A 144,179-nucleotide genomic window follows, 5' to 3' on the forward strand; every position below is an offset into this window, starting at 1 on the left:
GAAGGAAATGCAGAACGTAAAATTACCATAAATAATATGTCATCTTTTTAGGAAAGTTCAACACTAAAGTTTGTCTAATTCTTGGTAATGGGCAGGATCAATAATTTGTCTTCTTCTTTGTCTCCTTTTTTTTCCCCTCAAAAATGTGTCTTCCCTTTAGGAAAGTGCAACGCCAATACTATGTCTTCTTTTTATGAAAGTGCAGCATCAATATTTTTTTTATTTAAGAAAACTACAACATCAAAGGTTTGGATGCTTTTTTTAGATATACAGTGTATTGTCTTCTTTATAAGACAATACACTGTATATCTGTATAAGACAGCTTGTCTTCTCATGAGGCAAACAAAGGATGCAGACAAGTGCAACAGTCAAGGTTTGAACAGACTAAATTATTATGCACGAAGTGGCATTTGCATTGCATATTTTTCATGCTGCACTGACATTCTTGTTTCTGTGCTGTTGTTGCAAACACGTTTACATTTTTGATGTACTGTCAAAAAGTACATTGTTAGCCAGAGGATGAGATACACTGTGTTTGTTTATGGATAAGATGGCTGGAGTGTGAGGAAACAACACTTCCTGTCCCTTACCAAATATTTTCCTAGTGGAAACTCGGTAAAGAAAACAACCAGAATCCAGACAGACAGATGTGATATATTGTGGTCAGCCTACTGTTTGAATGTAGATACACCACAATATGTCAAGTGTGGCACCACCAATTACTCATTTATACCCTTCACGACATCCACAAATGTCCATGGTCACCCACTAATCTGTAATTACAATAAATGAAAATCCATCATATCCAAAACAAACCCCCTCCTGTCAAAGTCTCCAGCCCGTCACAGTGACCTTTTTTCATGTGAAGTAATAAACGCTCAGAAGTCAGATGCTTGTGTTTAGTTTTTAATTATGGCGCTGATCCGCATGGCAAATAACAGTACCGATCGATGGATGCAACTGGGAAATATTTTGCTGTCGCCCGGCGGGATTATCTTGGTCTCCATCATTGTCATCGTCGACGGGGGAATCAAATAAGTGCTGATGAGGAGTCAGACAGGAACATGCGAGACATCTCATTCTGTGTTATGCATTCAATGCTTCTGCCTATGTGGACACTGTCAAAAGCCACAGTACGTATTCAAACGTCAATGTTTCAGTGCAGTACTGAGGTATTTCCACATGGAACATATTAGTTGAGTGACTGTAGCTGCTGCTCTTGGCTGCATCGCTTGTTTCTGAAAGACAAATGAGCACTTTCCTAAGAAGAAGACAAACTATTGATATTGCACCTTCCTAGAAAGTAGGAAAAACACGATCATTGTCGTTAAATGTTAATAAATAGCACGCATTTGTATGTTAGCATTGATGTAAGCAACCAACTAGTGTCCCTTTTATCGTTTCCTGCCAATTTACATGTAAACGTTTTAGTGGGTTTGCAATGGCTGACTCAGCAAATAAACCCAACCCAGAATTGATTCCCATTCTTGCAACTTTGGCGCATTTTACCTCCGAACAGCATTTTTAATGGTGATAAATCGCTTCCTGATTGTGCATGGGGTGGTTTGCACTACCCTCCTTAACCGAGGGGGTTCACATATTCGTGATGGTCGGGGCGGGGGGGATGGTATGGAGGCGCAATAAAAGCAACCTCATGCCACTGACCTCAGACTGTGTCTAATGGCCTCGGCGGCATGAGAAGGTGAGCGAGGTGGCGTTCCCAAAGCTCCGTTGGAGGTAGACACAATCACACGACCGAGACTCGCCACTGGGCAATTATTACAAGAATGTCTGAGAAGGGGAAGAAAAAGATGATGAAGAAGAGGGAGCAACTTGACTGCTGACTGTTCACTATCTGACAAGGTCTGTTTTGGAGAGTTCTACTTTTAAGGACTCTCAGAAAGTTTTTCAAAAACAGTCATTGATACTAGTTTCACCGATTCACGTGAAATTGTGTGGACGTGTTGATTATAACAGAACGCATGAAAAAGTCTGAAAACACTGGGGAAAAAACTTTTATTTATTAGCGCCGTTTTCTAATCTAAGGCCCCACCCCCATTTGTCGCTGTGCTCAGCAAAAGTGGGTAGAAAATGCAGGAGCGGATGGTCTGGGGGTGCGAGTGTTGGCAAGCCTGGGAAAAAGATGACCTTCAGAGCTTGTTTGATATGATATATTATTTCAATCATAGACAATTACAAACTGAAATCACATCACAGCGGCACAGCCAGGCCCTGATAACCTTTTAAAAGGGACAATTCCCTCAGAGGGTCCACCTCTGACCCCCGGGGGCCCGCCGGCAATCTTCCGAAGGATGACTTGGCCATGCTTTGCGAGAGGTTATGTGCACTGACACATGCACACACGCGCGCACACACGCACACACACGCTCTTACCGTTTCACATTTGTGTCCCATTGAAGCACACACGCTATGCATTACCTGCATGATTATTTATTTATGCATTTGTCACATCGGGAGGGGGAAAATAAAACATTATTACACCAAGTTGTGGGGCTGTGACACAATACACACACTGCAAAATTGGGCTTAAAAAAACAAGAACAAAAATGATTTTTTTTTTTTTAATTGCTCAGTTTAAGCAAAATTATTTGTCAGTCGAACAAGAAAATAAGATGTGTGCTTAACATAATGTCACACAAGATCAATTAAAGTTCAAACTAATTATTTCCATGGTGATGTGCTTTTTTTTTTTTTACTAACTACTGTACTACTACTACGAATAATACTAAAAATAATAACAGAGAAAATTATGTTAAATGAAATAATTTAGAAATCATTTGGAAAATAAAATGACAAACAATGTGAACGCGTGTAAAAATAACAAAATGATAATAATAATAATAACAATAATAATAATAATAATAATAATAATCATGACCAGTCATATAACTGAAAATAAAAATGAAATACGAGTCTTTAATTAATTAAAATTCTCGACACAATAACATATGAAAATAGACAGACTCATGAAAATAAAATAAATACAGGAGCATAATTAAAAACCAAATGCAATCAGGTTTGAATAAGCACATAAAATAATAAACATTCATAAATAAAATACATTTAGAAACATTGCAGAAAAGAAAATGCCATACACATTACAAACAATTGTAAATGAAAACAAAATATAAACATATATATATTAATATGATTGAAAAAAATAAATAAATAAAATTCTGATGATTATGATAATGATGATGAATAAATCTGAGGTCTACCAGCATTCCAGAATGGATTTTGTTCAACTTTAGATGCTCCTGCTGTAGACAAATGAAATGATTAATGATGATGATTAAAAACCTGCATAAAGTGAGGTTTAGACTGCAGGGGGGTTACGTTACATACTACAAAATGTTCAGCATGACAACTCATGTACAGCTCAAAAGTAGAGTCGCGGCAGAGATGAATGTGTGTGCTAATTTTCCAACACAGAGGCAGGAAATGACAACGCTGCTCACCGCTCGCTTGCCTCTGACATCCCACCCGTTGCTCCAAAGAAGACCTCTCGTGTCCACCTGAACCCTCCACCGCAATCCAACCCCAGCCCACCCTCTTCCTCCCCCTCTTTCTCCTCACCTCCACCCACAAGCAGATGTTGCTGCAGCTTTGATGTGGAAGCAACTCGGTGGGTCAAACCCACAACATACACGGCATTCGGAGACTTTTTCCATTTTGAAAAATTGGGAATAATTGCTTGTTATTAACTCTTGAGTCCCACTGTCATCAGTCAATACGGCACGGGGGGTTGTGGTCGGGGTATTGCTTTGAACCTTGCAATGAATCATTGTTGTAAACAATTATCTGCCAAGTAGGTTATGTACGTATTGCATGTACTGTATGTCCAGTTCCAAATAGTAAAACACCAAAATACTGAAATCGAAGACTTTGCATCCAAGCAGATCATGACGCTGCATGGTATGTTCCTCATTTTTACGACAGGTGGTCGTCACAGTAATGAAACCAAAAAATTCGGAAAAGTCGTAACTGTCCATCACCACAGAAATAAAATAAGAAAATGTCATAACCGTCCATCATTCCACAAGTAAAAGGAGAAAATGTCATAAATTTCTGATCATATAATGGAACGGCAACATTTCAAAACATTGTAGCTGTCCATCACTGCAGAAATAAAATTAAAAGTGAGAAAATGTTGTGTCTGTCTCCTTTCACAGAAATTAAAGGGGAAAATGAGAAAATAAGCCATAACTGTCCACCATCAAAGAAGTGAAACAAGAAAATGTAACTCATCAAGAAAGAAAATGGAAAAATAATAAAAGGTCATAACATTTTCTCATCACACAATTACAATTAAAAACAAAAACGTTTTGTGACACTTTCTTATCACAGAAATAAAATGCCACTGGTTGCGAATGTCCATCATGACTAAAATAAGTCCAAAAAACATCTCACTAAAAAGGAGACAATGTAGTAACTGTCCAGCATCACTTTAGTGAAATCAGAAAATTTAAATACCGGTAAAAGGGAAAGATTTGTCTTTGCTGTCCATCATTGCCAAAGTAAAAGTGAAACTGAAGCAATGTCTTAACTCTCATCACAGATAAGAAATTTAAAAATGAGAAAATGTATTTGCTGTTCATCATCACAAAAGTTAAATGAGAACATTATGTCCCTCATGTCCCCTTGAAATAGAATTAAAAGCGTCCAAATGTCACAACGCATCTCATATCACAGAATTAAAAAAGAATGTTGCAACTGCCTATCATCACTGAAATAAAACCTATAAACAAGAAAATCGAGAGAAAAATTGTTGCTCATCATCACAGAGGTTAAACAAGAAAATTCATCATGAAATGAAACTGTCAAAAGTTTCTCTCGTCGCAGAAATGTAATAAAAAGTGATAAAAAGACATAACCTATCACAGAAATAAAAAAATAATATGTAACTGTCCAACATCACAGACGAAAAAGTGTGTTGTAACCATCCATCATAGCAGAGGTAAAAGAAAAAGTCAGAAATGTCCATCATCACAGAAGTAAACCAAGTAAATATTGTAACCGTCCCTTGTTAGTAAAATGTTGAACCATCCACCATTACAGGATTCAAATGGAAAACAAGAAAAAGCTGTGGCTGTCATTGCCACAGAAACAAGATTAAAAAGAAGAAAATTAGGGCCGTTCCGATCCGATCACGTGATCGGAAATCGGGGCCGATCACGTGATTTTCAGCTGATCCGGTATCGGGTGGGAAAGATCGTTTTTTATTATTTTCTGAATTAGAATCTGAATTTAAAAGGTCACAAAGCTACAAAATAATCCAAATGTGCAAATATATTGCCACATATAACAGTTGTGTCTTAGTTTTATATAACACAGTAGTGTGACGTTTGGCGCCATGAAGGTTGTGTGCCCCACACGCGCCCAGACATGTCACTTCTCCTCCGCTGCGGAAAGCAGTGAGCGAGGCAGAGACGGAGCGGTGAGTTTGTCTTCTTCATAGATTGTTTGGAGCGAGAGGCAAACCAAAAGGATATTCCTTAAATAAGTCCGCCTTGCCTGATATAAAGAATTAAGCCAGCCAGCCTCCTCGCAAAACAGCATCGAGTTGAGAACTTGAGACAGCTGAGAAGCGCGACGGATAAATTAGCAATTGTGACGCGTCCAAATGACGTAACGAATAGAAGTTTAACGACTGTAAATTATTTACTGACAATTAAGCATGTTCTCCAATGGTTGCATTTAACGAGGTCATAAATCAATAGAATCGTTTGTAAAAGTCACGCGTGTACGCAGTTGTGTGGGCCATTCATTTTAGCCTGCACAAGCCTTTAAATAACGATGTAAATATTGTTTACCATTAAATCAAATGTGTCAAATTGAAAAATCCCCCATTTTATGGTTATGCTTATACGGTCCATTCAACCACTATCGGATCGGGGTATCGGCAGATCACGGATCTCAAAATCAAAAGACTCGGACTCTGTCCTGAAAAAACGTGATTGGAACAACCCTAGAGAAAATGTTGTAATTTTCCATGATCACAGAGTTATAATAATAGTGTAAATATAGTAATAAGTAAAAATGTTAAAAAGGCAGTGAACCGCTATTCAGCGTGGGGAAGGTATTTCCAAAATATGGTGGAGATTTCCGAGACAGAAAGATACATTCTACCCCCCCAAAAAAGCATCAATACAGCAAGGGTGCAAATGATGAACTGCAGTATAACGGGGAGCACTGTCTCTAGGGATGACTTTGGTGTGGAAGATTGAAAAGCAGCGCTAGTGGACACCTCTCAACTGGCAAATGGGCAAAGATTCCTACAACCGTACTCCCAGATCTCGTAGAAAGTCTCACCATAAGCTGCCGTAGAAGGTGATTTGACATGTTACAGTCACGCTCTCCCGGCTTTCGCTCTGCCGCGGCGCTCGCACGGAAGCCAGCTGTGGCCAATCAAGCCTTGAACATCTCTGGCGGGGTAAAGCAACATTTGATGTTGCCGTAATGCGTTCTCCAAACAACCAGCGCTGGCTGACCTTTTTTGCCTGGCAAAGACAAGAGACTAAGTCAACGCCATGTTCTTCATCTTCTTCTTCTATATGCGACTGTTGCCTTTGCTAATCAAGTGCAGCTGGCGTAAACAGAGTGCCTTTAGATTTTTTTGCTTGACCCGTGACGTGTGAATAGTTCTATGTAAACAAAATTGGGCTTTTTGTCCCGTTGACTCACACGGGAAGTGACGACAATGCTGGAATGTCGATTAAATGTGACCAACAGGTGATCCGACTAATGTTTTGTAACCCTTCAGCAAGTGCTACTGAGTGAATTTAGAGGTAAGGGGTCAAGACAAGTATATGATTGTAGATTTAGTGTGTTTTCACCGCAAGAAGGCGATTAATTCCTTGGAAGATTAGTAATGAATGCTACTTGCATTTCAAGTGCGGGCCCATGAAATATTTCCTGTGTCATGTATAAGTGATACATCCACCCAATTTCGTGACGATTGGTGAATATGGCGTCGGGTGCTTATTCTGTGTTTCATCCTTGTTGAAAATCCTCAGTCCTGCAATTCCCCAGAAATTGCAGCTTCAAATCAGCATGGATGATTTTCTGTTCTATATCGTGCATGGGTCTTTGAGAGTTCTCCCTGCATCATGTGACAGACACGCCCACCCAACTCCATGTCAACTGGTGAAACTTGTCTGTGATTTATTTTTTTGTATTAACTTTCCAGCAGGCACTGCTGAGTTACTCTTCAAAGATCGTAGTATTCTGATACAAGAATTACATTTTCACCATCTATCCATCCGTTTACTAGTTTGTACGTATCCTGATGAGCGTGGCAGGTAAATTGCATCTGATCCCAGATCAAGGCGTATGCTGTAAAGACAAACAACCCCTCACATTCACACCAATGGCGAATGTACAGTCGGGTCTTCAATGAACCTTTTTCCCAGATCTTGGAAAAATTTTGAGTTTTCGGGCATGTTCACACATAAAGGCCATTCATTAGTGTTTGTGAATGTTTTCAAACCTTCATTTAGCCAAGGCACATATTTTGCATTTAAAAAAAATCTCACTGCACACCACCAAACAAAAATTTCACAAAAAGTTGATGCCCTATTTATTTATACTATTATATATTATATACTATTTATACTATTTATTTCTATTTATTTCTACCTTCTACTACTAGGTTGTGGGAGAGTATTTAATTGTTCTGCTCACTATATGTTGCTAGTTGTACAGAGATACATTTTTTGTAGTGTGTCATTTTTGGACCAGTTAAGTCAAATTGCTCTCAATGTGCAAACCACTCATCCACTCATGTCATAGCTGCAAAAATATTCCCCGCCATTTCATGTCACACACAAAAAAAAAAAATGTTTAAATGGAAAGGAAACATCGTTTTTTTTTTTTTTTTTTCCTTAGCATTTAATGCCGATTAGTCGTCCTCTCCATCTGCCTGTCTGGATGTGAGCCCACTCGCATCTCTTTCTCCTTGTCGGGCAAAAGCTGGGCTAAATCCGTGCAAGCCCAATGTTTATCCGATGCGCAAAATAATTACTCAAAAGTGTTTTTCTTAATCCCGATAATTAGAGCGCAAAGAGGGAGATCAGTGTCACCGTGTAGCCCCACGCCAACCCTCCGCCCCCTTGTCGATTGACTTCCCGGTCGCCGCCGGTTTCAGGTGAAGACCGCAGCGGATAAAGGTTAGATTAGGCCTAATCCGGAGCAGCAGCGGCCCTTAATCTGTTATGATACAAGGATGATCGCTTAAAAAGGTGTGGATCCGCCGCGGCTCTGCCTCCGCTTGGGCTTGAAAAACGCTCGACTCGGCATGCCTCCTTAAAAATGCTGTGAGGTGGCGCTCGCGGACGGCGTGGGGATCTGGATGTCATCATCACGTTTCCTGGCAGAGGGCGGTCATAATATTAAGATCAACAAAGATGCTCAGATTCCGGGATTCCCCGAATTGCTCTCGTTATAGAGTTAGTCGTGGTGGCCATGGACCCAGAGACTGCACTGAAAAAAATGAATGAAATCAGGAATATATGACAGAATTTAAGCAAAATTACCTGCCAATAGAACATGAAAATTTGACTTGGCAAGATTAGAAGATAGCTAGCCTTGACTTGAGAGATATGGGCATTTGCTCGGCTGTTTTTTTTACTATTTTATTCAATTTTTTTTCTTTGTGATGGTAGCCTAAATTTGAGGTACAAACAAAACACACCGATGCTTGAGTGAAGTGGAAAAAGAACTGCGGTATCATAATATGCTCGGATGTGGGCATGGAGCACCACAGTTGTCCATACACTTATTGTAAAAACGTATTGTCAACACATTCATAATGAGGTCACTTGCAAGGAGCTGCTGTAGGCCACAGCTCACACCCACACACTCACACGTAGACTGACAGATTTGATGTCTGTCACTCTGATGTCACTCACTAGGCCGCACCCCTTAAAGGCACACATCCAGCACACAAATACTACTGCATAAAACATATACTGTACATGTACAGTACGTACTGCTGTGGCAGCCATAAAACACCTTTTTGACATAATGATGTATTTATTAATCAAGTATAACACATGTCAAAGATTGAGACCCAAGTGAAGGTAAGTGGCTAAACGTATCATAAGTCAAACCTTTGTTGAGTGTGATAACCTTCAGTGAGACTACTGATTGTCTACAAGGAAGCACTGTGCGCATGCATCACTCCAACAAGACATAGCGCCATCGTATTGAATATAAATTGCTTGATTATCACATCAGCTAAATGAGAAGGCATCCATTTGTTTAACGCTCATCTGAATGTCATCCTCGGCTGATTTCCAATAATCAATAATGAGCGTCCATTAGCCCGCTGCACCGACGACTGGTTAAACAGCGGCGGTGTGGGCCAGGCAGAAAAACGGTAGGCAAAATGTCATTTGACGGGAAGCTCCGGCATCGTCATTTCGATAATGAAGCTCTTTTAGGCAAGTGGCGTGGAGTTATTTCCTGGGCAATCAATATGGATGGTAAAAATAAGTCAATAAGCGTATGCGTGAATTGATTTAATCTGCTTATTATCATATAAAGCAGCCTGGTAAATATGCAAGTCATTACCAGCTGGTGATGCGCCTTGGAGAGACGGTTCTCACGAGAATTTCGTATGTTTTGACACAATAAACGAATGTTTGGTGATTAATAGTAAACACTGGACGTTTTTGGGGTCAAAATTTGAATTTGCGTTTCGTGCTTTATGGTGATCATTGAGCTACACCTCCCATGCTCCGCCCATATACAATGACAAAAACAAAACCTCAAAAAAATCCTAACTTAGCATCACCCATCTGTCCAGTATATAGTGGTGCCCTGAGATAGTCTGAGAGAGTCTTTTTTTTTCACGCTCTTCTGTCCAACCAGTCCGTAGAGGAGATGTAAAAAATGAGCGAAGTTGATTTAGTTCTTGTGGAATGGCTTTAATTTTCACTGTTTGCCTGCATTAGTCACTTCTCATTGTAGTCCAGTGCACTGACTCACACATCTAACAGCGAATCACAGTGCTCATTTGTCCCGACAACCCGACCTGATCCTACATGTTGAATCAGCCAAACATATCCCCCAGACGCCCCAACAACGGCTCCGACATCACGACGTTGTGCGCTACACCAAACAGACGGTGTGTACCAAACTTTTCGACGGCCGTAGGCAGACTGGTGCGTAAGAGGCCTTAAAACATCCATCCATCCATTATCTGTACCGCTTCTCCTCACAAGGGTCGCGGGGCGTGCTGGAGCCTATCCCAGCTGTCTTTGGGCAGTAGGCGGGGGACACCCTGAACTGGTTGCCAGCCAATCGCAGGGCACACAGAGACAAACATCCGCACTCACAATCACACCTAGGGGCAATTTAGAGTATCCAATCAACTTACCATGCATGTTTTTGGAATGTGGGAGGAAACCGGAGTGCCCGGAGAAAACCCACGCAGGCACGGGGAGAACATGCAAACTCCACACAGGGAGGCCGGAGCCGGGATCGAACCCACGACCTCTGAACTGTGAGGCGGACGTGCTAACCAGTCGACCACCGTGCCGGGCCTTAAAACAATAGTATCCCAAATCATCTTTTTGCATTCAAATGAATGGAAATGCCATTCACCCGTTTCAGCCTACCCCCTCCCCAAAATATAAAAAAGTGATTGGCCATTATGCTGCTCCTTCTGGTGTGCCTGCCTTGGCCACCTGGGAGAGGTATAAAACGGATAGCGAAATATACAGTACTGTTCATTGAGTTGTCTCAACTCCTTTTTCAGCTTATCAATACATCACTAATATTATTCATTCTATGCAGAGAACAATAAATATGAAATGTGAGTACTGTTTTATTGTCTGTCGATGTCTTTCTGCAGTGTTTGTGTTCAATCTGTTGCTTAAAGGGTTAAAGCACTGCATCATAGATGGTATTTAGCATTAGCATTAAGCAAACAGACTGAAAGGCAAAGCTATGTGGTTATTTTAAATGAACAAGGTTGAGCTATCTTTGTTTTATGTTTAGTTTGGTAATAAGCAAAAAACAGGGGTGACAATAATCATCTTGAAGCCTCTATTCCTCAAAAAGTTGAATGACTTATATCTCGGAACATTCCACAGTTTGCGCACACAACCACCAGTGATATGACATTTTAATTTTGATCTTCTGTGCTGCCTGCTGTCAATGTAACTCTGTACATTTTGTTGATACTGCTGTATTGTGTGTGGTTGTTGAGGTGTAATGTAGTGTGTGTCTGCATGAGCTTTTATGTAATGTTTTATTTGAACTCATTGTTGTTGTTTTTTGCTGCTGCATTTTAACATCTTGCACAGGGACTACGGTCGAAAACTAGCTTTATAGCTAAAACTGGCGCATTTACAGAAATGTTGATTAATGTGCGCTGTCCCTGTTTAAAAATAAACAATAAACAAACGTTCATAAGTCAAGCCACTGTATGTGGATCATCTTGAAATGGCCCTAAAAATCCTGCCTTTTTAAGTAAGCTACAGGTACTCACGATAAATATGCCTACAAAATGTGATGGTGCTAAGTGAAACTGACTTTGATCTTGTGGATCACCAATCACGGCACAGCTTCATAAAACAGGTCATTGGTCGTTACTTCAGCCCTGAGCAACTGTGATGTCATTTTCAGTCAACAGAAGTGACAAAATGGCCGCCCCCAGAGATGGCTAAAAACAAGTGGATTAACTCTTTTTCCACAAAGGAAAATATTTATCAGAATGCCCTGTTTCAACTAGTGTGTTTGCATAGAACATATTCTGGAAAAAATATGCTTGGGTTGACCTCCACTTTAATACCTATTATAAGTAAGTAGTCTAAGCTTGAAGTTTATACATGTGAATAAACTGAACTTCAAATGTACTTTTTTGTGTTGTGTGGGAACTTTTGATAGACAGTTTGTGGCCCGACTGGAGGCGCGCGGCATTCCTGCCAGCCCGTCTGCAGCCTGAGCCGTCTGTAAAGGGCAAAAAAGAGGACGAAATCAATGGCAGCCTGTCAAATGTAAATAAGGTCTTATCGGAGCATCGAGCTGGTGAATGTTCCACTCGCTTGCCTGTCATTTAACCACATCCTCCATATTTCTGGCCCCCAGCGCGAGCGTTCCTGTCATCATGCGTGTTTGACATCTCCTCGGTGTGTGCGCGTGTGCGTGGCACACCACTTTCCATTTATTGAAATGAGCAAGCTCTCCAGCATCTATCGACTCGGCAGGATTAAGACGCCGGGGCAGAGGAGGTGCGTTCCCGTGTGGCCCAGGCCAGGGTGACCCCGCACAAAGACAAAGTTCAAGAGGGGAGAGAGAGGGGTGAGCTCTCGCCGGGCACAGATTAGGGGGGCCCCTCCTCCTCCTCCTCCTCCTCCTCCTAGGGGTCCCCAGAGGGGTACGGAGAAGTGTGGAATGATACGATGTGTATTTTTGTGCCGCACGCATACACGAGGCCAAAGTGAAATGACACTGCCTATATGTTAAAAGAATGCTAATCATTTTATTAATTTTGAATAATCCAAATGTATATGTTTTTTTTAATAATACATGAATTCCCACCTTTTTTAGTTTTTTCTTTCCCACAGGACATTTAATTTAGAGGAGACCGTAAATTTATCTGCACCAACTAAATTATTGTTACAATAAATAATATTCATGCCAAATTCAGTGGCTATGAATTAGGCCAACAATACAGAAATGTACAACTAATACAAAGGAAAATAAAATAAATTGATCAATGAATTTTTCCACACAATTTTTAAACTGGACAAAAAATGGCTCCCAAATAAAATTCATGGTAAAAAATGTTAGTTTACAATTTAAATTTGACACAAAATCCCTAAAAAAATTAATGTTTTTGTAAATGATTGGCACTGACAATTGCTTGTTTACAATTTTAATGAGGCCCCAAATTTAAATTAATTTTGAAAAATATTACAATAACATTTTGTAAAAAGATTTAACAAAATATTTTCTCATGAAATGGATAGATTTACACTTCGAACTGAAATAAATAAATTTGACTTCTTTTTCTAATGTAATTTCAATTATTTATTACTTTTTTTTAAATCAAGTATACGGCTAGTTTACTTTTTAAATTAGGTCCACGATAACTGCAAATCAAAATGAATGAAAATGTCATTAGATTAAAAATGTACAAGTTTACTTCTTTAAGGAAGACAAAATTCCAAAGGATTTAATGTAAAATGTGTGTATAAATATAATATATATATCATATTGTATGTTCAGAGGTCGTGGGTTCGATCCCGACTCCGGCCCCCCTGTGTAGAGTTTGCATGTTCTCCCCGTGCCTGCTTGGGTTTTCCCCGGGTACTCCGGTTTCCTCCCACATTCCAAAAACATGCATGGTAAGTTGATTGGACACTCTAAATTGCCCCTAGGTGTGATTGCGAGTGCGGATGTTTGTTTGTCTCTGTGTGCCTTGCGATCGGCTGGCAACCAATTCGGGGTGTTCCCTGCCTGCTGCCTGATGACAGCTGGGATAGGCTCCAGCAGAGCCCCGCGACCCTTGTGAGGAGAAGCGGTCTAGATAATGGATGGATGGATATATATATATATATATATATATATATATATATGTATATATATATATATATATATATATATGTATATATATATATATATATATATATATATATATATGTATATATATATATATGTATATATATATATGTATATATATATATATATATATATATATATATATATATATATATATATATATATATTTATATACGTATATATACATATATATATGTATATATATATATATATATATATATATATATATATATATATACGTATATATACATATATATATATATATGTATATATATATATATATATATATATATATATATATATATATATATATTTTACATTACATTTCTCTACCCCCACATACAATCATTAGTTTTCCCTTTTAATTCGGCAATGATAATCGGCAATCATTTTGAAATGACAAAGTAATCAAAGTGAAATTAACCTATTTATTTTATCCAACAGACATTGCCTATTTGCCTCTTGACTCTCCAATACTATTAAGAACAATTACAAGAAGAAACTGTCAGAATGAAGCCGTCTGTAACTTCCAAAGTTCAGTGCTAAATATGTGATTGTGTGAAGTGGTAATGGAGCTTTCAGGGATTTTTAATTGCCTGCTTGCTTTCTTATCTTCCCCTTTTCCTTTTTTTGCCTTTGAAGTTCCGATTACTCGACATCTAATTTATTTTATTTTTGCTGCGTATCCGCATTTTTCCCACCAGGAACAAAGCGGCCCTTTGGTTTTCGCTGTCCGAGGCCACGGGGGTGACGAGGGATTGGCTAATGTTGGCGTATAAGTGGCTGCGAGTGGTATCATCATCGTCTTCATCATTCTCATCGTCACACACGCCTCTCCCCTCTTCTTTCTTTTGGAGAGGGGGGAGAAAAATAATTGGATTCTTTCCCACAAATACATTGCCTTCACCCCTGAGCTTAATTAACTAACACTCAGCCTCCATTCTGCTGTGAGAAAGAAAGGGAAGCCCAGCTGTTATTGCCCACCGGCCTTTATTACCACAGCTCAACAATCATGTGGGTTATTAGGCCGCCTTGTTGGAAAAATGCTCTTTTTTTTACCCGATACTAATATGCTTACATTAATGGAAGCAAACATTTTTTTTTTATGTTTCTCATTGTGTACACTCAAAATTCACAGGAATTAACAAACATTGTGTCAAGTTAATAACTGCCCCCCAGAGGACCGGAGTGGAAAGTAGAAAATACTACATTATGCAACTGGAACTGTATTGAAAATGCAAGCAGTTTTTCCACAGATGTGTACTCTTGTGAAAATATTTGTATTTTAGGTGTCCTGAGTACAAAGCCCCTAAAATTTACTCGGTACGCCCCTGCCACAGTTTGTATTCAGCCACAGGTGCTTCTACTCAATCGGCAGGTAAACGTGCTTGCCAGGAGCTCCTTTACCTGCTCGTTCAGTAAAAACGCCTGTGGCTAAAGCCAACTGTGGCAGGGTTTTTACGTTTGAGACGTGGATTTGACATCTCTGAAAGTAAGCACAACTTAGCCCACAATAACACTTTCACCAATCAATGTGAAATTGGGTTGGCATGTCTAACATTGAAAGGATTCATGAAAAAGGTCTCCAAGACTTATAACTGAAATTGAACAGTAAGGGCTCTATTTTTGTGGATGGTGTAAATACTGTGCGGCGGTCGGCGCAAATTTGCCCCAGTATCGACTTAGCCCTGTGTTGGTAATTGCGTAGACAAGCACAGGCTGGTGGATCTGACAGTAGGTGGGTTGTGCCACTGTGGGAGTATTCAAATTCATCAAAATGAGTTTGGACCAGTGACACACCCTGCACCAAGACTCAGACGGGGTCAGAGCAGGCATAAGTTGGATCAATCTGCCAAGTGTATCTCTAAGGACACTCCCTCTGCTGCGACGGAACGCCCAGCTTGGCACAGACCAGCCAAATTGTCAAACATACCCAGCCAGCCCTGCGCTTGCATGAAAATCACGATCCGCCGGCATTAGCGCTCCACCACAGATGCGTTATCTCCGAAATCAGAGTCTGGAGTTTTGGGTTGATGCAGCCATTTGGGTAAATCTTAAATTGGCTCCAGACACTAGTTTAACTGATCAACATGAAATTGCGTGGGCAGGTCTATGATAAGACGGCCAAGAAAAAGTCTCAAAGATCTGTGACTGAAATTGAATTAAAAGTTGGTCGTTTTAGTTTGAAGCAACCATTTTAGACAAATTGCAGGGATCAACCTTTGGCAAACTTCTTCTAATGTCAAGCTGAAATTGGGCGGATATGTCTACTACTGGTTAACAGAGCACACAAAAAGGCTCAAGGATTCATGCCAGAAAATGTAGAGGGAGGCAGACATTTTGGCTTGAAGCAACCATTTCGGGCGAATTTCAATGGTCGTACTTTGTTAAAGTCTGACTAGAGAAATTGGCCCACGGCACGTGGTTCATTGATCAACATGAAATTGGGTGAATATTTCTATAATAACACCATGCTCGAAAAAAATGTAAAAGACCTATGGCTGATCTTGAACAAAAAGTCGTCCGCCTTGGCTTGAAGCAGCTATTTTGAGTGAATGCCAAAGCTCACACTTTGACAAAAAATGGCTTGAAATTGGCTCCTTTCTTCAGTTTTAAATATTGACATGAAATTGTGTGGACTTGTCTATCATAAGAAAATTCACAAAAAAAGTCTTAAAGACTCATACCAAAAACGGAACAGGAAGTCGGAAATTTTGACTTGAAGTAGCCATTTAAGGCAAATGCCAGGGTTTGTACTTTGATGATGTTCTACATGGGAAATTGACCCCGGAAGACTGTTTCACCAGTCAACTTGAAATTGCGCTATTATTATAACTATTATAACAGTATTCATGAAAAAGTATCAATGACCAATGCATGACATTGAACAGGAAATTGGCCATTTTGCTTTTAAGCAGCTTTTTGTACTTTTGGTGAACTCCTTGTATGGATATTTGCCCCCAACACTAGTTTCAAATATTGACATGAAATTGGGTGGACATTATAGACATGAAGTTATGTGAAATATTGAGCAGGAAGTCAGCCTTTTTGCCTTGAAACAGCTTTATGGGTTAATTCCAATTATAATTGTTCTGCTAAGGTGTTCAAAACAGATGAGCAATGCTACATTGTGAGTAGTGTATCATTGCAGGAATAAAATCTATTTTTTTTCGTGGACAAAAGGCATATTTTCAAGAATATAATCCCATTTTTTTAGAGGATAAAGGCATCTTTTTCAGAATAAATTGTGTAATATTAGGAAGACAAATTACTATTTTTGAAACTCACTTGTTAAAATGTAACTTATTAAACTTTGACTTGAACATCCTAATACTGCAATTTCATCTTGGAAAAATGTGAAATTACATCTTTTCATTCTAACAAAAGACATCTGTTGTAAAGATTCCTCCTTTAAAAAAAAAAAAGTTATCATCACAACATGACTTTATTTCTTGAAAATAGGCAACTTTTTGATTCCCGTGGTATTTAGAGGCAGTGCTTAGAGTGTTTGGCATTAGGATTATGAGGTGGCCCCAAAAACTTTGAGAACATCCGGAGTCTAAATTGAGTATGTTAGCAGCATGCTACCTAACCCGCCCGCCCGTGTGAATGACATCAGTCAATAGGCCAACAAATAGAGGCTTTGACCGCAAACACCACAAGACACAACAATCCATCCTGGCATTAACAGTAAAGAAAAACACAGCAACTCAAGAGGGCGGCAGCGTGTGGATTTAGCAGGTTTACTTTATTACCGCGCCTATTGTTTTACGGCCAAGCACGTGGACGCAACACACCCGCCGGGCCCCTGCGCTATCGCCATTATAACTCTTCCTCAGGTCCTCGGGGCCACTTTGGAAGAAGGGGGAGCCTTTTTGCTGTCACCACACACACACACACACACATGCACACACATAGACACACACACAAACTGGGGCCGGTCTCTAAAGCTCCGTGTTTGTTGTTCCATTTCTCCTCAATATCTCCCCAGAGGAGTCGCCTCATTTTAATATAAATAGAACGCTTCATCATGCAGTGGCACAAACTTACCCACGTTGCATCACTCCCGCAGCATTAGCGAAGGCGACAGGAGGACGGCTCGCCATTTCAAATGGTTTGGTGGCATCTGCAAGTGAAGATAAAGCGACACTGCAACAAAATGTCGTCAAACAGTTTTGTATCATTCTTTTGTCAAGGGAATGTAGATAAACGTGAATTAAAAATGTGTCTGATTCATTTTTCAAAGAAAATTAATTCAATTTAATAGGTAAACAGAATTTTTTTTCCCCTTTGCACAGTAGTTTTGCGAATCAACGACTTCATTTGAGGAGCTTAATCCCAGGGAACTGAGGCAAGGGTTTTATTAAACAATTAAAATATGACAATATAATGAATGAATAATTGTTTTTTAAGTGGTATATAAAAAAAGATGTATTATAATATAGAATGAACAGTTTTTATTTCTTATATTCTCCTTGCGTATAACAGTACACTTTATTTTCAAAGCTAAATCGATTTGAAAAAGCTCTGCTGTAATTTAATTTTCAAAAATAAAATGTATTGAAATTTATTTAAATATTATTACTTTATTTATTTACTCTACATGGAGCTACAAAAATATTTGAATACAAAAAACCTTAAAAAAAAAATAAAGCATCCAGGTAACCTTTGTATAGTTAGGATAGGAAATGAGAAAAATGTGGGAAAAAAAGTGCCTCTGCTTTGGGTTAGCTGATCCATGTGTCCAGATACTCCTTTTCTTTCTCATTGTCTCTCGTCTGTGAGCTCTTACTGCGGACTTGGCTCATGCAGTCAATGAGTATTTGACTATTAGAAATTGACACTCATGTGTCTCTTTCGACTGAACATGAGAAGTGCTCCCAATACACATCACTACTTCTGGCGTCGGAGTTTGAGTCTCAGTTCCGCTATTAAATGTATTAATGAGGCACAAAATATTCATTTTGACACGAAAACAATGATGCGAAACTGCTTATTTCATTACACATACTGTATGTACACACAGAGATTCCCAGGGACGGAACGGTTCGTCCGTCCGTCCCTGATGGATGCCTATTTTCGGGACAGAGGACGAGAAGTTAGCAAGGACGTAAGTGGGTTTTCGTCCGTCCCTGTAATCACCTCTAACACGCCCATATTACTGACGACTGACAGAAACACGCCACCGACTCGTGAAATCTAAGGATGGAAGTGCTTTAAAAGGACGAGGACAGACAGGGATGAAGGCCGATTATTTTATGAATAAGGACGAAGGGATGATGAGGGAAAGGTGCCCAGGTCGCGATGGAAGATGGGGGATTGATTGGCAAAATAAGGTAAAGTGCCTATTTCTGTACCTTCAATAAGTTTTGAGACTTTTTTCGTACGGACACTTTTTTCCCTTGGACATCACTAAATTCTAGTCTGCTTCAAAGCACTCCCCTCCAGTTGCAATGCACTTGTTATATCATTCCAACAACTTCTGGAAGTCCCCCCTGGAGGTCCTCCGATGTGAACGTGTCCACGACCCTCTTCGCGGTATTTTACATCTCTTCAGTGGTCTCAAAACGACTGCCTCTGAGGTTTTCCTTTAGCTTGTTGAACAAACAAAATTCACAGGGAGCAAGGTCCGGACTGTAAGGAGGGCGAGGAACTGGAACCATTATAGAATCCACTTATCCTCACAAAGATTGCGGGCGTGCTGGAGCCTGTTGCAGCTGTCCTTGGGAAGTAGGTGGGGTGCGCCCTGAACTGGTTGGCAGCCAATCGCAGGGCAAAGACAAACAAACATTCACACTCACGAACACACCACACCTACCTTTAAAGTGGTCAATTAACCTACCATGCATGTTTTTGGAATGTGGGAGGAAACCGAAGTACCCGGATAAAATCCACACTGAGACGGGGAGAACTTGCAAACTCCAGACAGGAAGCCCGAGACCGGATTCGAACCCACGACCTCTGCACTGTGAGGCGGACGTGCTAATCAGTCGAACACCGTGCTGCCCTGTCTTGATATCCATCTCGGTCAAATAGTTGGAAACACAGACGGACTTGTGTTCTGGTGCATTGTCCTGGTGGAAATGCAACAGACACAATTTGAGAAGCGCAAGCCTTTTGCGTTTTGCCTTGGGACAAATTTTGCGCAAATTTTCTGCATTTTCAACTCATCATGAATAATAGTGAATTTTCCCTACCAGCTGTGATGTTCCGGTGTTCCTGACTTCCCTCCCCATCCCACACTCCTCATCATCTCTCACAGACTCTCAGCCACCCTTAAAGTTTTTGTGTCATCGGAACACGCATGGTCTGCACATTCAAGTTAATCCATAAACAGTCTGAAGCAGTTCATAAATCAGCATAATGTTCTTTCCAAGCTTAATGCAAAATTTTATAGCGTATCACACTTCCAAAGTTTCCTGCCATCCCCACTGCATTCTGCAAAAAGTCAGCTGCGACGAGCCTGGTTTAGTAGGGTTCGCTTAACGTCCATGTACAGCTGTCTCTTTCAACCTGGAATATATATATATATATATATGGGGTGTCAAATTAGTGCATTAAATGCGATCAATTAATTACAGTCAGCGTTAAAGCGTTCATTTTTTTAATCGCATTAATCTAATCAACTTTACTGTTTCTGTATGATGATGAAGTGGACACTGATTGGGTGTCATTGTGCTTGGAATAACCTGATAGGCTCCTATTGTAGGTGGGAGGGCAAGTTAAGGAGCAGGGATAAGACGTGAAAATGGAGGAGCATGTGAGAGTTGTTGGTCTGATGAATGATAAATTTAAAAAACTCCCTGACGGCATTATTGATAAAGGCAGAGTGATATGCCTTCTTTGTAAGAAGGATTTTGCTTACCAAAGAAGCAGTTGAAGTGTACCACACAAATGCAAAGTAACTAGCCGCTACTAAAGCCACAGCTAATGATAGCAACAAAGACGCTAATGTAGCGAGCCGTTGCAAAGATCTTCACCAAACTAAACTCGAGAACGGCCCGCATATGAGCAAGTCTGCGACTGGCGGGCTGACGAATGTTCTTGCCAAATGAATAGCGATGAACTGCAGGCCGATTAACATAGTTGAGGATAAGGGATTAATTGAGGTTTTGCAAACAGAGTCCAATGATCCATAAAATTCAGGACTGCAGTGATGACTAAAATCAGCAAGATGTCAAAAGAAAAGTAAGCTTGATGTTTTGGTGGGGGACTTCGGACAAATTTGCTATAACCGCAGATCACTGGACCCCAACTCGCAACCACGGTTATTTGGGGGTGACTGGACACTTTATATTGATGGTGAGTGGAACTTCAACTCATTTTGCACTGATCGTCGTGAAAACAGAAACCAGGACTTGGCTGGTAAATGCAAAAAAAAAGTTTCTCAAGGTGGTAATAACTGGGTAATTGAAAAAAAGATATACACCATACAGATACATGCATATAGACAATGGGGGGCTTTAGGGATTTTCTCAGCAATTTTTAAATGAGATTAAAAAATAGATTAATATAGGATAGTCAGTCGGTCCGTCCCCAAAACACATCAACAAAATTCGTCAGTGAAGTTACGCGGTCTGCTAAATTCTGCCAAATTCCCAAACACAGTAAAGTAGTCTTGCCCTGGAACGAAAATGAAGATAAACCAGTTTTACGCTGAGCACACCTGCCTAGCAAATTAGGGCCTCATATCCTGCTTTCGACCGGGTTCTGTCTAAAAAGACACAGGTCAATCAATTACTCTACCCTTATACGCTTCTGATGCACCAATTTGCTGGGAAGGCAATGTGAGAGGAGCTAACTTTACTTCCTGTGTGAGTACCAATGTACAAATGACAGCTGACCCTAGACTCTCCTGTCCATGGAGAAAAGTGTAGAAAACCAAAGATATGAGCGTTAAACTGAAGCATATATGCGCCTCGCTTTAATCAACATCCCAAAACGCCACAAGGATCACATCTGCACCCTCCCTCGGCTCTGGGATTTCGACTTTCGCCTCTGTAGTGGTAAAGAGAGCCGGCGGGGCTGAGGACGCCGCCTGAGGCGCTCTGAAGAATGCTCCCGATGGCTAAAGCCGCCCCGCCGTGGAGTAATTGTGCAGGGTGCAGGCGCGAAGGCCGCGAAGGCTAACAAGAAGCACAAGAGGTCTTCATTTAGCTATCGGGCCGGTGTCTTTCCCAGGGGACGGTCGGGAGTGCAGCTGCTGTCCTCGCTCCCAATCAACACATCAAACGCGGACCCCGACTTGGTAAGCCCTCTCTCCGCCTCCTTCCTGGCTCCCGTCTCCTTGCAAGTGAGGCGAAGGAGGAGGCAAGATGGTGGCGGCGGGCAGAGATGCAGCGGTGAATACTGAGCGCCGGCTTTAGCGCGTGCCCCGGCTAAAGGACCCTGGCGCATTTATTGCTTTGATATGCACACAAAAGAGATTGCATGTGTCCTAGTCGACACAGTCTCAATACTAAATAAGAGTGGTGGAACAATAAGCCCCCAAAAAATCTCAGTTTGATACGTTTGCCTTGGTTTTAAGATCGCCCGTGGTTCACGTTGCATAAAATAAGGGAATAAAAATGCAAAAAATGAAAGTTCTTTGGTTTTGTGAAAACAGGAACGCAATTAATGAAACGTTAATTGAAAACAAATGCAATGTCCGTAGTTGGTCTTCAATTCAGGACCTTCCAGCATCAACAGCTTGTCTTCTTTTTAAGAAAGTACAACATGCTATGTTTAAAAAAAAAAATGCATAAATGGTTTGCCTACCTTTTTCAATTGTCATTTCTAAGGAAAGTTCAATATCATTAGGCTAGATCTAGAAATAGATCATTTACCAGCCTCTTACCTCTCTTGACCATTGAAGCTATCTTAAGATGAGCAGTGTGCGCCATATATCATATTACCTTACTCAAGCATGTCAATGATAAACACTAGTCCCCTTCCATTAGCAGCTGTATACTGTATGTGCCCATGCCACAACATATTTGACACAAAGAGCTCTCTTTTTATGATTGGCATAAGTCAAGCGTTACAAGTGGCGTCAGTCTGCGCGGAGGCGTGTTAGACCAGGTGTTGGTAATTTCACTGATGGGGCAAAGCCGTTGTGGATGTGAACACAGTGTACCCGATTCACAACCAATCTAAGCGGCTCCTTCCATTCCCTTTAAATGAGTTACTATGACATTCACGCATGGAGACATCTCTGTGCAGAAAAGGACACAGTGATCTATGTGTGACCAAAGCATTATAACTGCGCTTGGCTGGTGTGGCAACCCTCATTAAATGAGCTTCGTAACAGTTGGTTACTTAAATACATGTACTGAATATCTATGGACATCATGTATTTATCCCCACCACCGATCATTCTTGTTCCTGCCCCCAACAGCTAAGTGCCACCCAGTGAGATGATGTTTGAAAATATGATGACAATAACAATGATAATGCTATATTTTGATTGATTCGTTTATAACAGACAATTGTGATTTTAGGTCGTTTAATTACCTTACATGTTTCGGCGTGTTACTTCCACCTTCATCAGAGTGTCACTGATGTAGTTGTGACGTGTCTTTATCCGCTGATGGTCCATGAGGGCGTGATAATAATGCGCTCATTGAATTGATTCCTGATGCTGTCATATTGAACGAAATATGATGACATCCACACGCATGTTTGTAAGGCTCACAATCTGCCTGCCTGTGTCCCGATCAAATTCGCCAAATCACATTGGTCCAACAGTCTATCAATTGCCTCTGACTTAAATGGGATCCCATTGGTCGTATCGTTTAGATAACTTTCTGCCGGCGAATTTTCAGTGGTTCCAGATGCATGTCAAAGGACAAACCCTCGCAATGCCGAAATGCCCAGTTTGGCATTGAGCAGTCAGCCAAATTCCCAGAAAAGCACAGAGAGCCTTGTGCCAACACAAAAATCAGGATACGCCAGCATTACAGCATGTGCCGTCTCCAAAAATAGAAGTCATGTGGTTTGACACATGATGTGGTAAGCCATCCATCGATTGTCCAAAACGGCTCATCTTCACGGGGATCCCGGGCGTGCTGGAGCTGTCCTCAGGCCGTAGGCGGGGTACACCCTGAACTGTTTGCAAGCCAATCACAGGGCAGACACAGACAAACAAACATTCACACTCACAATCATACCTAGGGACAATTTAGACTTCCCAATTTACCTTCTATTCATTATTTTTGGAATGTGGGAGGAAACCATAGTACCCGGAAAATATCCGTGCAGGCACGGGATGAACATGCAAACTCCACACAGGAAGGTCGGGGCCGGATTCGAACCCACTACTTCTGCACTTTGAGGCAGCCATGCTAACAAGTCAAACAACGTGCCGCCTGATGTGGTGTGTTTTGAATGATAAAAATAAAAGATTTAATTTTCTCAATACTTCTTGACATAGATATATGTGACATATTAAAGCACACAACAGCCTTCACTTTTATGTGTGTGACAGCTACATATGTTGATGTTAACCCCCTGTGGAGATTGTGTTTGATGTGAATGTGTGTCTGTCACAGGTGGGACACAATGAGATGGGTGGCTGAGCGGGCGCCTCCCACCATTAAAGCGCTAAATGGGATGAGGAGTTTCCCTCCAGGGAGGTCAAGGTGAGCCAGTTCATGATGAAGGTCCCAAAATGGAGGCCGGAGCGCACCATTCCAAGGTTACATTTTTGATTTCTATACATGCGCAAGGTTACCATTAAAAGATGCAAAGATGAAAGAATCATTATATTGATGTCTTATTTCAATAACTTTGGACATTTGTATGTGAAAATGATTAAAATCATACAATGAAGTTCAAGTATCTCAGTAAGTTTTCTCAATTGGTTTTAATGAGATTAAGCTAATATTTTAGCATGCAACATCATAATGATACAGTAGGTTCTTGTCTGTGCATGTTATACATATATATATATATATATATATATATATATATATATATATATATATATATATATATATATATATATATATATATATATATATATATATATGTATATATATTTGTATTGTCAGTTAAATGCATTATTAACGGTGTGAATGCCCCCTAACCCCCTTTTGACGCTGTCAATTCTTTTTATCGTGTGATTTAGGTTTTCATAGCAGCCAGCGTCTGCATTGATAAACAATGCTTGTCATCATGATCTATATATAAAAAATATTTTTAAAAGTATAGGAGGCATTACATCTGCTTCGAAATTGACAAGTTGAGGATGAATTGCTTGGCTGACACAGAAAGTCTCCCTGCCCCAGTGATAGTCCTGACCCGTGACCAGAGACGACGCATCGGGGTAGGTAGACATACTCGGGAATTGCCCAGAGCCCCGAGCTGGGAGGGGCCCCCAGGACAGCGCTGACATTGGTCCTTTTGTCAATGACAAAATGATTGAACTTTTAGACATGCAGTGTCGATGCATTGGGGGGGAAAAGCACAGGGCCCCCCACTAGCCTTCACTGCATAGGGTGTTAAGGCCGCGACACGGCCAATGTTGACCTATATCAATGACACGTGACCTGAAACTTCCATAGCACTGTAGGGACACGTTGAACACCCCCATAAAAGGGGCCCCGACTTCCGCCCTTGCTTGGATTTTTTACCATCTCAAGGGTCGGCCATTTTATTACTTCTGTCGACTGAAAATGACATCACAGATGCGCTGAGGGCTCAAATAACGACCAATCATGGCTCAGTTCCAGAAAACAGTTGAGCTGTGATTGGTCGTTACGTGAGCCCTGAGCAACTATGATATCATTTTCAGTTGAAAGATGTGACAGTGATGACTAAAATCAGGTGGATTAATTCTTATTCCACAAACGCAATATTTATCAGAATGCCTTGTTTCAACTAGTGGACTTGCATGGAGCATATGCTTAAAAGATAATATGTTTGGATTGACTTCGTTTGAATAAAGTATTTGCATGAGAAAATTAATCCTTTTATTCATGTTAAGGGTATTACAATTCAATGAAAAATAATGGGACAAAAAAATCAAGGGATTTTTTTTTACAATAAATAAAATATGCGATTAACTACGAGTTAACTATGAAAAAATGCGATTAACTACGATTCCAAATTTTAATCGCTTGACAGCACTAATTCTTTGTAATCCAAATATGGTTGATCCGTTCCAGGACCTCTTTCTTTCACGAGTCTATTTCTACTTTCTACAGAAACCTGCAAGTTTTGACCATCTCCCTCTGCTTACCCACAATCCTTCAGCACTTGTTGACCTCAGTCAGAACTTATTGTGAAATGCATGAAAGCAAAGTAGCGGGTACTCCTCATTCCATTTTAATGAGGCCCCTAAACAATGCTGGGTTACCTCCATCCAATAAGCGTATCAATAAAACATCATCAGCGAATAATGACATTTGCAGACGCTCCGCCGTCGACCATCCAACGGCATCACACCACTGCCGCATCTGGGTTCCAAATAGATAAATTTGACCTCCAGCACTGAGGGTATTTCACTTAGAGCTGCCAGACGGGCCCCCCCTGAAAATAAAAAGTATTTATTAACATCCACCCTCTGCCCCACTCAGCCTCCTCCCTTAAAAAAATAAATTAGAAGTGGCCGTCCCTCTGGCCGCCACCCGCGAATCAAACTCCAAAAAGATTATTCCACATAATTATACTAAAGGGCAATTGGTTGATATGGGGCGGGGTCGGAGGTCGTGGCCTGGTAGAAGCAATCTGCGGGGCGGAGGGCGGCAGGCGCTAATACGCCGGCGTCCCACCTTATTCCCCCGAGCTGATTGCTGCCTGTCACCTCCCTTCAACTCATGTAAATTGCTTGCTGCAAGAAGGGAGGTTTCGAGGTTGGGGGGGGAGGTTGTATGTAATATTTGTGTGTGGGGGCCATTTGTGTCCACCAGCCACCGGTGCGTGGGCCTACTGCTGAGTGGTAATGGCTTGACGGGGGCGATCACAGGCAGACGTGTTCTTGACTCAGCCCCCTTAATGGTATCTCCTCCTCGGGCTACAATTCAGCAGGCCTGATATGACCTCGGGCACAAGATGAAAATTCAATAATTTGCGTTGGTCAAGTGACAGGGGTTGCAATCATGCTATGATGGGATGACATCTGGGCACCACGCGGGATACCTTTTCTCACAATAACGTGTGCAACGTGAACAGTTTGTCTTCTTTTTAGGAAAGTGAAATACCAATGGTTTTGTCTTCCCCTTTAGGGATGTGCAATGTCAGTAGGTTGTCTTTGTTTTATGAAAGTGCAACAGTAGTTGTCTTCATTTTTCGGAAAGTGCCACATCAATAATTTGTCATGTTTTTAAGGAAAGTACAACATCAAAACTTTATCTTATTTTCAACTAAGCACTTCATCAACTGTCTGTATTCTTTTTTAGGAATGTATGCATTGTTTGTCTTCATTTTAGTAAAGGCCAATATACATTTTCATGCCAAGCGCGAGTCTAGCGCAAAGCGCAGTCTAACTATGCGCATGGGCGAAGTATTCTTTGTTTGATATTTTCAGAGACTTTGCACAGGTAGAATTGGGCGTAATGGGGCGTTTGCGCTTCTATGCACCATTTTGGGATGGAAGTAGTCTTTTCCCGACCAATCCTAGCACCCTCATTTGCATCAAAATCAGGGCCTTCAGAGCGCAATACGCCTTGAGTACGCCGTGCTTGACATTACAGAAACAGAAATAGAGTCGCTGGGGTCAGTGCAGGACATTGGTAGGTAAACAACAAGATCTCCACTTGCGGATGATGAAGTCGGCCATGTGTGTGACATGGGCAGAGACAGCCTTGCACCACCGATTGTTACATATTCCTTGGAATCAATCCATCATCCATCCATCATCTATACCGCTTGTCCTCACAAGGGGTCGCGGGCGTGCTGGAGCCTAACCCAGCTGTCTTCGGGCAGTAGGCGGGGGACACCCCGAACTGGTTGCCAGCCAATCGCAGGGCACACAGAGACAAACAAACATCCGCACTCACAATCACACCTAGGAGCAATTTAGAGAGTCCAATCAACTTACCATGCATGTGTTTGGAATGTGGGAGGAAACCGGAGTACCCGGAGAAAACCCACGCAGGCCCGGGGAGAACATGCAAACTCCACACAGGGAGGCCGGAGCCGGGATCGACCCACAACCTCTGAACTGTGAGGCGGACGTGCTAACCAGTCGACCACCGTGCCACCCCTCAATCCATCATATATAAACAAAATGTGCACCAGAGGAAAGGCAAAAGTCTCAGGTATATATTTTGTATTTATGTCATTTTGTGTCAGTGCTGATGTTGCCCCACCATTGATTAGTTGTCCCACTATATGGGATTGGATGCCACACTGGAACCGGCGTTTCTATGGCAGTCACAAACTTAAACCATGTCGGAACGCCAGTTGACGCAGAGAGTCTGCATGAAAGAGAATGTGTGAGAGACGTATGGAGTCCATGCACATGAAATCATACGTGATGTTCTTTTAACAATGCTCTGAATCTTTTCATGGCAGCCTGCAAATCTGCTCTGGTGATTTGACGTAAAACAAACACAAATGCACATGTTGATCCTTTGGCTTTTTTAACCTGGTTCATGGTTCGAAACGACATCAGCGCAACAAGTTGCCAAGCTGCGCAAGACATTTTGAAATGCTTAGTGGGCTGACGATTATTTAGAAAAAGGAAGCAAAACATGTAAATGTCAGGCAGCCGTCATTGGCATACCTATCAATAAATTCACTCTGAGTGGCTACCATGTTGAACAGGGAGTCCCGCCTTGATCGCTATGTTAAAGCTCTGATTATAAAAAATAAAATTGTTGTAATAACAAAATCAACGTCAAAATCCACGTCAAAATCCCGAACAAATTCTCTGAGTTCTAACGAACTTGGAGCCAAATACACCCAAGGTGGCGGCTATATGCGCATCACCAACCAACCAATGCTTGCTCTAGCTAATACCTGTAGTCTCTGAAGCAGAAGAGGAGCTACATGATGGCCAGGGATGGCCTTGGCTACCCTTTGTCACTCTCTGGCCACCCTCCCGGCTAGCCTCACATTTAGGGGCAGATTTTTGACACCTGTGACTTTTACGCCATTTTCACATGGGTGCAGTCTTTAAACTCCTTGATAATCTGCCACAAGTCATTTATAGAACCCTTATTGACATATGTAAAGAATAAGCATGCATCTGACCTGAAGGCAAACTGTAAAATAATCGGTTTGAGTAAAGAACATTTGGTTGTTATAGTCAGTGTTAATCAAAATCATTGCTTGCACACCATAACAAGCAAACGTTATGGTTGGGAAGTCATTGATTATCATACCACAAAGGTCATAATTTCATGAAATAAAATGCCCACATATACCAATCTTGTCCAACACATTTATAATCCATGCAGAAACAAAGCTAAGTTAAATATAATGTTTAGAATTGTGAAGAATTAAGAAGTTTTTAATGTCATTGTGCTTTTTAGATATGATTGGAAGGACTGAGCCATTGATCATAGTATGAAAAATAGCGTCTGTCTTCCATGACAATCACAGATCGCTGTGATTGGCTGTTGGCCAGAAGTCCTTGAGACACTAAAGCAAAGCAAGAAAATTTCATTATCGAGTAAATTAAGCTCAGCAACATGTTGTTTTTTTACTTGGACTTGGTCGTGTTTATATGAACGCGCTCCGCAAGGCTGTCTACATGTGTGCGTCTTATTTCACAAAACCCTGACTGCGGATGGTATGATAAATACTGACTTTTCTGTTACAGAGGTGAGTATAATAATGCAAGTGATGTGTGCACATACTGTATGGCCATCCCTCATTGAGGTGTTTTCTCACCCTGGCCACCCCACTGAAAATGTTCTGGCTATGCCCCTGCTTCGAAGCTAGCACCGTGGATTGTGTCGTCTAACCCCTTCAGCATTCAGGATGTTTACCATGAGGACTACCTACCACTATTCCTCAACACCAAAGTGTGCAATACCTGACCTAGTTTCTACCATGCCACAATGCAATGTGAGATTCTACTTAAATTAAGCCATTTGAAACTAAAAATAACATCTATTCCGTAGTTAGAACAATGCGACAGCAATGCGTCTGCTGATTATATAAATAGATTTTCAAATAATTTAATGTCAGGCTTTGTAAATCATTTTGGGCACAAAATGTTAAATAAAGCACTATATAAGTCTTCTCCATTTACTACTTAGGGCAAATTGTCTTTATTTTGGGGCGGGAAATACGTATTTTGCCACCCCGGAAATACGTCATATTAACTTACGAATCCAAGCAGAAGTTGTTGGCTGACTTCGGCACTATTAATGAATTGTGATTTTAGGAACAATTTCAGCCAATGGCTAACGCATACATTTGTACATCATGATAATACAACTGTCTGTCGAGTCCTTGCGTTAAATCATCCTTGAGAATATATAGCCGTAATTTATATGCATATCAAGAGAGCAGACATATGCATTTGTCCAACATATAATGAAACAATATTGATTTTACCCCATTTGTCCTGCACAAATGCTAAAAAAAAAGGCTGATGTGACATCGTGTCGCGGCTTTTTATACGACATGATTATTCCCGTGGTTGTAAATTCTGCAGTGTTAAGATCTCAGGACCACAAACCACATAAAATTCAATCAATGGCCGCCTCCCCGTCGCACCGCGATGCTCTCCCGGCTGATGCTTCTTAAATCAAACAAAATAGGGGACGCTGCATAATAGGGCGGCGTAAAAGCTGCTTCATAAAACACGACGGTGCTGACACACTGCCATACGGGCTCCGTGTTTATTTATAACCGCTGCGACTCGAGGTCCAAGAAATCCATTTTATATCAATATTCGGCAGCAGTTAGCACTGAGGGGAGACAATGCAACAGGTATGACAAAGTGGGGAAAAGCATTGCACTGGTTTGGATGCATGTGTAAGTTTCTATCTCATTATATATCTCATATATTCCATATATTATAAGCAGAGCTGGGCATTCTAACCTATGTGACGAACCATCTGTCCGCCTATGACGGACGCTCATTTTGTAGGTGATAAACAATAAACAGGAAAGTAAAATAAATTGTCGGACTAAGCATAGTCCGAAGCACACTTTTTTCCATCTATGTAATCGTCCATTTTGGAGTTGAGGAGAGGTTTTGGTAACAATAGTATTGTTAGATGGAGTTGTTGTTTTGGGGGACAGATTTGAGAGAGGGAATAAGTGAGAGGAAGTGGCGTTTTCTCTATGTTGGCTGAGGGCCGGACTAGATGCTTATATTTTAAATGCAGAGAGGCGCAAGGTCCTTAAATGTACATAAAGGTCGAAAAATGTACTGGAAGGTGCTAAAAGCAGACTCATTGATGAGACTTCCATGCCGCAGTGAGTCAGTCTTTTGCCCAGTCAAAGATGGTAGTCGGAAACGCTAACGGAAGCCCGTTTAAAATCATAGAAAGACAACAGAAGGGCCAGTACAACGAATTGAATTGAAGCATTAACTAATGATGCACAAACCCATAAATTCTTTACATTATTTGTGTTAATTATAATGGAATGGATTACTGGCATTTTCGTTCTATTCAACTGGGTAATATGATTTGGCATATGAGTGTTTTGAGTTACAACTGTGGCCATGGAACGAATTTAACTTGTCTCTCAAGGCTCCACTCTTCCACTCTTACAATGCGCGTAGAGCGAATCCCTGTCACCGAAATGCACAGGTGCAGTGAGTGAATTGGGCGACTGATCATGATTGGCCGTTTTTTCTTCTTTGTGAGCATTTGCTTCTTCCTGGACGATCACATTATGTTTTTATGGTTCAATAACAAACAATCCCTCGCTCCCTCCCTACTGAACCTCCCTCCCTCCCTTCCTGTTCACCCTCTACACCTCGGACTTCAACTACAGCACCCCTACCTGTCACCTGCAGAAGTTCTCTGACGACTGTGCGATTGTCGGCCTCATCACAGGCGGAGATGATCGGGAGTACAAGAGAACTTACTCGGGGTTTTGTGGACTGGTTACAGCAGAACCGCCTCCTGATCAATGCAGGGAAATCCAAAGAAATGGTGGTGGATTACGGTAGGCGCCATCACTGCACCTGCACCAGTGAATATCCGGGGAACAGATGGTGAAGATGGTGAAAGAGTCTCAACTTACAAGTACCTGGGTGTTCATCTGAACAATAAACTGGACTGGAGCGACAACACAGACGCCCTCTATAGGAAGAGTCAGAGCAGACTCTTCCTGCTCAGGAGACGGAGGTCTTTTGGGGTTCAGGGGACACTCCTCAGGAACTTGTATGACTCAGTGGTTGCATCGGTCATTTTCCAGAGAGTGGTCATCTGGGCAGGCGGCGTCTCGGCCCGGGACAAGAAGCGGCTGGACAAACTGGTCAGGAGGGCCAGCTCTGTCCTGGGCTGCTCCCTGGACTCTGTGGACTCAGTGAGGGACAGGAGGATGTTGGCCAAGCATCAATGCTGGACAACCCGGACCACCCCCTCCAGAGCACCCTGACAGCACTCCACAGCTCCTTCAGTGACAGACTGTTACACCCTCGCCGTGCAAAGGAGAGATTTCGCCGCTCCTTCTTGCCTGCTGCTGTCAGACTCTTTAACAAGAACATTGTGTAGTCTCTACAAACTGGTGGACATTAGTGCAAATGTGCAGTCCTGCACCTGAGCTTATATCGTGCAATACCCAACATTCACCACTACTGTAATACCGTGCAATACTCAACATTCCCCACTACTGTTAGTCTAGTTTTATTTTTATCCAATGCTGTTTCACTGCAGCACCGTCACTTACTTAGAGTATTTTTCCTCTGTACTATGTACAGGCTAAAATGAGTGTTCCTCATACTTTTTATGTAGATGTATGTTGGTGTGTATACACATGTGTGTATATACACATGTTACTGCGTATATTTACATAGGTTTGATCCTGAATGTTTGCCGTTAATGTTATACATTAATGGCTACATTATGCCGCCGTCACTGTGTTACCTATAGCTTTGCTGCTGTAACACTGAAAATTTCCCCACTGTGGGATCAATAAAGGCCTTCTTATCTTATCTTCTTATCTTAATACATTACAGAGTATTGTATGTAGTGCATCAAAACCTGATACAGGATCAATGTTTGTCCATTGCAGCATGTTGGCCAATGTGCGGAGCGCAATCGCTGGTGTGCAGTGAAGACTCGTCAGCTGCAATTTGTTTTTTGTTTTGTTTTGCGGTGGTCCACTTCAGCGGCTTTCTGTGCCGTCGCTCGATGTTCAGTGTTTTCATGGGAAGATATGCATACACAAACTATGTTTCCATGCGAGAAAATGTGTTGTCCTGGTTTGTATGTATCTGAAATCTGTATCTATAAACTGTGCTCCATGGGAGTAAATACATTGCACTGGCCTGGATGCATGTAAAAGCTATGATTTTATGAATAAAATGCATTTCACTTGCCTGGATGAATCTGGATGTCTAAGGATGTCTAAGGTGTGTTTCCATAGGGAGAAAAATACCGATGACCCAATTATTGCAAACACATTTCAGTATGTTTCTATGTGGCTACCAATTTTGCTTGGATTGACAAGCGGTGGTCTCATAATTAGAATGCTAATGTGGAAGAGGAGGAGGAGGTTTCTTCTTCATTCTGGCATATTGGAAGCTACGTGGCTGTGGCAGGATGGATGATCCCCCAGTTAATAATTCCAATCTGTTGGTCAATGAGTCGCTCGATTGGGCGGCTGCTAAAAAGCGGCTTGCGTCAGCAAAACAGGACCGCAAGGCAACGTGGGAGACGACAGGGATGATCCAGTGCATGCAGAGCTACATACTGGAGATAATTTATACATTTAAGGCCATTTTATCCAATCATAGGCCTGCCGGAAATTATTAAAGACAAGACAGATGAAAAGGGGACTCATTTTTATTGTCCATACTCAAAGTTTTCAAACATTGTGCAACAATAATATTAGTGATAGTTTAATTCCATGTAAGAGATTATCTCGTTTTTTTTCTTTTCTGAATTCAGGGGGGAACATTGGGGTTTGGGGGGGGTGATTTATTTTTTTAAATTATGTTATTACTGTACTTTTAAAGAACCACACATTGTGCCGTTATCCAAGCAAATAATGCAGTCAGTCTTAATTTAGATATACACAAATGGCATTTTAGGAGATGAGTCAACATAACACTGCATAGAAATCCTTTCCTCAGTTTAAAACCACGACACACACACACACACACACACACACGTACAAAAAATAGGAAAAAAAACGATGATCACGAGCTTATAGAGTAATAAGACAACGACCTCCGTGTTCCATTGAGAAAATAACAGCGTCTGACAAACGACAATTTATGAAAGGCGCCATTCGGAATACCCTATTAGGAATGAGCACTTGGAGGTAGAGGAGGGAAAGGGGGCTTTACACGAAATTGAGAAAGTGCCAACGCACATTTATTGGCTCTAATGTGCTACAGGCGACCCCCGTCACCACTCGCAAAGCGAGCCGACATAATAACCTTTGCCAGGCTGCAGCGCTGCACCAAACTCGCCGGATAAAGACCTCGCCGAACATAATCTTCTGTTATTATGCCGTTATTACCGTTCTGTATCCACGTGCCAGAAATAAAACATGCCGTTAACGTCGGGAAATATGATTTCATGTAGAGTGAATGAAAACTAGTCTCACTTTATTCTTATTAGAGTAAAAACCCCACAAATAGCGAACCACCCTCGAAATGTTTCGAATTGCCTCTATAAATAGGTTAAACTGTAACTATGTGGCAAACTATGATCCCAAAACTGTTTAATATTATTTGAAATTAATCTTTAAACATTACCCTTAAAAACAAAATGCCTTAATGGTCATTTGATTTTGAAAAATGTATATTTCGTTAACAACCCAGGCCAACGGCTCCAGTGTGCTGGATAATGTAAATAGATTATTATTATAAGTACTCATAATGCCTGTCATGGGAGCTAATACCAACTTCGGGGATCATCCAAAGCTCGATGGATACACATCTACTTCTATGTGGGGGTGTGCGTACGTGTGTGTGTGTGTGTGTGCGCTCAGGTGTACAACAAGCTTACACATGCAGATCAGATGAGATGCACATGCTCCCTTCGAGAGTAAGTAAAAGCAGATGGCATCATTAATTACCCCGAGTATTTTTTATATTTTTTACCTTGAAATGATTTTTCGCCGCACACTGTTTTGTTTGTATTTCAACAACAAAAAACTTAAATTACACATATTTTATATTTGATCTTTTTTTTGTTTTTATATTGTTTTTTTTGTATTTTTTTTTTTTATTTGTTTGCAAATTTTTGACAATTGGTTTTTTTTTTTTTTGCTTCAAAACATTGTGTTCCCCGAATATATATTATCCCAATGCATTATTTCCCCTCTGGAAAACACATTTTCTTCACATTCAATAATTTATCATCATGGATTATTTTTGTAACAATTGTTTTATTTATATATACATGCAACTAAAAAGAAACCACAATACAGAAAACAAATAAGTTAAAATATCACCTATAGTTTTTTTTTTTCTTTAGTTCGTCTCACAACATATTTGTTTTCCTGAAAAATAGATTCCTGAAAAATTGTGTTGCAAAATAAACTTTCCACTGAAAATTCTGCTTAAACAAAATTGCATGTGCGTGGCTCAGGTGTACGACAAGCGCACAAATACAGATCCGATGAGAACGTGTGCACCCTCACAGGGAGGCGAAAGTAAAAGCAGGCCGCCATCATTAATTACCCTCTTCACTCCTTCTCCTCTGACAGACAGACGGACACACACACACACTTGTAAAGTAATGAAGAACATCCTCCAGGAGTGGGACAAGCGCTCTCAACGACTGATTGGTGATTGATTGCCCGCAGAGCGCCTCCTATAACGGTCACCGCATATGTGTGTGTGCGGGGGGTGCGTGAGGGGGTGGGTGTGTGGTGTGAGAGAGTGTCTTTTCATCTCCTATACTGCTGAAGAAGGGTTGATGTTAGAGGGGAGGTGCGGAGGGCTCGGATAGGAGCATGAATTCATTAAATGTGCCAAATCCTTCCCTCTAAAATTGATGGAGCCTCTTTTCATTCGTAGCCGTCTGTATTCCACCTCCGCGGAGAGGCAAACGCAATAGAGTCATAAATCTCCTTATAAATACATCAACGCTTGCTTATTGTGCCTTGTTTTTCCCCTAAACGGGAAAAAAGTGGAACCTCGTTATTTGTTTCCAAGGCGTCCGTCTCTCTTTACGGCATAGCGGGGATTTCACGGGCGGGTCACCATCTGCCCTCCCGCCACACTTTAAAGGGCCCAAATGTACTCCCCGTCAGAGTCAATTAAGCAAATGATGCATTCCCGCCTCCTCCGAGCGAGAGTGACGGGGGCACTTTCTTTCCTCCAACACGGCCTCATTCTTTCCCTTAAAGAGGAATTGATTGGAGGCACATTAAACATTAACCTATTTAATTAATAGACAAGTAGCAGCGGCGTTGAGTGATGGCTAGCATGCCGCCACTTGTTTTGTACGCTGATTGAAAAGGGCAAGGTGAGATGCATGTGTCAAATGGCAACACAAAATGTCTGCACCATCCAGTCAGATAGATATGGTTCCTGAAATTTTCACCCCAAATTTTAAAATATTTTCTCACTCCTTGATTTAAAAGAAATGATTTGTTGTTGTTTTTTACAGATTTTTTTTCTTTTCCAAAACTTTGCCTCTTATATTGCCCCAAACCTTTGTGTCCACTAACCCAACAAAAGAAAGGTTTCCTAACATTTTTACAGATTTGTTTATTTGTGTTTACAAAAGAAACCATACCCCTTAAACTTTTTTTTACAATTTCTCTCCCTCTCTCATAATGATGAACCTACAATCGTTTAAAGTCACATTGATGAATAACCGTAGATGTTGAGCCACATGCTGCTTCACCATTATCGCATCACATGCAAAACACAAGCTCTTCCGATTAACACGGCAGCCGCTGTCCCAACTTTGGCCAGTTGAGGACAAACACCTAACTGTGATGATAAAGCCCATCGGGGCGTCGATCTGATTCTGCGGGACATCAGGTGGAGGAGGGGAATCTGCGTCCGTCTCCTGCCTGCGAATGTCTTGTCGCTAACGAGCTCTGACAATTCCAAAGTGGTGCTGTTTGTTCTCCTTCGTCAGCCTCTTGTATGCAACGCACACACACACACACACTCACGGACTCTTTCTCCAGTGGAACCAGATGTCCTTTTGCCAGCGGCACAACTTTCAAGTTGACAAGGTCCCCCCAGAGAACAGCTATAGGGTTGGGGGGGATGCAGGGGGTGGGGGCGGTGTAGCAGCAGAGTTTTGTGACTAATAGCCAGTTTGATGTGACAGCGCCCGCCCGCCGTCTGGGGAAATTGAAGCGCTGTCACCGCGTCGATAACTTTTGTGTGTTGCTCAGTTGTAGGTTATTGTCAGGGGCCGCGGCCGCTCGCGCGGCGGCAGGCGGGCAGCAACTATTTTATTGTACCCATTGATCGGGGGCCCCGACAGCGTCCCGCTGTGGCTAATTTGCTTGTTAACATACATTTGTCAAAGGGGCAGAGAGGAGGTTGTTTTAGTGTCACATCCAATTGCATTCGTTGGCACTCCTTCCTCTTCGCTCCACTCTCCAACAATAAGCCCGACTTATTTATGAGACCGTTGATGGCGTTTAATCAATGGCGCCAACCCTCTACACGCCGCTGTTTCTCTCCACTTGTCCTCCTGAGTTAAAAAGTTGAAAACAGATTTTCCTGATTTTTATCTAGATGTTATCAGAAAGATGTTCTAGAACGTTTCTCATTCGGATGAGAAAGTAGTATGCGTGCATGGGAGACACTATAACGTTTGTGTTTCTGTGTGAAAATGACAGTGCAAGACCTAATTTGGTTATAGTTTCACATGGGACTTTATTACAAGGACATTGCTGCATAAGTTGCAGGTAAACAAGCTAGTGCTTGAAGGAATAGAGACGTTTCTCATTAGGACGAGAAACCTTCTCATCCAAATGAGAAAACTTGTTTCTCGTTCTGACGAGAAGAACGAGAAACATAATTCTTTTTTCTCCTAGTCACTTTAAGGGTTCAGTATATTTCACCCAAAATGTTTTTCAATTTTCTGTTTCTTTTTTTTTTTTGTTTAACCTGAATGTTTTTTTTTCCTTTAAAAAATATTTTTTACAGAAAAAAATGTAATTTCTTTCCAAAAATATTTTGCCAAATCTCAATGAATTATTAATAGCTTTTTTAGTTTACAATTTTTTTTAAAAAAAAAGTAAAATTGTTTTTTTTCCAGTATGTTAAACAGAAAAAATCTGTAAAAATGTGTCTGCCCCTAAAATAAATATTGTTTTTTTTTATATATACTTTGCCCCCCCCCGCACCAAAAACATCTTGAATTATTATTATTATTTTTTTTTTTTGTATAACATACATTTTATTTTTTTTAATTTATGCATTCAAAATGTTTTCCCTGTTCTGGAAGCATATATCTATGACTAAGAGTTGCCCAAAACGAGTACCGTTTGCATCTTAGTTTTGTGACAGCCAGGGGTTTTTTTTGTTGTTGTTTTTACGAGGCAGTGACATTAACACCTGTGGCGTTGAGTTTACGTCTTTAATCCGCGGGGTTAGCCATTAACTGTGCCAAATATGACTATAAATGACAACACATGGCTCCATCGGAGGGGGGCGGGGTCGGCGCCGCTGTCTTTCTCTTAACTATCAACAGACGGTGCGAGAGTGCGTGCGCATGTATATTAAATTCTTTCCTGCTAATCCGGGTTCGGCCGTTTCGCGTCCAGACGGAGTTTAGGGCAGCAAAAATATTAATAATGCATCGACAGGCTTTAAAGGGCCCAGCTTGTTGCTCTAGTTGTTATTTTGTAAAGCGGCCAATGACGAAGCAGGTGACAGTTGATTTTATGAGATCTTGAGCCTTGCCAAAGCCACGGGAACACCCCTGCTTTAAGGTTTCATCATGCACCAGGGAGGAAGCGTGGAAACAGATAATGAATATTTGGAATATTCTCACGCGTGCTTGAGCGCAGCCTCGGGAGGCTCCCATCATACCCGCCTGTTCCTTCTGCTCATCTGTAGCTCTGTAGTTTTTCGGCCTGCTCTACGCCGCCATTTTCCCAGCATGCCACGGCCTCCTCTGAAAAAAACAAACAAAACAAAAAAAAAAGGCGGGCACCAGACGTGGTGCTGAGGGAAGAAATATCGGGAAAACACTGACGTCGACGTCAATACGTTGCCGTGGAACCGTCACTATTGCTTCTTTCAGCAAGGGAGCAAACAAGTCCTTCTTTAGTAGTGAAAGACCTGGCAGAACGATTATTTAAAAAACATGTCAACATGAAGTAAAAGTAATAATAATAATAATAATAACAGGATTACAAATAAGTATTGCATTACATCATAAATTAATTCTGACAGAAATTTTAATACAAATATTTTAAGAATTTTACAATCTTATATTAAGCATGTCCCTGAAAAATATATTATTGGAAATAACTATTTAATATTGTTTCAAATTAACAAAAGTGCTGATTGCAGCGAAGTATGAAAATTAATCGAGGTGGTAGGTAGTGGGGGCGTCGTTATGTTGTTCAACCAACCCGGAAGTAGACCGGCTGTTCGGGAAAATCACCACATTTTCACCAAATTCCTGATGGCCAGCATGCTGCTGACAACAGACCAAAAAGGTGTTGCTACCGTATTGATTCGAAAAGTCATTTCAATTCATAAATCTCCTCGTGCTCAAACCAAGACTTATTGTTGCATTCGCACAGTTGCTAAATGAGGTCCTTTGCTGCCAGACCATGTAGAACAGCTAATATTTTTGAAAAATAATGCCAGCCTTTGGCAAAATTGTTTACTATTACACATAGCTGCGCATTTTACTAAAATTTCCTGGCCCGTTTATCGCCTTCCGTCTGCAGCCAGGGTACCCTTCCTCCGTCCGTCTAGAAACGTTAAAGGGCATTGTGCAAAAATAATGTCTTACCATTCCGGGGCGGAATGGCTCAGTGGTCGAGTGGTTGTTTCCCAACCCGGAGGGCATGGGTTCGATCCCCGGCCATTGTGGCCATGTTGAAGTATCCTTGAGCAAGATACTGAACCCCCAGTTGCTCCTGATGCTGCATCATCAGTAGGTAGATGAGGTACAGTGTAAAGCGCTTTGAGTACCCAAGGTAGAAAAGCGCTGTATAAGTGACAGCCCATTTACCATTTACCAGTAACGTCACTCATTGAGTTGCTTATATACAACTGGCCTACCTGTGTGGAGTTTGCATGTTCTCCCCGTGCCTACGTGGGTTTTCTCCGGGTACTGCGGTTTCCTCCCACATTCCAAAAACATGCATGGTAAGTTGATTGGACTCTCTAAATTGCCCCTAGGTGTGATTGTGAGTGCGAATGTTTGTTTGTCTCTGTGTGCCCTACGATTGTCTGGCAACGAATTCAGGGTGTCACCCGCCCACTGCCCGTTGACAGCTGGGATAGGCTCCCTTCCTTGTGAGGACAAGCGGTATAGATAATGGATGGATATATAAATTGTATTATTAATTGATTATAATTTAATTGAAGTATTGATAATAAAACCAACAAGGGTAATTTTCTGATGTTATGATAAGAAAAGAAAAATCTTGTAGAGAATGATTACAATATTGTTTCAAATTAATAACAAAACACATTGTGTTTTATTTTATAATTGTGTTTGTATCTTATTGTTTATTTTAATGTATGCATTTTTTAAATTTCACTTATTTAAGATTTCTTTTTACAGCACACAAATCAATCACATCACCAACATGGATCGGTCAATTAATTATGGTGCATGCATGCGTGTGTGAAAAGTAAACACTGACCAATTAGGTGCCTGCCCTAAAGGCGCGTTGTGCCCTCACCCTTACCTCACGCACCCGACCATAACCCTGACCCTAAGCCCACCTTTCTGCCCCTTCAAATGCAACCTTTACACCCATTGGCAACATTCAACCTGCCCGCCTGATGCCTCGGGGGCACATCTGCTTTGGCATGCATCCAATCAACAAGGAAGAGGAGGGGGACAATTCACACGAAAAACTGATTGCTTTAAAAAAAAAAAAAAAAAACTACCAAACTAGTTGGTTAAGCAAATTACAGTTACAGTAACCAATAGATTGGTCAGAATTTGACCAATTCGCTTGGTTATAGGACTACCAATTTTATCAGTTTGCCATACAACCAATGAAATTGGTTACAGAGAGTACACTTGACTAACCCAACTGGTTGGCTGTAGCCAGTATTCATGTGTAGTGTGTAGTAGATATAGACCTAGAGAGCAAGTATATTAATTTACAATTAATTATAATTCATTTAATACATTTTCATTTATATAATCGTAGTTCATAAATTTAATTTCATCAATCAATGAACCTTTGACCCTAACTAGTGAAGAAGAAACTTCACACTTGGTACATTGTAGTTTTATTTTAATAATTATTGTATTGCATTGGGGTGGCACGGTGGTCGACTGGTTAGCACGTCCGCCTCACAGTGCAGAGTTTGTGGGTTTGATTCCGGCTCCAGCCTTCCCATGTGGAGTTTGCATGTACTCCCCGTGCCTGTGTTGGGTTTTCTCCGCGTATTCCAGTTTCCTCTCACATTACACTCTAAATTGCCCTTAGGTGTGATTGTGAGTGTGAATGTTTGTCTCTGTGTGCTCAGCGATTGTCTGGCAACCAGTTCAGGGTGTCCCCCCGCCTGATTGCCCGTAGACGGCTGGGATAGGCTCCAGCACGCCCGCGACCGTTGTGAGGATGAGCGGATTGGATGATGAATGGATGTATTGCATTGTTGTTGAGACGAGGAAAATAAACTGCACTGGAGGTGTAACCTTTTTTGGAATATTATTTTTGTTCCAGCTCCGGGAGGCACAGTGTCCAACCGGTTAGCACATCCACCTGACAGTACAGGAGTCAAGGGTTTGAATCCGGATGCGTGGAGTTTGCATGTTCTTCCCGTGCCTGCGTGGATTTTTTCCGGGTACTCTGGTTTCCTCCCACATTTCAATAACATGCATGGTAGGTTGAATGGCTGTTCCTCTACGTGTGCCCTGCAATTGGCTTTTTAATTTTTTTTGCTGCAAATTAACCAATATCTTGGTTAAAATGACCAATTTGTATCGGTTGGCCCTATCACCAATATAATGTAGATTGGTTGAAAACACTACAATTCTAGATTCGATTGGTCGGACACATAACTACCAACTAGACTGGTTAGAATAAAACAATTTTGACAAGGAATCTACTGCTTTGAACATGAGGTTGCTTATTTCATGAAAAATCACAAAAGTAAAAGTAAAACAAAATAAAAAAAAAATAAAAATTGCCCCTTACACTAGTTCCGTCACTTGACATGCATTTTTTTTCCAGTGGATGCTGATTGAGTTTTGGATGTCGTGTTCAAGTCTTCTTATATCCTTCACCAAGATGCACTCGTTTGCAAAGATTGGTGAGATTTCGGATATGTTTAGGCCCAAAAAAGCGGATTCATTCAGGGCTAAATTTCATGAATTCGATAGCTGAAGTTTGCCTAAGTACATTTGACCAAAATGGCTGTTTCAAACCAAAATAGCCAAATTCCTTTTCAATCTTGGCCATGGGTCCTTGAGACTTGTGTCCTCTTATTAAAAGACATGCCCAACAACTGTCAAAGGCCACGTGGGAGTATTCAGGGAGCCACTGAGCGCTGTCAAAGGTGGTGGTCTTGTTGATGCATGGGCCCACCACAAGCATTCACACACCCACCCCACACTTCGCCACAAAAACACACTTTTCATCCTGGCCCTCGGAAACACTCCCCCGCGGCGTCAGGCTTTACTTCTTTTGTGGCCTAAATCTGTGGCCCCCGCAGCTAGCGTGCTCCCGGCCTGCGCTGGTGGTCATAAGAAAAGGCAGCGAGGGAGAGAGGGTTTAAAAAAAAAAAAAAGACAGCAAGAAAATACCGCAGCATTAAGCACACATTGTGTCAAAAGCCTCCCGTTTTTCAATCCAGATGCTCTATTTGGAAGTTGTTGGGCTTTAAAGCGCACAGAGAGAGAGAGAAGAGTGGCTTTCTGGTTCCGTGTTCAGACTCCAAGAATGTAATGAAAGCAAAACAGAAGAAAATTCCCACATTATTAAATAAAACATGTCGGGGGGCCAGCGGCCAAACATTGTCACGCTAAGAGCAGGAGGCGCAGCACACGGCCTGTTGTCACAACACAAATTATTTTTATTCATACAATAAGACTATGAAAATTGCTTTGATTGGGAAATGCCAGCAATGTACACAATAAAAGAGAAAAAACAAAATTTAATCATGTATAAAAACTTAAATCTTTTTGGGGAGGCAAGTGCAACAACTGTGGTTTGTCATCATTTTAGTAAATGCATGATGTAAACAAGTGGAACATGTACGGTGTACAATTAAATAATTAGACACAATAATTAAATAAATACAACTTCTGAATCTTTTCTTTTCGGAAAGTGCAACATCATTGTTTTATCTTCTGTTTTTCAGGAGGCAAACTATGCAGACAGGTGCAACAGTAAAAGTTCAAACAGTCTGAACTAAATATTTGATAATACACACCTGATTAAATGTTTTCTTTTGAGGAAAGTACAGTAGCAATAGTTTGTCTTCTTTTTAGGAAATGAACAATGCAGAGACATTCAACGCAAAGAGTTTGAACAGTCTAAAAACGAAATATTCCAAAGCATATGTAACCACCCAAATATTTTCTTTTGGGGAATAGTACAATATCAAAATAGCAGCAAAATACGTAATTGCTTAAATATGCTCTTTTTCGTAAAGGGCACCACTGGTGGTATGTCTTCTTTGTAGCAAACAAAGAAGATGTGTGCAAGAGCCACTATTACCTTTGAAATGAAATTATTCATAAATATATGTCATATAATCCATATTTCATGTTTTCTGGGAAAAAAAAGTCATTTTTAGGAAGGTGACGACATTCATGAAAGTGCAACAATTCCAATCTTTTTTTCTTTTTAGGGAACAAACAATGCAAACAAGTGCAACAGCAACCGTTTGAACAGTAAGGAATATTCCACAATAAAAAGCAGCATGCATGTTTGTCACAGGTCACCCTCCTGGCGAAATCTGCTAAATTCCAGCATGAAATGGACATAAGCTGAGCTGCAGTATTGCACAGCGGAGGAGGAAAACAGGATGCAGAAAACAGGAACAACCTCCCGCTATACCTACCACCCGCCTCCCACAACACCTTTTCTTGGGATTTACTTAGAATATGAAGGGATTGAAGCAGCACCTGCTGGATCGGCAGACACTCTGCTACTATATTAAAAAAAAGCTCATGCAGCCCGGGTATTAAAATCCAAAGAGGAGAGGCGGGCGGCGACGGGAAGATGCCGCTGCCGCCATTTCCCGCAAAATGGACACGACAAAAATCCGCGGTCAAAGCAGCTCGGATCCCGAGTCCCTCGGCGAGAGAGACCCTGTTGACATTGAGATGATATGCTGAGGCGGCGCATCTTTAGTTATTTATTTAAATAAAGTTATTGATTTTAAATCACACACCAGGCCTTTTGCAAAGACGTGGGGGAATTTGTATGGCTTGTTGGACGGGATAGAAAATTTGTCACCAGTGACCTCTTGAAGGGAATACAACAACAACAACAACAAAAGTAATAATAATAATAACGTTTATAGAGGAAAAACTAACCGTTACAGTAAAGTACTGTAAAACATTTTGTTTGTTAGACAGTGAAGATGTAACAGAGCACCAAAAATCAAGGTTTGCTACTGACCTTGATTAAAGTCATGGTTTGGGTCACATTGGATTTTAAAACAGAATAACATACAAAACATGCAGCAAGTTCCAAAATATTATGAAAGTGATGTTTTTCTTTGATTTTTAAAAACAGTCTATGCACGTGACACTCAGCACAATTCAAGTAATCAACTATTAAAGAATAATTTTAATGTTTTGAAACAAACCACCTCCCAATGATAACAGTATGTTTTCCCAATGTAAAAACATATTTTGTTTAAATGCACTGTTCCATGTTGTCATGCACAGCAATGTTTCAAGACAATTTATAGGGTTGAAAGGACTGAAAATAGTCATTTGTTGAATTTGCAACATTGGAAGGTTGTATTTGCTGAAATCAACAGCTATTTCAAACCAAAACATCTTAACAGGTCAACTTCCATTTGAACATAGAATGGGACCTTTTATTTGATAGCAGCTTCATAAATCAACATGGACGTTTTTGGACAGCTTCTGCTTCAGTTTCTTTCCAGGGTGACATGATAGCCTTCCAGAGCTGCATGCTGTTTAAATGTGCACTGCTTCCCAACCTCATAGATCCTTTGCTCATAGACCTTAAGGGTGCTTCAAAGGTTCTCAGTAGGGTTGATGGTCAGGGGAGGATGGAACACAAGTTTCTCTCCTTTTATGCCCATAAAAGCTCATAATGCAGAGGAGTTTCTTGTGCCATGACATGGTGCATCGTCATGCGTAAAGATGACTTGTTAATTGTGTACAATGGAAGGAAGTAATCAGTCAGAAACTCCACATACTTTTCAGAGGTTATTTTCACACTTTCAGGGACCCGAAGGGGGCCGGCCAGCTCTCTCCCCATTATTGTGGCAAAAAACACGACTCCGCTACCTGATATTGTTTATTGTTTATTGCTTTAAATGACATGCATCATTTGGTTTTCGAGAGGGTTCTTCCAACACACTAATGATTAGATACAAAATAATGAGCCTTGTTGGGACATGTTGTCCAACCACCAACCATACACTATTGCGTCCATCTCGCCCATCCAGAGTTGCATGGCACTCATCAGTGAGCAAGCTCATGATGCAAGGAATAACAACAACAATCAAAAATTAGCCAAAGCACACCTAACAAAAGTCTCCCATGCTCAAAAGGGACTGGGAAGAAGTCTAGACTTATTAAATCCCACCCCTTCTCCATTTTTTCTTAATTTATATCTCTATTCTTCATCTATGGTAAAAATAATACTAAAGATGATAATAATAGTTATAATAATAATGAACCACTATATAGTGCTAATATAAATGAATTAATACTTATCAGGCCATTATTATAAATGCACATAGACAAGGTCCAAAACCCATCAGTCAACAATAACAAAACACACAAACCAAACTTTAGTAAACACAATTATCAAAGTACAAATCAGCAATAGTCTATTTCATTTTAAATTGATTTATGTTTGTACATTGTTTTAATGACTCGCCTAAACTGTTCCATAATTTCACACCACAAAATGAAATACAGAATCTTTTTATATTTGTGTGAATTGCGTTCATTTTTAAATTGTAGTTCCCTCTTATTGTATAACCCCTTCTCTCTCTAAACATTTTTTGAATATGTTGTGGTATTATATCATATTTTACTTCATACATAAAGTGTGCTGTTTGAAATTTTACTATATCCACATATTTTAATAGTTTTGACTGCAAGAAAGGTAAATGAGTGTGATTGTGAAAACCTACTTTATTGATGATTCTTATTGCCCTTTTTTGTAAAGTTATTAATGAACTGACTGCTGATGTAATTGTTACCCCAAATCTCGATGCAGTAACTAAAATATGGAAAAATTGGAACAGTACAGAATGCGGAGCAAATTGTAATCAAGTGTCCATTTAACTTTATTTCATACTGATATGCTTCTCGATAGTTTAGTATGTATATTTGATATGTGGCTTCCAGCTCAGTTTTCAACTATTATAACACCTAGAAATTTATGTTCTGGAACCCTGTCAATTTGCACCCATTCTATCTTTATTTGTATAAGTACATTTGATCTGTAATTACCAAACACCATTATTTTTTTTTTGTTTAAGTTTAATGATGGTCTGTTTCTATCAAACCAGATTTTCATTGTTTTCATTTCTTCAGTGATTTCACCCAATAGGTCATTTAAATTATCCCCAGAACAGAAAATGTTGTTTCATCAGCAAACAACACCAGTTTCAGTACATTTGATACCTTGCAAATATCAGTGATGTATAAAATAAACAGTTTGGGGCCCAAAACTGACCCTTGAGGGACACCACAAGCAATATCCAAATAAGATGAAGAAACAACTTAACAAGCTGTTGTCCACTCTGTAGATTTTTCATCCAATCTGACACAATACCTCTAATGCCATACCATTCCAGTTTTTTAATAAATATATTATGGGTAATTGTATCAAAGGCTTTCCTAATTAACATCAATAAATATTCCAATAGCTTGCTTTTTCTGTCAATAGCCGCTGCCATTTCTTCAATAGCTTCTGTTATTGCCAGTAATGTTGACCTGCCAGCTCTGAAACCACATTGACGATCAGAAAGCAATTTGTGTTTATCTATAAATATATCCAGTCTGTTATTGAACAGTTTTTCTAATATTTTTGACAGCTGTTGAAGCAAACAGACTGGTTTTTAATTGGTGAGGTGATGTTTGTTCCCAGTTTTAGCTTAGCTTTACAACTAGGGATGGGTGAGTAGGACAGGTATCCATATTGTGATGAAACCGGCCTTATTTTAAGCTATTGGGTATCATGGAGTCTGCCAATACCAGCCACTGATACTTAAAAAAAAATCTAACATCGAGTAAGTCCTGTGCGGCAGTAGTGGGCGATGTAAAGCGGCAGTTTGACACATCCTTGAATCATCTGCAACAGAAAGAAAGGTTCACAATGTTTTTTTCATTGTGTTAAATGAAATGTTATGTATCAAAAGTAACAGAGGCATCTGTACTTAGTATCCAGTATCGTTGAGTACTCAAAGAGTCAATTCTCATACTGTTATGGGTCTCAAAAAGGTGCTATCGAACATCTCTATTTATAACCTATAAAAAGTCTTGAAACACTGATGTGTATAATTCTTTGGAACAGTGCATTTGAACAAAAACAATTGTCATTTAGAGGTCATTGTTTAAAAACATTTAAATTATTCTCTAACAGTTGATGACTAAAATCGTGACGAGTTTGGTTTCAGAGACTATTTATAATAATAAGAGAAAAACATCGTTTGCATAATAATTTTGGATGTGATGTATATACACTTTCCTATTGTGTATACAGGAAAACATTCAATGGAATGATTTAAAATTAAATGACAAAAAAAATGCAAACATCTAGCAGTAACTAAGGCTAGGTTCACACTGCAGGTCTTAATGCTCAATTCAGATTTTTGGGTGGAATCCATTTTTTTTTTTTTTGTGGAAGCGTTCACATTACATATTATATGCGACCTGTGTCTGTCTAGTGTGTGAACATATGCGTCCCCAAAGTGACGCAGAAGAAAAGGCAACGTCACTCGGAATGTAGTATTTACAGAAGTAAATGTGGTCCAGCGTGTAGGGGCCACGTACTTATGTTTTTATTAACTCATATCTTCAGATCAGCGATTCGGGAGAAGGTAGAAATACCTTATTTTGGGGAAATGAGGCGATGCTTTTCCATCTCATTTCATGGATACGTCACTAAAGATGATGTCACATCATTAAAGGTGACGTCACGTCATTGCCGTCTACGTGGCTACTACTATCACCGATCTAGGACCACATATGAAAGCAACCCAAGTCCAATTTGAAAAAAATCTGAATTGAGCCCTTCAGACCCTCATTACAAAATCAGATACAGGTCACATACGGGCAAAAAAAATCTAATCTGGCTCGCATTTCTCTGCGGTGTGGAAGAGAACCTATCCTACAATAAGGACATGGGCGGCAGTGGTTAGCACACCCACCTCACAATTAAGAGGTTGTGGGTTTGAATCTGTGCTCGTGTGAGTGTTCTCCAGGCACTCTGGTTTCTGTCCCACATATCAAAAACATGTTTCTTAGGTTAAATGAAGGCTCTAAATTATAAGTATGTGTGAATGTGAGTGCCTATATGTGCCGTGCAATTGGCTGGCAACCAGTTCTAGGTGTACCCTGCCTCTTGCTCAAAGTCAACTCAGATAGACTCCAGCTCACCCATGATGATCCCCACGAGAATAAGCGCAACAGAAAAATGCATTGATGGATATAGCAACATAAATATTTTCTTTTTAGGAAAGTACATCAGACGTTTGTCTTCTTTTAGGGAAGATGACACATTAGTAGTTTGTCTTCCTTTAAGGAAAGTGTGAAGTCAATGATTTGTCTTATTGTTAAGAAAGTGCAACATTAATAGCTTGTCTCTTTAGGAAAGTGTAACACTCAAAGTTTGTCTAGTGTTTCGGAAAGGTGTGACAAAAGGTTTGACTTATACACAACATCAATAGTATGTCTTCTTTTTAGGAAAGCGACATCAATAGTTAGGAAAGTGCAACAACAGCAATTGTTCTATTTTTTTAAGACAGGGCAAAATCAGAACTTTGTCTTAAATTTAAGAAAGTGGAAATTCATAGTTTACGTTCTTACATTGCATGCTAAACTGGTCCTAATCCTACAACTCCGTGCACCCAATCTCAGTAGTGCTGTTGTCATCACTGGTGTATTTCATGTCCATTGGCACATCAACAATCATTAATAAGACTGCCAATAGTGCTACACTACATAATGCAGAAGACCTACGCTTAGGTTAGCATCGAGTCAGCATTTAGCTAGCATGGTCACTGTCATGAGCTCCTGTCCCAGCCTCGAGTTTTATGGCCCTTGCAGCTGCGCTTAGAGTATTGATTACTTAGCAAACCGTCCAAATCTACTCGTATGTTTTTTTTATTTTTTTTTTAATGAAGTGATGAATTCTGGGTCAGCATTGCTGGCGCCGAGCCGCTGGGAGAGTAACGCCGTGCCTATTCCCGCATCCAGACGCCACGATTTGATACGCGGGCGGCAATAAAAAAGCGGCAACTGGATATATTGTTAACAGCCCGGCTCTTTAAATATCATCAAGCGTATGCTGAGAATCCTTACAGCTCTTTTTTTTTTTTTCTTGCGTAGGATTTGATAACAAAATGAAAGTGAGACGTCGATGCTGTAAATCAAACATCTGGGCAGCTGCAAGGAAAGTGAAAAAGGTTGATTTTTATGAGGCAGCCACGCTGTAAGAAATATCCTTGTAGCCTTTGTATGGATATTTTTATTAAGTCTCAGTTTTGAGACAAAACACCTTTAAATGCTGAGTGCAATGACAGTTTTTTAAAGTAGGAAGGTTTGGCCTTTAAAATGACTAAAAGAGAACATAATTTTCACTGTACTTTTGTGCAGATTTGCATTAAAATACGATAAGTTCCTTTCTATGTAGCTATACAGAAATTTGTTAAATTGCTTTTCCTTTTTTTCTAAAAATCAAACTAATCAAAACAATACAGCCAAGGGATGAGTTCTGTTAAATAAAATACATATTTGTTGAGTATTTTAACATAAAATTGCTTCATTCTGTCGAATTAAATAATCGCAGCGGGTCTGGCTGGCTTAGTTTCCAAAAATATGAATGCCACACAATGGTTATTTATGCAGGGTTTTTATTAAATGTCCATAACGTATAATGCTTTATTACGTTATTTGTTCTACATTAAAAGTAAAACGTTTGAAAAATATTTGTATATTTAATGTTATTTTCAATTGTTATCAATGAACAACTATATTAAAATGCTATATACAACCGACAAATGAGATGTTTGAAAAAAAAATGAAAAAGTAAACAATTTGAGAAATATTTTCGTATTTCAATAATGTGTAACTATTAAGATCAGTAATATTAAATAATTATCCATCCATCCAGTCATTATCTGCCGCTTATCCGAGGTCGGGTTGCCGTGGTAGCAGCTTCAGTAGGGAAGCCCAGACTTCCCTCTCCCCAGCCACGTCTTCCAGCTCTTCCGGAGGGAGGTGCCAAGGTGTTTCCAGGCAAGCCTCGAGACTCTCTCTCTCTGTCCTGGGTCATCCTCGGGGCCTCCTGCCAGTGGGACATGCCCGGAACACCTCACCAGGGAGGCGTCCAGGAGACATCCTAATCTGATGCCCGAGCCATCTCAACTGGCTCCTCTCAATGTGGAGGAGCAGCGGCTCGACTCTGAGTCACCTCCCGGATGGCCGAACTCCTCACCCTATCTCTAAAGGAGAGCCCGGACACCCTGTCGGAAACCCATATCGGCCGCTTGTACCCGAGACCTTGTTCTTTCGGTCATGACCCACAGCTCATGACCATAGGTGAGAGTAGGAATGTAGATCGACCGATAAATTGAGAGCTTCACCTATCGGCTCAGCTCCTTCTTCACCACGACAGACCGATACAGAGTCAGCATCACAGCAGACGCTGCACTGATCCGCCTGTCGATCTCCCATAAATAATTATGATAAAATATTAATTAACTAGGGCGGCACGGTGGTGACTGGTTAGCACGTCCGCCTCACAGTGCAGAGGTCGTGGGTTCAAATCTGGCCCCGCCCGGCCTTCCTGTGTGGAGTTTGCATGTTCTCCCCGTGCCTGCGTGGGTTTTCTCCGGGTACTCCGGTTTCCTCCCACATTCCAAAAACATGCTTGGTAGGTTAACTGGACACTCTAAATTGCCCCTAGGTGTGATTGTGAGTGCAGATGTTTGTTTGTCTCTGTGTGCCCTGCGATTGGCTGGCACCCAGTTCAGGGTGTACCTCGCCTACTGCCCGATTACAGCTGGGATAGGCTCCAATGCGCCCGAGACCCTTGTGAGGATAGTGGATGGATTATTTAAACTATAATAATTTCCAGAGTATTTTTAAGAAGTATGTTCCTATCAAATCATACATAGAGGTTTCACTAAATTGAAAGTAAAGATTTCGCCAAATAAATCATTTTTAAATTAATGTCAATGTTTGTAAAGTATCGCTATAATTTAAAATACATATATCATTAAATACTATTTTATGTTAACTCTTGTGAGGATAAGTAGTTTGGAAAATGAATGAATGTTTTCCATAAAGATTGTAAGGTAAAGTAAGACTAAAAAAAAAAAAAAAAACTCTATTAATATGAGTGTTTTGTATTATTATTGCGATTGTTGTTAATATTTTTTGTTATTAAAGGAAGTTCAAACTGTACAAATATTCTATCTTATTTTGTCATTATTTTATTTCACCAGAAATACAACTTTGTACATAAGATCTTTAAAAATGTTTTCAAGTAGTACATTTCCGGATACTTGTACAGTGTATTTAAAATAGATTCATTTTAATGAATAATATAAAATATTTTTATTAGATGACTACAAGCTAATACATTTTTCATAATATTTCCTATAATTTAAAATATCTTTCATATTTGATGTACTGTTTCTGATCAAAGTTAGGAATGCACTGTGAGACAGCACAAGGCCATCTTTTACAGCTCAAAAAACAACGTCCATCGTGATGTGAACTCTGGGACCCTTGTGGCCATCCCGACAGGTGGCGAGACAGCGACAGGACGGCAAAGCGAGACAAGAGAACGAAGTAGAAATGGCTCGGCGGCGGCGGTAACCCGATCCGGCGTAGAACTCAAGAACCTCCGTCCACTCGGCGTCCATTTTCTTCCAACTCAACTTTTTTTCCGCCGAGCGCTTTTTGAGTGGAGCTCATCGCACTTAAGCGCAGCCACCAAGTTGTTGGTTGTTCAGCTGAGCTTCTCTTGTCAGTGGAACCGCATGCTTCATCAATCATGAGAGACACTGGGAGAAGGGCCAATAAGCCCCCCCCCCCCACAACCCCATTACACACACGCACACGTACACTCTGCTGGCTTCACTATGAGAGGATGACTATGTATAGACTATAAAGGCAAACCTTCAAAGAAACATCAGAGACGATGGTCTCAAATAGAGCAACGGGGTCAACAACAAGTCAGATGAGTTGCTTCCTTAGGGCGGTTGTTAAATATCAATTGCAGAAAATAATAGAAATTCAGTGGTGCCTTTGGATATAGTCACCCGACTTTGAGGTTTTTCAAAATAAAAGCCACTGTGCGGCCAATTCAAATGCGTTGCTTTCACTTGACAGCAAGCAACAGTTTATTAGATCCTTGTGATCTATTCGTCAAAAAAGAGGCGTCTAGCTGTTTATTGACACTCCCAGTTCAAGCTTACTGTCAAACTATAAACAAAGAATTACACGTTCGATGCTAACAAACAATGCATGCAAGTAGCAATAGAAGGGCTAACATAAAATCTGAGTCATGGTTGTAGTAGTTTAAACAATGGATATTTTGACACAAATGGTGGGGCAATCCATGTAGACAGATAATAAATCAACAATAACAATACTCAGAGTCATATATTATTAATCATCTGCAAAGAAAGACGGCATGGTATTGAGGGTATGTGCCCATTTCCTTGTATATCCTGTATCCTGTCTGTATTATACTGCCTCTAACTGGCCAAGGTCAACACACTGGGAGGAGCAGCACAATTCCAACTGAATAGAAGCAAATATATGGTAAAATCAATTTAATTATTTTCATTTTATTTTTACAATAACATACAATAAAATGAGTAGAGTCGTATTTTTCTTATTGAAACGCATTTTTTAAAAAATATATTGTTTTGGGGTGAGACTGGAACAAAATTAATGGCATTTCCATTCATTTCAATGGGAAAGATGTTTGAGATATGAGTGTTTTGAGTTACGAACGTGGTCATGCATGGATTAAAACTCATTATCTAAGACCATGCTGTATTTTTGTTATGCCCTCACATGTGGGAAAGGGGAACAGCAATTGCAGATTTTTCAACATTTTTACCAGTTTGATTAATAAAAACTGGGAGAATAGGAAAACACCACAACACAGCATGAGCTGTTGTCGGCCACAGCCTACACCCAGACACTCACACCCAAACTCGCCAATGTCGCATGCCACCACACTAGCACCACCTCTTAAAGGCATATGCGTATATGCCGACACTACAATATTATATTTACATAATTTCTAAACATTTTATGCTTGCATTATATTGTTGTATAAAAATGTTATTTTTATGTGCTGTGGAGTTTCACCTCTTTTGGGTGGGTTAGGAACCTATCTCCCACGGGTTCACGCGGATAGTAACTGTAGATTAAGTAGTACTAAGTTTAATGTAGTTATTGCTATTATTTTATTTTAATGAGCTGGTAAATTCTGTTTAGCTAAAGGACCAAGTGGGGTACCACTATTAGACCCCACATTTGGGGCCAAAAAATATCGAAATATGGTGGCCCAAAAAGGTCATAAAAGCTTGGATAGACTCAATGATGCGCAAATTGGTGGGAGAGAAGAAAAACATTCCGATTAACAGTTTATTTTGTTGTTATTATGTTTACAGGTTATGTGGAATAATATGGGATCCCAAATTTGTGGGCGTGGTTGTCAAAGAAGTTGCCATAACTTTATATTTACAACTCATACCATGACAGTAGTACCAGCCCCTACCCTCTCTCTGTTAATTATGAGGTTGATTCCATTTTGACTCCTTTATTTAGTCCTTTATAAATTTAGCTTGGCAACATCTACCTTTTGTTTTTTTCCTATTTTTCTTTTGAATACACTGTGATCGATGCTCCTAAAATGTCTCAAAAAGAAGAGAACAATGTTTTTAGGGGAGGTCTGATGCTCCCGTGTCTGTACTGTACAAGGTATTCTATCTTCAGATTGCCTCTGACATTTGTTATCTGTTAAAGGCATCTGGTTTAAGTATTAGCGCTCACATTGGGGGTTGGGTTATTCAGGGGGGCGGGGGGGGAGGTAACTTCAGCAGGTCAGGAGGGATCTTTTTCCTCTTGTAATTTTCCCCTTTTGGGACGTCATGTTTGCAAGAATCTCAGGACAGTTGATTCTGCTTCTCTTCCTGGTACCAACAGTCATTGAAAACAACACGTAGACCTGGTGTTTGCATGAAGTATACACATATGCATGTACATAGCAATGATACAGCAACTGCAGGGGGCTCGTTCCCCAGCCATGTGACAAACTAAATATTTGGGAATATCGAGAATATCATCATTATAGAAGTCTGAAATGGCTTTATCGTTGCAAATAATCGAAATCGTTTTTCTAAAACCAACAAAACATATTGGCTCAACCATTTTGATTCAATCCAAGTTATCGCGTCGGTTCACAGTTAAAATTTCTGCAGCATTACATAATTTGGGTGTAATGTAAATCCCCTCAAATTAAATTTCATTGGAAATCCAGTGTGATGGTGTATACAGTCAAAAAGATGACAATTCTGTGTGCTCATGTCCCATGAATGACAAATTTAACATCCATACATGAGCTGACCTCATTCACACATGATTATCCTTAGGTACAGAGTAATAATACACATAATCAGTACTCTATCCGTATTAGATATTAATTATGACACATCTTATTCTATGTGCATCATATAAGACCTACTGTATTTCATAATTTGGCTTTTCTTAAGGAGAGTAATTATAAGATCAGTGTTTTCCAACCTGTGGAGCCAAGCCACGCATTCTGCAAAAGAAAAACCTCATGGCAAACCCCCAAACAAAAATGATAAAAAGTATGCTTACTGAAATAATGATCTTGTCTCACTTTGGTACACTGAAAAATGGTGTGTTGAATTTACTCACTTTTATTTCGTCAAATGGTTGCACAAAATAAAATGATCTGGATCCAGACACATTTATTTAGTAGACGTATTTAGTCTACTTCAAAATGCACCTGGATCCAGGTGATTATATTTCATGCAACTACTTGAAGAAAAAAATAGAGCAAATTCAACAGAAACTGTTTTCAATGTATTTACTCAATGTGAAATTAAGGCTTGTATAACACAAAGCCTATGTATTTGCTGGGAACCATGATTTATTCTGTTGTATGAATGGCAACAGGTGGGACTACAGGTTGGTTGTACGTTTTGCCATCCAAGTGAAGAGAAGTTATTTGCTATGCCTTCCACTATACGCCACTGCCATAGATTCAAAAAATAATAATAATTGAAACAATAATAACAGGAATTTAAAATAATACTGTGAATATACACTTTCAGTTTTGACTACAAAAGAATAGATTTTTTTTCAAGTCCCACAACTTTTAAGACCATAACGCTTTCTAGACCTGGCCGTCCAGCCAAACTGTGCAATCGTGGGAGAAGAGCCTTGGTCAGAGAGGTTAATGAAGAACCCAAAGATCAATGTGGCTGGGCTCCATAAATGCAGTAAGGAGATGGGAGAAAGTTCCACAAAGTCAACTATCATTATAGCCATCCATCAGTCAGGGCTTTATGGTCGAGTCCTCTCAGTGCAAGACACATGAAAGCCCACATAGTTTGCCAAAAAACTCATGAAGGACTCACAGACTATGAGAGATAAGATGCTCTGGTCTAATGAAACCAAGATTGAACTTTTTGGTGTTAATTCTAAGTGGTATGTGTGAAGAAAACCAGGCACTGCTCATCACCTGCCCAATACAATCCCTACAGTGAAACATGGTGGTGGGAAGCATCGTGTTGTGGGGCTGTTTTTCAGCTACAGGCATAGGACGACTGGTTGCAATTGAAGGAAAGATGAATGCGGCCAAGTACAGAGATATCTTGGAGGACCTCTTCCAGAGTGCTCAGGACCTCAAACTGGGCCGAAGTTTCAACTTTCAACAGGACAATGACCTGAAGCACACAGCTAAAATAACAAAGGAGTGGCATCAGAACAACTCTGTGACCATTCTTGACTGGCCCAACCAGAGCCTGAGCACTGCCTGCTAATTAGGACAAGATAGCTATTATCAGCACTGCTACAAGCGAGATGTCTCCCTTCTCCACTGAAAACTTTCACAAACGTCTTCATAAGATGTTAGTACTGGAGACAAAAAAAAATGCACCGCCTCAAAGTAGTGGCGGTAAATGGACAATCTGGGAATGAAACCACATTACCGATGTCTCAAAACAGTGGGCACAGGAATCTTAACAGAAAGCTAGTTAGCTCCACGGACGTAGCCGAAAAAAACGGCAATATATCATCGATCGACCCTCCCAGGCATTTGCTGGGAGCAAAGCCAAAAGATAAGAGACTACGGCCAACAGTCAGACCTGAGCTTGAAGAACATGGATCGGGCAGAACCCAGTACCCAGTGATCTGTGATGCTATGGGCTGGCTAGCCTTATCATCCGTCTTGACGTCTTTACAGAGAGGGGCATAGCCATGGACAACTGTTAAAAGGAAGACGAGCAACAAAACTGCTGAGCGACATAGTGTGCAGATGCAAAATAGATTTGCTCCACTGTTGCAGGACCCTGGATCTACATCTGATGACCTGGACAATTTCGCAGACAAGGGTAAGTATATAAGATGATAGGCTACAGAGAAAGCTAATGCCTAGGCCTCAAACTCTGATTGTGGGTGACTCTGCTGTAAAAAATGCGAGCAGCATGTACAGCACCGACACCAAAGTGCTGTGTTTTCCCAACGATATGGTCGCTGACGTGACTGACAGGATCCTGAATATTGTTGTGGCAAATCCGACTTTGGAAAACATCATCATATACGTGGGGGCAAGTGATTAAGTGGCAGTCTGAAATACTGAAAGGCGACTTCAGTAATCTGCTAAACACAGTTAGCTCACCAAACGCTGAAGTTTTTATCAGTGGACCTCTACCACCAGTTATAGGAGGTGTTGAAAGATTCAGCCACATGCTGGCCCTGAACACATGGCTTTCAAATGCTTGTGACATCCATTCAGTGCATTCCATTCACAATTTTCACTTTTTCTTCGACCGCAGACATTTTTTAAGAGAGATGGATTTTCCTGGAACAAGTCAGGAGTAAAGCTCTTCACCTCCAACCTACTTTTCTTCCTGCATCACAGTGTTCCCTCTGCCAAGGACAAGATACGAGGGAACCCCAAACAAAATGAAGAGATACAGAAACATATATAGGAGCTGACACTCACCCCCATCTGATACATCTAACTATGTGGGACATCAGAGCAAAGATGAAGAGGACTTGCCACTCCTACCAGGGGATACTGCCTACGAGGATTCACTTCATCCAAACCCATCCACACCCAGTTTGCCATCCATCCTGTCCCTGGGTCCATGAGCCAGGACCCGAAAATTGTCCCAAAACCATAAAATGGGTGGGCAATTTCTAGTTTGCATTTTTAACTTGCTACACATCTCTACATCATAGTTTGGCATGATAACCCTTTCAAACTTGCATCTTATTAGTTATAATGCATTCTATATATGGACCCCTATAGCAGAAACATGAGAGTTTTGTTTGGTGCTTGTTTGGCTTGTTGACAACTTGCTGACTACTCAGGCTGCCTAAATTAATATTATATATTCTGAAGACATTGGAAAACTGAAATAATATTGTTATTACCTACCCAGATAAAATCAGAGGCTGTTACGACCTTATGTTGTAAAATTCTGTACAGGCGGAAATCAAATTTTTAAATTCTGCTTGTCTATTCCCACCTGACTAATTTAGTAATATAAACATTATTTTAGAAAGCACATTTCATATCTCACAGGCCTTACCTTTCATCTGGTACCAGAGATATGACCGCAGCTCTTATAGATTTGGAAATATACAAATGTATGTTCAGGCATGTTGTTTTAGGCAGAATTTGCAGAATCAGCGCCCATCACCACCAGCCATTCCATGACCACATCTAGATCCTCTTCAGTCCCCTCATAGGAGCTCAGCACCAATAGCTGTTGGTGTGCACTAGGTCTAGTTTTCAAGGAAAATACTTCTGACTTTTCCAAGAAAAATCCCGGGCCCGAAGTTTTGTCAATTAATGTCTATATAGGTAAAATAAGAAGGAGGTTATCCAGAATGATTCCTACTAGATCAAATTTAACACTTATTCTTTGTCAGTCAGAGTCTGTTCGAAAGCATGAGGAAGATAGGGTTTTTAACACATTAAATTTTGCGCTTTTAAATGTTAAGTCTTTGGCAGGGAAATCATTTATAATCAATGATTTTATTACCAGGCGGCACGGTGGTCGACTGGTTAGCACGTCTGCCTCACAGTTCAGAGGTCGTGGGTTCGATCCTGGCTCCGGCCTCCCTGTGTACTCCGGTTTCCTCCCACATTCCAAAAACATGCATGGTAAGTTGATTGGACTCTCTAAATTGGCCCTAGATGTGATTGTATGTGCGAATGTTTGTCTCTGTGTGCCCTGCGATTGGCTGGCAACCAATTCAGGGTGTCCCCAGCCTACTGCCCGAAGACAGCTGGGATAGGCTCCAGCACGCCCTGCGACCCTTGAGAGGATAAGCGGTATCGATAATGGATGGATGGATGGATTTTATTACCAAGCACAGGCTTGATTTTACGTTTTTTAACTGAAACTTGGTTCGGACAAGATAACAGTACAGCAGCTCTTATCAAGTCAACTACTCCAAAATTCAGTTTCATGAGTGAACCAGAATGCATAAGAAAGGAGGAGGGATAGTCATTTTGTTCAGTAAAAACCTCGAATGCAAGAAAATATCCTATGGGAAGTTTGACTCTTTTGAATATGTTGCTCTTCAGTCCAAATTCTCCTATTGAGCAACATCTATAACTATTTGCAGACCTTTAAAATACAACACAGAGTTTTTTTAATGACTATGTGCATTGATTTAGCCTAAGTTGTTTGAGTGCAATCAAAAACATTTTTGACGATAAAGCATAAAATCATCTGAAATCTCTTTCAAATATTTATTGTTAATTGCAGTGGTGGGTATTTTAAAATGCTTCAATTTTGCCGGTCCATCATCCATCAGTGGCCTGGGTACCCGTCTGTCATTCGTCAGGGCATCATTTTTTCAAGTCAAACCGTATTGTAATCGTCAGTTGGTCAGTCCGTCTGTCAGTCCAGCGCCCCCAAAAATAAACACGTCAGCAAAACGAGTGTCCGCCAGTGACAGAATGAGAGGTTCATCAGTACTTGACCCGGATATTGACTAATTGAATTCCTCTGCTGGATAAAAATTCGCTTCTGTCAATGCTTACTTAGTCCGTCATTTTTTAAGTGTTGTCGTTCATCAGCAAAACGGGCGTCCGTCAGTGGCGCAGTCTGACGGAACACTCACATCTGGTTAATTGATTGATTAACCCTTCTTGATATGTTGGTTTCTCAGGAACAGCAATAATGTCCCTAGGTCAAATTGACCCAGCGGCGTGTATAACGCTACAAAAACTACTATAAACTAGAACAATTCTTATTTACTTATTTATTTATTTAAGTTTCTTCCAATTTATTTGTTTCTTTTTTTTCACCTTGCTTCCATTTTATCTGCAGTATAACAGGAGGGTCTAATACGTAAGAGTAGCGTCCAAATACTTTTGTGCAAATCTAAGAGTGGTTGCCTTTCAGACAACCAGGGCCTCTTGTTTCCATAGCATCCCACAACGGATTCACATGGAATTAGTCTAAAACAAGCTTTTTTCTCTCACTCGGCTAAAGTGATTTTCCATCTTTCATCCTAGCACACACACACACACACACACGCACGCACGCGCAGACACATATGCACACATGAGGGATTGTTCCCTGATGGCCAAGTACAGTCAGTCACATGACGGGTGGTACCCAGATAGATAGATAGTAGACGGTTTCGCCACCCCGCCACCCCCAAATCCAAGAAGGATTACATGTGTGTGTGTGTGCGTATGTGTGGGGGTGTGCGTGGGGGTGTGAGGGTGTGTGGGGGTGTGTGTGTGTGTGTGTGAGGATGCATGCATCAGTGTTGTCTGCTGCAGCATCTGGCAATAGTTTCCTTGTGCAAGTTTGTCATCTGGTCATGTTTCTCACTATTTACATTATTAAATTAGTGATTGCTTTTGCTTTTAGTTTGGAAATAAGATACAAAAAAAAAAACGTTCTGACAGTTTTTCTCATTCATTTTGTTAAAACCCCACCATACTGTAATGCGGTCAAATCAAAGTAGAGCTGAAAGAAACAAACATCAAGTACCGTAGTATTATAAGTATAAATATAAGTTGTAAAAAAATAAAAAGATGACTAAATATGACAAGACACCTTGAAATGAGGATTAAAATTAGTAAATAGATCAAAGATAAAGAGATTAGAAATAAATTCACAAGACTTAAAGAGACAAAAAAAGATACATTGGAAACAAAAACGTAGAAAATTCAAAGGTGAGACAAAAGAAATGAAAGCTGAGAAGATTAGCAATACCAATTCTTGGTAATGGTAAAAACAAAATAAAAATAATAATAGTAATTAATAAGAGAAACAAAGAGGTGCAATTTCATGAGATAAGAACCAAAGGTACAGAAGATGAAAAACGAAAGACCATTCTAATGAGACAGTGGCAGTATGGTCACAGTGTATTGCGTTCCACCATTTTGACATGTCCAGCCAATTAAAACACTACAGTATTTGCTATAATTCAGCAGCCCGTTAGATTCAAATTCAAAGTCGATAAGCACACACACACACGCGTCGTCTTCACAAATTTGACAAGCGGGCAAGAGTCCAATTTGAGAAACTTTTAATGATGTTTGCAGATATGGAAATTTAAACAGTCGACTCAGCGGAGAAGATTGAACGTGTGCACGTTAAAATGGCGTGGTATTAATGCACACGAATGAGGGCGGAGGGGAAGACGTGCTTTTAATTCCAATGTTTATTGGTGGGGAAAAAGTGTGACATTATTATGGTTGTATACATGCCACACTTGTCTGCATCCTTAGTTTACTTAAAACAATTGATGTGGAACTTTTCTTAAATGAAAAGATTTAAGCTTTTGTATATTTAAAAAAAAAATTACACTGTTTCCTAAACAGAAGACAACCTGTTCATGTCCCACTTTCTTAAAAGAAAATATTTAAGATGTTATATATTACAAAATATAGTTTTGTTTTGTTTTTCATTTTATTGTACATGTTGCACTTGTCTGCAACATTTGTTTCCAAAAGAAAGACGACAAGATGTGAATGGAGCACACATTTGAAAGAAAAAAAACAAAACTGTGTGGGACACGATTTTTACAAACTTTAATTTGTTGTATATTTTACATATTTTTTATTTTATTGTGTCCATGTTGCACTTGTTTGCACCCTTCATTCCCTGTGGTTAAAGTGTATGGGACACGATTTTTACAAATTTTAATATGTTGTATTAAACAATAAAATATCCATGTCGCAATGAATGAGTTCCCGAATTGATGCACGTTAACCGAGTATTTCCTTGATTTAGCATTATGCTTTGAAATTCTTCCGGGCGGGGCGAAATCGTGAAGAAGGCAGATATGACGTTATCGAGCCACGTCTCTTACTTGCTGGCTGTGAAGTGTGCTCGTTGTGGTTTTTCCTCTGATTAATTTAATTTCTCCTTTAATTGAACAATAAAAAACAGCTACCAATACTTACCGACAGCTTGTCATTGCTATTTTCAGGAGCTGGGCGAGTGACGTCACGCAGGCACTGGGTCAAATGGCCAGTGGGCCGACCTGGCTCATGAAAATATGGAGTTTTCTGCATCTTTTTGGAAGCCTTTTCATTAAGTTTTTACCAAAGTAATCATTGGAATGTCATTATTTGTACTTGTTACAAAGAGGACAAAATGTTGATGTTGCAGTCTCCAAAAAAGAAAACATTGAAGCTGTTTAATTTGCATTGCCTCACACTGATAGTCTGAACAAAAATATTTATTGTTCAGACTGTTCAAACTATTAATGTTGAACCTGTTTGTGTCATCCGTTTCCTAAAAAGAAAACAAACTATTTATTTTGGACTTTCTTCTAAAGAAAAGATGAACGCTATTTCAACTGAATTGCCTCAAAATGATGGTAATGGTATTTTAACTGACTAATGTGGCAAAATAATGTCCCCCTTCGTTGCCCCACCAAGTACGGTGGAAGGGTATTTACAGTAAAGGGCGGATCTGAACAAATTCAAGTCCATTGATTGGTTGGCTGTGCATCCTCTATTGTTGCTGGTCTTCTTTATTTGAATCCATGGTTGGTGTGCAGTGAAGTACCGTAGCAGAAGCACATCTATCAGTTCGCTAACTGTGTCCTTGCCTTCTCCAGGACGACCCTCATGGATCTTCAAACGCATCTCGTTTGATGTCAATGGCGGCAAGTGGCGGGGGGCTGCCGTCATCTAATTGATTATGTGAGGCTCTGGTGGTAGGGGGCGGTGGGGCTGGGGGGTCTCGGCGTTGTAAATGAGGTGATGTAAACACCGCAACCCAGCTTCTCCCTGACGTGACGCTTTAATAGCACAGAAGATGAGGAAGCTGTATTCAAGGCGGAGGGAGGGTGGGGGAGAGGTCATGGGAATGCTGCCTTGTTAAAGGAGGTGATCTCAAAGTGCTGCTGCTGCCTCTTGGAAAGCCTCTTGCAAGTTTTTCTAGGAAGATAGCAGCATGAATCCGCGACTTGATAATAACGGTCGGCGTCACTTATAAGTACAAAGTGACCTCAGAAAACATATTTCAAACAACACGTTTTACCAGGGGTTGGCTGTGCATTTGGCACCTGGGTCTTCATTAGAAGCTTACCTGACCTAATTCTTTTTTTAACCCGTGAACACTAACATCGGATCATTTTCACCCACACTATTTTTTTATGTGATATTTTGTATTGGGAAATTAAAGAAGAAAACTTCCAATGTGGCATACAGAGTTGTACATTTACATAAACTGATGAAAACTGTATTTCATCCAGGATATTATATCGGGTTAAATGTACCCAAAGTTAGTGATGGTGTTAATAATTCTAACGTTAGTGTTCTAGGGTTAATATCACACTTCAACTCTATGAAATGAAATGTTTGTGTGCGAAGTGCGGTAGGGGTGGGCGGATCGATCCAAATATCGATATTATCGATACTAAGCAAGTACTTGGATCGGATCGATACTATTCTCCTGGGATCGATACTTCGCTCAAAGCTCCGCCTTCCACCCGACCCCCCACCGCACCCCACCCCTCGCCCAGCGCCTCCTGCTAGTCTCTGAGTCTCTGCCTGAGTGAGTGACTCAGGCACACTGTTAGCCCCTCCCTGGCAGAGAGGGCGACTGGAGAGTGAGAGAGCAGCCGGAACCTAAAGAAATATAGAGCCAAACAAGAAGCAGAGCGCGGTGAGGACTTTTTTTACAACAGCAGAAAAGGACAGTGCCGAGTGTGATGTGTGTAATAAAGTGCTCCGCATTTTGGTGGTAACACCACAAATTTACACAAACATATGAAAAAAGCTCACCCTAAAGAGAGCAACGAACTACAAGCGAAGTTGAGGGAGGAGGAGGAGGGGGGAGATCCCCAAGCCAAAACACCCCAGGGAAACACAGAGACAATGAACTCTGGCAGAGGCTTTTCAGCCAAAAAAAAATCAACAATAGTTGTAGTAGAAGTATTTTATTTTTTATAGTGTTAACGTTTTTTACATTGTATTGTTTACGCTATATGGCGGCACGGTCGTCGACTGGTTAGCACGTCCGCCTCACAGTTCAGAGGTCGTGGGTTCGATCCCGGCTCCGGCCTCCCTGTGTGGAGTTTGCATGTTCTCCCCGTGCCTGCGTGGGTTTTCTCCGGGCACTCCGGTTTCCTCCCACGTTCCAAAAACATGCATGGTAAGTTGATTGGATACTCTAAATTGCCCCTAGGTGTGATTGTGAGAGCGGATGTTTGTCTCTGTGTGCCCTGCGATTGGCTGGCAACCAGTTCAGGGTGTCCCCTGCCTACTGCCCAAAGACAGCTGGGATAGGCTCCAGCACACCCCGCGACCCTTGTGAGGAGAAGCGGTACAGATAATGGATGGATGGATGGATGTTTACGCTATTTGCACTTTCTGACTTTATTTTCAAATTATTGTGCAATGGAAGGTATTATAGTTGTCAACTTGACATTGTTATATTTGTATTTTCATTACATTGTTGCTTTTTTTGGTTTGACTCTCTTGACTTTTGTTCTTAAACAGTTGTTGTAGAAGTATTTTATTATTTTTATACTGTTAAAGTTTGCATTGTAGTTATTTGATAAAAAATAACTCAAGGGGATCATAACATTTCCAAGCAAAAAGTATCGTATCGGTATCGGCTGATACTACCCTGAGTTTACTTGGTATCGGATCGATACCAAAATTCCCAGTATCGCCCACCCCTAAAATGCGGTGTTTGGTGTGCAAACCACTGCAAATACACAAGCAGTGGTAAACAAGCTCAGAGACGCAGCACAAAAGCACACTTTTGGAGCGAGAAGGAAAGCGGCTGCTTCATTCCTGTGGTGAGTGACATGAATATCTAAGTGTTTTATTGACAGTTGAAAGTAACAAGCGGAAATTACGTCTGTTTGAATCATGAACCGGTGTGTCGCCGTACACAGTGGGTTATTCAAATCCCAGAGCAACTCTGTCCGCTCATTCATGTAAACGGGTTATTCAGAATGTCTCAGAAATCGGAATTTTGACCTTAACCCCAATATTGACTGCATGCAAACGTAATCAGTATGGTGGTGGGGAAAAATGGTGGAAGAGGCACGGGCGTCGTAAAGTCGAAACGTCGTAGGTTGCATACGTCATAATTCGAGGACTTCCTGTAAATACATAAATATACCATACTCATCAGTGGTGCTGATTATTGAATGTGATAATGTGTGCAGGTTTATATTTCAGGACAATCAGTTACTGAAGCTGAGGCACAAACAAGAGGCTGCACATGCTCCATTCGCAGAGAAAGAAATTGCTGTTAAGGTCGACAAACCTAAAATGGAAGCTAACTGCAGCAGCTATCGCCCCAGCGGAAATATTGGAAGCAGCAGCATAACAGGAGATCCAGTCCGCTCAAAGCGGAAAGAGCCACTCAATATCACATGAACATGTCAGTAAGTACTGAGGGACCAAACATCTCGCTTGAACCATCAACCCGAGCTAGCTCCTAATTTACCACATGAGCCAGGTTATGAGCATTCCATTCAGCTCACATCTTCCATTCCTAACCAACATTTAGAGAGAAGCACCAACATACAAGATAAAGGATGATCCCGCTAAAAACGGTGCTGTCCACAATAAGGCCCATCCTCCAAAGCCTTGTTTCCAATTATGTTATTTGCCCTTACTCTACTCTGCTCTACTCTACTCTACTCTACTCTACTCTGCTCTGCTCTGCTCTGCTCTACTCTGCTCTGCTCTGCTCTACTCTACTCTACTCTACTCTAATCTAATCTAATCTAATCTAATCTAATCTAATCTACTCTACTCTACTCTACTCTACAAAAGCCTCTCCACCGACAAATCTACCTGGCTCTACTATACTCTACTAGCTTTTTTTAGTACCTACTCCTCTGTCGTTCTAAAAAAAAGTAGCCCGGTTCGAAAACGTGGCATAAATATTATGGAGGCCATTGATTGAGCCAAGAAAATCGTTATCAATGTGCAGCTGCGCTAACCACCACCCCGGGAAAACAGCCGCCAGGACAAATGACGAGAAGAGGAAAAAGTATGGCTTCTAAGCAGATAAATACTCTGACTTTTGAGGAGGTGCAAACCATTTTAACATTACAAGCTGACCAAGATATGCAGAGGCAGCTGGATTGGTCCAAAAGGTGTTCCATTTTTTTTTTGTCAGTGTGTGCAGCGCACGCTAGCTACGGTCGCTGTAACATGACGTCACGAGCGACATGAGAAAGAGCTCCCTGGTAATGGCAGTGACGATGCACTGTTTTTTGGTATAGAGCCGAGTAGAATAGAGTAGAGTAAAGTAGAGTAGAGCAGAGTAGATACCTCGGTGGAAACGACGTTTAAAAAAGTGCAGTGGTTTCAGATTGAAACCTATGGAAGATCTGCTTCAGGTGCTGTTCATCATCTCACGTTGCTCGTGACTAAAAATCTGTGTTAAAGTGTGAGGAGTATGACAGCAATCAACATTTTGCAGCCTTGCATCCTGGATCACCTCGATGTAAACCTGTTCCACCAAAGCCATCATCAGAGCAAGACGGAGAGGATGAAAAGGAGGGTGCTTCAGAGCTATCAGTATATTCTCTATGCACCAAAGTATGTGGGAAAATCCTGCTCCAAAAATATGCTTAGACAAAGTGTATCCTACAAAACGTCCACCGAGCTAAGCAACAATGTGGCAAGAAAGAGCGACAAAAGATGTCAGACCTACCAGTGGATCGGCTCAGCACCTGGATCCTGCAATGTGACTATCAGGCATACGAGAGGAAGTTCAGCTAACAGCAAGTGCTGGGCACTGCTTTTCACGTCTGAGTATGCGCGCCGACCACATCGAAGTCATTGAAAGCATGGATGCTTCCAACTGGATCAAGTCACTTTGACAATTCTTTTCAATCCGTGGGCCCCCAAAACATCTACACTCAGAAACAATGTGGACCAATTTTGTTGATGCCTGCAATTAACTGCAGATCCACGAGGTTATTCAAGAGCCTAAATTACAAAGGTACGTCAGCAGTCAAAGCTATACATGAGACTTCAATCCACCACACACTTGGGATGCTGCACATAGGATGCCGGTGAGAGCGCATGATAGGTGTGGTGCGGAGAATCCTGCATGCAGTACTAAAGCGTACATGTGGTGCGAGCTTAACCCACAAAGTTCTATGTACATTGATGGTGAAAGTCACAGTGATGATCAACTCCCTTGGTTCCTGTCTCTATGGATGCAGACTCACCTCAGTTACTCACAACTGTGATGCTACTCACACAGAAAGGCTGCATCCCACCTCCTGGAACATTCACAGAGAAGGATCTCTACAAACGGCTTTGGAGGCAGCTGCAGAGCCTTGCAGACCAGTTCCTGAGGGGCCATGAAAGAGGGGGTTGAGGGGCGGGAATTGAAATGAAATGTCCAGCTCTGGTTTTTACATTCTGGGCCTAGATTTAGCACCTTTGTTAATTTTAGACCGTCACATGTTTAAACAAAGTGTGAACTTTGGAGACTTTATAATTGCTAGTACATTTAGATTTATTTTTCATGTTTTCACAGTGAACCCAAATAAATGTATGATGACTTCATATTACATACACACAACAGATTTATGAATAACTTTTTTTGAAAACAGAGGCCAGTAAAAACTGTTTGATCAAATATCATTACATTTATTTTGAAAGGTGGACTGGTAAAAAAAAAAAAAAAAAAAACAAGACATCGCAGTATATCAATGTTTTTAAAAGTGAAAACAAATAGCAATTTGGGTATTCTAGCAATAAACAGTGCGGGCGATGTGAAAGTATGTGGCAGGCCAGATCTGCCTTGAGTTTGACACCTGTTGCATAGAGCAAAACGTTATTTAAAAATGCATTCATTTGACCAAAAGCAACAATAGGCATCCTAATAGACTCGAGTGTTGAAAATAAATTAGGTCTCACCATCTGTCAGAAATAAAATGGTTGCGTATTGATTCACACATTATTCCTTGGTTGATTGACAGCTGGAAATTGGTAACGTTAAGCATTTCATATGTTGGCGGGTTGCTGACATTTGTTTGCCCACCGCAGCTATGTCAATATTGTCGTAGCTCCGGATGGCTTCATATGATGTTTGTGTCGTGTTCCCCCTCTGTTTTTTTTCATCGACATCATTTATGATATATTAAAAAAAAGCAGCAGCAGCACCTCGCCGTGTTTAATGCCAATATGATTGTCTTCCTCTGGGGGGATCATGTATGTTCATAATAGGTGGCAGACGAGTGCACGTGTGCAGAGAAAATATATTATGTGCATGCTTTGCGGCACACTGCACCTGAACCTGCACTGCACACTTTGATTTTACTGACACCAAGACTTGCTCATTAAGGGACATATTCTCCTGTACGCGCTTAAGTCAGTTCCTTACACACATTCCTTACGCACTGTCAAGGTGCGGCAATTCTCCCGTCTAAGCTTCTGACAACCACACCCGTGTAACCGGTGAAAACTGGCGCAGCCACCGAAGAGGTGTGACCCGATGTATTGTGATGATGCAGGTCTCGGATTGTGGAGGTTTCCTGAGACGTGAATTCCTTAGAGATCCATTTGAAATATATTTCACACTTTAAATGTGAAATTGACTTACGTATGGGCCCTGCAATTGGCTGGCAACCAATTCAGGGTGTCCCCCGCCTACTGCCCGAAGACAGCTGGGATAGGCTCCAGCACGCCCCGCGACCCTTGTGAGGATAAGCGGTATTGATAATGGATGGATGGAAGGACTTGCGTGTGGGTCGGGTAGTTAGATTTTTGACTTATTCATTTATAACTGACAATAGTGTTTAGGTCGTTTAATTACCTGACATGTGTCGGCGTGTCCATTGGACACTCAGTTGAAGGCGGAAGTAACACGCCGAAACATGTCAGGTAATTAGACGTCCCCAGCTGACGTGCGCGGCTCATTTAACGAACTACCTTGAAGGAGCACGTCTATCTTGTTTTAATAAATACAATAAAAGTAATTTAACCAGGGCGGCACGGTGGTCGACTGGTTAGCACGTCCGCCTCACAGTTCAGAGGTCGTGGGTTCGATCCCGGCTCCGGCCTCCCTGTGTGGAGTTTGCATGTTCTCCCCGTGCCTGCGTGGGTTTCCTCCGGGTACTCCGGTTTCCTCCCACATTCCAAAAAACATGCATGGTAAGTTGATTGGACTGTCTAAATTGCCCTTAGGTGTGATTGTGAGTGCGGATGTTTGTCTCTGTGTGCCCTGTGATTGGCTGGCAACCAATTCAGGGTGTCCCCCGCCTACTGCCCAAAGACAGCTGGGATAGGCTCCAGCACGCCCGCGACCCTTGTGAGGATAAGCGGTATGGATAATGAATGAATGAATGAATAATTTAACCAGAGGAACTGTGCTCATGACTGAATGTATATTTGGACCTCTTCCATTAGTTGAAAAAGCAAGTAAGCCGGCTGTTGTTTCAGCCTTGCCAAGCAACGCTTCCCGCCGCACACATAAGTGCGGCATATCCATGGATTTCATGACTGGTATATGAAAAAATAAAAATAAAAAACAAATCATTCAAAATCGAACTCATCATTTCCACCATTAGAATGACTGCAATTTATGTCAGCTGTGCTTTCAGACAAACTCGAAGCCACAGCCACTCGGTCACATGGCGGCAGGGCTCAGTAGTAGAGTGGGTTTGATCCCCGGCCATTATGACCATGTTGATGTATCCTTGAGCAAGATACTGAACCCCCAACTGCTCCTGATGCTGCATCATCAGTAGGTAGATTAGGTACAGTGTGAAGCGTTTTGAGTACCAAACAGCCTATTTTACCTTTTTTTTTTTTCTTTTTTTTTTTTACGTCCGTCCCCAGCAGAGCACGGCTTCCGTGCAATATGATGTTTCACCTTCAAGAGGTGCTAGTCCTGGGTATAGCCTCCTGAGTGCGCAAGAATAAAGATGCTTACGTTTCTGGGTAATACGTGCAACGCAAGATTTGACAGCGGATGCCCTCATTTAAATGTTGTTCCACGCAGAAGGCGTACATTTCATGAAGGTGCATAACTGACACATTTAATTCCATGACAGAATCTGCGCAGCCAAAAAAATGCATATCAGCACGTCTTTTCTGAATTAAGTACCTGAGAGAATCTGCCCCTAAGTTTTTTTTAGATCTGAGGTTGAATGCTAACATATAGAAACATAGCAACCTGCTTAGGTTTATTTGGGAATGCCTCATTAGACAGGTGTTGATGTGCTAACGCCTACAGACTAGACTGAGACTGAACAAACGCTAACATGCTAACAGATGCTATTTTGCAGCATTTTTACAACCTGCTTGGACCCTTACCTTTTATTTGGGAACCTTCTCAAGCCTACTGACTGGGATTGATCAAATGCTAATACATTAAGGGTTCGTATGCTAACATACAGAATGTCAACAACTAGGCCGATATATGCATTTGGGAACATCTCGTCAGACAGGCACTATTTTGTTGAGGGCTAAAAAACTAACATGCTAACAGATGCTTATGCCTATTGACTTGATACTGTAGGTTAGAAGTATACATCAATATGTATATATATTTTAAAGCTTCATTCATAATACCAATACAACATGCATGTGAGGTACAGACATTATTTTTGTCCATTTGGGGTCACCATCTTGACATTGTACTGTTAAGTACTGTGACTGAATGTCTGTGACTTTAGAAGGCGAGGCCTGTCCTGTGGAGGATGTCGGAGTCAGCGAATGAGAGTGTAAAGCTGGCAGGCTGTTAACTGGCTAACTCGTTTGCCACTCTGTATTGAGTGACTTCGCGTATGTTGTGGCAAACGGCAGGTCCTACGTGAATATGTGCTTGTCATTATTTTGTTACCTTTGTTCAGTAAGGCAATAGACAGCCGCCGGTGCACTTTCAATCTTTGATCACCAGTTATTAATTCTAATAACTAGTAGTGGCAGAATATATTATATAGGCTAACAATGTTTACCATGGACATGCAGCTGTTTATTTTAAGACAGTTTTGCTTTGCAATCGGCACTTCTTCCTAAGCAAGAAATGATCCCAAACTTTGGGCTTTCTGTCTTTCGTCCTGGCTCGCACTCACTGCACTGCAGTAACAGTCCGTGTAGAACAATAATCACTGCAAAATCAGATATGTACAACCAAAAAAAAATCCATGATAGTGAAACTGCAAAAACTAGCGTGCTATGGCGAAGGACAACTTTACATCAAATTAGGATTTCCCAAATACTAAAAGGCTAACTAACAGCTTGTATGTTCACAAACAAATATAGTAAGATAGCAACCCATGTACAGAAAGGGCTTTGGAGAGCATTAAAGAATTTCACACCCTACCATTTTGTCCAGTACTAATTAAAAAAAATAAAAATAAAAATACTAACATGATAACAGTTGCTTGCATAGTAGACTACTTGACATACAGTTGTAGTTCTAAGGCATGTGTCTGTGTGTATTTGGCGAATGCAAACATACACGCAATGTCCATTGTGCTTACCTTCTTTCGGCTGCTTATTTTGTGAACGACCAAACCCAAAAGTAAATGTTTAGATTTACTCTGTCCCATCCCTGATGTTGCACTCACTGGCCCGTATGGATCTCCACCGCTTGGGTCAACATTAGCTCGTGGGCGGCTAGTGGATCAATATTAAGCCTCTCTCTCTCTTTCTGTCTGCACTCACTCTTTATCACTCGTTGTGCTTGTAAATAAGTCATTTCTCACCCTAAAATTCTGAATGCTGACAGGATGGCAATACAAGCACGTTTTGCTCTAAAATGACAGTCATATTGGTGCTAAAGTCATTATGCATTAGGACGTCGGTCCAGGTGTTTGGACTGGATCGAGGGTACGGGCCGCACCATTGTTGTTTTGTGGACACTGATGATGATGTCTCAAGGCTAGAACACGTCCTTCCATTAATTCCATTTATTGTAAATAAGACACCACAAATGACTGTTATTTATTAAAATGTTATTAAATGGACAATGAATTGAGTGAAATAATGTACTGAATTATACAAATAATACTTAAGAATGCTATTGAACCTATTGAACTCATTCAGTACCAGACTTTTTCAGACCCATTGTGAAATGACATACATAGATATGTCATTGGGATTGAATGAGTTTATTACACTCGTCAACATTTTTTTTCCATTTTTTTTATTCAGAGATGCAAATGAACTTTTCCAGCAGATTTTTTCCCCTGATTCTGAATCTGCCCTCATTTTTTTCCTCTAGCACATCAGGTTTTCATAATAATAACTATAATATATGTAGGTTTAGCAACAGGTGCAATTTTTCCTGAAACCTCCCTACTTGCGCAAGCATTTATGGGTTAATTTTAAAGATCTCAAAAACCTAATGTTAGAAAAAAAAGTAGACATTCTCAAAATATCTAGGATTGCCTGGCAACCAGTTCGGGGTGTCCCCTGCCTACTACCCGATGACAGCTGGGATAGCACGCCCGTGACCCTTGTGGCGATAAAGGGAAAATTAAAATAAAATAAAATGAACAACGTCAGCATAAGGCTGACATGAAAACACGAAACTCTAGTGGATGAGCGGAGCGCAGTCGAAGTTAGACACTGTAAGAACAGACAAAAAAAACACGAAACGGAAATTAATGTAACAGAAGTAAAAGATTAATAAAAGAACTCAGCCCAATTGGGAGAAAGACAGCTGAGTACAATAAAAGAATATAAATCCTGATTACACACGAAAGTATAGACAGAATCTAAACCAGGTTGGTTTAGAAACAGAAAAGAGGCAAACTAGAATTACAAAAAACGGAATTACTTACGTGTGAAGAAGTTAAACAACGTATTACGTGGCTGTAAAAACAAGCATGCGATCAACTAAAGGAAACAGAATAACAGCAAAAATAGTCTGTCGGCTAGCTTCCACTTCTCCAGCACCTATATACCCAGCTGATTGTAATGCCAAGCAGGTGTGCACTGCTCCGACCATCCATCAGACTCAGGAACTGATAAAACAACCATCAGCCACAGAATACAGGAAAATGAGAGTACCCCCTCTTCAACGGACGCCCCCTGGCGGCATACCTGGCCCAGCGGGATGAGAGAGTGGAAGTCCTGCAGGAGGGACGGATCAAGGATCCAGGAGCGGGGGACCCAAGAATGCTCCTCAGGACCATAACCCTCCCAGTCTACCAGGTACTGGACCCCCCTACCCCTACGCCTGGCATCCAAAATAGACCTCACCTAACAGCTGCAGGATTGACGATAGAGACAACCTTAAACAGACCAATGAACCTAGGACTCGCCTTCCGAGAGACGCCCACCAGATACAAGTCGCTAGTCGAAAGCCACACCTCTTAACCAGGACGAAACGCTGGAGTCTGAATCCGACGGTGGTCAGCAAGCCGTTGATTACGCTCAGCAGTATGAGACAGAGCAGTCTGCATGTCCCGCCAGACCCGCCGAAGACGAGAGTGGACAGACGGAACGGATACCTCCCCCTCCTGCGAGGGAAACACCGGGGGCTGGTACCCATATACAGTCTTAAACGGAGACGTACCAGTAGCGCAGCTGACGAAGGAGTTGTGAGCGTATTCCACCTTAGGGAGGTACGAGGACCAAATAGATGGATTCTGATGGCAGACAGCGCAACGCGCCCTCCAGTTCCTGATTTGCACGTTAAGTTTGGCCGTTGGACTGGGGGTGAAATCCAGAGGAGAGGCTGGATGAGGCTCCCAGCACCCTGCAGAAAGTCCCCCACACCCGGGAGGTGAACTGCGGCCCCCTGTCAGAGGACGCATCAGAAGGAATGCCGTGAACACGGAACACCTCTTCAACCAGCAAATCAGCAGTTTCCAAGGCAGAAGGCAACTTTGAAAGGGCAACAACATGGACCATCTTTGAGAGTCCACAATGGCGAGGATAACAGAATTGACTTGGGAAGACTGGTGATGAAGTTCAAGGCAATGTGAGACCATGGGCGAGAAGGGACAGGCAGTGGATATAGAAACCCAGCTGGGGTACGATGGGATGGTTTATTGCGGGCACAAACACAGCAAGCGGCCACGAATATCACCAGAACCTCTGACCGACGAGAAACCTAGTCCTGATTGGCTGGCCACCCTAGAACAATGTCCCCAGTGAAGAACCTTTTGACGCAGATAAAAAGGAACAAACAGCTTGTCTGCAGGGAAACCCTCGGAAACCTGCATCCCCTAGCTGCATCAGCCACTTTACTTTCCACCTCCCACTGCAGAGCCCCATCAATCTGGATCCCCGGCAAGATAGACTCAGGTCCTTGGTCCTCAGTACCAGAGAAGTGGATCCTGGACAGAGCATTGGGCTTACCGTTCTGTGAGCCGGGATGGTAGAAGATGGAGAAGTCAAAACGGGTGGAAAAACAAGGCCCAATGTGCCTGACGGGGATAAAGTCTCTTGGCAGAGTGGATGTAAGAGAGGTTCTTGTCGTCAGTCAGAACTTTAAATGGCACCTTAGCGCCCTCCGGCCAGTGCCTCCACTTCTACAATGCAAGGACGACAGCCAGCAGTTCCCTGTTACCAAAATCATAGTTCTTTTCAGTAGAACTGAGGTGCTGCGAGAAGAAGGCACTGGGGTGCAGCTTCCGGTCAACCAGCGACCGTTGGGACAGGACAGCCACCACTCCTGTATCCGATGCGTCAACCTCAACAATAAAAGGGAGATCTGGATCAGGGTGAGCAAGGACAGGAGCTCCAGTAAACAATGACTTAAGCAAGGTTCCACAAGGTTTCTGGAAAAAATAAGAATGTCATCTAAGTACATAAAGCAAAATCTGTTTATCATGTCACGCAAGACATCATTGATTGGACACTGAAAAACAGCAGGGGCATTGGCGAGTCCAAAGGGCATAACCAGATATTAAAAATGACCCATAGGAGTGTTAAAAGTTGTCTTCCACTCATGTCCCTCCCTAATTCGAACCAAATGGTATGCATCACGCAAATTGAGTTTAGAAAAAATGGTAACAGACTGTAATAAGGTGAAGGCAGAGTCGGTCAGCGGGAGTGGGTACTCATTCTTTACTGTTATTTCATCAAGATCCCCTGTAATTAATGAGAGGCCTCAGTGTATTGTCCTTTTTGGCTGTAAAAAATAATCCAGCACCTACCGGGGTGAAGAGGGCCGAATAAGGCCAGCAGCAAGTAAAGAAGATATGTATTCTTTGAGTGCCTCCTGCTCAGGTTAGGAAACATGGTAAAGCCTAGAATGTGGTAGTGTAGCATTGGGCACAAGATCTATGGCACAATTGTATGGGCGGTGCAGAGGAAAGGACTGTGCTTTCTCCTTACTGAAAACCGCATGTAGGTCATGATATTCGACAGGTACATTAGCCAAGTCAACCTTTTGCACAACTTCCTTAGCAGAGGGTGGTGTGGAAAAAGAAGCGGAAAATAAGCAATATGAATGACAAAATGGGCTCTAATTTTCTTTTCTTGGTATGTCCCAATTAATGTTAGGATTGTGCATTTTAAGCCGCACTATGCCTAAAACTATCAGTGCAGAGTGGGAAGGCATGACAAAAAACTGAATAGACTCAAGATGATTACCAAGTACTTTTAACAAGAGTCTCTGTTTTATGTGTTACAACTGCCAGGAACCGTCCGTCTAGGTCATTCAGTTTTTTTGGAACATCAAGCTTGGTAACTGAACATTTCAGAAATGGACAACATTGACATTCAAAAAATTTTCATCAGCTCTTGAATCAATTAGGGCTGCGGCTCTAACACTAAGTCCATCTAAAGAAATAACCCCATCGAGTTCAAGTCTCTTCTTGCAAGTAATGCCTTCCTCCACGGGATACACGCATATTGGTGACAAAGAATGTTGTGAGTAGCCAGAGGGCCAATTAGATGGAGCACCATGAGGCTGTGTGTCTGTCCAATGATTTCTCGAGTTGCCAGAGTTTGGACATGGCCTTCTTGGACAATTGGCAACCCGGGAGACCACAGTAGAGGCACACTTTCAGTTGCATCCGTCGGGTGCATTCCGCAGCCGAAAGACAACCGCCTAGCTGCATAGGCTCCTCGGAAACTGAGGCAGCCACCGTTGCAGTCGAATCTGGCAGCTGAGGGTTGACGATACTGCCTCTCGCAACAGTCAAGACCCATGAATGTGGCTCGGGGGTCTCAGTGACCGTGGCGCTCCCCGTGGCCATGGGCTGTCATTCCTCTCAGGGTGGATGAGCTCCCCTTGGGTACTCTTTCCTCATATGGTTTCTCTGTGCCTTGCCATGTCTTTTATTTATTTAGTTAGTTATAATCATCAGGTTATATGTGTGTGTGTGTGTGTGTGTGAGTTTGTGTGTGTGTGTGTGTGGGTGTGTGCGTCTGTGTGGGTAGATGTGCGTGTGTGTGCGAGTGCAAGTGTGCTTGCGGATATCTGTCTTTCTGAATACTGTATTGCGAGGGATGGATGAAGGGAAGGAGGGAGTGGGTCTTCCAGTGGGTCTTCTTTTATGTTGTGTTTTGATGTTTTTAATTGTACAGCACTTTGAGTTGCATTTTCTGTGAAAAGTGCTATATAAATAAAATTTGATTTGACAAATGACAGTTTTTTTTAACACCACTATCTGCAGTCAGGTCAGCATTGCAAATGATGTTTTCAATTGCCTGTAAGGCAATTGAACAGGTTAAATAAATAAAATAAGTAATAATGATAGATTCTTGTCCTTTCTTAAGTCTTTGCTCGACTTCCAAACAAAGTGATTGAAGTGTATATACGTGTTTGAAGGACTCTTCTGGCATCCAATGGAGCTACTTGTTAAACACGAGGTATTATTCAACGTGGTTTTATTGGTTGTTCAGCTACATACTTAACCACGGTGACTCATTTTCACCAAAACGACAGACATAAGTCCATGATTTAGCTGCATTAAAGTTCCCTGCCCCAATAAAATGATTCATATTGCTGCACAGGGCAGAACGTGGCAATGCGATGACATCATGTGTCTTATATGCCCTGATTAAAGGGGGCTTTTATGGTTACAAATTGTTACAAATCATAAAAATGTGATGCTCCAATTACTGAGTAGTCATGCTCTAGCAAAGTCGCTCCCAGATTGCAGTTCAAGTAAGTGTTGAAGTAGAAAAGCCATTTGACAAACAGACCACAAGGGATAATGTAGCATTTCGAACATTAAAGATTCACGCGCCTTTGGGACGTAGTAGACCCGTGACGCGGTATGTCAGAACAAGTCTGCAAATTCTAGAAGACCCTAAGTGCTTGGTGTGTGTGTGGGGGGTACTTTTTGTAATCCCTGGATTAGCATAGCAACCAGCTAATGGCCAGGAATGGTGCTCGTTTCACCCAAGGCTACATGGTGGGTGGGTAGGTGGGGCGGCTGGTTGGTGAGAGTGGAGGCCTCGGGACCACCAGCTGTTAAGGAGGTGGGAAACCATGTCAAGACATGACTCGTCCCTGCTTAAGACAATGTGGTCAGTGTTTAGATCACAACAAAGATGTTAGTTTCTCAAATCTTTTCATTTTAGGGAAAGTGCAACGTCAACAGTTTATCGTCATTTAGAAAATGAATGATGGACACAAGTGCAACAATAACAGTTTAAACAGTCTGAACTAAATATTTCATGTTCTGTTCCAGAACGAGTAAAATCGGCAGTTGGTGTTTGTTTCGAGAAAATGCATCATGAATATAGCTTGTCTATTAGCAAACGAAAGCTGCAGACAAGTTCTCAGGGCATTGAATTGAATCTGGTTGTTTTGGAAGACGTTTTGCCCCTCATCCGAGAAGGAGTTACCATTTCATGCAATGCGTCTTACTTAGGACTGCACCAGCAATGCGCTGAGAATGAAATGACCTGAATGAGTGAGGATATATTCACAAGCCCACTGCAGACAAGCGCAATGTAACATCTTAAACAGTCTTAAGTTATAATCCATTACATATGAAAGCTCAACCTTTTGTTTTTGAGACAGTGCAAACTTGAAAGATTTTTTTAGGGAAATGAAATTTCTTATTGTTGCACTTGTTCCCTAAGAAGAAGATAATATATTGATGTTGCACTTTTCTGGAAAAAAAAGAAAAGACAAACTACTGATGTTGTCTTCCTAAAAAGAGAAACTACTGAGGTTGCCTTTTCCAAAAAGAAAACAACCTATTGTTGCAAGTTTGTGAGAAGAAGACAATACCAATAGTATGATTTATTAAAAAGACAAACGGTTGATGTTGCATTTTCCTAACAAGAAGAAAATCAATGAAGATTTGAGCTATATAGTTATATATTATAAAGTGTTTAATCAAGGAAATTGTTAGTCGCATTTGCCTGTTTTTTACAGTTTTTTTTTGTTCCGCGTGCTTATTTATGAATGAGTTGGAAAACAGTGCGATCAGACGACAGACAGCAGTTATGCGTATCTTCCTTTTCATTGAGCCGATTACAAAATCACCTCAAACATGTTGATGCTTCTTTTTGACCACTTATTTTTACATCCATGCACGTATTCATCACTTATCAGTGATTTCGGCGCATCCGTGTCCACGGGAGTGTCAGATACGAACTTTAATTAAGGTGAAAAGCAACGCGATCGCATGGGTCACTGATAGTGTAGTGGTACACACGCCCGTCTGCCTTCGCTCGTTGACGGCTGGGATAGGCTCCAGCACCTCCCTGTATAGGGTAAGCGGTTTGGAAGATGACATGGCAACGCGATCGCGGCCATGTCAAGTTGCTTTCCAGTAGCCAGTTGACATGGGCGTATACATTTAACACCAGATTAATTTGTGCCACCTCGTCGGGGTACTTATTCCGATCTGCAAGTATTAATTGTGTACCGGCTCGTGGCGCAGTTAGGCAGCGGCACGGGAGGCATGCGTTGCTGTATTCTTCACCGCAGCATGGGTTCAAGTACCGTCCTCCACTTATTGATTTATTTTCATTCTTACTACGTTTACAATTACTTGTAGCCACGAATTGAGAGTTGTAAACGAGACTTTTGGTATCACGTGTTTATTGAGGATTTGAACAGGTATGCACTTGAACAATTTCCATGTAGCTTGTGACGAATCTGCAGAGAGGAAACACAAAATGACTTTTTGACAATGCCCTGACGGCCACATCTGGAATTGGGACCCAGTAAATCTGGAAGCCAGTTGAACCGTAACACCGGCGCCATTATTGCTGAGTACATGTATTTATGACACTTAAGCCCTTGGCGGTGACACGCACTGACGTGAAACCACATCAACAACAACAACAAGAGCAAGAACAACATATTGGCGGTTCATAAAATAGTTTACTTACCAAGTAACACTGGTTAAGACGAAAGGGACGCTTACAGTTTACAGGTTCCATTAAATTCCACCGTGGCTTTATCAATGAGTTGAGAAAGGCGCGCTTACGAAATGGTGCAGGTCTGCGCATGTCTGGAAGAACCCGCAAAGGACCCTGGGACAATAACTTGTTCTATCTAATTTAACTGGACTCGGTTAAATTAAGTTAAGCATGTTCCCCAACCGAAAAGATGTTCTACTAACTTATTTGAGATTAGTGTTCATAACAAGTTAATGATTTTTGAGTTAGGTTCACTAATAATTTTCTATTAATTAGAATTTTGGTTTTTACAGTGTACTTGCTTATATCATTGCGTTATTGCAATAGCAATATTTGATCATAGCTTGATAAGTGCCACTCCTGTATTTGACAGGTGATCGTCTCAGGTGTTTGTGGAAAATGTATGTGATAAATGAAAAATATGGCAATTAGTGATATCCATGTCTTTGAGATATCTTATTACCTATTATGAGTTCTCTCGGTGGAGTCCTCAACGTGGTTTTCACCCCCAATCACCGAACGGCTCTTCTTTGCATTCACGCAGAACCCGAAGACGCAACGACTACAAGCGTCAAAGCTGCGAGTTGGCAGCAGTCAGTGGAAAGCAGGCCTCATGAGAAAGTGGGAGAGCACGAGGAACTACATCTTCTTTGTTGGTTTCTCCTCTCAGATGTCATCCCAGACGCTCTCGCACCATCCCGACCAGAGACAGAAGTTGGAGGCTATACTTTAGCCGGCTGATTATTTATGTACCTGCCACGAGGGCCAAAACCTCCCGCGCAACTCGTGAGCCAGATGGAGCGCGGTAGAGAGAGCGTCACACTCCCATGATTCCTCACTCCGTGAGCACGTCTGAACGCTCCATATGTTGTGCCAACGTCAAGGGTTTGATTTGTTTGTGTGGTAACCCCAGCCCCACCTGGACTGAGATCAATCTTTTTTTTGTCCTTGCAGAACCCCTGGAAAAATGGACACTCAAAACCAAAATGGCTACCATCCTGTGTCTTTCCGGCATGGCTTTTTAAGACTTTTTATGTGGGTACATGTCTTGTAAGTAAATGAAACAGACTAAAGTGGATGCATTTTTTTTATTTTTGCTTAATAGCAATCAAACATTTCTAGCGCAAGTTTGTCTTTGCGGGACCCCTGGAAATGGCATAAAATGGCAATTTCAAACCAAAATAGCAGACTTTCTGGATCTTTTCAGGCATGCTTCTTGAGACGTTTTTGTGGGCCTACTCATGATTGACATGCCCACCAAATTGTATGTACTGTAGCTAAGTGAAATAAGTTACACTGCACACAGGTGCTGTTTTTTTTTATTTGAACGTTGGATAGCAATCAGATAGAGTATCTAGGATAAGTATGTCTTTGAAGGTTTCCTGGAAATAACCTAGAACGGTCGCTTCAAACCAAAATGGCAGATTTCCTGTGTCTTTTCTGGCACGGTTTCTTGAGACGTTTTTTGTTTGTCTACTCATGATAGGCATGCTCATCAAATTTCATGTCGTGAAACTGGCTTTGGGACTGAATTAAAATAAATAAATAAATCAGGTGGTGATCGTAGCCCATTTGCAAGGTAAAAAATGTTTTATTAAAAAATCAAATGTGAGAGGATGATTCATCTGTGGTATCCAACTCCAGCTGCGTTTCACAGGAAGTTTGCATCGTTCGGTGAAAATCCATCAACGCCGTATTCCGATTGAGAAAAGAGATCTCAAGCAGCATCGCGTTACTCTGGCAGCTTATCCCGTTTCAACCCCCCGGAAAATACACCCTCGCTGACAGAGAGTCTAATCCAGTGATTGGTTTTACCTTATCGCACAATTTAAGGAGTGTACACTTCTAAGCTGGGCGGATTGAACCCCTGTTCGATACAGGTTTGCAAAACTGAATCTGTTGAGCCGCCAAGATTTGATATGGGTATTTAAAGCTCTGCACGGCATTAACCGCGGAGCACAACAAATAGCCTGCCTTTTAACTGGGCCAGGGAATCCCAGGGCCAGTTGGGATGCAAATTGAAATGATCCGAGGGTGTAACGGAGGAGGCGGAGGGCCAGATTTGGATGACGAGGAGCATGAGTCAGACTACGTTGACACGAAGGCTCTTTTTTTTCAATAGTTTTGCGATAAATACATTTCTATCTCAGTACACATAATAACACAGTGTCAGGCACCTAAACAAAAATAAGGCCATTTTAGCGAAATGAACTCAAATATGATGCAATAGTATTTAATCAATATGATATAATAGGCCAGGGGTTGTCAAACATTTCTGTTCAAGGGCCACATTTAATTTTTAAAAGAGACAGACTGTGTAAAGGAAAAAAAAGTGCAAAATCTGTAGAAATAGTTGATTATGAGGAATTATTAATTCATTCTCATTTCAGTTTCAATATTTATAATGATTTTAATTATAATTAACCAATCAATTAACAAAATGTTAAATGTACAGTTTACGTGAAATTTTGTATTGTAATATTTTGAGGAGGGGTGTATTATTTACAATTTTAAAAAAATTAATGAGATAAATGAATACAATTAAATTAAAAAATAATATTACAGGACTCACTGGGTCGGATTAAAGAACAGAGCGGGCCACGTGTATACTGTAGCATTGCCCTTTAGTCTTAAAAGCTAGGTAGCCTTTTCCACAAAATGACTTTTCATCAGATTTTAATTGGCTGTAACGCTGTTTACAATTACAGTTTCTAACCTGTTGCTGCTCTTGAATATATATATATATATATATATATATATATATATATATATTCATTACAAAAAATTACAGTTTCTAACCTGTTGCTGCTCTTGAATATATATATATATATATATATATATATATATATATATATATATATATATATATATATATATATATATATATATATATATTCATATATTCAAGAGCAGCAACAGGTTAGAAACTAATTGTAAACAGCGTTACAGCCAATTAAAATCTGATGAAAAGTCTATAGTATATAAAAACGTTTTTTTTTTAGTTTATTAATGGGGATTCTGCGTTACGTACCTCCCATTAATGTGAACATTTTTTAAAATGACAAAATTGGAAATACATATTTTTCATAGAACAATGATGATATAGAGGATACTGAACATACATTCTCCTAACTTCCACTCACACCCCAGGCTAAAGATCTTCTTCAATACTTTCTTGACACCAATTACCAATTTATTTTGAGCCAGGACCATTTTGGGGCTATCTCATGGTATCATAGGGCATTACAGAAGGAGCACAAAAATATCTGCCAAAAATAGAACAGCCAATAGCTGAGGATGGATTCCATTGAAAATAATAAACTATGAATAGTGAATAGTTCACTGCGGTAACTTCACTTAAGTGCCCTTCCTTATGAGTAATTCCAGTTAGCCATTGCTTGGTGGATTTGTTTGTGTTGCAAGCCAAATTTTGTGAAAGGCGTGGGCTTCACTTCCGATGCACTTTCAAATGTTTATTGAATGGAACACATAGTAAAACACAAATTATACACATTTGCAAGGAGCTGTTGTGGGCCACAACTCATGCCAAGATGCTCACACACAGACTAACCAACTCAGCTCCTGTCATCAGTTGCTAGGCCACGCCCCTTAAAGGCCCACATCCAACAAATGAATCCTACATTATTGTATGTAGTTTTATAAAATGACCGTATTTTCCGGACTATGCGTCGCTCTGGAGTACAAGTCGCACCAGCCATAAAATGCATAATACAGAAGAAAAAAAACATACATAAGTTGCACTGGAGTATAAGTCGCACCCCACCCACCCCCTCCTCCACCAGCCCCCCAGAATCCAAGTTGTCTGTCGCGTAACGCAAATAAATGTGTCCATATAAATCATCCATCCATTATCGATACCGCTTATCCTCACAAGGGTCGCGGGCGTGCTGGAGCCGATCCCAGCTGTTTTAGGGCAGTAGGCGGGGGACACCCTGAATTGGTTGCCAGCCAATCGCAGGGCACACAAATATCCGCACTCACAATCACACCTAAGGGCAAGTTAGAGAGTCCAATCAACTTACCATGCATGTTTTTGGAATGTGGGAGGAAACCGTAGTACCCGGAGAAAACCCACGCAGGCACGGGGAGAACATGCAAACTCCACACAGGGAGGCCGGGGCCAGGATCGAACCCACGACCTCTGAACTGTGAGGCGGACGTGCTAACCAGTCGTCCACCGTGCCGCCCCCATATAAATCAAATTAATAAAATTGTGCGCTTAGTACACATCATTTCCACCGAGCTACGATGGTAACATTTACCTAACAACCACACATGTAGCATTACAAGAAAGTTACGGTAAGATAACTTTAAACTCACCAAAACCGTCGTTGATGGATTAAATAAGTCTTTTATTTATCGCCGACCATGTAGAATGTTTCCAAGTCTCTATTCGGTCGTAATTATCTGTTCTCTCCTCCGCTCTCGTGCATGTGTGTGTGTGTGTGTGTGTGTGTGTGTGGCTGGCTGTTGATGCAAGACCATGGCCAGGCACGGCGCCTTTTAAAAGAACAGTACACTATTTTGTATAGGTCACTGATAGTGTATTGGTACACGTACCCGAGTTGTGTGCGGGCAGTGTGGGAATCTTTTCCCGCTCAGTGATGGTGTCTGTGTGTGTACCCTGCTAATACTGTTGCGTCAGGAAGGGCATCCGGCGTAACATGCTTTGCCAAATTAATGATGCGAATCGTGCGTGAACTTGATTCGCTGTGGCGACCCCTGAGGGGAAAAGCCGAAAGGATAACAACAACACTATTTTGTATAGATGGATTGATAGACAGTCAAATTGTCTTTTTACCATAATGTTTTAATTACTTATTTAACACAATATTAGATTTTAACCATTTAAATTATTCATGCATTTTAATAGCTTTTAGGATGTATCTGTATGTTTCTTTATGTGGATTACAATAACATGTCAAATGATATACAGGTAACAATGTGTTAATAATTTAACACATAAGTCGCTCCGGAGTGTAAGTCGAACCCCCGGCCATACTATGAAAAAAAATATGGTAATTTATTTCTTTACATTCACTTTTAGTTTGGTTGCATACAATATAGGGTGATGACATGGTGACTCTCTAGCACATGTGCTTTATTAAAAACAAAATGGTGGTGTTTTAGAGGGGCTTTATCAGATTAATGGCACTCGAAGTGGGGAAAATGGATTTGATATGCGAGTAAACTGAGTTACGAGCTTGGCTACGGAACAAATTAAACCCGGCAGGGGTACATGTTTTTGTATAAAGCGAAGGTTTAAATGCCAATTATGTCATCATGTATGCTCACACCTAATTTGGCACATAAACATCTCGCTCTTAATCAGCGGGCGGACTTGAGGCGTACGTGCAACCTCTGTGCTTTTCATCACTGTAATTAAAAAGGAATAAATGAACACAGTGGACATGAGAAAGAAAGAACGCTCCTTAATCAAGTCCGGAATGATCCTCCTGAGCAGCCAATTTAATTGTCTTGCTCTTCTCCCTAGCTCGGGCAATAATTTTGTTTTTGGTGCAGGCGCGGGCGGACGGCAGGGGTGCGATGGCTGGTGACTCACGGCGGCGAGTCGATGCCGAGACTATAAAGAAAGCTGCTCCCTTCTCTCGTGGGGTGTGGTGAGCTTTGAAGGGCTTTTCGCGTACAACTTTAAAGAGAGCGACTTTTAAATCCGAGGATATACTGTTAAAGCTCACGGGAGGCTTATTGTTTTCAAGGCTTCCATGTATAAGCGCAGTTAACCCTGCCCATGCCGGTGAAACCCACAGTGTGCTCATTAGAGAGCCGTCATCATTGGCCGGGGGCAGCTGTGATGCGTTCACTGCTTGCGTGATGCATTCAATGACACCTTCCTATTTATTTGCATCAAATTATAGCCTTAACCCACCGTGTCGTTTGCCATATTTCCTCAAATGCCGTCAGCTTTTATCTACTCAACTCTTTATGGTTAAATGAGCTAGGCATGTACTTGAGAGGAGCTCAAGTATTTCTTTGTGTGTGTGAATGCCGGAAATCGACTGGTTGAGGGGCAATTTTTGTACACGAATAAGCTGCACTTATTCATGCAATGAATAGGCCCACTGTATTTGAAAAAAGAGAAGGTATCTATTTGAGGTGAGGCATATCTTTGAGTACACTGTTCCAAATGTAACTAAGTAGCTACTATGCAAAAAGTCTTTGTCCACCGCGAGGTAGCGAGGCATTTATTCATTTATGAAAGACGCACCTAGTGATTAATTCAGGCCACTACATACAATGTACTGTATTTCCAGGACTGTGAAAAAGACTTAGTCCGCCACTATCTTTGTAATTTTTATTGACTGTGTAATATCTGTATATTACATCCTCAAATAAGTAACTGTGTGTTGACATAAGAGGAGGCCTTAATTTATCCAAATACTCAAGTGTGTCTATGTGGAAGTAGATTGGCTACCGCTCAAATTATTGCTGTCTAGCAGAGCTGGGCATTTTACTGAAATTTGAGCTTCCGTTATTGGTCATCCGGCTGCAGCGTGGGTACCCTTCCATCATCCTTCCGGGGGGGAAAAAAATAGTACCCTGTAAACGGTGGCTTTAATTAATTGTTGCCTGTGTTGTCCAATTAAAGAAATGCCTTACCTTAAATTAATGCCTCCCTTTCCTACCCTCTTGCACTCACTCATTATACAGCATTGCTTAAGATGCACATCTAATGGGGGCGCAGAACTGTACAAATATGATTGCGTGTCTGCCAACTTGATGTCATTATGCACTTTCTACTGAATTTGCAAAAAGAAGAAACTCTGAAGTTCTTTTTAGTTTTTTTCACCTCTTCTTCAGCCAATTTCATTAAAAAGGGATCATCAGTAACAAGCGTGCACGAACATGTATTCGATTCTTCTTTTTTTAGCATATCCACACAGAGTTAACAAGCACAGATGTGACTCATTTCCTTGCCTTCACATTAAAACAATGAAAACCCTTTAAAGCATTATTCGATTAGCACGTTGAAAAACTCTTAGTGATGCCCTCAAGTGATACTTCGCTCAGTTACTCATGTCTCATTCTCTACTAGTGAGCTCATGGCATATATGATTGCATTGTCACGTATCAACCGCACCTGCCTAGTATTGATCAATTCGACTGTCGCACGCAGCCGCCCAGAAATTGAGTTCAACTGGCGTAGTGTTGTCTTTGCTTTTAGTTCACGCATTGCTTGGCTGTGTATGAATGGATTGCACTATAGACTATCACACGTAAGGGAGCCTATACTGATATTATCGCATCAAATATGACACAATATTTTTTAACCTCTAGCTAAATAGGATAACCTCAAATACACTACCAACCAAAATAATTCCCAGTTTGGTCTCGTTTGCGGGAAATCCCGTGTAGGAATTACAATACAATTGCCATTAACAGGATGTGACTGCTAGTGGAGGAGTTCAACAGGCCTAACCCTAACCCGATGTAAGATAATAATAATAATGATTTGTTCAATTACTTGATTTCTACAATGATTCAGAGGGATTATCTCACGCTGTTCTCATATTTATGAATTAAATACAATGACGTTAGCGGAGCGCAGAGTCTCCCTGCGCTTTGATCAAATCCAGCAAAATTGTGTAGCATTACCTGTCTAGTGCAGCGCGCTAACTGCCCACATGGGTGGAGTTTCTTTCTTTTGGTGTTTTCCTACACCTGTGCAGGTAGAGGGGGGTGTTTTCACTTTTGTGCGCCATTGTGCGAGGGAACAAAGCCAACTTGTTTGCCGTCCAATGGAAGCATCTCCCCTCATTCCCTTTGAATTCAGTGCAGAGAGAGCTGTATGGTCGGTCTAAATGGCCTGTAAATGCAGGAGATCGATGTGCGCGAAGTATTACAGTATTATTTAAAAGGAACTCCATGATCTCCACTTTCGGATGATGTTGGCTGCTGTGGATGGACACTTGGAGACCGCCTTCCATCCCAAATCATGCGTCCATGTTTGAACCACCACCACGCATAGCTGTGCTGCGCAGTAGGGCGTGCTATTAAAATATTTTTAAGATGAAAATGATAATAAAATGTTCACTATTTCCAATAATGATTCGGAGGGATTGCCCCACGCTGTTGTCATATTTAGGAACGAAATTTGATGAAATGCACCACGTCCACAAAGCTCAGAATTTGTCTGCCTGCCCCTCGATCAAATCCACCAAAATCGCATGACACCACCAGCGCTACAACTAAGACCTGCTTTTTGGTCACCAAATTGTCAGATGCGCTGGGGGTGTGCAATACAGTACATCAGAACAGAAGGCGGAGCCAGAACGTGGCTAATGGGTGGGCCTGAATAGTTCTCTCACTGAGCACAATCCTCCTGCCCCAACATCGTATATTCAAATAAAATGACAAACTGAATAATATGAAGTTCAGATCTTGCTTATACAATCACAATTATGCCATTCTTAATTTTCAATCAATTTAAAAAAACACAACAAAACACAAATTGAACAATAATTTAATAATTTAAAAGTATATGTTTTTTTCATGAATCCTACTGGGTGGGCAGTCTGTCAATCTGGGTGACTCCGCCCCTGCATCAGAATGCCTGTTGAGGCGTAGTGCGGTTAACCAAATACAAAAATATGTTTATTTTCACCGGGACCCATGTGCAAAAATGTGTACATTTCAGCCATTTAGAGGTCCCCTAAATGGTGATTAATTCATAGTAAGAATGGGAAAATTCACCGGTTGGAGTCCGCCGAAATCCGAGAGTCAGTTCGCCCAAAATGACTACTTTAAAACAATATGGACGACTTCCAATTAAGTTTTGTGTATTGGTCCTTGATAAATTTACGCGTGTGCTGTTATGATTGACACATTTTCTGTTGCTCAATGAAACAAGTGTCTGGGACTGATTTTTTTCCAACCTTTTCAATGAGCATTACTAAATGAGTTTTAGGGAAGACCATGTTCAAGACTCCGAAAAAACATTAATATTCACCATGATTAAGAACATTAAGAGCACTTTTTGATGAATTAGCAAAGAAGCAATTTATAAGAAGCAAATCAGTATATCCAACCATGGGCTCACATTTGGCAAGCGGAAGGACAAGCGACCCCTAATGCAACATATTGGTGAGCCTTTTTGAATGGGCGCTGCTGTCTTATTTAAATGCATTTCCATTGCCATGCAGAGTGCAGCCATACAGTACTGCATAGCGCTGATGCCGTCGAAACGTGACCCTGGTCTTAATTTAATATGCCGCTACTTGCTTGGTCTTTGTCTCTAATAGACTCCCCATTCTAATCTGTGTGCTGTGTTCCCATTAAGCGCTAATGCGGCAAGGGCCACTCAGCGCTCTCCGAGGTTAAGGACCTTTATCTGAGGCGTGGCTGCTCTTTTGTTGAGCGCATTGTACGGTGGGCCCGACCGCCTGCCTGTGTTTTTCCAGCCAATAATGTCAACTGAAAAAAAGAGCTACCTGTATATGCACTGAAGCAAGCAGTAGAAGCTTCCAGCATGAGGTTTAATCAGTGGTGGGCTGCGTGTTTGGTACCTCAGCCTTCAGTAGGAAAATACCCGACTTAAACCACCTTTTAAAACAGTGCTGCCTTGGGATACAAATGACCCGACTCACAATTATTTCGAGATGTAGCCATCGTTTAGCTCATTTTTATTGGTTTAAAAAATTTGACATTGAGCAGTGCTTTATGTTTGTCGTGAACTCAACTCAACTCACGTTCTAAAAAGCAGGAGTGGCAGATAGTGAACAATTGTTGAAAAAAAAAGAGGCTTGGGTGTAGACAATGCGGCCTGAAAAATGTTATTGTTGATACGCATGCATCTGCTTTTTGACCTTCCATATGAATTTTGTTGCCCATCACAATTTTTCGTCATCTGGGGATGGGGGCCATGTGGGGGATGGGCAGGTATGGCTCCAGGAGTTTTTCTCTCCACAGGGGCTTAGTAATATATTTAAAAATGCTGTAGGGACTTAATTGCACGGGGCAACACAGATTTCTGACTGGTTAAAGCACCCCTCAGGTGAATGGCCTTGGTACCCCCCTCCCTGTCACGCCACTGAGTACAGTCAAGAAAACCTGGTAAGAGACGAAGCAGCAAAAAACACTTCCTGCATCTGTTGTAAAGCAATTCCCCATCATCTGCACATGCAGTAGCCAGATGCAGTTCACTCTCTACTGCATTGCAGCAGGCAGAGAAAGCGTCCATCGCGCTTTGGATGAGCGACGGTTCTCCCGCATTGCACAAGACATTCTTTGCGCACACGCACAATTTGGCCATGCATGCGCTTCGCTCGCTGCCACGGCACGTTCGCCTTCAGAGGCCTCGACACTTTTCTGGCGAGCGCGCAAGACGGATGGCGTCAACGGGGATTTCAAAAAAAAAAAAAGACCAAGTAATAGAAGAAGAAAAATCAGAAGTAAGAAAAGACAATGTCCTGCTGCACGGCTGCAAATTTATGGAGCTGGACGTGTAGCGCAGCCGCCGAAGAGCCGCACGAAGGAGACAAGGAGAGGCTTCTTCTTCTTCGTCTTCTTGTTGAGGGCTGCAATCAAACACATCTCAATTAGAGCTCCCTCAGCCCCTCCTGCCCTCTTCGCAATAATTCCCACTTTAATTTGATGGGCTCAAGACATGCAGGCGCCTTTTATGAGAAGCTCCGCGAGATGTCAGCTCCCCTGTGGACAATTCTCCACTCGGCTGGGGTTCTTTTCCGTGTCATAACTAGTCATAGTCATTGGAAATGCTTCAGTGCCGTTATATTTTCATTAGGATTAAAACACGCACACAAAAACAATTATATTAGTTTATTCTAATTATTTGTGTTTATTTTATGTAGTATTCATTTTTTTCACTCCAGCAATTTCGCAAATGTTAACTGCACTTCTCTTTATATTAACAGCTGCATACATTTTATTATTTTGATGTAAATACCATATATTTTATTAGAGCTGTTTTTAAGTCTTCTTCTTCTTCTTCTTCTTCTTCTTCTTCTTCTTCTTCTTATTATTATTATTATTATTATTATTATTATTATTATTATTAGTGAACTCGCTTCTATCACATGTATCTATTCTATTCATATTTATTCTTGTTAATTTGAACGTTTATTCTCATTTTCTATGAATTTGTGCAAATGTATAGTAATACAGTATTCATGTACATTTTACAAATCTGTGTATTCTGTATCAATAATTTTTAATGATCATTTCCATCTTTATAATTTTATGATTTGGCTTATGCATTTGTTTGGTTTGTCTTGCACGTTTGTATTCATTTATATTCATTTGAAAATGTGTTTATTTATATTATTAGATAATATACATCAGTAGTTCTTTTTAGGCATATTTTCATTTGGGTTCTTTGCATTTATTTTCCGGTAAAAGCTACACTTATTTCCATTTTTATGAATTGTGCAAATGCATTTCGATTTATTTGTATTTACTGTTGTGAATCTACGTGTATTTCTTTTGTAGTTATTTGTACATTTTTATGATGTGCTGTAATTTGGCTTTTAAGTGTGATTGTTTTTTTTTTAGCCTAATCATACTTGTTGTTCTTACACTGTACTAATTATGCCATATTTAATGATTCATTTAAAAAAATGAACATTTTAGGAGGTCCTATGAATTGAACCTAATAATTTAACGTGTATTGCTCAACTTATTTCGTGCGCGTGTGTTACAGTTTGCTGGGCCATGTAGTTCGTGTTAAAGCAGGCGCCACACGCCATCTACCGACAACTGAGGTAACTACACCAACACTTCTTCCACACATCAGCATGCCTGCAGCATTCCACACAACCTTAAATAATCCACGTGTTTCTCCCAAAAATAAACACATATTACATATCTGAATAAAGATGTGCTTGTATTGAATAATAACAATAATAATAATAATGATAACAACGGTGGTGATAAAGTTGCTGCATGCAGGAGTCTTTGGTCATGGCTGTAAGGCCTTTTGAGGATTTCAAAACCTGGAAGCAAATATTCCAAAAGCAGATGAGCTTCAGAACCACGTGACAAGCGTGTGACCACCATGATCACATGACCCTCTGGCCCACCGGTCTGTCAATCCAGATGGCCGCCTGTCTGTCTCCCAATTTGGAATTATAAAACAAGGGAATTAAGGGAATAGTTTGTAAGGGCTTGTACATGAGTGATTCCGACCACAGCAGTTTATTAAATACAGACGTGATGAGAATTGAAAAATAGTATCACCATATGGGCAATTGTGAGATCATCAATACATTCGTATAGTAAACATAACCCATATACATAATATATAGGCACACTCTCATTTTAATTTATCTTTAAAATAGAGGTCGAAGTACATAATACATCGTATGCTTAAATAAAGTTATGTTTGCGGCACTTAAAAAGTGAAACCAATTTGTTTTGCTTGATCATAATATTTAAAGCCCTTGTATTTTTATTCATTATCATAATCATGATTATTCCTAATTAGATTTGATAATAATTAATATTCTTCAATTGATCACCGTTTTAAAATTTGGTTTAAAGTTTTAAGATCGACAATAATTAAAGGTCTTGGATTGCTATAAATAAAAATATAGTTGCTAGCTCAAAATGTCATCATATTGATCATTAATGTCCATAAATGTTATAATACAGTTCTGAGAATAATAAAAATTATAACTCAGATTGATAACTGACTAGCCATTAAGTCTTAGAGTAGAAATGGACATTTGTAGGTTGATAATGATAATAATTAAAGCTGTTAGATTGAAGTTAACATTTAAAGTACTTAGAACGATAATATAATAATCATAATAATAATATTTAGTGGACTGATAATACAGAAATACGTAGTAAGTAGTATTCTACAAAATAGAGATGGGAGTTGATAATTGATAATAATGAAAACAAATGTTGTTGGACGACAATACTAATGAGATAAAAGTAACAATGATGCCAAGCTAAAGACAATAAGTCTTTTGATTGGTAAGAATATAATTGAAGTTGATCGTTGTTTAGCCCTTCAGTATTAGGAAAGTGAAAATAAGAATTGTGTGATTGATGAGTTTTTAAATTATAACAATAATACAAAAAACAATTATTGTTGCTTTTGTTGCTTGGACTTGTCTCATCAGGAGCCGTAAAGTTCTTATATATAATAATTGAAGCTTATCTTTGAGTGGCCATTCAGTATAACCCATTGCTCAAGTGGACATGGAAGTTCTTGGATAGGTAATGAGAATAATTGAAGTTGTTTACTTGGTAATATTCATCAGGAATAAAAGTTAAAGTACTTTGGCTGACAGTAATAATAATTAAAGTTGACATTTGAGTAGCCCTTTAAGTACAAAGAGAAAGTGGACATGAAAATGATTAGATTGGAGTTGTTGCAATGAAAATCACAGCCATTAGAGTTGTATGATTGGGAAATCATAATATGGAAAGTCAACATTAAAATCAGAAGTCTGATAGCATATTTAAAACAAAGGGCCGGGCTTAATGAACAACAAAGTGGTACTCAGGTGGGCGTCCTCCCCCTCCAACACTGGTGTTGGCCGACTTATGTGCTAGGCCACTTAACTACCTCGAAGCTTTGCTAGTGATCATCTCATTTATCTGGGATTATTGCACTGAATTTACTGTTTGGTCTCCTTCCAGGCCCAAAATGTCAAGTCCAAAGTGGCGTGTGTGCACTAGCTTTGCGCCGTAAGACCTCGGCAGATCCGCCGCAAAGCCGCTCACAGTTGATCTTTGGGATGGAGTGTGAAATAAATAAATCCCCTTTAGTAGATCAATATTCATCCTGTTTAATGCGCCGGGCCAAAACCACCGGATCGGGGGCGGACCAGAGCGACGGGAGATGACGTACAGATAATCGTTGAAGAAGAAGCATCGATGGCGTCCGACGGACAAGCTAACGCTGTTAGCACGTGTTAGCCAAACAGGACCGCTGCCTCATTTGTTATGCAAGCTCCCTTCTGTTCTATTTCCAGGGATCGTGAGCAACATGGCAATGATAGATTTGTTGCATTATGTAAATTCATTTGATTGTTTGTTTCATTTTAATTAAATAGATATATACAGGAAGAAAAGTACAAGGCTAGCAGAAGATCAATTTGACCCACAACACTACAGGAGGGTTACCATACCATGTAAAAGCCAACATATTTTAAACAGTCTAATATAAAAATGAAGACAATAGGACTGTTGCAGTTAAATACCATTACAATTGATTATTCCATCAATTATTCAAATAATCCGGTATCTGTTTTTTTAACTGATTATTGTTGTTTATTTGGTATTGCTAAATGATTATACAAAAACAAATAAACAGCAATTTAGCAATGCCACACCAGAGGGAGCGATGTTGAGTGAATGATGTGCACTCACTAACCTTTTTGAAACAGAGAATCTTCTTAGCTGCTGTTTAATATGCCAAAGACTACTATGATATACACTTGTGAAGCTGCTTCAGGTTTAACTACATTAAACTTTAACTTATACTACGGCTGCAAAGAACAATTATTTTCACAATCCTGACTTTTTTTCCCCCTAAATTGATTATGATTCCATAATGTGTTTGGTCCGTAACATGTCACAAAATGGTCAATAGTATAGACCTTTATTTTTTTTAAAGCGAGGGAATGAAATCAGAACATATGGACAATTTTGGCTCTAAAATGGCTCAAAAACAATGATTTATTATCAAAATGTATTATTGACCCTGGGCTTCACAGACGGTTGCAGCATATCATGACAACTTTATATATTCTAGGAGTCAACATTCATATTTTGAAATGGATACAAAAATAAATTGAGGGTTATATTTGAGAGAATTTCGTTAAATTTTTTTAGGCGGGTTTTGTGGCTTACGAACAAAGGGAACTTGAAACCAGAGATGTGAGGCTGGTGCATATAGTAAAGGAGGGATGGTGGGGAGGAAGCTTGACTAAAGGGGCTGTACACCCTCTGAGGATTTTGGGGGGCTCAAGCAGCTGAAGAGGCTATGCGAGAGTAAAAGGAAGAAGGGGGAAAAAGATATTTGGCGTTTCTGACTTCTTCTCCTGAGCAAACAATCCCTGTGGGGGTCTTTGAGAGCCATTTAAATAAACAAAAAGGGAGCGGGGGCTATTGTGGACGAGAAGCATGGCCTCGGAGTTGCAACTCAACTCAATGAAAGAAATCTCACCTTTCAAACAGCACATTATTTTTTTGGTTGTTGTTGTGGAGACATATGTGGGTCCTCAAAATGGCTTCTGACCCTATCTTGCGCATCTTGCATGTTCCCCAATGTAGTTTCCTTAAGTAGCCACCAGAGGGTGGCCACCACCCTGTGAAGTCTTACTTTGTAGCTTTAAAACCTTAAAAGAATTGTGATTTCCTGAATACCCCCACCCCCCACACCTGTCATTGCGGGCCAACATTTTTTTTTTCTACAGGTATGTTAAGCAGTTGTGTGAATTCATGAAATTAGAGTTCATGAGTTGTATAATTAGTGCTGGGGGCCAAAGCCCCGCCAAAGGAGGTGAGCCTAAACACAAACAAAGAGACAAGCAAATGGATTCTAATGGATTCAGAGAGCCTGAGAGTATAGGGATGTAATTATTAGTCACACAGAGAGAAAGAAGAGAGAAATGCTCTCAGTTCAATCGCATTGGTGACATTAATAATCAGACCTGTTTTGTTTGTGAAGGGATGTTTTAAGTACCGTGGTTGACTGTGTATTAACAGCACGCACACACGCCACACACACACACACACACACACACACACAGACAACAATTTTAAGAAAGAGTGCACAAATCAGTTGCAATGTGTCTGCCAGACCACTAGAGACTGAACTGTGTCCATGTAAGACCACAAAAATGTGAATTACACCCTGAAAAAAATAGGTAATCAAAGCAATATAAAGAGTCGAATTGACATTTTGGGCATTTATAGGGATCAAATCACCAGGAGTGTTGTTTAAAAAAAATAAAAAAAGTATAATTATGATGAATAATGAAATACTCTATTTAAGTGTATATTTCTATTATTAGATATTAATTTAGTTTATTATTGTGAGATTTATTGATTTGTAGTTTTTGGCCATTCAGTGTTTTTGTTTTTATGTTAAATGTATTTGTTCCTTTATTATGATGACAATGATGTTGATGATGATTATTTTTATTATTATTAGGATGAGGAGGTTGTGTATTGGTTTTTCATACATGTCCTGTGTGAGATGTGTCAGGCAAATTCTAAACAATTTGTTCTTAAAAAAAGTAATTCTGGTTTGATCTTTAAATTTTCATATGATTTGAGTGTGTGTGCGTGTGCGCGGTTGTGTGCATGTATGTGTGTGTGTGTGTGCGTGCATGCATGCGTGTGTCTGCATGTGTGCGTGTCTCTGTGTGTGTGAGAGTGAAAGCATGTTCACATCATTGTCAATATTTGGGCAAGCGGATGGATGTCGGTGGCAGCTTGTCAATCACACCTTAGCAATGACGCCCTAAAACATAACCACTATATGTTGTTATATTTCTCTCTCTTAAGTGGATGGTCGATTGGTCTGTTTTGTTGACGTTTTACAGTATGTGTGGTAGGTTGGTAGGTATAGGAATGTAGGGAAATACTGTAGGTAAATAGATAAGAACATTGCTAAAGTTAGTCAATCGGGAGGCAGGTGGTTTGTTGTTGTTGCTGTGCTTGTTGTTTTTTTTAGCTTTTTATGTGTTTGGTATACAGTGTTGTACTTTTACATAAATTGATGATAATTGTATTTTATCCGGGATATTATATTGGGTTAAATGTACCCAACGTTAGTGATGGTGTTACTAATTTTAACATTTGTGTTCTAGGGTTAATAGGTAAGTCCATACGCAAGTAGATGGACTCATGTTGATGTAATTATGTAGGGAGGTAAGGAGATACGTAGATAGGCACATTGGTAGGAAAATAGGGAAGCGGATTGGTAGGGTTTATTGGGGGGTGGTGATATGGAGGTAGGTATGATGGTAGATAATAGGTAGGTAGGTAAGTAGGTTAGGTTTTTTGTAGGTGCAGGTAGGTAGGTAAGTCAGTATGCAAGTAGGTCCGTAAGTGTGTTGGGACAACTATCTACATTGGTAGATAAATAGGGAAGCAGGTTGGTAGAGTATTTTTTGGTTCCTTTTCTTTTGGGGGTCTGTTATGGAGGTAGGTATGATGGTAGAGAGTAGGTAGGTAAGAAGGGTAGCTTGTCGGTAAATTCAGGTAGGTAGGTAGAGTTGGTTGCTGGTAGGTGTGGATAGCAAGCAAAGTAGGTAAGTAGATAAGTCATCATGCAAGTAAGTCTGTAATTTTGTAGGGAGATAAAGAGATACAGCAAGTAGATAGGCACATTGGTAGGTATATAGGCAAGCAAGTAGGGTTTTTTGTTTTCTTTTTGGGGGGGGGTGATATGGAGGTAGGTATGATGGTAGCTAGTAGGTAGGTAGGAAAGTGGGGTATGTTGTTGGTAGCTGCAGGTTGGTAGGTAGGTATCGGATTGCAACTCAAATATGGGGATCCGGATCAGATCAGGACAAAAGTGTATCATCCCAGCACCAGTTAGTCGGGCAGTTTGCAGGTAGGTGTGGGTACAGTAGGTGGGTGTAGGTAGTTAGTGTAGGCTATTTGTTGGTGCAGGTAGGTAGGTAGATATGTTTGCATATGCTAAGTTGGAAAACATCAGTTGGCCAAAGGAGGGTTCATTTTATTGTTTCGTCCTTTGACCATAGAACGATGTGGTGTGACCCTTACAAAACAATATTGAACTATTCTCAATAGTTTTGTCCTGCAAGTAAAGGCATCAACTGCATAAAAAGCTCAATTTGGCAGATTGGAGATCCAGCAACATTCTTATTCTTGTTAAAAAAATGATCACGACTAGTCGCTACACTCTCGCACGTTATTTTCTCCAGCGACATGCAATTAATCTGTGTGTTCACTCAGTCTTAGAGAAAGAAAAACAGACACCGAGTGAGTACACATCATATTTCAGTCAGCATCTCTGCGGTTTTGCCAAAGAAAGTATACTTAAACAAAACCACAACTAAAGTGGGTCAATAGCTGCTACACTAAATGCTATAGGCTACATCTACTCCATTGCTTAATGACTGTAAACTTAGTGACGTAAAATACTCAGATATATTAGAATTGGTCAAAATAATTATAAACAAGTTGCATTATGAGCAAACTCTTTACTTATTGTGTACGCAGATTATAAATGAGTGGGAAATTGTACAAAAAGTCCCTATTGCACTATAATGTTTTACTATAGCAGTGTTTTGTGCCAAAACAGATATTTTACTATACAAACTAAAAAAAAAGCGCAAAAAGAATGAATACTGAAATATTGATAATCTTGTTTCAATTTGCTTGCAAATTGACTGACTTGTTAAAGCTATCATTCTGTTGTATGAATGGCAACAGGTGGATACACAGATTAATTGTACCTTCTGCCATCCACTGGAAGATTATCTAATTTTTCTGCCTGGCTACATCCCTGGCATAGATAGAGTTGATGAACAAAGATACATTATTTACAGTAAATAATGCATACCATAATATGCCTGGGACTAATTGCATGAAATTTGATAATTTCCCTCAGAACACTTAATCATCCCGCATGGCACATGAAAATCATGTTTCAAAGTAACTCCCCAAAATATGTCATTTTCTTACTACAGTAATTATAGAGATCTTTCTTTATTTGCTTGTTCATCTAAATATTTGTATTTTCCAGTCTATTGATAATCTAATCACACTATCATATTTGCATTGATAGTGTACACACAAACACACACACCACACACACACAAATGTACGCACACACGCAAACACTTTCGCAAGCACACAAACACACGCACTGCGAGTTACTTACAGTTTACTCTCACAGATCAAAAAACACTATTTGTATTTTTTGTATTGTAGTGTATCTATTTTACTGTGCTCTTTTCTGTATTGTATCGTTATTGATTCTCTAGTAATGCGTTTTTTTTTTTAACGTTTTTCTTTTTGTTTGTTTGTTTTTTGCCACAGATTGCACGATTGGAATTAAGACTAAATTTCCCTGATCCGGCATCTTCCCAAGATGGAGTGTTGTCGTTAGCTCCCTCTCGAGACCCTCGCTCCACGCCGCAGAGCGGGCGTAAGCCTCGCTAAGTCATCTTTAGCTCCACTGCTCACAATGCGAGAAAGCGCGTTAATCTGGCCTTTTCACGGCGGGACTAAGCTGTCGACGACGCTCTTTCGTCCGCCGTTAACCCGCAGATGTGGCGGCGGCCATTTGGAGGGTTTGGGTGGTTACTGTTCCTCTCTCCACTGGCTTTGCAGAGATCATCTGAAACACAAAACCACACATACGTACGCACACACACGCAAAAACAGACACTCGATACATGAGCACACAAACCACGCATGTAAAACACAAAAAACACATACGAAAAAACATAAAGAACATATACACCAAAAATGCAAGAAAAAAACAAAACACACACAACCACACACAAAGAAAACACCACACAAAGCACATACACACAGTACAACAATCATGTACAGTACATTAACAAACACACAGACCCCCATTATACTCACACAAATCACACATGCACACACACACCCCATCACAACTAAAAACACAAAAGCACTCACACACAGATGAAACACACCCACACAAAACACACACTTAAAACACATACACAAAAAAAATTAAGCACACAAACATACACAAAACATGAACACACAAAAACGGAAAAATTCAGGCATACACATGCACACACGCGTACACGCAAACCCAATACACACAAAAACACACACGCACAAACGCAAAACTAACTTGCACAAATACACAAAAACATGCGTATACAAAACATACACTCGCACACAAACACACACAAAAGACGCACTCTGTCACTGTGAGTTTTAGGCTTGTGCACAGCTATTTCAGTCATATTTTTCATCAAAGCGTGAAATGAGATGAAAATAAAGTGAAGCGTCTTGGCCGTAGCATCGTACCAAATCCACCATGAGAAAAGACATTTCTATCACAAAAACCAAAAGGCTCCTTTCACAGGTTGCGTTTGTGTCTAATCACAGGCCTGAAGAAACGTAAGTTCCAGGGGAAAAAAAACAAAGGCAAACCAAGGTAAACGGGAATCGGAAGACGATAGATACAAATAAGTAAAAGGAGGTAAGTAAGTGTTTTTATGTTGTTTTGTGTATGTGTGTGTGTGTGGGGGGGGGTTGTTAGCTAAGTAGGTAGTAAGTGCATGGGAGTTAATTCAGTGAGTAAACCCTCCAATTTGCCGGCTTCTGAGACAGGACATCGGCTGTGTGAAAAGGGATAGCAGAAAGCCGAGACCTAGGTGTGTAGAAAAGCTGTCATGTTGAAAGCAGTTATTGCTGACATCGTGATCAGAAAGACAACTCTGGTGTTACAGAACTCTGTATGAAAGGGGCGGATTATTTCACTTTGCTGGGGCATTCAAAAAAAAAAACCCAGTCCTGCTCAGTGTCACGCAGTCAAGACAGGCGCTGATAAGCTCCGCCTCCCGCGACAACAAACGTTACGATAGGCTTACGAGCGTGATGCTGCCCGACGACAGCTTTTCACCAACAACCTGATAAGCACGCAAATCACACGCTGGCCCTTGTGTGCACAAACAGTGGCATTTGGACCGTGTTGCATGTCCTGAAGTAAGGTACGAGGATTATTGCAACCACACTGTTTTTGTCTCATTCGTGCTGTTGGGAAATTTGATGAAAAAAAATCATGATAAATATTAGCTTCTTCCAAAAGCTGGTAAAGTTGTAAATGGACACTTGTACTCCCTTCTTCTTAATCACTACCTACCTCCCACTGACCCAACTAACTCCTACCGACTGACTTTTGTAGGTCGGCAAGTAGGTACATTGGCATGAAAAAGTATTTGCCCTTTTGTAAACAAAATTGTCCATATATTCCCCACTATAAAGTTTAAGATTATCAAACAAATGTAAAGATCAGACAACCCAAGTAAACATAAAATGCAGTTTTAAAATGGTGATTTGATTTATTAAGACTATTCAGAGCTACCTGCCCCTGTACTCTGCCTAATCACTATTTTCAGTTCACTGATCACACCCAAGCTTGATTACCTCCAGACCCGTTCAATCAAGAAATCATCTCAGTACAACTTGTCTGCTAAAATGAAGTTGGCCAAAAGATCTCAAAAAGCTGCAAGAAAATGCCACGAGTCAAACAAATTCAAGAATAGATGAGAAATAAAGTAACTAACATCCATCAATATCGAAAGGGTTACAAAAGTCATTCCTAAAGTAGAACTACTCCAGCCAATCATGGTGGGAGCCATTATTCCCAAAAAGAGAAAGCATGGAACAGTGGTGGCCAGCCTACAGAAACTAACCCAAGAGCACAGCAACGACTCATCCAGGAGGTCACAAAAAAAAAAAAAGACAAGACAACGTCTGAAAACTGCTGGCCTCCCTCGCCTCAGTTAAGGTCAGTGTTCATGACTCAACAATGAGGAAGAGACTGGGCACAAATGACAACCATGGCAGAGTTCCATGGTGAAAACCACTACTGACCAAAAAGGAACCTAAAGGCTTGTCTTACTTTTGCAAAACACAACTGAACGATTCTCAAGATGTTTGGGAGAATATTCTATAGACTGACAAAACGCAAGTTGAACTTTTTGGAAAGGGCAGCTCATGACAGCCGGTGTAAATAAAACGCAGCATTTCAGAAAAAGAACATCACACCAACAGTCAAACATGGTGGTGGTGTGATGGTCTGAGGCTACTTTTCTACTTCAGGACCTGGAGGACATGCTGTGATTGATGGAAGCATGAATTCGGCTGTTTACCAGAAAATCCTGACGGGCAATGTTTGACCATCAGTTTGTGACCTCAAGCTGAAGCGCACTTGGTTTGTGCATCACGACGACAATCAAAAACACAGTCAACTTCTGAATAGGCTTTAAAAAAAAAAAATGAAGGTTTTGGAGTGGCCTGGTCAAAGTCCGGACTCGAGTCTGATTGAAATGATGACAATCTTTAAAAGACCGTTCATGCTTGAAAAACATCCAGTGTTGTTGGACTAAAACAATTCTACAAGGAAGAGTGGGTCAAATATACCCACTTGATTTCAGTGGCTAGTGAGAGTGGCCCAACCAGTTATTAGGTTTAGGGGCAAAGTACTTTTTTCCCTTAATCAATAAAATGTGTTTTAAAAACTATATTTTGTCTACTTGGATTATCTGAATGTTAGTTGCATGTTTGATGATCTAAAACATTAAAGTGAGAGAACGATACAAAAAAGTAAGAATTTGACAATAGGGCAAATACATGGCACTGTTGGTCCGTGGTAGATTGGTAAGTAGAGAGGTAGGGTCATAGGTAGATGGGTAGAGAGGTAGATTGTTGCTTTTTTTTTACATGTGAGGTAGGCAGGAGGTAGGTCAATAAGGTCATATGTAGGGCTGGGCGATATGGCAGAAAAGTATACCATGATATAAGTATTTTATATTGGCAGAAATCGATAACGATTGCATTTTATTTATTTTTTTTACTTTGTATTTATTTGTGTATCTATTTATTCAAAATATGGACCTGGAGAAAAAATCCTACACTTTTTCTTTAGTGGTTCGGCACGTCTTCATCGCTGGTTCAGCTGACAAGGGTAACAAAAACGGTTCTTGTGCACTCAAAACATGCCTTGGTGCTCCAAATTTCCGCTTGGCTGCTTGTAATTGTGGCAAAAATCTAACATCATGCTGTAGCTCCTGCATACAGCATGCAGAATGGGTTTGCTTCATAATTTTTTGAAATCCAAATTATATTGAGTGCAATTTCTATTGGTATTGATCAGGTGTCTATTGCAATGTTGATATTGAATTATTGCTCAGCCCATCTGGTAGGTATGTTTGCTGGTAAGTAGGTCAGTAAGAAGGTAGGGTGGCGAGCACGTTAGATGGTTGTTTTCTTAAGCTTTTTATATGTGTGGTAGGTAGGTTGGTAGTTTGATGTTTTCTTTGGCTTTTTGTACATATGTACACATGTAACATTTTTTTAAAGAAAAATAGCACTCCATAATATTGTATTGTATAAAAACATACAGCAATAACAATTAGATTTCCTAAACTTCAGCTGGGAGTGGCGACATACTGGTTGAAGCAAGAACATTTGGCCTCTTTTGAAGAGCTGTTTGCTGTCTGCTGAAGTGCACACGTCATGCTCACGGAGGGCAAATAAGACATTATGTATAGAAAAAAAGCTCACTTCTAAGTCACTTTTTTGCTTCGACTGAGTAACTTGAGCTGATTACTTGCACCCTTAAATGGGGCACTTGTTAAGGTACCGCTAGCCAAGTTATTTTAATGTAAACCAACTTGACTAAAAAACAAAAAAATGTATTGTATTGCTTGTAATTAATTACACAGGAATCTTCAGTATCCACTGATACTGTAAGTAATATAATTCCAGATGTCATATCCACTTGTCTGTTCCTACACAGGCGACTAATCCACACAAAGTGTCCTACATTACTTGAGTGCCTCGCTCCAAAAATGTTCTTATCAGCGAGGTTGTGCGGAATACAGTCTGAGGACATCCTGCCTTATCTGAGCACTTGTCAAGACACTCCAGTGTGCGGTGCTGGGGGACGACTCCTCACCTCTAGTAGACTGGACATTGTCAGGTGAGGAGGGGAGGGGGCAGTCAGGAATGTTGTTGCGATGGTCTTATCAGTCGTTAAAGCGGCTCTGGACCCCACCGACGAAGACTCAGATGCTCCGTTTTGGTGCTACGCCCCCCCCCGAGAACTCCCCAGCTTGGCAGATTTAAAGCTATGGTGCAATGCATTAAGTGACTCTTGAGTGTCACTGAGGACTGATTTATTTGCCCTCTCAACCTCTTCACCGCCTCCCTTGGACAACATTCTGATGCTCAACATAAAGTTTACATGGACAATCATAGTAGAGTCCAGTGACAAAATCAGGTGTTAACCTGGGACACATAGTGTACTGCCCCCCCTTCCCCCCCCTCACAAACACACAAAAAATGTTGAAGAGAGCAGTTTAAGGTCATGGTGGCCAAACACTTGACAGTGTGGAGTTCTGCAGATTCTAGTCAATCAGTGTTTGGGATTCAAATGTGGAATGTGATTTCATTATAAAGTTTGACAAGCAAGTTAAAATCAATTCAGTTTGACAAAGATGGTTTGAGTGTTTTTGAAAATAAAAACAGGAGTCCCATGAGGAACATTTATATTCTTATCGTAAATCTGGTAAGAGTTAGGCCTCCTCCATCTGCAGTCACATCCTGTTAATGGCAAATGTATTGTATTGTATTGTAATTCTGGATAGAGCGCCCCTAGTGGTGGATCTATAATAATTTATATATAATCAATATATAATATATATATATATATATAATATATAAGCCGCATGGTTCAAAACCTAGGAAAAAAGTAGCGGCTTATAGTCCGTAAAATACAGTATATATATACATATATTAGGGGTGTAACGGTAAACGTGGGTGTATTCATACGTTTCGGTATGGCAGGTTCGTTTCGGTCCACCTTGAGTACCGTTAGTTTTTATTATACGACTGCTGCACTCTCCGCGGGAGAGGAGAGTGGCGGCACAAAAGAGGAGCCAGTACACCAGAAGCCGTGACAAATAATGTCTAACATAATAGTGTACTTAAAACGGCGTCAACCGACTTTGAATGTTTCTTGGACGTGGAAGCAAGCAGTCTTTTTAGCCCAAAACGTCACACTTAAATAGCGAGATTTATCATATTGTAGCGTCTTCCAGGAGCACGCTGTCAGACGTAGTTTAATTATCACGTTTTTATTAATCCGACCGGCTACTGTGGGCCACAGCCGGTGCCAACACAGTACAACAATCGTTTCTTTCAAATGTACAACAGCTGTCGCTCTTCTTCGTTCTCCTCTCTTCCTCTAGCTCGCCGTAAGATGCATTCATGAACCTCGGAAACATCACAACTCAGCAACACACAAATCCGACCACAACACAGATAACCCAATTCGTCGAACTTTCAAAGATTTCAATGCCTAAAAAATGTATATAATTTCATAAAAACTTTTTAAAGTGTATTTTTTTTCATTATAAAAAGAGTTTTAATATAGTTAGAAATAATTGTAACTGTTGTTGTAAGTATTTTTTTCATCACAAAAAGTGTATACATGTACTGTTATGACAACATGTCTTTACTTTGACTACTTAGACGTGTCATAGGCTGTTGCTGCTGAGTGTTTAAAGATTACAAAATTAAGAGCTCTTTATTGTTAGTGTATTTTTTATTCTGGTGTAATTTCTTAGAATAACACCCGAATGGTTGACTTTTATTTTACTTTTTTCAAAAAAATGTAGTTTACTGCGTTTCAAAATAAATATATATATTTTTTAAAAATCTGATTTTTGTAGGCGGCACGGTGGTCGACTGGTTAGCACGTCCGCCTCACAGTTCAGAGGTCGTGGGTTCGATCTCGGCTCCGGCCTCCCTGTGTGGAGTTTGCATGTTCTCCCCGTGCCTGCGTGGGTTTTCTCCGGGCACTCCGGTTTCCTCCCACATTCCAAAAACATGCATGGTAAGTTGATTGGAGACTCTAAATTGGCCCTAGGTGTGATTGTGAGTGCGGATGTTTGTCTCTGTGTGCCCTGCGATTGGCTGGCAACCAGTTCAGGGTGTCCCCCGCCTACTGCCCAAAGACAGCTGGGATAGGCTCCAGCACGCCCGCGACCCTTGTGAGGAGAAGCGGTACAGATAATGGATGGATGGATGGATGATTTTTGTACCGAAAATATACTGAACCGAAGTTTCCAAGAAACCGAACCAAACCAAAATGTGATTTAGCGTACCGTTACACCCCTAATATATATACATACAGTATATGTGCTGTATCAATTACAAGTACACTTATGATAAGTTACTCGCAACCTGCAACAAATACCCCCATTGTGGGACAAAGAAAAGTCATCTTTATCTGAAGGCTGATTGTAGCCAATCACAAGCCCAAAGAAAGTCATTTCAGGAAAAGACGCAAAAACATGAAATGGGGATCTTTTGTGAATGAACTCTGAAGAAAAGGGTCAACATTTTAAATCTAGGGATTGGCGAGTACCGATACCAGGTATCGTATCGGTACCTTATTTCAACTGGGTACTCGCGACAGCGCCCGATACCGGTCTACGATAACAAGGAGGCCTCTTGTGGCCATTTTACTATCAGGTATTAAAAGGCATACATGGCTGACAGCATGTTGTTCTAAGTGAACTGTATCCGTCCTCTCATGTACCCTTTAAGATGCAACTTAAACTGTAATTTTATCTATGTATTAAGTCATTTATAGCAATGCTTAGAGTGTATTATTAGTGTGTTGAGACCTAAGTGTATGTTTTCTTACTAACTCAATTTCTGCATGGCTGACAGATGGCTTTTCTCTTTTAAATTCCATCCATGTCCATCCTCTCATATGCGCATTAAGATGCAATTTCTATAAGTATACTGCATGTATGCAGAGCTGACAGATGTTACAGATTGCACGTATTTTGTTAGGGAAATATATGAATGCCAACTTGTTTCGTCCGTAATGCTGATTATTCCGGATATTTAAAACAAATCCAGCGTCCAATATCTTCAGCAGTACTGCGCTGTGTCGGGCCACCATCCCTGCGAGCTACGACTGGCTAACTAACATGGCTAAACATGCGGGGCCGCAAGTTCGCTTAATATCTGGCATCAACACAGCACACATCATAAGTCACTAATCATTGCCTACCTGGCAGTGAATAAGATACACTTCTGACTATCGTTATCATTTTTTCGTTTATCGGTTTTTTGTTTGTCAGGCGCATGTCAGAGCACGTCAAATTTTTCACTCAGGCTCTCAAGTGCATGCCAAAGCAACAGGTGGCGCTATAACTTGTATTCAATCAGAAGCTTGAATGCTTAGGGTTAATGGCAAGTAAAAAAAAAAAGAAAAATGTATATAGGTGAACTTTTAGTGACCTGAAGAAAGAAAATTGTTAACTTGATATAATGCTTGGATTTTTGTATGCATTTCATACAAAAATACAGAAAGCTCATGTGGCAGAAGTGAAAAAATACATTTTATTTAGTCACAACATTGTGAAATTCTGCCAGGACGGAAAGTAGAAACCAAACCTAATGCCTATACGCGAATTGAAGATGAAGACTTGTTTGTGATACTTGTATTTAAAAATGGTATACATTGCGTCAAAACCTTCCTAACAGTGGCTAACGTGAAAGTAGTCATTTGTATTTGTATTGTGAAGTAGCGACTTTATTTTTGCATCTCCGGTGCATTTTTAGTAATTAAATCAGCATGCAAGCCATTTATTTTTAATGGAAGATACGTTTTTCATGATATCAAATTACATTTTAGTATATTTAAACTATTAATACAGGCAATTCATAACATTTGGGCATCAATTTCTCGCAAATTTTCACTATTCGTAGGGGTACACCATATTGTCATTTCAAATGAAGTAAATTATTGACAAGTTGAGCTACTATATATTTGATCGGTGAAACTTGTGGAAAACAACATTGGCCGAAAAGTAGAGAAAGTTACGGGAAACTTGGTCAAAGTTGCGCATAATTTGAGGTAGATGGATCGAATTGGCGCGAAATGATCGCAACATTGCAAAAAATCCTGCAGGGATGGAATGGGATGAGTGAAAACCAAAGATAACCAAGGCGGGTAATTGCTAGTTGATCAATTGTGCCGAGACTTGAGTCTTTTTTTGATTTTGCCAGAATCAAAAGTTGTTTTCTCGCAAACACGCGCCGCCGGATTTTCTCTCAGCTGTGATGTTGCCACTACTTTCCCTCCTCTGGGTCATCTCTCATCCCATAATCCCTCGCTCTCCCTCCTCCCTCCCTTCTCCTCTGAGTGAAGGATGAAATTAGTCGCTAAGTCGGCGACTTGTTGCCCAGCGTAGATTAGCAGTCAGAGTCGTTGACCCCTCAGAAAGGTGGTCTTCGGGAGGTCGAGGAAACTCCCCTTTTGCCCATCTAAGGACTGGCGCTGTGTTGTTGTCAGGTTACCATGGCCATGGCGGTGAGCGCTCGACAAACCCCTGAGTAAATCCCACAGCTCGCACTGAGCAGATTGATGTGTAGACTCAATCTGGCCTCTTTCTTAAAGTCGTCACCGTTGAATTAAAACAGAAAACGTGTTTATTTCTCATTCTCCTTCACAAATATATATTTTATTTATTCTCCTTTTTTGTTAAAGTTGTTGTAAGTAATTGTGATTGTGAGGCAACAAAGGGATTTGAACTGGCCTAGCGAAGAAAGTTTTTAATTGAAGTCCTGCGGAGCTAAAGAGGTCGATGACAACAAAGTATTACATGCCACTGTGGGAACAAGGTGTGAGGTGCTGCAAAAAAAAAAAAAAAAAATTGTGTTTGGGCTTGTGAAAACTCCTGTTATGTTTGTTCTTTTGGCACCCCAAACATGCTTACTGGTCATTTTAACCAAAATCATAAAAAAAAACAAAAAACCTTAGGAATTAAAAAATTTAAATTAAATAAAAATACGGCTGGTGGAATTCTTTTTTCCTAGATTTGAAAACGTTTCCATCTTTTACATCAACAAGGAGCTCCTGACACAATTTGCAGGACTTATAGTGTGCCACAATTTTGGCCATCACAACTTTGACAAGGAGTCACAAGATTTCACAAAATCCAGACCCCTTTTCGCTCACTTTGCCTTCGCAATATGAATGAGGTGCTGCATCCACGAGTGAAAATAAAGTCCATGCGTTTTCATGAGAGGTTTTTATTTTCCGACACACTGGGAGTGAGCAGAGGCGTATTTGCGAGACAAAGAGCAAAGAGACAAAACAGGAAAGAAAATACAGAACAAAATGTCATTTTCTCCTTAACTGCACTCCTTTTCTGATCACCACAAAATATTCCTGGACCCAAATAGTTTGAGAAGCTCTGCTCTAGAACATTACTGTATTTATCTATGCTGCAGGACTATTAGTGCATGCATTTACACTGCCAGAATATTTGTGACTGCAGGGCTTTAGGAGCGATGCCTTAATGAGCATTTTACTCGGTGCTGGTATGTCACATTCATCAGCCAACACGGGATTTTTTTTTTTAAACAAAGAACCACCTAACTGACCTCGAAAGACAGACATGTAAACACATGCACAGACGTGCATGTTACGCACACGTCTTAATGGCTGTCGCACAGAGATTAATGGCAGTCAAGAATGCGCTTCAGACGAACGCTTGATTAGCGCCAGGGTGAAGGAATGCTTAATTGCACTGTATATGTATTCATTTAAACATTTGACAGACAATTGTTTGGAAGTAAAGTGACTGGCTTTGTGCTGTATGTTCTTTCATTCCAACCATAATAATATAAATTTAAAATGCGACCGGGCCCTCACACCCCGTTTTCATGGCAATTCTTCAAAACAAAAAGCAAACTTTGATGATCTTTATAATTAACTGATGTCTATCCGTCTTCGATACCTGCTTCTGATTGGGGCTCATTTGGCCACATTCCCTCATAGTTTGTGAAATGACAAGCCCTGGAGTTTGCCCAAAATCGCCACATCAAACCAAAATGGCCGCCTTCCTGTTAGATTTTAAGCATAAGTCCTTGAGACTTTTTCATGCATTCTGTTATGCTAAACATGTCCATCCAATTTTGTGTCAATCAGTGAAACTGGTTTCGAGGGCAATTTTTATCTAGCATTCACAGAATCCTACAAGTGACGATCGAATCTTGATGCCATTCTCCACCCACGTTAGACTGCATGGACAAAAATGATTTACAATTGGATACCTGTTGCGAGGCTCATTTAGGAAAATCCTGTATTATAAATTTGTTAAAATATGAGCCCTTGAATTTGCCCAAAAGTCGTCTGCCTGTTCAGTTTCAGGCATGGGTTCAGATTTTCTTGTGCATCCAGTTATTATAGACACGATCACCCAATTTCCTGTCAACCTGTACGACTGGTATCGGAGCATTTTTTTGTGGGCTCGTAATTTCATCTGGGTGCAACTGACTTGAGTCAATTTCGGGTGGTCATGTTCAGGACCCCTAAAATACATTTACAACAGGGTTCATGCAAAAAGAGATTTACTAAGGGGACTTATTTTTGAATGTCACACTTGAATATAAATGGGGCTTTAAAATGTATACAGGGGTGCAAAATAAACTTTAAATATATAAAGTTATATATATATATATACATATATATATATATATATATATATATATTTTATACATACATATCTTTTTTCCCCTTTTTCCCAACTAACTTAACTTTCTATGCTGACCTCATACACTGTCAATAAATATTCTTAACTATCACCCAAGTTTGCATGAGCTCACAGTTTCCTCATAAGGCGAGCGACAATAACAGTGGAAAAGCCAGCCTTGGATGATGAGTGGATGATGAATTTAACCAAAGTGTTGGATGCTACAATTGCAACCAGATCGTTTTATGTTCTAAGAAAAGCAATCAAAGCATACTAATGCCAGAGATTATTAGTCATTAAGTGTGAAACTGGTCGCCCGGTCCACCACAGGCCTGAGCGATGAGCTGTGTAAAAGTGAGCCGAGGCTCAGCCGTGACTGAGTGGGTGAGACGAGGCCCGGCTGCAAAGCGGCGATGGTTAACAAAATCACGGCATACGGAATTTACGAGCGGACGCGAGGTCTCGTCATTTCACACAATGTCAAAGGCGTCACACTCAGTAAACTGGAAAGCCAGCTGCACCGGCTGAGCAGCACCACCGCTGACTTTCAACTGTGCAATACACACTAGTGATGGGACAGTACACATATTCAGATTTTTCAGTACATACTATATTAGGTGAAGGATGTAAACAACTACAGTGCAGCTAAGCCTCTGGCTAGCGGATGTCACGGTTGGCGAGATTAATTTGGCGATATGTCGAATTTGTTAACTCATCTGAAATGAAATTGAAACATCTCCCAGGCTCTTCAGATCCATTAGTAACAAACCTCATTGGTGTTTTACAGCATAATTTCTGTTTTATATTAGTTACTGTTGCGTTATCTATTTGCGTAAGAGAAGACAAATATCAATGTTGTGCTTTTCTAAAAAGGAAACAGTCTGTCATATAATGTATGCGAAAAAAACATTTTATAGCATCTATTTTGTACATGTCAGCACCCTTCATTTCCTAAAAAAGGAAGCTACTGATATTAAAGATATTGATGTCGCAATGACGTCGCAAAAAAAAAGAGAATACAAACAAATGGTGTTGCACTTTCCTAAAAAGAAAAGACTTAAGCTGCTTCATTTTACAGCATTGACTTTGTTTATGGGACAATTTTACATTTGTTGGAGAATTATTACTAAAAAAAAAGAAAAAAAACAGTTTTGTTTCATTTTAAATGTGTTACCGTTTACATGAAAGTAAAGCACTTTTCAGTTTTGTACTCTTTTCCTTTACTGTACCTGTGAACAGAACTCAAATCTTAAATCCAGGATATGTACTGTTCCGTGATTTCTAGCTTACCGTTCCAGGACATAAAACCTTTGAAAACCAGCCTTGCTCTTGCCAGCCTACCATTTGTTTCTGTGACATCGTAGCGCAGTCCCATTTGGCACTACACTTAAAAACAACAAAATTGCACTTAACTTGGCTCATCTTCGATGTGACAAGCCACTTCCAATCACTCTTGCTGATTGTCAGCATTAGTCTTACAGGCATCATCATCACCCAAAAATATTAGCCTTGTTGCAGTGGAGGTTACGCTGCCAACTAGTGGTCTGGCATGCAAACGACAGCATTGACAGTTGCCCTTGCAAAATTCATCAATTATGGAGGTACTTTAATTAAGTTTAGAAGTAAAGTTGAGGCATATGTTGCGACGACTCCTGACCGATCCGTTTGTGTCACCCGATTACACATAATCACTACATTAAAATGTGGCTAAGTCAAATCATTACACCATTTTTGGTTTTATTTGGATGGTTCTGAGCACCCCTTGGACTGATAGTGCTTCTTTTTATGCTTATTGGTAGCCTGAATCACAGGTGTGTCTCTGTGGTGTACAGTGTATCAGGTTCTTGCAAGCATGTGGTTTTCATTTGAAGCCGCTCTTCATGTTATTCTATGCATTATCAAACACTCGCTGACCGGTTCCCATTCTCATTGCATTCAGCGTTGCGGTGCATTTCCGTCTTGCCAGCTGCTGTGATTCATTGGGCGAAGCGGGGGAGACGCTTAGCCTGATGGCTCCACCCTGAGCTTAGCACCATCCATCTCTATCATTTCCCCCCTTTACTGTCGCCAGTCAACCCCCACATATGTTGAATGCCGCCCTCCTTGGGATGCAAGGACCATATGTTGTCATACTAACATACTGTAGATCCATGGTCAACCCCAAGTCGAGGTCAAGTGATTTATGCTCCGGGGCGTAGGGGGTGAAACCACGCGTCCCGCCATGAAAACCTGTTACTGTACTCGCATGGCTCGTAATGGGCGTTCTTGTTTAAAGACCCCAGCAATGGGGGTCAAAGTGCGATTGGAGGTCAGGTGTTGAGGAGGTGCAGAGTCCAAGGGAGTGGGCGTCTTGCAAAATAGTCACCCTGTTATGTCGGAGGCTCATGCTGCAATCATTTCCTCCCCAAAAGCACAAGAATGAGGGCAAGAGGTATTGTTTTGATCATCAAACGTGGGTTGGTTTATTTGTTTGTTTGATAGGTAGCAGATTGTGTGAACAACAACAACTGATTTCCATGAAACCTGTTTACTTGTAACATCCAAATAAATGGTAGGAGAGGGTTAAGGTTAGTAAAGAAGGGCTTCGATTGAGGTTTGGGTAAGAGAGAGAACAAAAGTTTGATTTGGTGTTCGATAAGATGAGTTAGGGGGGATGAATTTAATTGGATACCATTAGTGAAGTCAGCAAAAACACAATTTCAAAAATGGAATCACCCAAGATGATGATCCACCCCAAATTCACTTGACGGGATATGATTTTGTGCTTGTATATTTATTTTATTGTATTGTATAATAGGTACATTCATACTCTTGGCCTAGGAAATTATATCAAACAAAAAGCGAAGCGGTGTGTTCATTTGAACCACTTGTAAAACTTAAAGACAGTTTAGCCGAGCCCAAAATCAGGCAACGGCACAAAAACATTTCACATGTTCCTCACTGGTCCAGGAGATTCTTTCAGGCATTTCCCAAGCATTCACACATTGACTAGACATGATTTTCACACTTAACCAAGGAAATCACAGCCAAAAACCAAGCCGTGCGGTCATTAAAGCTGCCTGTTCAACTCAAGACCGGGGTCTGGTCCGGTTAATGATGAAATGCAAACCTAGCGGTCCGTACTGGAGCGTAATCTCTGGATGAGCACCGAAGAGGAAAAGTGTCACAAAGGCTCACTGCTAACATGGCTGTAGAGCCTTTGGTAATACTCATGCATTAGAAAACACACACGAAGTGGTGGGGGTGGGCGTGGGGTGGTTGTGTGAAGGCTTCCAAACCGCAGCAGAACCACGCTCGAGGGATCGACGCGCCGGGCCAACAACAGCAAGGTCGAGCCAAATGTCAACCTTAAAACGGGAGTCTGTGCACGGATTTTCCCAAAATACCCAATGGGTTCCATCATTCCGGCAAGAGGGGCCATCCCGACTGACAGTGGCCTGTCTTTGCCGTGGCCCTCGCTGCGCCCTGTTGTATATCATCCCTGACTCCGACACAACGGACTTCTGTGGTGGGGAGGGGATTATGTGTCAAGCATTTATTTTGTTAAGGGATCAAGTGCCTCACCATAAATAGAACTCAACTCTGGCAAAGGTTTGGGATGGCTAGTGCAGGTGCTGTTTGGTTTGCGCCCCGGAATGCCCGCGGGATTACGTGGCAAGTTTGTGTTATGAGGCAGCTGCTCGCAGGGAGTCACCCAAAGGGCTAAAAGTGGATCCACCCCCGCCAGCCATTGTGCTTTGTGCTCACTTTCATTGTTCTGCTTGTAGGGGGGAAAGTTTGCTGCCATCGCGTTTATTTTACAATGCCAATGTTTGAGGTCAGCATCTGCGAACAAATGACGATTTGAGGTACATGGAGATCACCGGACTAATCTGGGCCTGCCGAAAATCCTTCTGTAATTCCTCTATGCAGCCAACACTCGGGGGGCCATTGGAGATTTTGATTTATGAGGCGAGACAGGGGGGGCACCACTACGGATGACCTGGTAATGCCCACCGGAATACTTGGGACGGCAGCTTGCTCAAAATGTCACCGAAGTGTGCAACCTTTCATGCCCCCTTCTCAGAACTGTAAAGCCATCGGACTACCACCTCTTATTAATCCTGCCCGGCGTTCCCAAACCCTCGTGTAAATCAAACCATGCTGCCATTCCTGCAGTGGAACCCCAATAAAAGCAGAAGGTCAGAGGCTTCAGCAGACCTCACGTGGAAACTGTGACAAAAGGCTCGCTGACAGAACGGACACAACCCGAAGCCTCGCCGGCTTTTTTTTTAATGATTAATGAATATCGGGTGGCCCAGAAGAGCAAACACGAAGAGAATCCCAGTGCTCTGATCCCGCCTCTGAGAGTGACTTAGCGGGAGAATGAAGTGCATCCAGAGTGCTTGATCCTGAGTAAGATGAAGCCGGCCTTCATTACAAGAGCGTAAAAAGCTCACCAGCTCATTGGCATTAGGTTAATATTCTAAAGATTAGAGTGGCATTGTTGGAAGCACAGAGCATTGATTTCTCTACAGGGATCCATTACTCTTACGGCGCGAGCACTCTTGGAATTGCTGTGTTGATCATTATTCTTATGCTCGAAAGGGCATCAATTTTTCTGTGTATCCTGGTATGTATTTTAGGGGCCTTGATCCACCACCCTCCCTTAAAAGTCAGAAGTTAGCAGCCCTTGGAATTTGATCAAAATGGCAGCTTCAAACTAAAATGGCCGACACAAAGGCCTTTTTCGAATCACAGTTTTTTTATTATTCATATGAAGCACGGGTTGGGTTGCCTAAACTACTAGTATTATAAAGTGTTAATCTGTGAACAAAAATGATACGACGCCACCTAATCAACTGGAAGTATGATAAATTGCAAATGGACTTTCATTTGTATATCGCTTTTCTACCTTAGGTACTGAAAACAATTTAACACTGTTTCCTCATTCATCTACTGATGATGCAGCATCAGGAGCAACTAGGGGTTCAGTATCTTGCTCAAGGACGCTTTGACATTGTCACATTGGCTGAGGATCGAACCTCTGGGTCGGGAGACAACCACTCTGACACTGAGCTGTGCCACCCCAGTATCATTATATACCCAATGGTTATGTAAAGACTGTACACAATCCCCCTTTGTATAAATATTCAAAGATGACACTAATCTCTAGTTATACTTACATGCTGGAGAGGGTTAAAAATAAAAGTGAGGGCCCTGTGTTTTTGGTTGATATTCTCCACTCGTCTTTGAGCCGCATTGAAATTCAGCTCATGTCCTTTCAGTGCTTCTGATGGTGACACTATAGTGGAGAAGGAAGAAAGACAGAGCAGAACTCAACAAATGGCCCTAAATCATTCAAAATTAAAGGAATTTGTGAGTCACCCAAGAATCCCACTTGATGTGACTCAGTGTTTTATGAAAGTCAGCGACCATCGTTGTTGTGCGGTGTAGTGGAGTGCCTCGGCATTTTGTTTTTTGTCAAAAAAACGTTATTGGGAAAAAAAAAGATATATGTTTAATGATGGCATAACACCAAACAAAACTGTCACAGAAAATATATATTCTGAAATAATGATACTGTCTCTATTTAATCACAAATGTATTTTATGTATTTCATGTACTTTATGTACAATGCACATTATTTGGAAACACTTTTATTTATCAGAATGCCTTGTTGAACTAGGTGGCCTGCATGGAACATATTGTTGAAAATAATATATTTGGGTTGACTTCCACTGTAACTCATATTCCACAAACACAATATTAATCAGAATGCCATGTTTCAAATAGTGGGCCTGCTGGGAACATTTTGTTGAAAAAAATATGTTTGGGTTGATTTCTTCTTTAAAACTAATTACTACTTTCTTATTAGCCACGGCTTTTGCACCATCTTGTTGCATTTTAGGGCTTTTCGGAAAGCGAGGAAAAACGTCACATAAATACGAGAGTCTTTCAGAAAATACCTTAAAAAAGTGAATGCACAACCACGATTAGCGATGCACAAACAAGGCAGGGAGTCTTTCTTCTTTTGGGCGGGGCTTGAATTACTTCAGTTTTTCACTATTCACGTCAGGACTTGCTCTCCGTCCCCCGGGAATAGCTGGGGTTTTCTTAGCCGACATCATTGTCCCCCAGTTCTTTTCTTTCTTGGGGTTTGATTCCCAGCCGCTGCAATACATGTTTAGGTTTGGCAGTGACTCAGTCTTTAATACTTGGCTTTGGGACCTGAGGGTAAAGCCCTTCATCAAGTCAAGTGGCAGCCAAGGAGGCAGACCCAAGCAGGAGTCTATCACAGAGTCCGATGCTTGTCTTCACATTACTGCCGGTTCTGTATCGCAGGCTTGGGATTTGATTATGTCGCCTTCCATGGTGCAATAAGACATGCTGCTCTTCTTCCAGCTTGTCTAACATGTGTCTGATGACACAGATGCCATGCACAAATGTGGAGGCCAGCACCACACTGCTGCGTGGCGTGGCCTTTGCCAACTTTGGGCAGTGTGGGGAAAGGTCTGGACAAACATGTGTGTCACTTTAGCGCTTCAAGTAAAAAAAAAAAGGTGTGAGCTGGCCGAGCCACGGGGAGAATGGCGAAGTGACAAAGAGCTGATAAGAAGAGCGTGTCTTGCAGGGATTGCCCTGAGTAGCCGTTGCAGTGCTCTGGCACTTGTAGACAGCTTTCATGCCGGGTGACTGAAAAAAAATGGGCTTTTGGCTCATTTGGGCGAATTCCCTAGTAAGAGTTTGTCAAAGTACAGGTCCCACAATTTGCCTGAAATGCCTGCTTCAAACCAAAATGGTCAACTTTCTATTCAATTTCGAGTATGTGTCCTTGAGATTAACAGCTCCATTAAAAGTCTTGGAGAATTTACTCACATTTATTTTAGGCTATTTGAACATTATTCTGCATCTTTTACCTCACCAATCTTGTTTCTAACTTGCAATAAAATGAATATATTAATCTAAGAAGCATTTTCACTCTCGGGGATGATCTCGCCCTACTCCAGCACCGTGCGGCGTGAGAGGCATGACTGGCTCCTTTCACTGCCTGTGTGGTGCTGGGCGATCATATTTCGATATGATTCGTAGCAGCGACCCTGTACAGGATAAGCGGTGTGGAAGATGACACTATTATATAAAAACGTCCATTGTGCCATATAACCCTATAGTGTTTATATTATCATTTTGAAGTGTAGGGTAGTCCGCTGATAGTGTAGTGGTACACACGCCTGAGTTGTGTGCGGGCAGCGTGGGATCGATTCCCGCTCAGTGACAGTGTCTATGTGTGCCCTGCGACTGGCTGGCGACCAGTTCGGGGTGTAGTCTGCCTTCGCCCATTGACGGCTGGGATAGGCTCCAGCAACTCCCCGCGACCCTGTTTAGGATAAGCGGTTTGGAAGATGACATGACATGACAAGTGTAGGGTGTATTGGGTTATGTGTGTTGCTACACCAATGTAGCATCCAAGCTTTAAACAAAGTTCAAGAAAACAGCCATTATCATTGCATCTCCCTCTCCAAGCACGACTAATCAATTTACACTCAATCCAATTATTACACTTCTGTAAAAGTATTTTTGGTTTAATTGGTCATGCCTGGTGAGGGATGGAGGGATGACGTCATGTCTTTTTTTTCTCCCCAACTACTTTTCATGGATACTAAAAAGTGCTTTTAGCACACCAGTGCTGACCCCAACATCGGTGCATCAAGTGACTGACAATCATGGTGAAGAGAGCGAAAATGGTCAAAAGTGTGGTTACACATCTCAAAGGTTGACGGTGACCATGCACGTTGCCACAAGTGCAATCAATCCTTAAAATCTAAGTTACAATGCGTGTACACAAGTAGCCTTAACAAACATATCGCTAACGTGCATCTCACCACACAGGACTGCTTTTTGCAGCCCAACAGCATGCACCATCCTCATTGCTGAGTGATTTGGTCCAAATGTTTATTTTTCGGTATACCCTTGTTTTTATTTTTTTAGTTTTACATTAAAGTTTTTGCATTTGCAAGACAAGTTCGTTTTTTTTTTTTTTTTTTTAAATCGAATTGTGTTAATTCAGTTTTTCTAAACAAAAAGTGCCGAAAAGATTTCCATTAAAGTACCGCATTGATAAGCAGTATCATTAAGAGCAATTGTTAAAGAGTATCGTTAAAAACTTAATGATACCCATCCCTAATGTAGTTCTGTCATGAGGGACATGTCCATCCGATTTCAGCAATTTCAGTTTGAAGCAGCCATTTTAGGTGAATTCCAGGGCTCATACACATTAAAGTTTGAGCATTTTTTGGGGGGCATATTCATTTGTGTGTTCCACTGCAATATATTACTCATCTATGGGTTTTTAAAAGTTTGACTGTTTTTATGATGCAAAAGTATCACTTTGCTGCAATTTGGCAATTATTTTTTTGCCACTGCCCTCCCCATGTGTATAAAGAGCTGTCACTGGGACACACACACACACACACACACACACACACACACTCATTCTGTGCAGTAGCCACTCAAAGCTTTAGTTCTTAGGCCACTGTGTATGATAGTGACTGGGCCAGCTTGCAGCTTGATTAGCGCAGTTAGCCCTTCTAAGGCTCTGGCTGTTTACAGTGGATTATAGTGAGGGAGGCAGGGGTTAAATCGCACCCTCTGCCTTCCCACCACCTCTCCTTCGTCCCCCCCATCCCGGCTCCCCGCGGCAGAGTTTTGGGCTGACAGGTACGGTGGGATTTGGCAGGGTTTTTTTTTTTTTTTTTTGCATGAGAGCCAACAAGGAAGGCTGAACACGGCGGATTAGCGCGGGATTAAGTTGTCAGAGTCTGCCTTGACGGACAAACTGCAGAGGAATAAATTGCAATCTGTTTGAGGAAGAGAGAACAAGCTTCACGCCACACAAACAGGGCATCCTGTCGTCTTGTCTGGTCTCGCCACCGCCTGTCCAAGATGACAGCCGGGGCAGAAAATCATTAAAAAGTTATAAACAAAAAAAAAGTGCCAGGCCACAGAGCGTCTGCTTGTCTAACCTCCAGCGTCAGGAGCTGCTTCTTGTTAAAGCCTCCGACTGGACGTGACAGAAGAGATAAGAAGAGAGAGGTGGGAACCAAATGCTCTGTATACCTGGCAGTAGGGTTGGGTGATAAATTGACATTGTTTTTTTGACAGGACATTTATTTACGGGTATTCACTTTTTTGTGGTTTGCATTGTTCAAAACACGTCCCTAGGTGATGTGCACTGTTTACACTAGGAACATGTCGGTGAACAGACAGTAGCTACTTTATAAAGGCAGTCAGTGTTGCCAATTCAGCAATTTGGTCACTATATTTAGCGACCCCTTTTGGGCAGGGGCTCTCAAAGTTGTTGGGTGCAGGAATCCCTTACAGGTAGAGGTGTAACAAAAAGCGTTTTGAACCGGAAAACCGTTATTTGATTTAAAGATGGAAGTGCATAGAATCAAACTGAATCGAATTGTTTATATATATATTCAGAAAGGTGCACTACACCCTGAACCCTGAATTGGTCGCCAGCTACAGTAAATTATTGTGACTGGTAAAACAAACATTTAAAAAAGGCCATAAATAATAATAATAATAATAATAATAATAATAATAATAATAATAATAATTGAACATTGTAATAGCTTCTTTTGTTTTTGCGTGACATTGAATTGCACGTCGCACTGCATTCACTGTCATGGTAACGCTGCTTAATGAGCTTGGCTGCATTCTGCCCAACGCTGCTGCTGCATCATTATGAATTCACGTGTGTACCTTATACATATGAATATGCATTGGCATATACAGCATTTGCCAGCAGTGTTGTGACTTGAATTATAATAATTAAGAGGAAGAGGTAGCCACGGGCGTTTTGTTCTAAAAGAATCATAAGAATGAAAACATATAAAGAAAATTCACTTTTGCAGGATTACTTTTTTAAAGTATTTTTCCTACGATACGAATGTATCACACTGATATCCTCCTCCTTTTGGCATTTCTTGTGAGCCCTAGGTCGAAAGAGGTCAGCAGATAATGGCTGACAAATTACCCTCGGTCCCCGAAACACCGCCCCACCCACCGCCGCACACCTGATTGATGGCAGTCAGGTGGGGGATGGTGGGACATGTTTGGAGGAGCTTAGGTCAAGAAGGAGTATAAAATTACACATTAAACAAGTGCACGAGTGGGTTTTTTAATGGTATTTCAGTGCAACCTTTTAGTGCTCAGTTACTCTATGTGCAGTGGTATTGATTTGTGTGGCACGTGGTGACAAACCAATCAGAGTCTAGCAGTACATTACTGTATTTTTGGATTTTTGAACATAATAGGTAAGGTAAATAAAGCCTAACTGCCGAAAGCTCTCATCACAGTTCCACCATGCGGCTCAGCCTCTTGCTAGTGGACGTTAATACAAACGCCACTGGTGTTTTTGTAGCAGGATAATTAGACTTTCCACCGATCTGATTCACTATATTGGATCAGCTGATCTTTTGCATTTCATGCAAATTTTAGGATTGAACGATGTAATAGCTTAATTTGTCAATCTGATCAGCTGCAGTGTTTTACGCATGTACATTTATCTGTAGCAGACTGCCACAAATGAATTTTGGCCGCTACCGGTATTAATAGATTTACCTACCTGTCAATATGAAACTGTAATATGTAGATAACCCTGTTAACTGTTAATCGATACCACCACTTTGCTTTCAGGTACGATACTGCAAGTAAACTACTTCAAATGACTAAATCATCTAGAGTCGATCTTAGTGGTATCAGAGGTATCGACATTTCAGACATTATCGATCCTCACTGCACTCTAGCAGGCGTAATGGCCATCTTGTCACAGCACACTTGGGAGCTCTTTTTGTTGTATTAGGGTATATTTTTGCTTGGAAACACCAATGTATGTTGGGCAAAGCCAACGTACAGTTGTCAGGATCTTCCAAGTTTAGCATTACACTGTGACAAGACTATTACAGGAAGCGGACCAAAGCTGCAGCGCCGGACCACAAGCACAGCGATTGATTTTTTTCTTTTTTGCCCACACAAATTTTAGAGAGCGTTACTCTGTTAATTCAATTGTCCACAGTGAGACAGTTTTAAAGTTGTATTATTTTTGTGAAACAAACAGACAAACAAAATGCAACTGTTAAGTACCATGTCTATCATTAATATTATTGCTAAGCATCAGTGGCACACTTCACTTCATGCATTACAGCCAGGCAGGATTTGCTGACTCATACACAAGTTCTTCAAAAAAATTATTATTATTATCATTATTATTAATATTATTATATATTATCATTATATTATTATTAATTATTAATGAGGTCAGATTCGGAATCAGCACTAAAAATTAATCTAGAAAAGTTTACTTGGATCGTTGATTGAAGGAAAAAAAAATTGACCGGTGTTATGCTATTGTTGTACATTAACATATACATTATGCCGCCGTCTCTGTGTGACCTATATCTTTGCTGCTGTAACACTGAATATTTCCCCATTGTGGGATCAATAAAGGCCTTCTTATTCTTATTCTTATTAAAGTTGTGCTTTCTTAAAAAGAAAACAAACTATTGATGTTGCAAAAAAAGAGAAAACCACAAATTAGTACTGGACAACAATGTCTAGCGTACAGCTTCACCTGTTACTAACCGCCTATGTTGTATTTGCTGAAAGGCTCAAAGGAAGGAGTCCCACAAGTGGACTCTGGAACGTAGCCTAATTCCGAGAAAGATGCATTTGATTGAGCCTTTCTTAATGCTTCCAATGCTGGCAGGCAGAAGTTCCACTTTGCAATCAGCCTACACACACACGCACACACGCGCACTCACCCCCACACACACAAGCCAGCCGGACAATTATAAGAGAGCAAAGCTGCTATCGAAGTGGAATATTCCAGATAGGATGAGCATGCGGCTGCGGGTCCCCCCTGGGGTCATGCGGGTGTTGACTGATTTATCTGCACGGTAGTGACGGTTCAACATCTACCCTCTGCCTTGGACACAAGTGTCGCAGACAGCAGATAATTGTTCAAAAACGTCAGAATTCTTGAGAACATTGTGACAAGAGGAGAGGAAAATGGGCTGTTTTTGATGGTAGTTTGCCAGCCTGTGCTGAATTGTCAATGATGTGAATGGAATTCTTGCTTTACCACAGGAAAAAAAAATTGAACGTATTGAATTTACAAATCAATATTATGCTTGCTTAAACCCCCAAAAATACTCTAAAAGATTGCCTTTTATTCTAACTGAATTTTTCAGCAGAAACATGTTTTGAAATACAGAAAAAAACAATAAAAGTGTATTTTATATACAAAAAAAAAATGATAGCAGCACCTATGGCTTGTGTTTCATATCCATATTGCTTTAACGTGAAAAACAACTGAAAGAGAGATTATGTCTTCATTTTATTGTATTTACTTTTTTTTTCACATTTCTGTGACTTTAAATCTAAAGAAGTGCGGTTCTTTTCACTCTTTGACTTTCTAACTGTATTTTCTTTGCTTTCCAATGGAGGCAGTGTCAACGGTAGCGCTGGAGACTCCGATGTCTCTTTAAATAAACGGCATGCTCTGATGATGTTTTAATGGGCAAACCTCAATTGAGGCCCCTGCCCTCCCCTGGGCAGCGACCCATTTGAGTGTGAATTTCAGCTCACATATAATTGCTTCGGTCTGGTTACTCCATAAGAAGGAATGTTTTCGGTTCCTGTCAATATGCTTCCTACTTTAGAAATACGCACATAAACACACTCGATGGTCTGCTCAGCAGCATTCCATTGAAGTCCCTGTAAATGGCCAAAATGACCTGAAAATAGACACTTCAAGTCAAAATGGCTCACTTCCTGTGTCTTTTGGGCGTGGCTTCTTGAGACTTTTTTCAGGATCTTCTCATGATAGACATGCCTACTAAGTTTCATGGTGCTTTATGGACTGAATGTCGAAGTCTTAAAATTGTGTAGAAATTGGACGAAATCTCTTGAACAAGTTTGTCTTTGAAGGATGCCTGGAAATCTCCCTAAAATGGCACCTTTCCTGTGTCTTCTTGCACATGGCTTTGAAAGACATTTTTGTGGTTCTAACATTGATAGAAATTCCTACTGATTCCTTCTATAATGCTGAGTGGGTCATAATCCTGGCTTCAGGGGCTGGATTTTCAAGTAAGGGAAGCGCTACCTATTTTCACCAGAGTTTTGTGAACATTTAAATTGGCATTAAAATGGCACCTTGCATTCCCATGCTGGGGTCTTAAAAATAGATAGAATGCTGACTTACTCGCTTTGTCCTCCATGGCTGAAACAGATGAGTTCCTGCGCTGGGACAACGGTTAAAAACGTCATCAAACAGAGTGACCAGCCTTCACTTTGCTGAGGCAATATTAACCCAGCGCTAATAAGATGCTATGCTAACTTCCAGGACAATTTCCCTTCTCTCACAGCTATCAGGAGTTAATAACTTGGGCAAATTTGCCATCTTGCATAATTACCGGACAGGACTGAAATTATTGATGAGCTTGCTGTACCAATGATACGGATCTGCTGACACTTTTTGTGGACCTTTTCCTTCCTGGTACCTGCTTTCTGTTAAGCTTTGGTGAAAGGGAAAGCTACCTTAGTGACAGAAATGACACAGCAGGCTCTTATGTTACAGTTGATATGGTATATAGTAGGGCTGAATGATTTTCAGAAAAGATTGAATTGCCATTTTTCGGACAGGTAGTGATTTCAATTCAATTCATGATTTTTCTCAAATCAGGCTTCAGTGCAACATTCACGATATATACAGTAATATTTACAAACATGACAGAAAATTACATCATACCATCAAAACCTTAAAAGCAATTACTCTAATGTAAAGTGGCTGTGTGAGGGAGGCATTCCTTTTCAAGGTTTTTAAATTGGTTTAATGAAGCAACTGTTTTACCTCATAAAGTACATGTACAAATATGCAATTACATGTCATAGAGCATGTAAAAATACATATGTTTAAGTAAAGTTTTTTTTAAAAATTGTTGCACTAAGGTACATGTCCTGGGATCATTGGCACACACAAAACCCTCCACCCTTAAGGTAACGGCTCACGGAATGGTAGCTCCGGGGGCACAATTGTCCAAATAATCTATGGTTGACTTTCATGCTTTAAAATTGTCACCTTAAAGCAACAATATAGTATATTTTCTGTGTCCTTTCAAGCATGGCTTCTTGAGCCATTCTTGTGGGTTTTCTTATGATAAACATACCTCCTAAATATTTACTAATACTACTACTACAACAACTACTACTACTACTACCAGTAATAATGATAATAATAATGACCGTGTAGTTGACTTAGCAGTTTCGTGTTACAAAAGTGTTGCTTCAAATGAATATGGAAGACTTCCTATGCCTATGACATTGATTTTTTTAAACTTTTTTTTGTAGTTCTACTAACATTAGTACAGGGTCCCAAAAAAAAAACGGGCCACAACTTTCAATAGACCTAATATTTTTTTAAAAGGATTAACAGAATAAAATGCAACTTGAGGTATAACTAGTTTATTGTGTGTAGAACATCACATTAAAAGATAATACTCATTGGTCTTTTCTACTCTAGAAATTAATTTAAAATGTCCACATTTCAAAATCCAAATCCTCTTTCGGGGCCTGTTTTTTTTTTTTGGGTGGGGTGGGGGTGGGTTAGAGCTCTGCACTTTACCCTTTTTTGCCTGTCCGCCCTCTGTCCGTGAACCCCTCCCGTCCTCGACCCTCTGTCTTTATTCATAAAAATTATCATCATCCGACCCCGGCCGCCCTCGTCCTTTTAAATGCGCTTCCGTCGTTGCATTCTGTTGGTCCGCACCCCCTGCGCTATTGCCGCTCAAAAAAAAGAAAAAAAGCGTCCCTGCATGACATTATTTCATGATCATTAGCTGCACACAAGATCCGTACACTCACAAAATAAATGTTCCCAAATTCTCAATGTCAGAGTTATAAAAACTTAGGTCTTGGTGGTGCCGTAGTTTGCGATCAAAGATGACCTACCTTCTGCACATGCGCGACGTAACATCGTGCAGGGGTCACTGATGGCGTATTGACAGATGCGACTGCGTGAGGGCCGTTATGTGAGCTCTCACATTATTTTAAACTGAAAACAGGGTAAAGCCTAAAGCCTGGTTCACACGGCAAGATTATAAAATTGTCGGCCGATTTCCAAACTCTGAGAGACCCCGCACGTGACATGAAAAAAACACAGGTAAAACTTTTTTGAACGTACCATGTGTGGTATGCAGCCTCACGGCAAGATCAACACATCACACACAAATAGATTCATTCACGGATATTCCCATGTCAGATGGAAAATCTCGCAAAACCCCTCAAGATAAAACGAGACTTCGGAGTAAACAATCATGGCGGATTAAAAGGCAGATCTCAGATCGTGTACGGTGGCACTAGTTTGTGAATTATTTTTAGGGGAAAAAAGTGACACAAAAAGAAAAAGAAAAGACGTTGGACTCTGTTGCGCCATGACTGTTTTGATTTTGGATTCCCACCGCGCCACCCCACCATCTTGTTTTCTGATTGGCTGCACATCATTGTCAACCGACTCCATGCATGTTTGTCCTCTGGGCACACCCCACTTGGTGCGAAGTCGGGCCAAAACAATCCAACAAGTTGAATATCCCCGATTTGACATCGGCCGAGATCTGTCTGAGCACACCACACACGGCAGGATTATCTGATAAGATTATCTTTGGAGCCATTACGAGAGTCTGTCCTGACCTACGATTGTCAGGAGGGGAGATTTGGGGCTAAAATCAGGCCAATTATCCTGCTGTATGAACAAGGCTTAAGGCAACCTAATTTTAGCCTCTCGACAGCTCTACAATCAATGTATCTACTGGCTCCTGGCATACTTTGTATCGATACAGGAGTGTGCTACCTACACAGTCGTTCGCTCGCGTTTACAAACGGATATCGTTTCGTCCCACCTCTAGCATATAGGATACTTATGATCGAAATGCTTACCAAATTTCAAGATGCTAAGTGAAACTTGCACCAGGGGCACAATTTTCCAAAACATTTTATAATTGACGTAAGAAGTATGTTTATGTTTTGGTCGCTTTATACCAAAATGGCAGACATCCTTTGACTTTTTGAAAATGGCTTCTTGAGACTTTTTTGTGGGTCTGGGTCATGACAGACACACTTACCAAATAGGCCTACTAAGATGCTAAGTAAAACTACCTCAGGGGTCTCAGTTAAAAAAAAAAAAAATAATAATCTTGCGGTTAACATGTTAAGCATCGTGTTTTAAAATGGCTGATTCAAACAAAAATAGAAGACTTCCTGTCTTTTCAAGCAGGGATTTTTGAGATTTTGTTTTTGTTTTGTGGGTCTACTACTGATAGACATGCCTGCCAAATGTCATGTTACCAGGAAAATATGGCTTTGTTGGCTTAATTTAAGTTAAGTAAAGTTATTTAGTGTTTTATGGCAACTCATCAAACTTTGCTATCATGCTCCATCCACAAGGAATGGCAATAAGTCCAATTCTTTACAATATCGCATCACACATCAGTTTAGGATATGAGCTTCAAATTTGGTAGTAATCTTTGTCACCAGATTGTAATTTTTGATGAGGCAGCGGAATCTATGAGATTTGGATCTGCTAACACTTTTTGTGGAATTTTCCATCCCGGCACCTGCCTTCTATTAGGCTTCAGTGACTCAAATGGGAAAGTGACCCAAATGACGGTTTGAGGGTTCGAGTAAGGGTCACCAGACAGGGTCGGGTCCCTCCGTCCTGGTCTATAAGTTCACATGTAGTAATATGGAAGGGGGGGGACAGTGTTTGCAAACATCATTGCAGCCATGTGTGCTTCCATGCCGACCCGAATTGGACTTCCTGTCTGGGGCAAACAATGCGACGACCAGATGAAGCTTCACTGCCGTGTTTTGTCTGGCCTGGAGCTGGAAACAACACTGAGGTCATCCCTCATCTCCAGATGGACGGTCTGCATGATTTGGTTGGTAACAGTCCGCGTCATCAAATGCCGGCTTCTTATGTCCGAGCCTCGCGTGCGAGCGACACACTGCCCTCCTCTTGACTCGGCTACAATAACACGCTCACCTTTCACCGAACTCCCACCCCCACTCCTTCCTCACTCACCATTTCACGAAGAAAACATCAGATGAAGGAAAAAGAAACAAGCCTCTACCTACGCTTTTGTCCGCGGGGTTGTTTTTGTTCCCCATGGAGCTAACATGTTAACACAACATGATGTGATGACTGAGATAATTGATGTTATTGGACTCCCCCATCCACCGCCATCTCCCCTTCTTCCCCACTTTTATTATGAATTCCTCCCCTTCTAACGAGGAGCAGACGCAGACATCCCTCCCTCAAGTGTGTGCAAGTCAAGGTTAACAGTGCCATCTACAGTAGAGATAACAGCAGTCCATCCATCACTTGCTGCGGCCCACATCTCCGGAGGGTTTTCCGATCCAAAGCTCCATGTACACCTAAGAATACTTATGTGTGAACTGGACTTGATGACTACTTGTCATCCTAGCAAACTCACAGAATTTGTCCAAGATAGACCTGCATCCATCATTTTCTTCTCAGTATTTTCTCAAGCCCAAGAATTTGTCTCAGAATGCCTGCTTTACATCAAAATGGATGATTTCCTGTTCAGTTTCAGGCATTGGTGCTTGAGACTTTTCTGTATGTCCTCTTTTGATAGATATGGCTGACGAATTTTGTTTCAATGAAACTGTTTATTTATTTTCTTAGTTAGTTATTACTTTTAGAGAATACTTGAAATTATCTTTAAAATTTGACGGCATGCGACACCTACCTGCCGCAAAAAAGTTTCAAAATTTATCTTCGCCCATCTGTCTCGGATATCTGCTCATGCGTGCGGCTCATATTGGTCAATTTGCAAGCCCTGAAATTCGCCCAAAATGTCTGCTTCAAACCAAAGTACCCAACTTCCTGTTTAATTTCAGGTACAAGTCATCAGTTTGTGTGTCATGTGATGATAGACATGTTCTTTTTAGGGTGCATTGGTGAGTTGAATTTTGGGGGCTGTGGTCAGGAACCCTAAAATAGTGTCATATTTAATATTTATTGAATAAATATTCAGCAAAATACAGATGTTTGCAAAAGTGTAAGTTTTAAGGCATGTTGTGGCTGTTGAACATGTTCGTATGTATTTTGGGTTCTAGAAAAAGCCCCAACAAAAGTCATTCAGGACCACCCCATGGAAAATTAGCCAATTAGCAATTAGCCCCCGATTCCAGTTTTATTGATTAGCATGAAATAACCTTAGAACCCATTGGATCATGTTCTTATGTTAGCGCAAGAACACTATAGATATATAGTTCGACATGCAATAAACCTATTGCTTTGAAACACATCTGACATAAAATGAGAGCAGTACCTTCGAGCTCAGTCATCAAATTAGTCACCATTTTGGATGGACCGTCCTTAAACCTCCAGGGATTGTTGTGCAGGAATGCTAACAGTTTTGAAAAAACATTCACTATACAATAAAGTATTGGTTTTGAATGATATATGGCATAAATATATGCCAAGAAATGGACAAATTGTCTGATGTTTGAATGTCTACTCAATCACAATTTAGTACTCCCGGAGCATTCCAGATCTATTGCTTTTAAATGATATAACACTGAAATGGCCTGGTCAAAATGAAAGCAAAGACCACAAGTCAGCATTTTTTAACGATCCTCAACGAACACCCCAAAGCAGTCATCTCCATTGGCTCAATAAGCACCAGGATTTAGATAAGTGACCTCCTTCATTAGACACACATACACTGGATTGAAGAGCCAGAGATGGACAAAAGGCTAAAAAGAAGCACCGTGACTGTTCATCCGCCACCACTGGCAGTGGGCCTTGTAAATATTATTCCGTTCTCCTTGTAATCCAGTGCGCTACTCAGCCGGAAGCTGCCGACATTTACCTCGGGATTTGCCAGGGTGGGGTGCTCCGGCTGGAGTGGCTTGTGAGTAAAAGAGAGAGAAAGAGTGCGCTAATCTTGCGGGATTAGTGCGGCCAAATCAGGTGACCTCAGGTTTTATTGGCCGGAGAGAGTCCATGGCAAGGACGGAGGGAGGGGCTTTTTATTCTTGTGTATGTGTGTGTGTTGTGTGTTCACTTTCCCACCCTGCCACTCTCTCGCTGGCTCTTAAGCAGGCCTGATGAGAATTCCACTAATCAGCAGAGGATTAACAGGGACTCAAACAACACTACAACTAATTCCTCTTTCACTATAACTGCCACCCTGCAGCCCCTCTGTAGTACTTTACCCCGCGTAGTACTGTAAACCCCACAGCACTGTAGACTTGTAGTGCTCTACTGTCGTTCTACAGCTTTGTAGTCTGAGGCATTGTAGTACTGCATCTTTGTCAAACACCAAGTATTAGTGACATTGTAAAAGTTGACAAGTTAAGATCCCGTGCTTAACAAGTAGGACTACTAGTGTAGTAGTGTGCAACTTAGTGCACAGTTTTGCCTCACTAGTAACATGCAGTTGTTCTACTAGTGTTCCCTCATCATTCAACAGATGGGCAGTAATATCACACAGTAGTGGAAGGCCGTAGTGGCGAAAAAGTCAATAGAAGACACAGGGTCTATTTTCGTAGACGGGTGCTGGCACATGTGTTCAGCGTAAAAACCGGCGCATCTTCATTTTCGTGCTGGGGCAAGTCTAGTTTACCATGTTTGGGAATTTATAACACCATGCAACGCCACGCTGGGCTTTCCGGTGTACCGAAGGTGTTTTCTATTACACGCCCCCGGCGCACCAGACAATTTGGTGATAAAAGTAGGTCTAAGTTGTGACACGGGTGGTGTAATGCAATTTTGGTGGATCCAAGCGCAGGCAGAAAGGCTGATATGTGTGGTGGATGTCATCGTATTTCATTCATACATACCTATTACAACAGCGTGCTTGTGTGGAAGGTGGTTTCCAAATGCCCACTTCAGACCGTGTCAACTTTACATCATCCGCAAATGGATATCCTTTTAATTGTATTTTCTGCGCACCGATCTCCTGCATGGACTCCAGCGAGTCCGTTATGCTTCCGCCATGCACCTCTCTTTGGTTGAATTTAAAGGGAATGAGAGGAGCTTCTTCGATTGGCCATGAATCAAGTCGGCTATGTTCACGCCCACGTAGACGCAAACACCCATTTCTACCTGTGTGAGTCTGTGAAAATAACAAAAGAAAGAAAACTCCAGCCATGCGTGCTGTTAGATGGCGCTTTGCGCTAGACTTGCGCTGGGCATGAAAAGATGGCCCATTGAACTTAAACTTGGCGAACAAGAGACACATTCCTTGGCATGGCGGAAGAAGATTTCTTTGTCTATTGTCTATAGATGAGGTCAAAACGCTCAAAGTACATTTATAATGACTTGCAAGCAGGCCTCCACGGGTGGAGGATGTAAAGTTGACAGATGTGTTAAGTGGGCACTTGGAGACCAGACCGCCTTCCACAAAACCCCTTCACCCCTTAGTAGTTTTCATAATAGACATCATAGTCATCATTGTATTTGTAGTAGTAGGAATAGCAATAGTGTTCGTAATCATAGTTGTAAGTAGGTGTATTACTCGTTGTAGTCATCATAGTAGTAGTAGCCGTATTTGTAGTAGTAGTCACTGTAGTAGTATTCATATTCACATTCAAAGAAGAGGGACTCGTCATAGTAGTTGTATTTGTAGTGGTAGCAATGGTATTCCTATCAATAGTAAGGATATGACCAATGGTCCTCTCCTGATGGTGTTTTAGCAGACGGGTTTACATGCAGACTTATTTGTCATTCCCACTGAATCATTCCGATTGAAGATTTCTGGTCAACTGTTTACATGTGGTGTGATCTATTCCAAATTACCGTTAACATGCACCACTACATTAATACGAACAGCAGTTTTACACGCAGATCGACGTAAACATCACATGGCTTATCAAGATGGAGATCAGTCGTCAAGTACAGTAGCTGAGATTGTTTTTAAACTTTAATTAAAGGAACAACATGATAAAAACAAGTTACAAGTAGTTTACAACAAGCCCTCCTGTCACAGACTAGCTCTGGTTGGAAGGCGCTAAGTGCTTAAACCATTTGCGTTAGTCACTGCACATTTTGGTCAAGACAAAGCACGTGCAGAGCGGACACAGTTTGGCTATTCTGACTGAACTGTATACATGATGTCTGTCACCACTGTGATTCAGCGGAAATTCCATTCGGATTTGGCCTTTTTATTCCGATTGAGATGCTTGTATAGAGGATTTTCATTTGTTTTGGTCATCCAGTTTAATTCTAATTGGAATACATGGCTCCATGTAAACCCGGCGAGTGTTTACCGCTGTGTGTGCTAAATATCATAGCGGTGTCCGGTTCCCGGTGGGATCACGGTCCCATCCAGTTGCTAAGCGCGTCGAAAGGTCCCTGCCGCTTTGTCCATTTGTGCTCTAAAGAGCGACAGTGAGTGTTTGCGATCTAGCCGGCGACGCCAACGAGGCAACAAGGAGCTGGAGAGAAAGGCGAGCCCAGTGCAGACAGACAGCTGTGTTTTTACAACGCACGGGAAACACGACGCCTTTGGACCGCAACCGCACCTGCCATCTCCTTTACGGCCATATGTCCACAAAGGGAGCGCAGTTTCTGTCAACACAAGTCCTCAACAGACCCCGTGGTACTGTAGTACTGTATCTTTGTAGTACTATGGTCCCTACCGGTATATTGAAACCTCAACTTGAAACCCTAACCCTGGCTTGAAACCCTACTTTGAAACCATAACCCTTGTTTGACAGTCTTTTTAAAACCCTAAATGGTAATCCTAAACCTGGTTTAAAAACCCTACTTGGAGACCTGGACGAAATCCTAACTTTGGTATGAAACCTTAATTAAAACCCTAACTGTGGCTTGAAACATTAACCATGATATGAAAGTCTCATACTGGCTTTGAAACTTGAATTGGAAACCCTAAACCTTAACTTGAAACCATAACTACAAACCCTAAACCTGGCTTGAAACCACAAATTTAAAAACAAACTTGAAATATTAACACTTCATTGAAACCCTAACTTGAAATCCTAAACCTGTCTTGAAATCCTAACTAAGGCTTCAACCCTGTCTTAAAAGCCTAACTTGAAACCAGAACCCAGGCTTGAAACCCAAACATGAAATCCTTATCCTGACTTAAACCCCAACTTGAAACTGCCTCGAAACCCTAATTTGACACGCCAATTGTTGGAATCTGAACACAGGCTTGAAACTTGACTGTGAAATCCTAACTCTAGTTTGATAACCTATTTTGAATCCCTAACCCGGAATTCCATTTTCATCCTGACATTTTTTTTCTCTTATTTTGATTTGCATAAAACAAAGATTTCCTGACCAAGTAGTAGAGGTGCGTGCCGATTTTCCATAAAGTCAGAAAAAACTGAACGGGGGTCTCATTTCCACTGCACCACCATAGATTTGGTCTACCGTGAATAAAACCTCATCAGCCTCCTGTCAGCGTGGCTTCTTGTCAGACGTACCCCGACACAAGGAAACGGTGAGAGCTGGGGTGGACCTGCTTGGGTATTAAGCGAGGCTCACAGTGGATCAGCTGGGGGGCTTCCTCTCCCACAGAGGAGGGAAAACAAATATTAATCACCTCCAGCACTTCAAGCACACAAAAAGAAAGGACCTCGAAATGCCAGGAGGGCCTTGAAAAGACCTTCCAAAGTTGGAGAGCGCAGAAGGAGGCTGGGTCTAGCACTTGCCAACAAACATGGATATGTCGTGCCAGGACAGAAGCACTTTTTCCTGGATTCCGGCCCAACACTTTCCTCATGTTTGGCAGTCCAAAACCGAATAGAATTAGTCTGGGTATTCAACTTTTGGTAGGAAAAGGTAACAAGGGTATACTGTATGTCCATCCAAATGAAAAAACGGTCACAAACTGCAACGTAAGGCGCCCAATCAGAATGATTAGATTCTACATCTAGGTTTGAAACTCCAATGCACTTATGAAAACTTTGAAGCCCTGACTCTTGTTTGAAACCCAAACTTTGAAACCCTAATGTGAAGCCCGAATTTGAAATCCTAATACAGACTTGAAACACTAATTTGAAACCCTATTTGATGCTTGAAACCCTGACTTGAAACCTGAATTTTAATCTCAAACTTTAAACCCAAGCACCGGTTTGAAACACAGTTTGAAATCTGAACACGGGTTTGTAATCCAACCCAAGATTAAAAATCCTAACAATGGCATGTAACCTTAAATTGAAAGGCACATCCATACTTTCAAAACGTGTTTCAGTGCCTACAACTTCAAAATCCAACCTTGGCTTGAAGCCTAAAATCAAAAATATTTACCCAGGTGTACAACCCCAGTTTTAAACCTCAACTGTTGTTTGAAACCCTAACCTCAAAGCCTAGCCCCTTGCTTGAAACCCTAATTGAAATATGTGACCCATGCGTAAAACCTCTATTTAAAACCTTAGCCTTTGTTTGAAACCTTAACTTTGAAATTCTAAGCTTGGCTGGAACCCCTAATTTGAAACCCTGATCCTGTGTTTGAAAGACTAACCTCAGCCAATTGATCCTAAAAAAAAATAAAAACCCCAAATAAAAGTTAAAATCCTGTATTTTTTTAAAATAACATTGCTCATTTGGCTGTAGCAAAATAATACTCAACATTTTCATCAGGCAGGGCATCCGGCGTAAACGCTGTGCCAATCAAATCATGCAAGTAACTTGATGTGGCATACAAACAATGGAACCGAAAAGTGTCATCACTAGCACCAAGCATCAATGTTGAACACCGTAAAAGGTCCATCAGTTCTCTGCTGGAAGTTTGCATTGAATTTGTCTTGTTTGTGTGTTTGTTTGTACTCCTTGGCAACAATCTCGGTCCGCACTCTCCTCTCCCTCACCTCGCACAATCTCAAATCCCTCACCCGCGACGCATCTCACGAGTGGCGGGCGGCGACGAGGGCCCCACCTGGCACTCCGGCGACGGCGCCATCTGGTTGCGGCCGCCGCTCACCATCGGGGGCCGGCACTCTGTGCCGCACGGCGGTGCCAGGCGCGATGTTGTTTAATGAGTGCATATGAGCAAACATTGGACTGCCAGGTGGCGCCGCCATTGCCGCGCCACGCCACGCCACGCAGACCAGGCGGGGCTCTGCCGTTGCCGCTCGAACCCGGGGGCATCAAAGGGGGGCCTCGGATTTCCAAAGTAACTAAGCCCTAATCCACCCCCTTATTGGTCCCATTCATATTGAAATACATGATCAGAGGGTCTGCACAGGCCTTAATCTTGCCAATGAGCGGTCCGGCACAGCTGCAGGGATCAAGTCAGTGTATGAGACCACCAGTATATTAGAAAAAGTGGGCCTCGCTGATTGGATTAGGGGGAGGAGAGGGAGTTGGGAGTGTGAGGAAATGTCATCCTCATTCTCAGGGCGACCGGGACTCAGGAGGTGGGCCACTTTGGGGGGCAATGTAAAGAAATGGCTTCAAGTTTTTAAAATGCGGCGGTCACGTAAAAGAATGGCCTCAACAAAATGGAAGAGCAAAGTCAAAATGTGCATCGTCAGACTAATGAGGGCATAATACAAATCTGATATACCTATGTGTACCTATGTGTATATATGTATATATATATATATATATATATATATATATATATATATATATATATATATATATATATATATATATATATATATATATATATATATATATATATATATATATATATATTGGGTGTCTTCATGGTGTCAAAGAAGATACACTTCTGGCAACAAGTATTGTTCACACCGAGACAGAGAAACCATGCTAAATGCTAAGCTAACCTAAGATTGGCATCGTCATGAAATGGTAAAACACCTCAATTATGTGCTTGGGTGATCGAGCACACATTTCACAGAAGTCTGGCTCAAACCACATTAAAGTGGAGAGTATAAAACTTTGATAGTGTCTTATTCACTACGCTACACACTTAACAGGACCAAAACCGGAAATTAATTATGGTCTCTTACAGCGTAGGTCAGACGCGAAGAGTGGCCTATAAGCTTAAAAGTATTATTGTAGTATAGAATATGTATTTCAGTAATGTTATTTGCATGGCCTAAGATTTCAACTTAAGGTTTAGGGTTTAAAATAGGGTTTTAAATTCTTTATGAGTTTCAAACAATGGCTACGTTTTCAATGTAGAGGCTGAAGCCAGTGTTATGGTATTCAAATTAAGGTTTCAAGACAGGGATAGGGTTTGATTTTGAAGATTTCAAGGCAGGGTTAAGGTTTCAAAGTAGGGTTTCAAGCCAGGGTTAAGGTTTCAAGTTAGCGTTTCAAAAGGGCGGCTAGGTGAAGAATGCAGAGGGGCCTCATTTAACTAGTAGCTTGTATCGTGTCGTCCTGACTAAAGCAGCATTAGCTGTGGACTTAAAGGTTTGTGCCGGTTCCTGTGCTCGGAGAAGCCGGCCCGTTTAAGTGCGATTGAGCGCGGCTTAGACGAGGGATCAATTGTGATCCTCTCCACTGTTTAGTTTCCAGGTTTTTGCCGCTTGCCGAGTGTGGCAAAGGAGGAGAAGAAGACATTTTGTCTCGCAAAGCGGGAGCCAAATATTTCCTTAGTCGTACGCCTGGCAAACGCTGCTTTGCATGGCTAAACCAACAAAACGCGCCTCCAAGTGCACTCAGCAGCAAAGTGCTTCTTGAATAGTGTGTTTGTATTAAAGCAGTTAGAAATGACTTTTAGGAAAAATGCGAGGCCTTGTGTTCTGGTTAAATGTGTGTTTGCAATTATTCATGTATCCAATACGTCTCGGTCTGATAGAAATCCAATACAATATATATATATATATATATATATATATATATATATATATATATATATATATATATATATATATATATATATATATATATATATATATATATATATATATATATATATATATATATATATATATATATATATATATATATATATATATATATATATATATAATACATTATAACGGCACGGTGGTCGACTGGTTAGCACGTCCGCCTCACAGTTCAGAGGTCGTGGGTTCGATCCCGGCTCCGGCCTCCCTGTGTGGAGTTTGCATGTTCTCCCCGTGCCTGCGTGGGTTTTCTCCGGGCACTCCGGTTTCCTCCCACATTCCAAAAACATGCATGGTAAGTTGATTGGATACTCTAAAAAATTGCCCCTAGGTGTGATTGTGAGTGCGGATGTTTGTCTCTGTGTGCCCTGCGATTGGCTGGCAACCAGTTCAGGGTGTCCCCCGCCTACTGCCCAAAGACAGCTGGGATAGGCTCCAGCACGCCCCGCGACCCTTGTGAGGAGAAGCGGTACAGATAATGGATGGATGGATAATACATTATTTTACAAAATGTGGTTGAATGCGATGGTTAGGGTTTTTTTATGTGTGGGTTAGGGTTATAAACAAGTGTTAGGGTAAGAAAGTAGGGTTTTGAAACAAGGGTGCGCTTTCAAATTAGGGGTATTAGTATGGGTTAGGGTTTGAAAGTAGAATTTGAAACAAAGTTTTGGGTTCAGAGTAGGGTTTCAAGCAATGATTAGTGTCTTAAATTGAAGCTTCAGATCAGGTTTAGGGTTTGAAACAAGGTTTTGGGTTTCAAGGTAGGGTTTCAAACCAGGGTTGGGGTTTCTAAAGAGTTTCAAGCCAGTGTTAGGGTTTCAAACTGGGGTTTTAAAACAGTGTTAGAGTTTAAAGTCTGGGTTACAGTTTTGAATGAAATTTTCAAACTGTGGTTAAGCTTTTTAATTATGGTTGAAAGCCAGGGTGAGTGCTTCAAAGTAGGGTTTCAATCCAAGGTTTGACTGCAAACGTAGTGTTTCAAGTCAAGGTATGTGTTTCAAGTTAAGGGGTTAAGACAATGGTAGGGTTTGAAACAGAGCTGAGGATTTTATTAAAACTTCACGGTGCGTTTATCACATTGTCATTTTTTATTTTATCAATACATTTGGGAGTAATTAGGAAATAAGTGACTTCATGAATAACGCCTATTGTTAATGAGGTGAATGGCCGCGCCCCCTACTATTCTATCCTTGTTCGGTCGGAGTCACTGGATGAACCGATTACAAACCCTCCATTGGAAATCATTGTACTTTCATTGCTTATAATGTCCAAAAACGGTAATCACTTGGCACCAAAATGTATGTGGACATCCCTACTAATGATCACTTAAACATATCAAAAGGATGAACCTCTCCTTGGTTGATTTATTTAAGAATGAGGAAATGTGGAAGTGAGCAGAGCTACATAGATTTATGCTGGGCCGAGCGCAGATCCATGCTTGCCCGATTGCTTGCCCGCTGCCAGTCGCCGTCTGCCTCCTGAGAGTTGACATGTTTAGCGTCACTAGATGTCCGAAATATAACCAGTCGGGGTTCGTGTGCGCATTCATGCTCTAGTCCACTTCAGCCTGTGTAAGTGGAGAAGCGATCGCCATGGTATTTTTGATTTTGTGGAGGTGATCATGATGACATCACGCTGTTTGTCAATAAATCCCAACTATTGTGCAGAACACTTTTAATACTTTCACAGGTTGAAGTGGACAAGAGTAGTAATGTGCATTTGCATTTTGGTGGCGATCGGTCGCCGTTTTAAACAACAGAACTGACAAAGCGAGCAATATTACCATGCTTGCCTTCCTCCCATGACGTAGACCGCTGAAACCGAAAAAAATAACAAGCCCCGCCCCATAAAGGGGCAATTTGTCGTATATCTCATCACAAAAAAAGCCCTTAAATCACTACAGAGTCTTTTGGGCGGAACATTTTAGCACTTATGTCATTTTTACATGCAAACCTTTTTTATAAGTGCCAATGTTACTACCACTCGCAACCCCCCAACCCCACCCCCACACTGAGCGATATTTCCAACACAAAACTCAGCGTGGCATGGAAGCCTCACAGCGGCCGGACTGAATGCATCTCCTTTTAGGATCCAGAAGCGGTCAAAAAGCCTCGGCCGCAGCCAACGGGAAACGGAAACCTCTTTGCTGCCATGGACATCTCAGCGAGAAAATAGACGATAGACGATCACATAGACGGAAAAATGGGCTTCGGACTATGCTTAGTCCATTTATTTTTTTAAGTTTCCCCTCTTTGGCTTATCGCTTACAAAATGGGTGTCCGTCATAGGTGGTTAGACGGAATGCCCAGCTCTGGTTTCAAAGTGTGGTTTGAAGCCAAGATTAAAGTTTCAAATGAGAGTTTCACCATAATTACAGTTTCAAAAGTTTCAAAGTTGGGTTCCAAGTCAGTGTTTAGGCTTCAAATGAAGGTTTCAAGCCAAATCCTTGCATTTCAAGTCTGGGAGAATGTTTCACTTTTTCTAGATGTCATGTTCTGCCTCCACTGCATTGTGTTCATTGGAGAATGCCTAATATAAAAAGGATGGAGAAAAATATTACACATAGAAAATGAACTCGTGGGATGAAGTTTCTACTTCAGTTTGCACAGGGATGTGCTCAAGGTCTGCTGTATGCGAGACAGCAGAAGGACCATCTGCGTGTGTGTGCGAGTATGTGCATGTGTGTAGAACAGAACACGCACGCACACACATTTATGCAGACATGTGCATTTGAAATGGCTTCTTCTGGTATGTTGCTCTATTTGAATGTTAACAAAGCTAAAATGCTGAGTTGAGAGACGCTTCCTTTTGTTCTTTTTAAAGTGTTACCCTCAGATTATCCACGTGACACCAACCTCATCTGAAGCCTGATACTGAAAGATGAAAACATCATATCATCGCTGTCCTGTGAAAAACACTCCATTTTTATTCAATGTTCGTATTTTAACATGAATGGTGTTTCCGCGTTACACACATCGCATTAACGTGAAAATTAAAAATATTTCCAAAATTGGACATAATTGTTTTTCACAGGACAGCTACGACACGCATATTTTACCATCATTTACATTACATTAAAAAAAATATTAGTTGTGTATATTTTCCATTAAAACTGCTATGATATTCTTTCACCATACCTTGGAAATGCATTTTTTTATCTTGGAAATGCTATATTTTTCACAGCCTGTACTAACCACTAACACTGAAAATGTTACATTTTGCCTGAAATGCTTATATTTTCTGTTTTTCCTACACAATAAAATGCTGTATTTTGCTTCTATTTTACAATCAAAGTGATGGATTTTGCCTTGAGAAATGATTTACTTTGTCTGAATTTTAAACTGAAATGTTACACAAATGTTACACTTGTATTCTACTCAAAATACTAGATTTTTGCCTTGACATTTCTTTACTTTGTTTGTAATTGTACCACAAATGCTAGATTTTTGCCTTGAAATTCCAGTATTTCGCTGGTATTTTGCACTAAAATACACACTTTGCCTGTACAAATACTATTTTATACACTCTCAATTCTTTTTTTTCCAGTATTTCATACTCAAAATGCTATATTTTGCCAATATAATATACTATACAACTACTACTATACTACACAGTACTGTACATGATTTGTTTTACTTGAAAATGCTATATTGTATTTTACAATTATAGTGCTGTATTTTGTCTTGTAGTAGGTTTAAATTGCTTTTAAATTGCACTCAAACTCCTACATTTTTCTAGAACTTTAAATGCTATAATTTGCTTAGACAAATACTATGTTTTGCCTGCATTTTGCATCATTTTCATGCGTGTGTATGCACGTGCGAGAGAGATGTGGATTGCGTCTGGATTCCAACTTGGTCTGCTAAGGTCAAAGTCCACCAGGAACTCTGAGGAGTCTGCTAAGGAGGACAACATGATGAAGAGATGAGGACGGGTGATTTACGGCTCCAACTCTGCACCTCTTGGCTTGATGCCGTAACATTTTACGATGCGTTTTTACTGTGGAGCACACAGCCGAGATACATTTCACCCTCTGCTGTTATTTACTTGAGACGCTGACTGGGCGAGCAGCTTGTCAAAACTCGTTAAATGCCTTTCTGGAGAAGAGTGTTCACATGATTAAACTGTTTTTTTTCAATTGATTATGACAATTTAAATGACAATTGAAAGACCATGAAACACAAAATAAAAACTTTAAATAACCCAAAATATTAGAATTGGCTGCTCCGGGAAACGTTAAAATTATGATACGAATATATTGCATTATTCTTGCGTTAGGCACAATCTGCAATTTTTAGTGTAAAATACTAGCAACATAAAGCATTTTGTATATAAGTACAGTATATATGCTTTAAGATGATATGACAAAAACGTAAAACTACTGTAATATGGTATTTGAATTTGGCTTTGCAAATTACTTCAGGTTTCTCCAACAAGCTTAAAGCAATTAAAAGTGCAAGTTAAGCAACCTATTGTCCGTGTTTGTCCATCTTCACGCCAAAAAAAACAAATGCATTAACAGAGTTATTTTTTTAACACTTTAAATAATATAAATTAATCCGTAAAATAATTGTAAAAACATTAAATGAAATAATAAACACAATCACGTTTATTTTTTTGTCTCTCTCGAAAGCTTTCACCATTACACCAAGGAACAATTTATAGACTATATCATGGATAATATCATTGTTACAATTATAAGTGTATATACCAAAACCATTTTTCGATTTTTGTAATTTAGGCATTATTAGTGCTTCACTTAATATCAAAGTAGCATCACACACATCGCACACACCCCTACACCCCCACACACACGCGCACACACGCACACAAACACACGCATCGCATCCTCTGAGTGATGTGGCAGAGGACATCAAATCCACATTCTGTTCATCAGGACGTTAAGGAAAAAAAAAAGAGTAGGAACATGATTTTGGGCCAAAGAAGCATTTGGAGAGGATGCTCGTGGGAAATTACTGTTTTTAACTTAATAAGTTGTTTTATTCTTTGCAGATTGTGCAAAGATTTTCGGGATTCCAAAGCAAACACATGAAAAATCCACGTGGGAACGCTGGCAGGGTTGACAACAACAACAACAACAACAACAAAGTTCACATCAAGTCTTTTGAAAATTTTACTTTAACTTTGCAAGCACGCAAAAAGAGATACTTATTTTTTAAAAACACAGATAAAGGAATAATGTACAACTTCAGCGTATTTTCTCTTCTTATCTGCTGCTACACTGAAACAAATGAATGTTTGTGTAATATTTAAAGTGATTCATGTGCTCCCACTTGATAAGACCGCACTGTGAGGGGCTCGCATACATCCTACACGTCCTACAACTCCCTACATTTTAAATTGTTATGAGCAATTTTATTATACTATATATCTCAGACTTTTATCACCTTCTCATATTTTATTCAAAAGAAAAAATAATAATTGTCAGAAATTATTGTTTCAAGCCAGGTTTAAGGCTTCAAAGTAGGGTTTGAAGTCTGGGTTAGAGTTTTAAGGGAAGAATTAGGCTTGCGTCACACCGAGCAAGGCAGTCTGTAACTATGTCTGTTTTTTTTTGTATTATTTAGTTATATTTGTAATTTCATATGTACCTATGGTTAAAAAGTGAAGCATGTATTGAGTCCGTGTCGCCGAAATGCATGAGTGCAGTCAATGAATGGGGTGATCATTGCCAAAAGTCTCTGAAATAAGTCTCTCGACTTTACCTCTCACCCGTTTCCTTGCTTTGTATTATTGTAATATAGGAACAGTGGCCAGGGTAATTTGCTTCTTCCTCGAGAATCGCACCGTGTTGTTTGTGGTTCAATTAAAAAAAAAAAAAAAAATTGTACAATACAGTATATGTGGCGCAACAAAATCATACTGGGGTTGGATTTCCAGGTGTGCAGGAGTGAATCACAGACTGAAATTTGTTCAGATCAGTCAGTTCATTCTGCTGTGGCAATCAGTGTGTGATGGGCCTTAGAATTTCTAATTAGCCTGGGATAGGTTTTAAAGCCTGTTCAGGGTTTCAAAATAGGGTCGTGCTTTCAAATGGCTATTTCAAACATGGGTTTGAGTTTCAAACGAGGGGTTCAAGCCTGATTTAGGGTACCAACATAGGGTCAAATGCTAAGGTTTGGGGTTCAAAATATAATTTTAAGATAGAGTTAAATGTCCAGTTAGGGTTTTAAGACAAGAGTGAAGGTTTCGAGGAAGGGTTAATGTTTCAAACTAGGGTTAGGGTTTCGAATGAAGGTTTGTTTGGTGGTTTATTCATAAACACAGCATTGTGACTCAACACAGTCCTGACTAACAATGCAGGTTTCAGAAGTAACCACATTGTTATATTACAATGATTGTATTGTTTCATTGTTATTTCATATTGCTTGTGTCCTGCATCCCCACCAGTCTTGGAGTCGCCTACTTCATTTTGTGCCACACTGCTCTCCCTGGTGGAGCTTCATCTCCACTGCATCAACAAGCTCTGTCTTTGGTGAGCCGTTTGAGCAGTGGTGCTCAAGTTCGGTCCTCAAGAGCCTCTATCCTGCCTGTTTTCCATCCCTCCCTGCCTACAACACAACTAATTCAAATGATCTGCTCATCAGCAAGGTTTGCATAAGCCTGATAACGATCGCGATGTTTGAATCAGGTATGTTGCAGGCAGGGAGAGATGGAAAACAGGCTGGATAGGGGCTATTGAGGACTGGACTTGAGGACACCAGCGTTTGAACATTTATTCAATATGTTTGATGTCCACCATAAGGTCCATGTACTTCTACACTCACGAGTAAGACAACGCAGCGCACAAATAGAATGACTGTCTTACTAGTAATGTTTTGGTTTTTTTGCACTACTGGTGCCCTACTGCCATAATGGCTTTCCATAGAACTGCAATCAGAATGTTATTTTTGTGGAGAAAAAAAAAGCACTAATTTGAAACCCTCACCATAGTTTAATGCTGGCTCACTGGAATCCCTAACCCTGCACAGAAACCCTAACCCTGATTTGAAATTGTGTGTATGACATGACATGACATGACTGAAATCTGATTGGACAAAATAATCTAGCATCCACATATACAAGTAGTACTGGAGGCATGCAATCATGAGCAATGCAATGAAATGAAGAGAACAGACTGGTGTCAACAAATGTATACAATTTCAAGGAGAAAACTTTACAATTTAGGTTATAGATGTAGGTTAGTGCTTTTGATAGTGTTTAGGTCAGCAAAGAAGGCCTTGCTTACCCGCCACTGTTATTTCAGTAGCCTTTATATACCCTTTTGAAATATTTGTTTGGTGGTGTGCTATGAAATTTTGCAAATGTCAAATACTGTATACTTGGCACAATAAAGGCTAGGAAACACTGACCTATCTATTACAGTATGAAGGCCCGCAGAGAGGTTGGGTGGCTTTTGAACGGAGTTGCCAACACCAACAAAGGCACCCAAAACAATATTTCCATCACCCCCGTGATGGCTCAACGTGAGACGTCTTCATCGGGATTAACCCGCAGTGCAGGCAATTAGCGTTTATTGACCGTCCTTCGTAATCACTACCGGCCCGGATTAAGGGGCACCGCCCACGGGCTCCCAAAAGTGCTCTAATGACTGACAAACAAACAAGCAGGACGAGACAGGGCGAGGGCAGCGGGGGAACACCCAGCGAGTTGCTTTTAAAGCGTGATCCCCTAAAGCCCAGCCCCGGCCAACCCCCACCCCAACCACGTTTGCCATGTCTGACTCAGCTCACCTGTGCCCAGGGGTAATCCCTCCCTCCCCCAGCCCAGGAGCCACAGATGTGTCCTGACAAGCTACAACGAACACCCACAGAGGACGCCACTTTAGATTCATCTGCACCGAATAGTCAACTAATCGACGAGTCGACTTTACCGCACTGCATTGATGTTTACTGCTTGAAATAGGCACATCCGTGTCCAAGATAGGGTTGTCAACCGTCCCTTAAAAAACTGAATCGTCCCGTATTTAGGTACGTCAGTACGCGTCCCGTATTGAGTTGTAAAGGGATGTACTTTGTCCCATAATATCATCAGAGTAAAAAATAATCAGTAAAATGTCGATGAATGAACAACAGTTCCCTTTATATGACAATTTACGGTAATAAACGTAATAAAATGATGAATAATCGATAAAGACACACACACAGCCTTACATTTATTACTAATTCAAACAGTAATGCAGAATTTTTACTCTACAGGCAGTCGATATACTACACTAGTAAAAAAAAAAAAATGTGAAAAAAAGTTCTTTCTTTTATGAAGATTAAGTGGACAAATATTTGAAAATGTTCTGCTGAACTGATTAAAGGTGGGCTCATTTTAAGCCTCAACTCTATTGCCAAGGCAGAAAGCTCGTTGCCATTGACAATACATAGTGGAAATTCTGATGGAATCACAATACAACCTTCTAAATTATAGATTAATAAATATATTATATATATGAATTAATTGCAGATATCACTACTTTATCTTGAGGATCGATGCATAAAATTGAGGACTCTGGATCGGAATATCGATATTTTGGTATCGATACACCCATCCCTAGTTGAAGGCAGTTGGGTTGGCCGTCCCTGCCGATGAGGTGTCCCTTATTTATTTTTCAGGGAGTTGGCAACCCTAGTCCAAGTGTAGGAAAATAAGATGAGAATAGCCGTTAGCCTTGCTAGCGTCAGCTATTCATACGGCCGTTAGTCATAAAACATTTATATCAACGGTAGCTCGGGACTGGCGGCGAGGAACAAGACGAAATGTTGTCTAATAATACACAGACAA

This window comes from Filicampus tigris, chromosome 2 (genome assembly GCF_054856515.1).
Source record: "Filicampus tigris isolate MCC_2025a chromosome 2, RoL_Ftig_1.0, whole genome shotgun sequence".
NCBI lineage: Eukaryota > Metazoa > Chordata > Actinopteri > Syngnathiformes > Syngnathidae > Filicampus > Filicampus tigris.